This window comes from Pagrus pagrus (genome assembly GCF_965226575.1).
Source record: "Pagrus pagrus genome assembly, chromosome: 7".
NCBI classification, from domain to species: Eukaryota; Metazoa; Chordata; class Actinopteri; order Spariformes; family Sparidae; genus Pagrus; species Pagrus pagrus.
In genome coordinates this window covers 2,923,632-3,037,750 of record NC_140191.1, presented here as the reverse complement: position 1 = coordinate 3,037,750, position 114,119 = coordinate 2,923,632, and the positions used below count along the sequence as shown (strand labels likewise).

General features: G+C 41.5%; 2 protein-coding genes across 2 annotated transcripts; both read left to right on the top strand.

Annotated features, from left to right (window-relative positions):
• Positions 1–21,574: 21,574 nt before the first annotated feature.
• lingo4b (leucine rich repeat and Ig domain containing 4b) lies at positions 21,575–44,003 on the top strand. Its single transcript, XM_084356804.1, has 3 exons — positions 21,575–21,962; positions 40,262–40,378; positions 40,827–44,003. Exon 3 carries the CDS (start codon positions 40,839–40,841, stop codon positions 42,651–42,653), a length of 1,815 nt encoding a protein of 604 aa, XP_084212930.1. The 5' UTR covers positions 21,575–21,962; positions 40,262–40,378; positions 40,827–40,838; the 3' UTR covers positions 42,654–44,003.
• A 6,903-nt stretch (positions 44,004–50,906) lies between these two features.
• On the top strand, positions 50,907–100,820 carry LOC311260558 (semaphorin-7A). Its single transcript, XM_084358548.1, has 14 exons — positions 50,907–51,287; positions 62,024–62,163; positions 64,635–64,697; positions 70,245–70,340; positions 70,599–70,704; positions 74,070–74,177; positions 74,515–74,654; positions 75,924–76,102; positions 79,572–79,680; positions 79,883–80,090; positions 90,402–90,517; positions 91,478–91,650; positions 92,183–92,238; positions 95,230–100,820. The coding sequence occupies exons 1-14, from the start codon at positions 51,209–51,211 to the stop codon at positions 95,577–95,579; spliced, it is 1,923 nt and encodes a 640-aa protein (XP_084214674.1). The 5' UTR covers positions 50,907–51,208; the 3' UTR covers positions 95,580–100,820.
• The last annotated feature ends 13,299 nt before the right edge of the window (positions 100,821–114,119 follow it).

The window sequence follows — 114,119 nt, the reverse complement described above, 5'->3', positions numbered from 1 at the left end:
CGCTTTTATCTGAAGTGCTGATTAACAATAAGATGAGAGCGACTGAGCTCAGCGCTTCGGTTCTGATGCAAAATTTAAAACCACTGTTAGCGTTAAATCAGGTTTAACCACATTCAAACAGTTATTCCACTTTATTATTGTGAAAAACTTCTGAAGTTCAGCCAAAATGAATGAGCCCATCATTAGCTTCAGCTGGATGTAACAATGCAGTTTGTTCCCCCATCATTCACACTGAAAAATACATTAGGCCTGGATTTCTTCAGCCAAGGCCGGTATGGACAGGAAGAATGATTACAGCGGCCAGCAACTCTTTTTACATATTTACTCATGGGCATGTGGGTTTTGACTTGAAAAATGTGCTAAAATCCTTTAATCCATAAGAAAAAAGTATCTCGACAACTGTTCCCTACATCTACATGAAAACTGAAGTGGATATTTGTACATATTGTACCTTTCCTGCAACAACAACAACAACAACATTAGGTTAAAATTCCCACTTCTACACAAGATATACCAAAATCTATGAAGACGGGTGAACGTCTCATTTTAGAAATGTCATGAGCTTCATGGGCTTTCCTCTGGTCTGAAACGTGTGCGGATGTGCTGTATGTAACAGATATGAAATGGCCCAAGTTGAACAGGCGTAGAGGTCGTCTGTTGTCTACGATGGGAGCAAAGGAAGAAGTCAGGTGATGTGTAAAGAGCGACAAAGTCTGAGGTCTGAGGAGGATCGATGGGTTAAACAAACACTGGTGAAAGCTGGGGCGACTGTAGCTCAGGAGGTAGAGCAGGTCGTCTAGTAATGGGAAGGTCGCTGGTTTGATTCCCCGGTGCCCCCAGCTGCATGTCGAAGTGTCCTTCAGCAAGATACTGAACCCCAAATGTCCATATAGTCCATACATACTGAGCACACTGAAGAGAAACTATCATTTTGCTGAACAAGTGACAATCGCTGGGTTTTATGGTTTTTAAGACTAACATTGACAAAACAATCAGCATACTGTTTATTCCAACACTCATAATGTTGGAGTACGGGTGTAATAATCCACTATATGGTTGAAATGAGCATTGTTGCCTCTTGGGGTTATTGTTTTAACCCTTAAGTCTGCGTCTTCCCTCAAATGTGTAGTACTTGTTGTTTGGATGATGCAGCTACTCAACTTTACAGACATTAAAATGCAGTCGGGGCTCCTATGGACGTGAATTGATGAGGATTTCACATTAATGCGACTATTTATCTCTGACGTTAGCAGCTTCAGCACACCTCAAGGTCAAGAGCAATCTCTGGTGCTGTGCCGTGATCTCCGCCATGTTACAATCTCTGGTGTGTTAAGTGCAGCACAGGCGAGCACAGGGCTGCAGGCCCGGGCCTCTCATCACCTGACAGCTCACTATCTGTCTGATCGATGGACGTTTTTTTTTCCTGGAGAGTCTCCTCGCTGGTTTTCAGCAGCAGGCGGAGTGCATTTTAAGCTCCTTTAAGACTCTTCCTCCAGGTTTCCTCTATGGCCACTTTAGATAATGAGACTCACGGACGATAGCGTCTCGATTGATCTGCCATCCAGCGCCCAACCCCCCTCTCAGCACCGAGGTCATGACCTGTGTGTAAATGCATGTGTGTGTGGGCTTGATGAAAAGGGGAATGGCTACAGGCGGTGATAGATTTATAATCCAATACTCCTTACTAAGGTGGTTACCAAGCGGTCGATTGCACTATTTTTATCCGCCGTGTTAGAAAATCTATTAATATCTCGATATAAGCTGACGTCGAGAATGTATTTCTATAATCCAAAAGCTCTGATGTGAGCAGCGACAGCCATTATCTTAATGTTGTGATTGATTTTCTCTTCTGCGCCGACTCTTCATTGTGTACGCTGGAGAGTAATCGGAGGTGGAGGAGGAGTCTGATGTTGAATTCCTGTTTTTTCTTCCCTCCATGAGGCCACATCTGTTTCCATTTTTGGTGAAAAACCAAAAAACTGGAAGCTGCCAAGCTCCCAGGATCCTCTGCTCCTGTCATATGATCATCCTGCTGACTCAGACCAGCACAGGATGTTCGCTTCTTGCCATTACAGAACCGAGTTGGGCACTGTAATGGCAACAAGTAATCTTACATCACAGCGGCGACATCCCATTTTCTATATGCGTCCTGGATCCATATGACTCCGTCGATTACGTAAGCCCTAATGCTGTTCCTGGTAGAAGTGAATTGTGTTTAAGCACCAGAAAAAACATCGGACAGACTCTTCCTCCCCGCCAATCTACTGAGAGAGCCAGAGAGAGGCTTTAAATCCTGATGTGAACTGTGTGCACTTTTCCCACTGACCAGTTCAGAGATTAGTGCAGCAGACACCAAAGAGGTTTTAAAGGCTTGTTTTGATTCCAACAGATTAGACTGTGTTGTCTTTTTTTCCCCCACTTCAAGCTCAGATTGTTTTTTCGCGGGGAAAATCAGGGAACTGTGATGGAAAAAGTTGTTGGTGTTTGAGGCGCACGTTTCCCCTCTTTTTCTGAATGTTTAGCGTACTTTATTTCTAAAATATCTGACAAAGATATAATTCAAAGCACCACGCAGGCTTCTTCTGTTCTCCATAAAGCATCTGCACTTGTATTTATAAAAAAAACAAGATTTAAGTTTAATTATTGTCTTAATTTAATGAATCAATACTGCCCACCCCTGGAGGAACGAAAACCTAAAAATGCTGCTTTAAATGTATTGATTAGTCATTAAGGTAATCGATGATACCGCCATAAAGTCCTAAATAAACACAGGCCAATTTGTATGTGTGACTGAAATGTAAAGTCAGTTTTTAAAGGACTAGTTCAACATTTTGGGAAGAATGCTTCTTTGCTCATATCCGTCTGTTATGGACCTCAGCATAGACATCACATGTTCAGTAAGAGCGAGTGAACTTTAGAGGTGCAGGTAGGCAGAAATGTACCTGCAGGTTCATATTTGTCAGACAGATGTGAGAGCAATAGTAATTTCCTCATCCAACTCTTGGCAAGGCAACGAGAAACCCTTTCCTCACACAGCCTTTGCTTCAGAAATTCAGGTTAACTAAAACTATTTTAGGCTTCAGCAATTACATGTCAGCGATGGAACAAATGGGCCCGTTGTCACTTTGAAAAATGTTTGACTATTGGGCCTCATTAGTGCTTTGGGATTTGTCAAAATACATCATTATTATTATTTTGTTATTGTAGTTGTGCCTTTATTTGACAGTGCAGAGAGAGTCGGGGGTACGACATGCAACAGAGGTCTCCTTCCTGGGACTGAAACATGGATGTTGCAGTTATCAGCCTGAGCATCTATACTAAGTAAGTGCCTCACTAATTTTTAATGGAAATTAGGCCATTATTGTTATCAAGAGCAGGGATGAGTCAGGGCTCTTCTGATGAGCGTGATGGTGATGAGTGGACAGGCTTGAAATCTGGGCTTTTGAGTGAAGCATCCAGAGTCTCTTCTGATGCTTTTTTTTTGTCCTTTATTAAATCCAAAATGTATAATAATGAATTACTATTTTTTATAGCTTTTTCAACTTTAGACTTTCTTCTATATTCTTTACTGTTGTTCCTTTGGTCAGTTCTGAGGGGCTTACATGGGCCAGCGCCAGAACAAATGTTGGCAGTGTACGTTTCTGCCAACCATGGATTTGCTGAAACTTTACATTTCTTTAGTTTTCAAGTGTATGTTGTGACAATTTGTGCTTATTGTCTGGTTAGGTTTAGGCACAGTTGAAAGTTGAAATAGGATCATGTTTTGGCTGAAAATACCTGGTTTTGTTGCCACAAACATGGATTTTTTTTGGCAAGGCATGAGGACATTTTCCAGTGGTTTCACTCACTATCACCCCCTTTCACTCCTGACATCAAAGTCAGCTCAAAACCATTAAATATGGATGTGATATGACACACATCATAGAAGTGTTTTGCAGAAACGTACAACATTTTATTCTGAGTATCTGATACTGGCGACATTTAAGAACATAATGAACATCCAGACAAAATCATCTCCGAACAATCAATACTAAATAATCCTTGTGAACATGCTGCATTCACTTCTGCCAGAAGAGCTGGACCTCAGCTTTGAAAAACAGCACCAGCCCATCGCCTATCACCAAGAAGCAGCAGATGGAGTTTGGAGACAGCTTGGAAGAGTTGTGTCGCTCCGTCAGGAGACTCTGCCGCTCCAGCGGAGGTGGAGGAGCTCGGATTGAAGTGGCTTGGATTAACAGTGAACAAAAAAAACCTTTGCCCCTCAGCAGCAGCAGCATCCAACCACTTTATGTCTTCAATACACAAATCTGATTATTTCTGAACAGAGCAGTTTGTTCTGCCCTGTGAGCAGTTCATACGAGAGCAGCAGACATCAGAAAGCCTTTTAAATTATTTTATTCATCCAAACAGATTAGATCAAAATTAAAGCCTTTGATTCCGAGTGGAGACTGTGTACCCGAAAGATCATCTCATATCTGTTCTGCTGGAAAACAAGTTACTTTTTAATGCCGCAGTACTTTGTTCCTATTAGAGACTACACTGCGTAAGGAGACTCCAGGATGCTATATTCGGAAAAATGTGACCTGAATGTTGCGGCTCTGTAAGAACATTCAGACAGACTGAGGTCAGCGCTGCCGCCAGGTGAATCGAGGTACGACCGAGAGAGAGTTGAAAATGAACAGACGTCAGTGTTTCTCATAGTAAGAGTGTGTATTCATAAACATCTGGGTTAAGAGGAACTTCCCCTGAATCTAAAATGAGTTTGACCCAACCAGACTGCGTTCAGTCGGTTCATTATACGTAGGTGAGCTCGCCCAGAGGAGATCCGAGTCCTCCTGGTCAAAAAGTCACTGTGGAACGAAAAAAAGAGAACAAAACAAAACAGACAGGAACAAGAAAAGTACATACAACAGACAATATACTAAAACACACACACACACACACACACACACACTTGAACATACACACACTGAATCACAGGTACCTCCATGGGGGTTTGGTTTCAGACACTGATTTGAATTAAGGTTAGGAGGTCAGGGGAAATTATTCAATGTTACGTCCAGTGTTGCAGGGCTTCTGGCCCAATTTCAATGAAATTAGGCTTACTTGTGTAAACGTACTACTTAAACCTACTTTACTTAACTATAAACTATTCAGTTTGCTTTGTTTGCCCTGCCCCCTCGTGGCCAAAAATGTCTTTATGAAGCTTTAAGGTAAAGTAAGTGTTTCAGCCTGGTTTCCTTCCAAGGGCGTCAAATATAGACATTTTATTAAACTCCATGCAAGGAGGTACACAGAAGTCTGAAGAGGTTGGTGTGGCGTGGACTCACCTGCAGGGGTTCATGTCCTGTGTGGAACCCAACATCGAGGTTTTTTCCTAAACCAAAGCAGTTTTTGTGTCCAAACCTAACCAAAGTGCCGTTTCATTAACATGTTTGAACGGCTTTAAGGCAGGCAGGGTTTGAGGGTCGCACAAAGACGCTAAAGGCATCTGTATGCGATGCCAAGTGGCGTTGAGAACATGTTGAAAGTTCAGATACAACACTGCTGCAGCAATACCTGCAGCATTTTTCACTTGGCGGTGCGGCTCTGCAACACGTGTTAAAAAAATCTGAATCAGCTAATACAGACGGGGGTGGGGGGGGTGGGGGGGGGGTGGAGGAAGTAAGCTCAGTCTTCAAAATACTGTAAGAAATAGGTCTTGGACTTTGGATTGAAACAATCACGAGGATCCATTTTGTATGATTTATTAGGCCTATTGTTTTTTGGACAATTCAACAATAGACCGGACATATTGGCATCAAATTTGAATTCCCATCAGATACTCCATTAGCTTTCCTCTAGCACTGCAAGTCAACCCATTCAGCGTGATGCTTGTTCCAGGGTGTACCCTGCTAGGACCGACTTTTCCTACAGGATAAGCAACTTCAAATCACTGAATTTATTGATATCTGTTCCAATTCAGGGGTTGAGATATATTTTGCTCTTGACAGTAGGACCATCGTGTGTGTAACTACAAAAAGAAAAACAGGAAACTAAGCAAAACACAAGCAAAATAAAGGAAACAGGGATATGATGAACAGCGTGTGAGTTGTGTTTTACGGTGTGCACATTGATTACAATCCTGTCGTCCTCTTTAGCATTCATGCTTCAGGGGGTCAATGTATCTACGCTGTACATCCAATATGTTTCCCCTCGATCTACACCATTAATCAGTGTCTTGTTCCTTTCTGTTGTTGCCTCGTGCCAAAATGAAAAAGTGATTTATCTTCTTAAAAAAAAAAAAAAAAAAGGATGGTGGCGACTAACAAGTCTGCTGGTTCGTGGCGTTATTATTTACGGCTTTCACACACGTAAAATAAACTGCACACAAGCACCTGATCACTTTAAAAGACGGAGTTGTGATTTATAGTCTTCGAGTCGATAACCCCGAGAGTCGGCGTGAAGAAGTGTTTCATGCGTATAGAATATTGACATTTAGTTTATAGTTTCCAGATAAATGGGTAAAACCATTTTTTTTACTCCCATCAGAATATTTTAACAAGACTGACTTTAATGTTTTTCTTTTCCCCCCCGATTCTGTCAGTGTGGGCGTTTGTTTTAATTTAGAGCGAGCTGGTGGATCTGTGCCTGAAAGGTGCCAGTTCTTTTTCTCGTCATGCCTCTGGAGTTTGGCAAGCAGAAGTGTTTTCAAGTTGAAGTGAGGGTCCTGTTTTTTTTGGTCCATTTTAATTCAATGACACATTTGTGATTGCACCAATATTCTTCAATCTTCATTTGTATCTTGTTGGAGTTTATTTAAAAAAAGGTAAAGCTTTATTAACTCCTGACTATATGGACATCGGACCTTTCTTTTAAGGAGGGTCAGTGAAATGCATCGGAAAGTCAGTTTGTATCTGACGTCTGGATCTCTTTCATCGTATAATAAAATCCACAGATAACGTTTACTTTCAAGATGGTAAACATCTTCTCAGGGTTGGCGTCAGATTTGTTTGAATGCAGAATGTTTCATATCCATGTTTTGGATATGCTGCATTTTTTTAATGTAGTTGGCTCTTAATAAGCAGAGTCCATCTGTGTTTAAGTGGGTATGTGTATAAATACGTTAAATAAATAATTTACTAAATACCGTTTTAAATGTATTTCCACAGGAGGATTTTCTCCCCTATTTGGATATGCCCAATGCCCTGTAGGCACTAAAGCAGTTCTTGCCACTAATGCAGCATAAATGGCTTTACCACACACACACACACACACACACACACACACACACACACACACACACACACACACACACACACACACACACACACACACACACACACACACACACACACACACACACACACACACACACACAGTGGGTACTTTATAGATATGATGACCGTCCTCTCCAGGAAAACAGCCCCATAACTTAAATGTGTGATTCGAGTCAATCACCTATTTTTAGCAGGTTTATCTACATTTAAAAAATTATACGTGCAAATTTTAGTGCAAAATTGATATTACAATTATTATATTATTACAACCCAGAAACCTGAAGACATTGATGATGTGATGTAGGCAACCAATCACAGCAGAGGTTTTATCAAACAATAGTAAACGATAGTAAACAAACAAAATCATCATGTGCGCCTGGATAGGAAGCGTGACCATGAGGATTGGATCCAACTCTGACATCTGTACAGTGTGTGTGTGTGTGTGTGTGTGTGTGTGTGTGTGTGTGTGTGTGTGTGTGTGCGCGTCTTCCCCTTGTTGGTATCTCCATCACGTGCCGACGAGAAAATTATCAACGAATCTGGTCAGAAGCTGGCAGCATAAACAAAGTCATTCATGGTTCCTGGCATCTAATCTCTTTATACGACGGCCGCTGTGCATCTGTGCCTTCGGTCGATGCACACATGTGCTGCGACGTTTCAGGGATTAGTATTTATTCTAAGCAGAGAGAGAGAAAACCCCCCATATCACGCACACTGGAATTGAAAGCCTTGATTCACAAACACAAGCTGGCGGCACACATTCATAATTTTCCCCCGATTGGTTGATCTGTCACGTGTTGATCCGTCTCCAAGTTCGCTCTTGAGGGATTAGCCGACGTGAGATTTGTGCTGCGGTGTACGCTCCTGTCCCTTTTAATTTCATATTTTTAGATGAAGGGGGTTACGCTGAAATTGCTGACACTTGAAAATTAAACGAGCGCGAGCCGTGTAGCTTAAGCGACACTCTTTATAGCGGTGCCAATACTTTAACCCTACAGAATACTTGAGCGCCTCAGCATTAACTGGACTCTCATTACAGGACACAACAGCTGAAACCTCAACACGGATTTAAAAATCTAAAAAAGGTTTATTTGTTCTTGTACGCCTTGGTCTGTGGAAAAGCATTAGCGCGACCTTTTAAAACCAGTCGATAGTCCATCACAGCTCCCATTCATAAAGACCGGAGATTTACATCTGTGGGCTTACGGAGGTTTAATTGTCAGAAGCTTTGAGGCATGTCGGAAAATGTTTAATAGAAAAACAATTAAAGGGGGGATTTAAAAATAAACACTGCCGACCTTTAAGATGCAAGAGCAACGTGTTCTGGCTCACAGTTCATTAGTTGCTGTATTTGAAGAGGTTGTGTTAAAGGGAAAATCCAATATTTTCCTCAGTTTAACAGCCCAGGTTGTAACAAAGACGTCCACATTATGCAATCACTGCGGCTTACATTTCTTCCTTATGTCATATTGGTTTGAGGAAAAAGGGCTGACTGTTTGTTTTCTCTCTCTCATCACAAAAGAACATGACAGGATTGACCAGATCTGCTGAAGAAAAATAATCCCTGCATAACATTCACGGTTCATAAAGAACAGGCCCGGCCCGCGGACGGCAGCAGGATGACCAGATGTCATTGGCAGCCAGTACAAAAGGAGGATGAGCACTTGAGAAGCCCCCTTATTCCCTCCACCTCCCACTCGAAGCACTTCCTGTTGGCTCACGCTGCTGAGGTGCATGCTGGGCAGAAGCCAAGGGTGCTTTGCTGATTCAGACATTAAATTAAAGTATCATATCAGCCAGTCAGCACTGTGGCAGTTTTCCCTACACTTTAAAAGGCACAGTGGGTCGAGCTGCTTCCAAGATGTGTGATGCTGGTTTCAGTGAAGAGTTTTAGTGTCTTATGATGCAAATTTCAAGCCACAATCCTAAATTCAAATGCAGATAAGAGACTTCAGCCTCTAAAATGAACTGCATTAACTAATTAATGTGAATATGTCTGTGATTCACACATTCAACAACTGATAAAACATTTTTAAGTAGACGAATCAGTTAAATTTTAAAACTACATCCACAGAGCTTGTAGAAAGATGCGGAATAAAACATGATTGTGAATTAATAATAATAAAAAAAAGGTCCAAAATGATTGTTTTGTTTATCTCTGTTGATTCAAGCTTCTTACAAGATTTGTCAGCCAATAGTATAACACTGCTGGTTTCACGTGGTATCTGTTTCGTCAGCATCATCAGTCTTGGTAGTTGCCAGTTTGTCAAAAAAAAATGTAAATATTTCTACAGTAAGCACCCAGCAAACTGCACTGCCCTAATGTCAGATCGGGGCTAGCTTTTTTGCGGCATTAATGTTAAACGTTAGCTAGTGCAACAAACTGGCAACCACCTGTGTAGGCAGACGAGCGGTCACAACAGCAGCGTTGTGATGTGAATGCAACAGAAGGGGGGGAGATGGAAGTCCTCAATAACACATTTAAAGTTGTATTAAAAGAAAAAAAGACATCCAAAAATGAAAATTCAGTCGTAATATTTGACGTTACTTACACCCTTGACATGCCATCAATGGGGTGCATGAGCTATGAGCTAAGCAGCTTTTAATTTTACCAATTACAGTGAAGACTGTTCACATCAGTTTGGGATCTCTAGAGACTTGTATTTCACCTGACGAGCCACATGGAGCCATTTTGTGTCTATTTTTGTTTTGAAGCAAGTCCCCCGGCTACTAGTAGAGAATGTTTCGCTGTGAAGCTCCAGAAATGTTTTGCGGACTTTGAAACTTCACATGACTTCCATCCATCAATTTACGATCTCCTGCCAACATCAGAGTCTTTTCCACCAAATAACTGAATTACTATTAGCCATGGACACTGAATATACGTAAAGCTGCAAAAGAATTAGCTAAGAGGCTTAAAACCCTTCTGAAAATATTGAATGCAGCTCTTTTACAACATAAAAAAATCTGCAGGCTAAAAATCCTTTTCCCCTTCAAAACTTTCTTCCAAATATACGCAGAAGTTTGTGAAATGATATTGAGAGTCCTTTGTTTTCCACACACAAACCCACAAAACAGAAATGAAAACAGAGGAGGGCACTCAGAGGTAACCAGCCCGCAAATTATTCTCCTCACACGCATATGGACACGATGGATGTCAGCTGTTTATGTTTTTGTCGAGCAAAGCGAGCCACATGCTGTTGAGAATCTGGTCACGTTCCTGCCTAATCATGCAGCAACTGCTCCCGACAAATTACACAAATTTATAAAGATCGAGCACGGAAGCAAATAAGGCTCATACGTACATTTTAATGCCACAGAACTCGTATACAATTTTATGAACTCATATGTTTAATAATTTTTCCTAAAATCATACAACTGTGGGTTGAATATGTATAAACAGTTTTTCTATTGACGAGTCACTTGTCTTCGTCCGTCAGTGCTGCAGTTTGTTTTAGGATTTCGTCGGCAGCTCCTCCTCGGGGCCAAAGGTCAGGCTTCATGATTCCTCCGTCCTAATTGGGGCTGTTTTCCGATTGTACATGTCAGGCGGTGCTGACCTCCCCTGAGGGACCAAATCTAATTAACCCCCTCAGGAATTTGTTGGGATTCTCCCCCCCCCCCTAAAAAAAAGGGATACAGCTTCATATGTAGATTGTCAGTTTACCTTCAGGCTACAAGTTCCTGTCCACGTTCAGTTATTGACGAGCTGTCTGCACTCTGTTTTTACTACATATGAAAACAACATTTAAAATGCAGGGTCCACATATAGAATACATCAGATCTTTACTTCTTTATTTTTTTTTCCGTTTTCTACAAAGTTGCGTGTGGAGGCTGCCTCAAATATATTCCAGCAAGACCTGATTAACTTTGCACTGTGCTGACTCATGCAGAGCTTTAACAACCTTTTGCACCTTCCTGTGCATCAACTGTGGCCTCTGTCCTCTCGGCCGACACGAGCCGCTTCCTTCCCTGACAGATGCTCCCCCGTTCTGCTTCGGGGAAAACAGGAAGCGCAAGGCTGCCCCGCTCTAATCAGGGAGGACCACGGGCGAATGGAGGAGGATTAATTAAAATTGAACGTGAGGTTGAGCCCCGATCCGGCGTCGCCTACTGGGAGCCAAAATGCAGAACTCACAGCATCCTGAAAATCTGCTTACGGTGTGAGAAGACAATCTCAGTGTTGCGAGGAAAATCCCTAATTGCATATACTTTTTCCAACAGCTACTGAGTGGATACTTTATCTAAATCTTTGCTGCAGTTGTTATTAAAGGTAAGACTCTATTGTGGAAGTGAAATATACACCACAGTTTTTATTCTCGCAGGTGTTTCCATTAAATCCCCAAAACGTTTAACACTTGCACAATGAATCAAAATGAATAAATGGACCAAAGAGACTGCTTATCAAATTGTTTATTACACTCTGTAATATGAAAGTGTTGAATGGGACCCTTTAACATGTGAACTCTGGACAATATCCAGAGAATCAGATCAGGATATTGCATTTGCAGCACACAAGAGCAGATTGTCTATGTCAGACCTGGGGTCCGTTTCACAAAGCAGGTTTAGTGAAAACTCTGAGTCTGTTAACCCTGAAATGAGGGAAACTCTGAGTTTTCCGTTTCACAAAGGGAGGTAACTCAAACCAGAGAAAGAGGGGTAACTCTAGCCTGTTTCACAGAGAGGTAACTTAAGCTCTCGGTCAGTTACCATGGTAACATACTCTATGACTCTAACCTGGTCGGGACCAGGTTTTTCTCAACAAACCTCGAGTTTCTCTCTGTCTCCGCCCTCTTTCAGCCACACACGGTATTTGATTTCCTCATTCATTCATTCATTCAGTCAGCAGGCGAGTTTTGGCGTAGTATAGTTCTGCCGTCTGTTTTTTGAGAAAATCATTGCAAAAATCAGTCAGTAGGCGACATTAGGAGTTATATTAGGTGGCGACTATTTTCACTACCATGGCATGTCCTTTTGATAATGATCCCGTGGATGAAGGTGCAGCATTACTGCGCAGAGAATTAAATATTCGTCGGGAGATGATTATCAGACCGCGCATAGATGTTCTTGCATTTCCAGACAATTATCTTTTTGAGCGGTACCGTTTCACGTCACAGTCCATCATTTACATACACAACCTAATCCGTCCTTATATGTCCAACATTACCAACCGAAGTCATGCTCTCACATCCCAGCAGATAGTGTGTGTTGTGCTGCGGTTTTTTGCAAATGGGAGTTTTTTATACAACGTCGGAGATGCAGAGCACTTTACAAAAGTAAAAAAAGTCATGAAAGGGAAATACATATTTTTATGAATAGGCTTAAAATACATATATAGGTCTAGGCATATTATATTTTATAAAGCACTTGTGTCTTGGGGGGTGAGCTCAGAGGATGAGCTCAGCCACTGGCCTTCCTAAACTCTGGCTCAGGCCCAGCTCCTCTGCCTCTGTTAGAGGTGCGGTGCTGGGCCACCACCCGTTTTACGGGCATCTGCTTTCTTTCTGTTGGCTGAGTAAGTCTGTGTTAGTTTAAACAGGCTTGATTATTTAACAGAACATGATATAGATGAGAAGACATTTATGTGTGTGAAAACAGCATTATGTTGGAGATAAAACAACTGTACAGTCAAACAGCCACTTAATATTTACTTTACAATGTAAAACATGATCAAAATGAGGTACCCCGTGAGATTATGCCGAGGTCTTACCTGTTTGAACAATGTTTTTATGTTTCATCTTAAGCTGTTTACACTTCCTTCTAAAAACGTGCTCAAACTCACCGTATGGGCGCATTAATTAAAAAAACCGTAGCCCTCCTCTTCTCCGTTGCCATGGTGACTCGTCGAATCGGGGCTCCATTGATGCTGTCTTTTTAGACTTGTGGCGCACGCGCTTAACTCCAGGTGAAACTACTCCGAGTTGATCAAACTAACTCAAATCAGCTGTTCTGGAACCGAAAACTCAGAGTTTCCTATCTCAGAGTAGATCAACTCAGAGTTCAAGGTTAGACTCAGAGTTTGTTGAACCTGCTTTGTGAAACGGACCCCTGTTCACACACGTTTGAAATTCTCAGTATGTTTTGGACGAGGGGCAGCGCCTCTGTATTGGCGACAGACCGCTCTGTAATGACAGTTTTTGTGTTGATATCAATACTTCATGTATTTGGACGTATCTGCAGTATCAACGAAAGAGTGGAAAGTAATATACAGGCAAGCGGAGAAGAGTACGAAGCAGCTACACACCGTGCACAAAGATCCCACCGTAGAAAGAAGCTGCAGCATTTCCGATCTGTGTCCAGCAGCAGTGTGAACGGGCCACATTTGCAGAACTTCCAGCCGTACATTGTATGAATTACAGCTGATTAAACCAGCACTGACACTATCACACGTTGTCAACGCATCCACTCTGGACAGTTGTCTGTTCTATTCACATGTAGCTCACTTGGATCTAGAGCTATGGAGTTGGCAGGGTAAAGTCACAGCTCCTCCAGCTAAACTAGATAAATCAGTGTGATGTGAAAGGGGCTATTGTTTGGTTTGGCCTTTCTGGGCAACTGTAGAAACATGGCAGACTCCGTGGAAGAGGGGCTGGAATTTTGGGCTGATTTTATCCCGGTCTGCTCCTCCCGACAGTCGGGGAAGAAATCTGTTTTTTAGTTCGGTCAGTACTGACAATTTGCCCATATGACCTGGTGATGTGTACAGACCCAGTGTTGAACCTGTCGGAGCTGCCGAGCGATGGTAAACATTTTAGCACTTGAGGCTAACGTTAGCTAGCAAGTTAGCTGACAGTAAAAATCTTACCTAGCCGTTTTCTCATCCAGACTACTTTACCTTCCTGCTTATGTTTGTTCTCACTGCAGAGTATTAACATTACTTCAGCAAGGTGTTGCTCCATGATGTCCATTTGTTTACATCTGCTTCCCCTGCGAGATGGTGCATCACTCCCTCTGGCACGATAATCTTAATATCCATTGTTAAGTATTTCAAGCGTGTTTTTCGCCATCTAGTTCCATTATATTGAAGAAAATACAGACATCTCTGCAACTCACACTAACAACCTAGATGGATAAACAACACTACAGGTACGAGGAAAACATATATTTTTGATTTTCGGGTGAACTGTCCCTTGTCTGAGACCTCATTGTCACTCTCAAAGTATAAAACTGATGATGGTCCTCACAAGAACAGAAGCATGCGCAAACACGATGTGAAATCCTCTCTGCAGACTTATCTTGCCCTTTATAAAGTCTGAGTTGCACTGATTGTAAGAAGGTCAGGATTTCCAACCAGGTAAAATGTTTTTGAACATAAACTGGTGGATTGATCTCGCTGTTGCAAAGCATCGGTGCTGGTCTGCACTACACAACTGAATGGACTCACTGATGTGTGTGTGCACTCTCCGAATAAATCTCAGGGCACATAATAAGTTGTTTTCTCTGAAAAACATTTCAAATGCTCCATGTGCATTAAGAGGCCTTCAGGTACACCGTGGTGGTTTTAAACATCAATGCTCCGTTGGGTTTTTGTCACAGCTACATTGTTTTTTTTCTTTTAGCCCCAGCACACCCACCAAATGGGAGCAAACATACCTCCAAGGCCGCTGCAGAAGTATGCCGAGCTATTCAAGCATTCATCTGTTGCAAACGGGTGCAGAAACATTTTCACAGTGAATGCATCCCAGCCTTAAATGCAAAAGTCACCCATCCAAAGAGACCTTTCCCTCTGGATTTAAGCATGTGTGCCTGTCAGAGCTCTCTCTTCATGAGCGGCAGGAACAGACGAGTACACCTTAAAAAAAAGAAAAAGGCAAACAGACTGGAGGTGAGAGCAGACATCCAAAAACCAAGGCCGTCTGTGGAGTTGGAAGGATTTAAATTCACTCCCCTAAAAGTTGTTTTGGCAGGACAGGTTATGTTTCAAAATCCGGAGGGATTTGCGGAGACTGTCCTCAGCAGGAAAATGTCAGCATCTGTCAGTTCAAACAATTAAAAATGACCCAGTATGTGACGATTCGACCTCCTGTGGACACCTGCAAGAAGTGAAACAACTTGTCCACACAATGAAAGATGTAAACTACGACTTAGACAAAAAGTCAGCTTTCTCCTTTGCATTTGCACGTTTATCACTCTACGATACTACGAATTTAGCCCCTGAGCCCATTTAATACTGGGTTTTGGTCCCCATCCCTTGCTAAGGCTCAGCCGATGACGTAATGTTTCCTCCCATGCTACCATGAGCCTCTCGTCCATTTATAGACGCACGTTTCCTTCTGCACTGTGATAAATGTAGTGGGTGTAGTTCGGCACAAAGTGTGTAGTTCCAACATGAAACGGCTCACAACAGGGTCTGTGGATTATTCTGGTTACGCTGTTTGATTTCTTCAAATGCATTTTGGTGCTTTGCACACCGCAAGCTGAGTGCCATCTGGTTCTTATTATATATTGTATTGAGGAAAAGGCAGACATCTTTATTGATCTCTTCAAAACTCTGCAACTCAGATCAAAACAGTTTAGATGGATAAATGGCCCTGTGTGTAAGGCTGGAATTAGATTTAGGATTTAAGTAGAGTCTCATAACCAGACCCATCTCCACAGTGCTTTGTCAGCGCTGGAGAAAGGTCTGGCTGCACCGATTCTCATATCGGGAAAAAATAGGTGCCCCTGTGAAATAGTATCAGGGTAAACTTTCCCGAAAAAGTAAAAGGCAACAGCCGCTACCTTTATGATGCGCTGTTAGCTACCAGGTTGGTGTGAGAGTAACTTCTAACAGTTTCAGAGTGTAGGTCGCTAGCTTAAAGGTTGTTGTTTCATGTAGCAATGGGGATTTTGAAAATAGGACATGCAGATGGCGAAAGGAAGGGGAGATACAGGTGCTTAATGACCGGCTTTTTACCAACATTCGGTAAATCAGACTAGGATTAAGGGTCCCTTGAAGAGTTTGCATCAATGCTGATGGGGGGGCTGCTTCTGACGTCCTGAAAGAGACTTTGACAACCATGCCAACTTCAGTCAAGTCAGTCATTCACCAGGTGTGTGAAGGTAAGAAAAGTATGCAAGATTTGAACTTCTTTGTTCGTTTCTTCACACGAGGACTGTCCCTGAATTCAGAGTTGGCACTTCAAGCATGGCTGCCTTTGTTCATCTGTGATACGAAGGCTTTTATCATCTCTACACATTCAAAGTGTTTCAGTTTTGAAGGGGGAAGAAGCCTCAGAACAAGTTTGAATTTTTACCTCCCTCTAAAACTTTCCAAATTAAATTAAATGGAAAAAGCATAAAAAGGGGCTTGTGAATGAAGGGGTTCAGTGGAGATATACAACAAAAGACTCCTGCAGGCATCAGGCTGTTGGAAGGCAGGCAAACTGTTGCACAAATAACATGACCCTCATTTGCAGGTGACCTTGTTGAACAGTCACCTTTTAATCATCACTCAACTGAGCTGCATAATGCTCAAAATATATCTCGATCAGAAAAAAGATGGCAACAAAATCTCAACAGGGCCTGAACAGAGCAGAGTCGCTCTCTAAGGTCTGCAGTGTGTCAGGGAAGGAACCAGAATGACCCAGCTGTGACGTCTCTTAAGCCTTCACAAAAGTGCGTTGTCACACCCCGATTGGCCGTGAGGGGAATGCCTCAAGCTGCTCTCAATCGTTAATTAGGAGCCAGTCTCCACATCCTGCACAACAGGTTATCTGAATCGACTCCAAACAATCCAGAGGGATTTTACAATGCAGCTAAAGTGAAAAAATATAGCAAGTGATTGCAACAAAAGCAATAAAAAAAGTGTGTCCTCATCAAAGTTCAGTTAAAAGAAATCCTTGTGCACCGCTGGGTGTCTCCTGCTTGGCTGCCGACAGCCTGTCAGCTGACGAGTTAAACGCTCTGAACAGAAGAAGAGGAGGTTGTAAAAGTGTCTCATTCGAAAAGTAGTTTAGTTGACTTTGCCAACATTCAGCACCAGAGCCGAGAGCATCGGAGCAGCAAACTGATTCGAGCCGTGCTGCTCTCCGCCGAGCTGCCCTCTGTTTCAATCAGCCCTCTCTGTTTCCATCGCTGTTGGGTCATTCTGAGTTTGTAAAAGTGTCTACCCTACTCTGTATACAATGAGGCGGCTAGAAGAGACTCAAGGCTCCACACACATTTTGTCCCCCCACTTCTCCTGTGCACAATAAAAAACAATAAATACCTTCTAAAGGAAAAATCCTCACCCCTGTGCCGATGGAAAGACATGTGAAGTTGCGCAGTCTGCAAAATATCTCTGCCGCTTCACAAAAAAACACTCGAACACACGAACTTGACCACAGGTCGAGGGTGTCAGTAACAGCTTTTCAAATCAATCTGGGAACTCAGGGCTGCTGGAGAACGTGATGAGGCTGGATGAACTGTTTGCTTCCCTTTGTTTTAAAGGGGTTCTGTGCTGGAAGCCAGTCGCAGACTCCATTTCTACAACGGATACAACAATCAAAATCTGCTTTCATTCCTGAAATGACGGACTGCTACACAGTGGTGCATGAAGCCAAAAAAAGCTTGACTTCCTGGGTGTAAAAATAGCCGAGATCTTCCACATTGTGGAGCCTGTTGAGAGGCTTTCGCCGACTGAGCCGGCTAACTTCCAGTTTAGCGCCCGGCTAACTTGAATGTGAATAAAAGGATTTAATCATGCAGCTCTACTAGACTTTCCAAATGTTAACAGACCGAGTGGCTCAAACTATGACAGCAAAACGAGTCATTTCATGGTGGTTGTGATGCTCAAAACCAAACGTATCCACCGTTTTACAGCCGCTTCTTTCACAAAGTAAGCTCTTGAGAAAAGTTGTCTCCAGAGCCTGGCGCTTTCTCCTGGGGGATTGATTTCAACACTAACGTTAGCTACTGTTGCTCTCCACTGTCCACTGTCCAGCAGCATTAAAAGGGAAGGTCTCTTTTTCATATCACGTGACAATCCACTCACATATGGCTGATATAAAAAATGATTAATACATCTAAATTGTTACATAGAGCCCCTTTAAAACAGCTGCTTTAGGAGAATGCCGCAATGCTGTTTCGCTGTGAAGCTCCAGAAATATTTAGTGGACTACGAAACTTTCCATCAGAGCAGATAATGACTGGATTTTCTCTTTTGAGTGAACTTTTTCTTTACGGAGAGACTGAAAGTGTGCCCGATTTTTGTGCGATTTACGGCGTCCAACCCGTCTCTATGATGGCAGGCTTGCCATTAGACTTGGCTGGAGGTCACTGTGTACCAAGCAGTCCTCACAAGTACAGTAAGAACTAAACATGTGTGTGTGTGTGTGTAACGTGAGGTCCATGTTAAGCAGGTGAGTCTTCAGCCTGCAGCGCCGAGCGTCTCTGTTGTTCTGACAAGACAGAAAAGGTCAGTCCACCGGGGAGAAAGCTCAACTCGACGGCGATGAGAGCGAGTCACTTTGTTCTGAACCGAAGTCAGAAGTGCACCGATAAAACAAACAGCAGCTGTACACTGTCGACCCGTTTCACTGTCGAGTCTGAGCATGAGATATCTGCCTGTTTGACCACGATGATCCTGGTTTAAAAGGATAATTCCCTCACAAGACGGCTGACCTGAACTGGGATGAACTGAAGTGAGATGAATGAGGGATTGTCACCAGGGCCATTAAGGTTTTAAACCAGGAACTTTAGTTGTTTTTTTTCTCTCAGATTGCTTTTGAAAGCCTCATTAATAAACACAGACATGATGCGTATGAGTGTTTTTGCGCCTCAGTGTTATCTGTATGCATGTGTGAGGGGGAGGAGGGAGGTGGAGAGGGGGGGTATTCCTCGCCGAGTAGGGAGGCCGCTCGTCTTTATCGTATCCAGCTGTTGTTCAATCCGGAGATTTGGCTGACCCGTGCATATCTGCCCATCTCTCCCTCCAAGCTGTGATAGTAATGTACTGTCCTGGAAGCGTGCCAGCACTCACTCACTCACTCACTCACTCACTCAGTGTGGCGGATAAAAAAAATGAAAAGCAAAAAAAAAAAAAATCACAAATCCCCTCAGAGCTGACAGCTTGGGGATTTTGCCACCCATATTATTATTATTATTATTATTTGCTTGTCTCCAGGTAGTTTTGTTGAAAAAAAGCTGTTTTTATGTGCATCAGCTTGTTTGGATCACAGCTGAGTACATAAAAAAGCACCACTCCGTTATTTTTCTGTATTAACTTGGTCATTGGTCTTATTTTCATAGCTTTGTTCATGTACTTCCTGAGATCTGGTCACATGGAAACACGAGCTGTTGCCAGATTAAACAGGAAACTTTCATAGACTTTAGCAACAAAGTTGGTGAGTAGACGCCATCAGGGATGGTGGAAAAAACAAAAAACAAAAATCAGACCGAAGTGGCACAAATGAAAACATAATTTTGTATTAATGGAAAGCCCAGCTTTCAAATTCTGCTTCATGAAAAGTATCAAAGTATTTGCTATGAAAGGCAGTTTAAGAAAACATTTGCGAGAGTGCCAGATACTGCACCGAAATCATAACATTACTTCCCAGCTCACAGACATTTGGTGATTTGCTGTTAGAATGTAAAATAAGAGATATGTCCAACGTTCATGCAGTCATTTTAAATTTGTGTTGTTTAGTCGTCTCTAAAGTGTACTTTAAACACTAATAGTTTAAATGAACCTACAAAGGGTTTCAGAGTGCTTTCCATGATATTTCACTTTACAGCTGTCGCCATCATACAAGCAAACTTAAAATAGTTAGCTAATGGACAGATGGAAATTTTAAACTGTTGATGGTGCCATATGAAGAGTCATTGGTTCACGAAAACTCATACAGTAAGGGCCATGAAATACATCACCTAAATGCAAAATAAGACGACCAACAGTTGTGGAGATATTTCTGATGGTAGCACAAGATGAAAACTCATAATCGTCCTCTGGGATCATGATTGTCTGCATAAAATGTTATGGCAACCCTTCCGGTAACAGTGAGACTGGACCACGGTGGTAGAAAGACTGAGAGACAGAATAATATGTTGGCATTGTATTATTTCTGGAAACCACGGATACGCCGAATTTCTGTCACTCTGAGCGGAGAAGGTGAAGGTTTTATTCAGGATCACAACAGGGTCAGGACAACACAACAGATGACTCAACAAAGACTGAACTAAAGACGGGACGAACTAAACTAACAAGGGGATGAGGTGCAAAACACGAGGAACAGGGCGGGGCAAACGAAGGAGATCCATGACATGACAATGACAATTTGTGCGTTTTATGTATTTGCAATATCACAATACAGGCCAGATTTCATTTTTATGCTTGCTTTCTGACTAGAGGAGCAAGATGGCTGCGAAGACAGTGACCACTGTTCAAGACAGTGTTTCAACATGTGTAAGCATTAAGACTGGACAATTTCCAGATGTGTTGGTGGCATCAAAACTGGATATTTTTGAGATGTCGGGACTTTTTCAGGCAGTGTTTGTGGCAACTAAAACAGGGATTTTAAACCAAAATAGAATCTTTATCTCCAACCAAGTGGCTTTCGTGCCTCATCCTAACCAGAGCATCAGCACAGCGCAGTCGATTTGCAGAAACGTACTTTGCCAAAATTTATTTTGGTCATTGGTGTAATTTCTGTCCTGATTGCATGTCGCCAGAAATAAGAAAAAAAAAAAGGCAGATTACAAGAACATCACATTGTTTTTGTTGTGTCTTCATTAACGTGCAAATGTTACATAAAAACTATCAAGTTGACAAGTTTCTGGCCCAAATGCTGCAGCTCTGTCAGCTGGGTGACTTTGATTATACAATACATTGTATGCACCAGTCCTGCAGACATGTTTTATATGCACACCCTTATATTTTGCAAAGTGTGAACTGATGCAGACTGCAAATGCACAGAATTTCTTACATGTATCCTTCTTATACAGCTCATAACTGTCAAGATATCAGTCATTATCAGTGGAAGTCATATACCATTATCTCTTTTACTTTCAAAACCAGCCCCCTATTAGCAAAAGCAAATATTTCTCTTATCTATTTGACACACGAAGTAGTGGGAATGTGTGCCCACATGGTAAAATGGGATTAATCTATTTTTTAATCGCGAAAGGGGAGATGTGGTGACAAAAGTAACGAGAAATACGCGCGACACTCCTCGTTACATGGGGACTTAACGCATCACGGTGCGGATCCATCCAGCCTGTAACCTGTGTGACTTTAGCTGGTGCTGCTGAGCGGAGGGAGGGATGGAGATGCGCAGGGCGCAGCATCAGCACATCCACGGTCGGTCAGAGCGCAGCAGCTTCTCCTCCACACCATCATCATCCTCATCATCATCACCAGCAGCAGCAGCAGCAGCAGCAGCGGCAGCGCACACAACAAGACCGACACACACAGACTGAGTCGACCTGAATTTATTTTAGTAGCGCAATTATCCTAAAACTCCCCCGAGGGGTGTTCGGCTGTCGGAAAGGGAAATTAATGAAGAAGGAGGGCGAGGCAAACTGCGCGACTCTGGTGTGACAGATGTTGGAAAAGTCTGGTTGGATGTAGAGAAGAAGAGGAAGAAGAAGAGGAGGAGGAGGAAGAAGAAGAGACAGAGAAGAGGAGGAGGAGGAGGGAGAAGGGAAAGTGTCCTGAACAGAGATGAACACGTTTTGCTGTTGGAGACGGACGTTAAAGAGGTGGAAGCTTTGCTGCGATGTTTCCTTCACTGAAAGCTTCAGCTGGTGAGTTGTTCCTCTTTAATTCATCTTTTCTGGGACTTTTTACAGAACAAAAAATACAAAAAAAAAAAGAATAAAAAAAACAAAACTCGAACTCCTTTTCAGGTTTGATCACTTACTACTTGTTGGATCAGAAAAACAGCATGAACTGAGTCTGAATTCAACATTTAAACCCCCTTATCTTTATCATTTTCATAATGAGGTAGTCGTGTTTCTATAACGATGCATTCCTGACTTTATGTTATTCAATAGACCTCATCTATCATTACGGAGACTCTGTAATAATCCCCAGATGTCCCTGTTGATGCTGGGAGTGTGCCAGTGTCGTATTTGTGCAGTTATTTTCAATTTCAGATGATTTTTTTGATCATAAGCGAACAAAAAACTTGATTATTGTTCTTAAAGTTCACTGAAATCAGACTGAAGTTGGCAGTTAATTGTGATTTATCTGGTGTTTCGACCTATTTTGTCGTTAATGTGCTTGTTTGGGTGTTTTTGTGCAAACCAATGAGGAATATCATTATAAAAAAAAAAATCCCATCATGCTTCTATTATATCAGCAACTTGTATCTTGTCACAATGGTGAGGTTGGATGCTGACCTATATTAATATTTAATATTTTATAAATCTGTTTTCTAGAAACCCAGGAAAAAATGTGCCATTAATACTTTACTATTCGGCCTAGTTGTTCTGCTGTCTGAGTAAATCTGTCTGTCCCTTTTGTTGTTGTTGTTGTTTTTTGGGGAGCTACACTCGGCCCATGTGCACAGTAATCCTCGGAAGAGTTTGTTCCATAAACCTAAAAAAAAAAAGGGCCACAGCAGACTGTGTTTTAACTGCGTTTCAGCAGGATTACAGCCATCAGTAGCTGCAGCCTCATTTCCCCTCAGCGTGCGACAGTGTGAGGGCTCTGTGGTTTTTTTTAAATCAAGATGCTTCTCCTGATCAAACCTCCATGTTTCGATTTCGTAATCGTCTCACCTGCGGTCTGATATAAGCCAGGATCAGCGTTTTCCGGAGGACGCAGAGGTGAACTCAGACTCGGCAGCGAGCTCTCTGTCCCCTCTCCTCCTCCTGTCATAATGGGGACACACATCATCACATCGGTTGCACTGTGGCTCAGGAGGAGCAGATCAACATCAAGGGAGAAACCAAGGATTTGACGCTTGGGATTCTGCCAAATGGGCAATTTAATCAGAGGGCATTTTATGCAAAGGAAGTATGTCAGTCTCCTTGTTAGGGAGTGATTTATCTGGACTGTTATATTGGGCAGCTGCTCAAGACCTCAATTGATTGCCTCAGGCAGAGAAGAATATGACAAGTCTTTAACTAGCTTTTCCTTCACGGCCTCGCTGGTGGAAACGTGCAGCCAGGCTATGCAGTGCTCTCCGTCTTCAGATGGTGTAGCAGTGTGTTGGTGCAATGATCTTCATTGTCCTGGTCGTGTGACATGTATGATATCTTACAAAAAAACAAGGAACTTCTTCAAATTTTGACACAAATGTCCACTTGGACTCAAAGATGAACTGATTATAATCTGCTGGTTAAAGGTCAAGATCACTGTGACCTCACAAAACACACAATTTTATACAAATGTCTTCTAGGATGATGACATTTATATCCAAAAGGTCAACGTCGCTCTGACATCATAATATCCTGCAAAAACACCTGTTTTTTTTTAGAAGAGTTTGTATCTCAAATCTCAAAATATCCTCCCATCTCTGTAAGTTACTCAACATCACAGTGAGCTAGGAAGACATCTGAAAGAGGCTTAAGGCAGTGAAGCAAACTCATAATGAATACCTTAAGTTAGATCAAATGATTTGGGCTATAATGGGGAAAAAAGATTTGGCCAAGGACATCAAATACCGACGATCTGTCACACCCTTCTGCATCTGATACAGCAAACAAGGCACCGGGCTTTCAAATAACGTAAAAAACCCATCCGCAGCAATACGAGGCGTTCAGAGCGAGTCAGGTGATGTTGTGAGAGGGATAAAGTGTGCGTAGGGAGGAGGTCGGGCTGTATTGAAGGGTAAAACACAGGACTTTCACCAAAGAAGCCACTGTTCACATCCTGTCGACTTTTATTATTTAACTTATGGGTAAATACCCTGTGTTTTCCAACATAACCAAGTCATTTTGGTGCCTAAACATAACAAAACTGTGATCATATAATGTCAGTATAACAAAATGCTGCTGAGAATGATTACAAGTTGGTTTCATTTAGTTTGATTCATTGAAAAGCTTTCTTGGTTGAGTCCAGAAGATCCAAAAGGTTTTGTAAATGTCCAACTGCTGAAGATCAGTATTTCAGTTTATAGTATGTGAGTTTATTCATTTATTTTTGTTTGATACCTAGTGTTTTTATGAAGCTTGCACATCACGTAGCCTTCCTCAGTGGGTGGTTTGGTTGTGATTAATTGTCAGGAATCCTCAGTTCCTGAAGAAGGTCACAGTATTTGGATGAGAGTATTTTTATTTAAGTTTCTTTTTCTAAAACAATGACTTTTGTGGGGACTCAGATATTGTAAACTGAACCGAACCCCTTAAAAAATAAGAAAGAAAGTAAGATATTGAAAAACAAACGGCCTCAGCAATAAGCAACATACTTATTGTATCATACTTTTTGAATAATTCTTCATATTTAAATGTTTTCCAGATGAGCTAAATTATTGGCCACAGATGACTGTAGCTTTAAAAATCACATTTTAAATATATCAGTCTTCAAAAAAAGCCATATGCTGCTAACACACTGTCACTGCAGCTTTGATTTCTTTCCAACTGCAGCACCTTAATACCAGGCTTAGCCAGAGATGTTGGCGAGCTGTCTCAGAAAAGATGCATCAGAGCCTGGAACAATGCATCTACCCACCATGTTTCTCAGTCTTAACGGGCCATGGGATTACAGTTATGTTCAGTGCTTCTCTTGTTTTTTTTTTTTTTTGCAAAGGATAAACGTCTTCACATCAAGTCTTTTTTTTGAGTTGTGTTGGTTGTCCTTTTTATCTGAGTCTCAACCAGACCTGCTTTTGGAGGGTTTTCACATGAAAACATCAATCGAGGGCAGAATCCGCAGTGCACAGCAGCACTTTTGAACACAGTGTGCGCAAAGCCCTATCCAGGCCACACAGTCATTTGGAGTCTTTTTTGTAGATGAATAGAAAGATCAGATGTTCACTGAGAGTGGACAAATGTAGTCAGGGCATGAATTGAGAGTTGAATGCCCACTGGCCTGGGGGTTTGTGTCAGCAGCAGCCTTGTGTTGTTTGGCCTTGAAAAAAGCAACTTAATTTTCTTTTATGCTTATTTTTTTCTTTCATGCTGCATTTCCTCTTCCAAGATTGCGTGTCCTTTTCCAGTTTGATTGTAGTCGTCTGTTCGTGGGCTTCCTGTCTCACAGGCATTTTACAAAACTACCTACACGATCAGTTGTAAAAGACTTGTTTCTTTTCATAATCATCAAAGGTATTTTTTATCTGCTGAACTCTCCGCCTGAGGTGCTACATCTATAATAACTATATCAAAGAATAATATGAGTCTGCTTGAAGGCTTCCATTACCACAAACAAAACAAAAACATCAAATCTGATCGTCGGCTCAAAGGAACGGTTCAAAGGAATTCAGTCATTAACTACACAACCCCATGCTGATGGAAAGTTGGGTGAAGTTTTGTAGTCCACAATACATGTCTGGAGCTTCACAGCAAAACAGCGTAAAGTGGCTGGGGACTTGTTTTAAAATGTAGAATAACAACCGAAAAAATAAACATAAAACGGTTTCATACAGCTCATCAGGCGTAATCCAAGTCTCATGCTGCATTGACGCGCTACTCGGATGGTCCCAATTTCCTGAGTTGGGAAGTTGTTCTTCCCACTTTGATGTGATCGTGCGTGTCATGTCGGCCAAAAATAATTTATTTCGCATTTTATCTCGTCAGTGTTTAAACTGCATGGTGACAGCTGTGTCCAGTATCTGAGTGACAAGGAAGCAGTAAAGAAAACAAAGCAATGACTATACATTACATTACATCATTTTTAAAAAAGTTTCTTACCATCAACCTCATTTTTTACTTAGCCATGTTGTTGTTGCCATGATGTCAACTTGCAAAGTTAGGAGCCCTGAGATGACAGATGTATTTGAAAAGATGTCATTTACATCCTCGATGCCTTGTTGAGCGTGTACACCCACTGCAGACAAGGTGCGAGCTAATGCAATGCTTAGCGGATGAGGTGAAGATTTTGGTTGACAAAAGGGTGTAAATAACGTCTGAATTTTGGATCTCAGGGCTTTCAGAGACTTGGATTACACCGGAAAAGCTTTATGTCAGAAACAAAGAGCAAGCAACCAGCAAGTTTGCAGAACAGGGACACAATACTGAAAGGCAGTAAACAACACAAAAGAACTGCAAAATAAGACGTAGGAGAGCAGCTGGTTTGCACACTGATGCTAAATGAGTAGAGAAGGAGTTGTTGTCCTGGATAGAAACTAGGGAGGGTCATTGGCAAAGAGCTGGAGACTCTTGGACCATCTAGTGGACAGGTTGGGACTAACAAGGTCTGGGATGATGCAGGGGGCTGAAAAACAGTAGCCCTGTTTGGAGCAGTCCTGTATGCTCCCGATAGAAAAGCTTAGTACAGCTTAGGGATGTTTTTGCCTGCTTTTCCCAAAGATCACCTGTCTGTCTTTGAGCATGTGATGTTGTTTTCCTTTATCCTTGGCTTTAAAGCTGATGAGGATTGATTTTCTTTAGGTGGCGCTCGATTTAGCGCCCATCTGTCAAGGGGTGCAAAGCCAGACCGGGCCAGGCAAGGTTATGTATACCTTTTGAAACACAGAGGTAATTACTTCACAAAGCGCTTCACATAAGCTGAAGAAATGCATTTAAAAATACGATAAAAAGGGGTCAGTGTATACTTCAGAGTGCTTGTCGAATCATCGAACAGCATCTGAACGCCCGCCATCCAACGATACTTAACTGTGAAACCATCGGAGTGATCGGTCAGGTATGTGGAGGTCTGAGAGCGAGACAACTTCCCTGTGTGTGAACAACTGAATGGAACCGTTGTTTGCCTGTACTGAACACCATGATTGCCTCCAAGGACAGACTGCAGAAGTGCACACGTATTGTCATTCGTACAATTTCCTTGGGACTACAAAGCCATGGAAATAAGTGGAGAGAGTAGTGCAATGCATCCAGAAGAAGCTTTGACAGCAGGCTTTCTGCCCCAACAAGTGAAGGTAGCAAGAAAAAAAACCCTGGAGCCTTTAGATCTGGTCAGATGACACAAAAAATGAACTCTCTTCTCAAGCGCACTGAATCCCATACACAACCCGCCCATTCCTTCCTCTATTCATTCCAGACAAACTGCTCCGGCTGCTATAGAAACTTCACTTCATGTCCTGCAGGGACATCAAATGTAAAAAGCCGCCATTAAGTGGCTGAATGTTCAATGATAATTCCATTTCCACATGTCCATTTTCTATACCCATTAGCCAAGGTCGTGGGGGCTGGAGCCTATTTCATATGCAATGGGAAAAGAGGCAGGGTCCCTGGAGAGATGGATAGTCCTTCACAGGGCTCCGATGATAAATTATCCAAAGAATAACTGGAAGTAATTGATGTGATGTCACAGTTATGCAATCAGGTGGCCCAGAGAGGATAAGGAGGAGCAGCCAACTGATCGGGTCAAAGAATCCTCCTTGCTGCGCCAACAGCACCTGCTGGCTGTTCGAAGCGCTTGTACAGTAACATTTCTCTCGACATGCATGACAGGAAAGGACAAAACTCCAAGAGTATTATCATCAGAAACAATGAGATCATTGGTAACTTTCTCCAAATCCTTGAACGGGTGTTAAAGTGTTCTTGACAAGTGACCTCTTGCAGTCATGAGATTGTCCTTCGTGAGAAGAAGGCAGAAGTGGTGTGACGTTGTTATACTAGCACAAAACCTCTTAAAGGCTTGTTTTTCTTCATCAAAATCAAAAATCTGTTATCTTTTCAGATCTTTTGAAAGGAGTATTGTACTGTACAGTGCATATCATAGTTACCACAAACCTGAAGATAAACATAGGACAACTTTGTCGCCTGTTTTTGGAGGTGAAAACTATTTTTTTTCCCTCTGTACTAGGTGAATACATAAGCAGACCTCCCTGGAGTCTGAAGCAAATTCTGCTAAGGCCCCATCCTACCTGACCCGTGAGCCATGCAAACCATTTACCACTGCTACAGTCACAGCTGACACCTCAGTGCTCCCACCACAATCCTCCCTCCGTTCGAACAGTTCGCTCCATCTGTCAGTCTCAAAAGAAGCAGAGCAGAATAGAATATAAATAAACGATATTTGTTGAATACAATGTTTTCTATAGAATCTTAAGTGTTATGTTTACATTATGTTGTCTTGTGTTAACATTTACATACATAACATGTAGAAAATAATGAAATAAAACACTGAACTCTGGCTCTTCTGCCTGGCAATTAGTCCAGCCCAAACAATATCATGCAGTGTTGGCTATGTAAACATGAGTCTATTGGTCATGGTTGTAGTTTTATGTCTCAAAATAGTTAAGGGAAATATTGAATACTCGAAGGTTATTGTTTACTGACAGATGTGAATCCATATTGCCCAGTATGCAACTATTGCTTTCCATTTTGACTGAGAGAGTGAATAATGTCTGTGTATATAAACCCAAAGGACTCCCACCATCAGATGGATATTTGTTAATCTACTTTGATGTCGCATAAAAAATTACCAGCCTCTACATAAAAATTTTACTGTCGCAAGATGAGTGTGCGGAATGCGAGGGACGCAAGAGCAGGATTAAAAACTAAAAGAAATACATCTTTGTTTTTGTTGGCTACACAGTCTTCTGTGTTTTCTCTGGGAACTGACGGCGGTGTGTACTGTGTTCAGCCTACGCAGTGACAGAAAAGTAACTCTGCTCAGAGACTTTTGACGTCAGTGGTTGTGGGGAATCGAGCCTGTGACCTGCCAGTTACAGGAAGCCTCCGATCCCCCTCCCACACACGTAACAGTACTGGCGCCGGCTCAGGCTCCAGGTGGGATTGTGGATCTGCTCCGTCAGATTAGCACGCAGACCGGTAAGTGTGCCAAAGAGGGAAAAAAGCTCCACCTGCACAGTAGTGAGGGGAGATTATGGAGTTGATCGCTTTTCTGTGAAACAATACAATAGTGATTTTTTTTTTCCCTCTTTTGTTCTCGAGCTTACCTCATTTCCTCAACACACATTTTTGTGACGGAGGTACTTGCACAAAGGTGCAAAGGGCAGTAACGGGACATTTACTCAAGTATTTTACTTGAGTACAATTTCCACTTGAGCTAGTTTTTTGTACTTTCTCCCATTTCTTTTTTTTTTTTGGTTTTATGATTTCCTACATTTCACTTTTACCTCCATATTGCTTTCTTTCCCTCCCTTTTTTCTACGTGTCCCCCTCCATTTTCCCATTTTTTTGCTTCCCTTCTTTCATTTTCTCCCCTTTTGCTTTCTTTCTCTCCTTTCCCCACCTTCTTGCCTTTGCTCTGACTTCATCCTCCTTATTTCCCCTCCTTGCTTTCCCTCCTTTTTGTCCTGATTGCCCCCACCGTTTCTCATCATTATTTTCCCTTTTTCCTCATTTTTCACCTCATTTCTTTCTTTTTTTTCTCTTTCAATTATCTAAAAAATGATACCTACCCTTCTGCTTCATGTGTCATAACTGACTTACTTACTTTTATTCTCGCCACTATTACTTGTAGTGACATTTATTCAGTACATTTAGTGCTGTACTTAAGTATATATTTTAGGTACTTGTACTTCACTTGTCCTTACTTTTTGTGCCTTTTCTACCTCTACAACACTACCTTTTATGGGTAAATATTGTACTTTTTACTCCACTACAGTTATCTGACAGTTTTAGTTACTAGCTAACAAAACATTTAATAACAACATTTCTCACTACTTCCATAATTTTTGCAAACCAATCAATCGATTAATGGAGAAAATGATGACATGAGTCCAGAATGAAAATAATCGTTAGTTGCAGTTCTGTACAAAATAGTTCAAAATGAGCTCCACCGAAACCAACCACAACAGAAAAATCCTGCTTTTACATTAAGGCACAGTAATACCAATCTATAGTATATCAGTCACAGGCGACTTTCATTTTTTATGCATTGAGTACCTTTACTTTGAATACTACATTTTCCAGATTATACTTAAGTAAGACTATGAATGCAGAACTTTTACTTGTAAGTATTCGTGCAGTATGGTATTAATACTTTTACTTAAGTACAGGATCTGATATGTTTACTTCAGTACAGGATCTGATATGTTTACTTCAGTTTCTTCTGGGGTATGTATTACTTTCCTACTCAGCTCTCGGTGCTTCTTCCTCCACTGCACTGAGGGACTTGTGTCCTTCCATAACAGAAACACGTGTTTGATATCTCTGCACAGCCACAGAGACATCAACAGGCTCGTGTCCCACATTTGAAGAGGAGCTGATTGCAGTTGAAGTCCACAGTCGGCATGTTTGTTGCCCTGATGTAGTTTGATCGGTGTGTGACCTGCTCCAGGTTCAGCACCCTCCGTCTCCCGTCAGTCAGCTCCTCTTGTAATGCGTGACCTCCCCTCATCCCTCTGATGTGCGTCGATGGATCCGATGCATCATTGCTGTTAGCTGAGACGACCTAATTTGTCACATCACATAGGCGCTGCACTGAGACTAATTCCCTTCCCTCATTTATTTGTGCTATTATTAATATTGCAGACGCCGCACTTTGCGTGACGTCGCACAGAGTCTTAACTCTCTCCTCGTCAGAATGAGGAATTACAGCAGAGTGCTTTACCGACACGCAGGCTGGAACGAAAACCGATGCGAGTGAGTCTGTCACTGTGACCCACTTCTCCGACTCATTACATGTGTGTAAAACTCAAACAAACCCGCTCTTAATGCGTCTGTCGCTCTGTCTCTTACGGACATGTTTGTTTGTCACATGCTTGCAATCGCTTCTGGCCTTTTTTTGGTGATATCAACAAAAGAAATGGGAAAACAACACCCACACTCGACAAACCTCGCATCTAAATTCAACACACAAAACATGAACACAGATACACACAAACACACACTCACGTATCTCAAAATGTAGATGTGTTTGGACTCTGTTGTTGACGGACCTCCCGTCGTCACACAGTTTATACTTGAATAAGAACTTCTCCATTTCAAACCCAGGCTACACACAGAACCCGTCCATAACATCCAGATGAAATAAATGTGTTTTCATGTGTAGGCACAGAGGAAAAACAATTAATATAATCCCGTTCGTCACAGACACAAGCTCGCAGCCACACTCACACACACTTTTCTTTATCTCTCCCCCCCACATGCCAATTTCTGCAATGCAACCAGGCAAACACACCCTTTTCCTTGGCGGTATTAGTATTCATGGGTCTGTATTTTTCCTCACGGCAGTTTGAAAAATAAAATAAGCAAATAAAAACATGCCTGCCTGACCTCTACACAGTCTGTAAAATGTTCTACAATGAGCAGAAATATTATGTAATGTGGACGAGAATGACGTAAACATTACATTCCTCCACTACAAACTGGATTACGTGATGTGATGAACAACAGATGCCCAATTTTCACCTGTCCACTATCGTGTCATTCACCAGGTTTAGCTAATAATCAACCTGATGGTAAGCATGTGGAGCTCACACGCGTCCTTAACGACTCTGTGAGGACACTCCCACGCAGAGTTTAAAAGCCTGCAACTCCCCTCCAGTTAGTAAGAACTGAAGAAGCCTCTTGGATGAGAGGTGAAACGTCTTCAACAAACTGAAACAAGTCCAGTTGCCTACGATACAGCACCTAGATTTACCATGACTGAGAATCTTCATCAACATCTCATTAATATTGCTCCTTCTACTCGAGAATGTGTCTGATAAAACGTTGCAAGTCAGCCCTCGGTCCTTTGATTCTGGAAGAAGAAAGGAAGAGGCAGAGGCGAAAGATAAAACTGAAAGGGTTAAAAGTATGGATTGAACAGCGACAGGAAAAAGGGACTTTCCATTTTTCTTCTCATGCACTGATTTGCTTAGCTGAACTTCCAATTAGAGTGATTTTTCTCACCAGCAGACTCTGGCACCAGTGCAACACGCTCTGTCGGCCAAAAAGGAGCCGACAGGGGCCGACTTGTGCCAGCGGTACGAGAGACACCACAGATGCTCACTGACGGTCCAACCTGGTGTGTTTGGGTCTCGAGTCCAATTGATTCTACAGCTATTGTTCATGTTTTTAAAAGAGCATAAAACCTCAAGACTGAGCGTTTCTACTGGCAATGGTTGATTGACGACTAAGAGCTGGCATTTTGTGGTTGACACGCTGTCGTACTCCGCAGTGCGCAGCTAACTGAAGAATAAGACACACATCGAGCGCTGAAATGAGGCATTTATTTCCCTTTTCAAACAAGTCAGCGTCAGTTATCAACCAGCAGCGAAGCCATCTGTCCCCTTTGCAGCACTCAACATTTCACAGGGACTCACCGCGCTGTTCAGCTTGTATTTCACTTAGAGAGTGAAACCTGGTGAGACAAGCTCAATAACATTAGCACTGACAGCCACTAGATTTTACTTTACATTCATATTTTAACACCTGCTGACTCATTGGCTGCACACTTATCTCTGTGTTTGTCGTGCATTGTCTCTTCTGTCTCTCTGGCATGGCTATAGATGCGGTGATGTCGTGATATTTGAGCCCGGGCTGTCACTGTTCAGCGTTGCAGTGTTAAACTTCTGTTTCTACTTTTGTATCTGTGACAGACTCGTCTCGTGGTGGGAAAAGTTCTCCCTGTCCTCTCTCTTGAATTTTAAACATTTTGTTGGACATAGATGCCGTTCCTGACACGATTTTGTTTACAGGGCCTTTCCCCAACAAAACCCAAAGGGGAAAGACCAGGGGACTTTTGTTTTCCAGCTATGCACCCGACAGCTGTTCTGCCAGCAAACCTTTTAATATTTGCTGCTCGCATGCAGGAGGTCTCAGGGGCCGTCACACTGCGGCAGGTGCCAGAAGCTCATAAAAAAAGAAACACACACACCAACTCCACCACCACCCAGTCAAACACTCTTTTAACAATTTGAGCACACACACACTGACACAGAAAACACAAGTGCAAAGACACAACCTCACGGTCTGTGATCCCCTGCGCTGTTGTTCTGTTCCAGCCGCTTTAATTGGGGATTTGAGCCAGGCTCTTGTCTTTCTCACTGTGACAAGCTAAAAATAGCTCTTTGACAAGTGTCAGAAAAGCCAGCCGGGATCAGACTGTGCATTCTCGGTCAGATGGGTTGGTTGGCACGAGGGATTCGCGCTCGAGGCCTCCAAACAGGGAAGGAAACAAAGACTGTCACCCTGCCGTCCATGTTAGGTCTTGTTCCAGTTTCCGCGCACCTGTTGCAAAAAGAAGTTTTCACGCTCAAATATTCATAACTGCACGCTGTCTGTCAGAGTGATTCACATTTTGCTGCAGGTCCTCAAGTAACAGGAAGAGATTGAGCGTTGAGAAATGGGAAGATAAGGTAATACTTAAAAGAGCCGAGCTCAGAGAGAGAGTTTCTTTTCAAAGCTAATGAAGCCGTAATGCAGGAAAAGAAAAAGAGCTGAAGTCTATTGAGAATCATCGCCTCTTCTTTGCTTCTGGCCCTGTTGCACCAAGATAATGATATGAGTCGCTGCTCACTGTAGCACTTTGTTGAATGTGATCCTGAGCAGAAATGCTCATGTTAGCAGTTTGGTGAATGAGATGAACATTTCAGAGCTGAAGTGCCGAGTGAAGCATTTCTGGTGAGCTTCATAAAAATCCTTCAGTGACCCTCCTCCACATCAGAAAACATTAGCTGTGTTTACCTGGACCCGAATAATGCATGAATAATCAGAGTAATAGCCCAATCAGAATGAGTTGTTCAAATAAGCAGGAATCTGTGCAACACAACACAACACAACACAACTATTGTTCCCAAGACATGACAAGGGTCCACCTTGAAAATTGTGATTGCAATAAATAAAACAATAATATACGTTTTATATATTTGTTTTTACAGGTGGAGTGAATGGATAAATTAATTTGATCTTCTTGATAAAGTTGGAAAAAACGTCCTCTTCTGTTTCATGTCTGGCAGATTAGACGCTTCACAGCGGGCAAAACCACTTTGCGCATGTTATTGAACGTCCACATAAACAGTTCAGCTGAATTCTCTAATCAAAATAGCCTAAATGTTAACTAAGTGAACAAGATATTTCACATAAAACAGTAAAACCCAACTAATAACATGACTCATCCGCAATTTTAAGCCCGATTATTTGTTTTGCAACAGTGTTCAACCAAATCTGTGACCTAAATTTTTAATTATCCTTAATTAATTTACGTGAGATCTTATTTACCTTTTTTAAACGTTTAAAGCTAAAAACTGTATTTCAACGATGGGATTTTGACAGTGCATGTAACCACAAGCTATTGATGATGTGCTTTTCAATAAAATCATTTGTCTGATTGTTTTTTTTAATTTGTCTAGTAGTCTAACATAATCCTTCTCCTAATCGTAACCATCAGGGAAACATAAAGCAAATGTGGGCGACTAAGTAATGACTAAATCTGCAGCTGTGAGCAGTCGATGAAGAAAGTCCTAATTTTAACACGGGGTGACGACTGGCCACAGATTGATGTAAGGCGATAAGGGCCTGAGCTGAGAGACTTGACGAGTTTTGTCTGATGACAGAGGAGAGAGGTCGAGGGGCAGTCAAGGAAGCTGAGAATTAAGCGATAGTGGGAGTTCACCCAAAAGACGGCCGGACGCTGCCAAAGAGACTGTCTGAGGAGAGGTCACATCCGATTGGCTCTGATATTGTTTTTGCATTTTGGCATCGTGGTTGCTTTATTAGGTAAGAGTTGGCTCCAGGTTGGCTTTTTTGAGAGTGGATGTTTTTCGGAGTTATGTAAAAAAAAAAAAACAGGTTTTTTTTCAGGAATGTCAAATGTCAGCTTCATGTTGGTCAATCAGGATTTTATCCGGCCAGACTATGTAAGCAAATCCAAGAAACAGCCAGATGGACTGTCTGTCGGTATCCAGAAGTCATTTTTAAGCAGAACTACCAAACAAAGGTATTATTAAACTGAATCAAACAGGAAACGATCAATGGACTCGGGTTAGGGTTAAGTTGTTTTTAATCTTATTCTGTTACATAAATTCAATGTAAATGGTCAAATGTAATGAAAAGATTGTAAAGGTTTATCAGTTTCGACTGTATAATGGCGACCAAACAGTATTTATCAACTTTTACAAAGTATTACGACTCAATTGCAACTTTACAATAAATAATTGCTTTGTAAATGGTTCATAAAGCATTTTATTATCTGTTTGACTAACTATATATTTAGCATTTATTTATAATGGTTATTATAAAGTGTTAACAAACACCTAGATATGTGATTTATTACAGGAGCCAGAGCAACCAACTTAATGACTAAAACACTATTCAAAAACTTCAAAACTCATCAAACTAATAAATAATTAGATGGACATTTTACGTGTGATTAAAATACTTGATGTCAGCGTTCACCTTGCTGAAATTTAGCAAAAAACATCATGGAAATTCAGTGTCTTTCCTCAGAAATGCTAATATCTAAGCCTCCAGTTTGAGCAAATAATTGTACAATTATCCACCGGGCTTTATAAAATTATCTGTAAATCACCAATTAGAGCTAATTAAAGGCCTGTTCGCTAATTCTCGACCATCCCTTGTGTTATGAAGTACAAGCTTAAAACAAAACTAGAGTTCACTGGTAAAACAACCAGAATAGATCTCCAGCACAGGCTAAGTTTTTTAAAGAGAGGCAGAACATTACTCAGAAATGCACCTAGTTTACATTCTGTGGTTCATCAGGCTGTCATAACAATGGAAGAGTCAACAAAGACGGATGATTTAGTAAGTGTTTTGGCAGGCACTTCTGTCTGTTATCAACAACTCTTGTGTTTTTAGACTCAAATGAAACATGATATTCATCCCCCCCGAGCAGTTTTCACTACATAAATTACAAAATCTTTACAGAGCAAAGACTCGGAGTAGAGATTTTCCAGGCTTAAGAGATATACTGTCTTATTATTGAAGACATTAAGGTGATAAAAACAGAATCATCTGACATGATGCAGTTCTGTATTATCACAGGTTTGAGTTTGTTAATGCTGTCTGCTCCGATATTTAAAAAAACACATCATTAATAGAAACAACCAGTGGCTGTGCGTAATAGAAAATAGTTAGCGTAATTAACACCGTAACACGACACTCATGTGACTTTGCGCCACGCAGGGTGACGAATACACGTGGAAATTACAAATGCATGTATTCCCTCACTTTCTAATTTTGACGGACGGGGTCAGTCCTGGTCGTGACTCCGGGGTCGAGGCCTCTGGCTCGACTGTAGCTTTTATAATGTGTGCAGGGAAGCAGAGGAGGAGTCATCCTGATTCCTGATTGGCCAGAAGAGCTCGGCAACTGACAGCCCACCCACCCGGGATATGGCACACCTGTCAGTCCATGTCTCTCACAAGGTGGCTCAGGGGGGATCAAGACTTTTTAAATTGTGAGCCCCTCCCATGTATTACTCACTGAGAGGGGACTGAGAAGACTGATACTGGCAATAAATATGGGCTTTTATCCATCATGAACCCAAAAGCACTTTGTTTACATTTGAATGTTTGCTTCCAAAGAATGGGGGGTTGGAAAAACAGCCCAGGATAAAATGTTGGCATTTCATGTTTCTGCAAACCACATACATGTTCTCATATGTATGTGTTAAAGGCTTCACACCGTATTGACATCTCAAACAAAAATCTCAACTTTAATGTCTTGAGGTGAAGGGGATGTTGCCACTGGATATTACCAGGTGTTTTTAACGAGACCTCAGAACATGTCCAGCTGTATTTGTGGTGGACAAAAAGTGGATATATTTGACAGGAAGTCTGGAAATCTCATGTCTCAAGGCATGTCTGTGATGACAGGTATTTGTAACTAGACTTTTGGACGTTTCAAGCCGTGTTCTTGTGGACCAAAACTGAGTTTTAAGCCCAAAAAAGGTCTTTTCCTAACCCTAACCAAGTGGGTGTTGTGCCTAAACCTAACCAGAGCATAAGTACGAAACTGAAATTGTATTATTTCCATAAGTGCATAAACAAGCTGTTCTCCCAGGAAAATAAGGTCCCCAGAAGCTAGCTGAAGCTGAAGCTACAAAAGTGGCAGGGTCTGCCACATATAAACAAAGTAAAACAGTATGAAAATGTGTTTATTCAGTCATGAAAACAAAGCGCGTTTGTGTATTTCAGTATAATCTCTCTCTTCTGGTTTAAACTTCTCCCCAAACTACAGAGTGCACCTTTAATGTATGACATAGTTCTTTAAGGCACTACCACCTTATCATGTAAGACAAACTTAAAAGACCAAATGCACTACACCAGGCATTTAGATTAAGAATTACTCTCTAAAAATGAATAAATAGAAGTAAGAATTTAATTATTACTGTGGCTGTAATAAAGAAAAGCTTCCAGCGATCGATGGTAACTTGGCTCTAGCGCAGATTTTAATAAAGTGCCGGTATCTGTGTCTGGTCTTGTCTGATATATCGGTCTGAGAGGAGTCCTGGGAGTCTAAGAGCACAAGTGCTGTGTTGGGACTCGGCGCTCGCAGCCAGCCAGTATAAGAGCTGTTTGCATGAGGAGCAGGGGATGAGACAGAGACTGTGCAGCTCTGGGACTGTCCACAACTCTGTCGCTCGGCAGAGAGGCTGCAGCGAGGGCGAGTCCACACTGACGCTGGAGAGGGAGAAGCTGCAGGTTAGACTCAGTCTGGTTCTTGATTGTCTGAGCTGTGTTTTTGAGACATTACTTTGTCCTGTTTGTTGAGTGTAGTTTTTGTTTCTTAGGCTGTTTTGTGCAGTGGGGAACATTATAGGAGCTGTGTTATGTTTTGTGCTTTTAGTTTTGAGGGAGGTTTTGGAGACTTTATAGGTGCTGTGTTAAGAATGAGAATTGATTTTGATGGTTAGTCACTGTTGTTGCACGTACTGTAGCTGGTCTCAGCGGTGGCTCTTGGAGAGGGAAATACATAATTTACACATATTTCCCAGCACTGGTTTATTCAACTGGCAAAGGCAGGACAGGAATAATGTAATTATGTAATATTTCACCACGCAGCATTTCACATCAGTAAGTCGCTTTTTTTGGACTCCTTTTCTACAAAAGTGTGCAAGTTGTGTTCACTCTTTACTCAGTACAGCATTATTGTTTAATGCAATCCATTTCTTGACAGTTGGGATATTGGATCAACTTGGTTTAAAGCCTATTTTTCTATGTTTTATGGTCATTTTTCTAAACCTGAATTGTGATTTTTTTTTTTCTTTTAAATCTCTCCAATCGAGATCTATTTTTTTATTAAAGTATTTCACCCTAAACAAAATATGTCTTAAAAACAGCTTCTGTAGAATAATTCATTTATTTTTTAAGCGCTAGTTCCGTGATTTTAAATTTAAAATGTAATTCAAAGTATTCTTTACTTAGACCAGTTTAGCCATCGCTTCGTCAACATTTATGTCAATGTTTGACGTTATTAATTTCTCATTTTGAAACAAAGTTCTGAAGTAAAACAATCATATTAAATAAAATGTGCTGGTTTTAAGGTCTAACATGACCATGCTGTGACAATAAAGGCATTTTAATTGTTTAAGCGTTCGTCCAAAGAGCACCTCTAACAAACTCAGTTTGAGTCCAGGAAGAGCTTCTGTCCTTACATTTTTTGGGGAAAATGTAAGTAATCTTGCAAATTCTTGGCAACGGAAACTTTCCAGTGAAAATTCAATTTTAGTTTTGGTTTCACTTCAGGAGTTTTACTTTAATCTCTATTTAATCTCATTCTGATTAAGATCTCTTTTATAGATTAACATTAGAACAAGAATCATTCACAAGCACGAGTCAGCAACAGAAACAATTACAAGAATCATGAAAAACATCAAATAGCAGAGCTTTAAAATCTCAAAGTAAAGACTCTGGTTTAAGTTTGCAGCTCATTCCATTTTAAAAAAGCATCATACCTGAACCCAGTTTGCCAACACTTAATACATAAGAGATATCAAAGGTTAAGTCATTACTTTATTGTGAACTGTAGTTACCAATTCAAAATGAAGGATGAGATATGAGGTAGTTTGGCAACTTCAACAGTCGAGCCAACACTGTTTCTGATCTATTATTCTTTCTAAGAATAATGAAGTTACAAGTGAAGTCATGTAATCAGCCCCCAAATCTCAAGTTTCTGTGAAAAGGCTTTACAATATTTACAGCACATTCTACCTAGAGACTTATGATTCAGATAGGAAAAAAAACTTCACAAAAATGTTCTGCAACAGCACAAAGTCGGGATAAACATATATGCAGTAGATCCTGTATACAAAAGGATAAACCGATTTATCTCCCATCTTCAATTTGTGATCATTTCTATTCTTTTAAAAAAGTTGTAGATAATCATTTGGTATATAAACTCTTTTTATTCAGAAAAATCCCTCACCCTGTTGCTGGCTCTGGCTACAGTTGGCATGCCTTAACCCAGATGCCTGGCCCAGGGGGCAAAGCTTTCATCCCACTGAGGCCTCATCTGCTCTGTGAGAGACGTCACGCGCGAGGCTTGGCGCACTGATACTTAAAAAAAAATATTTAGGGCAGATCATATGTGACACTTCATGGGGTGTTATGCACTGTTAATGGTACTTCCCCAGTCTTTGGTAGGATAAAATGTCCTGCGTTTAAAAGTGCGACGTATTCTTCGATAAGCAGTTAAGTAGGGATTTTGTTGTCTGTGGTACAGAGATGTAGGCCGGTCTTATCAGCTGCGACATCTGCTTCATATTGGGTTCACTCTGCTGCTCCAAATGTGTGCTTTTTGTTGTGCTCGCCAGCATATCAAATGACAAGTGTAAAAAAAATATGTTACGGGACTTTGTCAACAGTAGGAAATGGTGTCACCTTGTTCTTGTCCTGGTCCTGGGGTGTCTGAAATGGCATTCACTGTTATATGGCAAGCTCAAAATGAAAGAGGCTATTTTTCTCCATGACATTCTCAATGAGACCAGCTGTTCCAAAATGAATCATCAGGAAATGATACTCTAGCACCAGGCTGTTGAGGTGAACATTGATTTTGGATGCTGTTTTGTGTTTAGACACATTTCGTTAAGTCTTGTTTTTCTGTCTCTCTGTTCTGTCCAGGCTACTCTAAAAGGGCATGTTATTGACGGGACCGCATTTCTACAGAGGACTTAACTCAAGTCTGATTCCAACTTGACTGCCACTGGTTATGAAAATCTGCACTCGGAGACTGAAACGGTATGTGTTTACTCGAGTTTAAACTAAGCCATGCAATCATATCATGCTTGGGATTTAAAGATGTAATATGTACAATTTCTGCATCAAAATGTCTGAAAAAATAATAGTCCTTTGATATATATTTTGATGAGTTATGTACATAATGTTCTCAATATAATGGTGTGTTTAATGTCCTGGGAAACATCAGATGATATGTCAGAGAGTTAGGCAGGAAGCTGGTTGTTTAACAATGAAGATAACAACTTGTAGATCCCAACCTACTTCATAATGTCATAAAACTACCTCTTTTGTTTCCATTGTTTTGATGGAGAGACTCACACTGTGTGCTTAACACTGTATTTCTAACTCAAAAATAACATGAATTTAAAATATTGTACAGACATGAACATTTCTGCATTAATTGTCAAAACATCAGAGCTAATGTGTTTATGTCTGCATCTCTTCTCAGGCTGGGGGTAAGATGTTTGTGGAGTCAGTCGTCCGATGGGGGGCTTGGAGCATCCTGCTCCAGTTTGGACTGTGTGTATCTGCAGCAAGCTGTCCTCCCCGCTGTGTGTGTCGACCTGAGGGTAGAGAAGTGATCTGCTCTGGCAAACATTTGAACTCAGTCCCGGAGGGCTTTTCCAGTGATGCCAGGCGTTTGGATTTATCCCACAATAAGATTAAGACCGTGGGGCGCCGCCAGTTCTCCAGCCTCCCACAACTTCAAGACTTGGATCTCAGTGATAATATGATCTCCATGATTGAGGTGGAGGCTTTCCAGGGCCTACAAAATCTCAGGACGCTTCGGATTAAGAATAACCGACTCAAGATCATCCCGGTTGGGGTGTTTTCTGGCTTGTCCAGCCTGCGCTTTCTGGATTTGAGCCAGAATGAGATTCTGGTCTTCCTGGACTATACCTTCAAAGAAATGACGAACCTGCAAACGCTGGACGCAGAGGAGAACGACTTGGTCTTCATCTCCCAGCGGGCTTTCTTTGGTCTGCAGAACTTGCAGGAGCTCAACATAGACCGCAGCAACCTGACCTCTGTTCCCACTGAGGCATTTTCTCAGCTCCAGAGCCTAACACGTCTTCGCATGCTACGTCTTACCATTACGACCCTGCCCAACAATGCTTTCCGACGACTCCACCGTATGCGTAGCCTCCTGATTGCAAACTGGCCAGCACTGGATACGATGGCTAGCAACAGCCTGATCGGTCTTAATTTGACCACGCTTGTCATCAGCAGCTGCAACCTAAGTGCTATTCCTTACTCAGCACTTCGTCACCTGGTGTATTTGCGCTTTCTGGACTTATCCTACAACCCCATCACTGTTATTCAAGGTAATATGTTAGGAGACCTCTTGAGACTCCAGGAGCTTCACCTAGCAGGGGCAAGCCTGCTAAGAATAGAGCCAGGAGCCTTTCGGGGATTGGCCTACTTTCGCATGCTTAATGTGACATCCAATCAGCTCACTACTTTGGAGGAGAGCGTCTTCCACTCTGTGGGGAACCTTCAGGTGTTGCGGTTGGATGGGAATCCCCTAGCATGTGACTGCAGGCTCATTTGGGTGGTCCGCCGCCGATTGCGCTTGAACTTTGATGGACATCAGCCCACTTGTTCATCTCCTGATGCGGTGAGACAGCGCGAATTCAGAGACTTCTCAGAGAAGGAGCTCCCGAGGCTGTTTACCTGCCGCCCAGCCCGTATCATGGACCGGAGGCCGCAGGAGGCGAGAGTAGAGGAGGGCACTACAGTTCTCTTCTCCTGTAAGGCTGATGGGGATCCATCCCCATATATCACCTGGATCTCATCCCACAAGAATGTGGTTTCTCCCACAGGACGAATCAGAGTTTTGCCCAATGGTACTCTAGAAGTGCGTTTTGCCCAAGTTCAGGACAGCGGCACATATCAGTGCCTGGCGGGAAACGCAGCCGGCAATGACAGCCTGACTGTTGGTCTGTATGTGAAGGGGCTCCCCCGTAACCGAACCATCCCTTACCTCGCGGAGGAGGGCTGGGTAGAGCCTTCAAATCCCCAAGCTGCCAACTCCTCAGCTCAAATGGCCAAGCCATACCCATTTGATGCAAAAACTCTGATCATCGCCACCACCATGGGCTTCCTGTCTTTCCTCAGCTCGGTGGCCATCTGTTTTGTCTTCATGTTCTTCTGGAGCCAGAGCAAAGGTCAGATCAAGCACACGGCAACTATTGACTTTGTTCCCCGGTCTTCCATGGGCGGTGGAGGAGGGGACGGAGGTGATGGTGGCAGGTTCACCATGAAACTCATTTAAAGCCAAGGAGAAGGTGAAATGGGTCTTCATAATGACTGTGGACTCTCCCCATTGGGACACTCAAGGACAGACGGGACCTCTTTTCAAAGGCCCCTTTGAAGGCAAATCAGAGCCAGTTTGTTGGGCTTATGCTGGCCCTCTTCTAATTTTAGAGAGGAAAGTTACATCTTAACAGCCACTTTGCTGTGTTATCTAACTAATGAATATATCATGACACTGGGGCAGAAAGATGTTAACAGATTTTTTGGCGGAGTTGTCTCATGGTTGCTGTTCGTTCTTTTACAAACCTTTACTTTGGATAAGCAAATGACCACTTACCTAACACAGATCTAATGTTTTTTTTATGTAGCATGTAATTGTAAAATAGTTCTTTTCACAGATATTATGAATAACACATGAATACAGCTCAGTTTGACACATTTGTCAAAGTTTGTCACTTTCAGGTGCTTGTTTAAACATTCACATCGTACATGTGTGCTCAGTTTTTACGTCTTCACTTGCCAATACAAGCCAAGTAAACATTTGCCCCTGTTGACCCTCACGTTGCTATTTCTGCTTACCCTCAGAGGATCATGTCAAAGACTGCCACTTCAGCACTGGCTGTAAGACTTCAACACATCAATATGTGACTACAAAGCTTTTGATACTGGCAATAATTATATGGAATACACTAGCCAAATAATTCTCAACTTAATGGTTACACCTCGGACATTTTGGAGCTTTGTTACATGCTGTATTGAAGATGTGCATCATGTTATGGGCACTGCTTACTTTAAATGATCATGTAGACTGATAGCAAACTTTATTGTACATAGGAATGTATCCTTTCCCCATTTCATACTTAAAACAAGTTTTTTCAGGTCCAAATTGGATCAACGTCTTTCTTTTTGTATCATTTTATCTCGTAACGACATTAGATGACCCTTTGTTCCATCAGAAGATGATCAGCTATGATTTCTCCTTTTTTTATATTCTAGAAACCAACTTTTTTTTATTCTTTACCCACACAAACACTGAAACTATGTGCCTCAGCAACATTCTCACCATCGACAGAGAGAATGCTCACCTGATCGTTGTCATCTTGTAAATATTTAGGTCAAGGGCGTTTGTGTGCGCTCGGTTTATTCTATCATTTTATCTAGTTCTGGGGATTAGTGTCTCTCAAATATGCCACTCTTGTAGTGTATAAACGTTACTGTGTAGATGCACTACGCACAAAGCAATGCTTTATTATGCCATGAAAAGAGGATGTAAATGATCCACACAAACAGCACTGACATGTTTGTTTGCTATCTTGTTCATAAATGATTTTTTTTTTTCCATTTCACTTCAATAAATGCCTGTATTGAAGCCCGCCTTGTCTGTGTATCTGTGGATGTGTGTGTGTGTGTGTGTGTGGATTGCCTTGCATTGTTTTATGTAAAATATTTTGGAACGGTATCAAAATGAGGGGAAAAATGAATCCAATCATCTTAAAACCAATCTCTCAGCAGATCTTCATCTGAATTCAGTCCATTGTTGGGGAAATTGGCAGGAGAGGGACATATTTTCTTGCATAACCAAAGCACTTAATCTCTGTGCTGCGAGTCCATTGTGAGGACTGTGTGTTCAGTTTAAGACAAAAAAAGTGGCCGTGTTGCCCTTTTGGTAAGACAACAAAGCTACAGCTGGCACTGAGCCACACAGACGTACATTTGTTTTCTTTTTCCCAGAGTGAAGACGGAGGATTATGTGTGCAGAGGAATACCGTCGTGTTTTCTCTCAGAGCCACGTGTCCCCCTGATGAAATACGAATGAATCTCCTTAGACATTTATAGGCATTTCCTGTCTCTCCTGCTGCATTCCCTTCACTGCTGACTCCCCAATAAAAAAACTGAATATTGCACTTGAGGGTGATAAGCCAAACATTAACCAATTAATTACTTCGCCTTAGTACAGTTTTGAGACATTCGGAGCTCAGAGTGGATTCACCGAACAAAAACTCATTCTGCCTGTCTAATGCAATCGCCCAGTATAACCCAAAAAGAGAAGGAAAAAAAAAAACTGATAATCACGTGTATGAGCAGAGATTTAAACCCTTTTGGATTACCTCTGCATGTCTCAATCTGTTATATAGGTCTGTCTGGCGGGTGCTATCCTCCGGCCCAGCTTGGCCTGTCATATTATCTATTTTAATACAACTATTTGCTCCCATTGGACAGAAAGCCAAAGGGGCAGATTAAAGTGGTGTTTATAAGCCACTCCCCCCGCCATGACTGACATGCACACACCATGAGAACATCACGGCCCCTTGGCATCTGCTGTTTTGGTAGTTTCAGGCTCCTCCTCCTCCTGGTTTGAAGGCAAAGATAGGGGGCCTTTCTTGACAACAGGAGGCACATTTTACATTTTATTGTAGGAATTTGGCTGACACTGTTCCACAGAGCGAGAGGGGGAGTAGGCTTAAATGATTAGATCACTTAAATTGCAAGCAGCAAAGCTGAATATTCATGCGGCTGCAGTTTATGAGAGCTGCTTGCTGGAAGTGGAGTAACAAGAAGCAGGACACTTGTGTTCATTATTGAGTTATTTTCCTGATGAATACAGAACAGGGAGGTTAAACATATATATATATATATAGAAAAAACAAATGTTATTCAAGAGTCATGTTTTCTAACTAAATTGTACATTTTTCTGTACTCATTGGTTTTAAAAGGAGAAAAAATCAGCACAAAACCTCCACTGGGTCTCTAATCATTTTTTGCTATTTTGGTCTTGAAAATGTCTCTATTAACTCCGCCAGCAGCTCTCACCGTCTCAAACACCACTTTGCCTGTTTCTGACTCAGCTGGAAATGACCTGTACTGCAAGAACGTGGTGTCTGTGCAGCCCTTCAGTGAACAGATGAGTGGTGACGAGAGGTCCTTGAAAAGATGAGAGAAAAAAAAAGGCTTTCTAGACAAATTACTGCATGACTCTACATATGAACTCATATAAGTAATAATAATCTCTGTAGGGGCCTCTAGGGCGGCTTTAGACACACAGACATTCATTTCTCTGCGATGTTAAGATAAAACCAGGTTGGTTGGTTTAAATCATAAACTTTTTATTTTTCTGAGATTCCTGCAGTGACTCAGATCTACACTGTCAGGCCTGGTTTCCTTTTCAGTCTAATGTAATGGCTGCCTTTAAAAGAACAGTTCATCCCAAAAATTAAAAATACATACATGTATGTGTTCTCTTATTGCTGTTTATCCATCTAGATTGTTTTGGCAGGATTGACTGAGTTTTGGAGATGTTGGCTGTGGATGGCTGCCGTCTCTCGAGTATTATATAAATAGATGGCACTCAGCTTGTGGTCCTCAAAGCGCCAAAAACAAACAAACAAACAAACAAACAAACACAAACAAAAAATTCAAGTTACTCAAGACAGACCTTATTGTGCACAGTTACATGTATTTACGTAAACGTTAATGGCGTCTTCCTTGACTGGGCTTTAACATTAACTCTCTCAGTTAGCCAGGTTAGCTAACCTCTCGTCCATGAGTAGATGCTTGCTTCCTTCTGGGCAGTGATACGGAAAGAAAGTAGTTCCTCACAGTTGTTCTCTGTGGCCAATATCTCCAAAAACTCAGCAACTCATCCCGAAAACAATCTGGATGGATAAATGGCACCACAGGAAAGAGGAAACATGGCCTCGGTTATGTGTTCAGGTAGATTTTGTGAACTGGGTGCTACTTTTGTAGGTAAATTGTTGTTTTTTTGAGGAGATTTAGATTATTTACGGTTACTTAATGGCTGCATTTATATTGTATAGTGCTCCACAATTTCTATTCATTTAAACCAGACCCTTACAAGTTTTTTTGGTTGAATGTATTACTATGGAGTAAATGGTATTGCACAATCTAATGGCTATAGAATAATGACACCATCAGCTTTCAGATTGGTTCCTTATAAAACCTTAGCTTTCACAATGCAATTTTGTCTGCCAAGGGGCATGAAATCTCCCAGGAAATGAACCGGTGATTCAGTCCGGCTGGCGCCCTGGCACCATTTCTATCTGCTTTCATGTCTCCATTTAAGACTATTCACAATTTGCGACTCTAAGGAAAAATGAAACAACCTGCTTGTCTTTTCAACAGCTGCGGTAACAATAGCACTACTTGGAAATGCTCGGGAGGCGGACGTTGTCTGTTTCCAGTTAAACTATTCACAAACTTACAGCTCATACACCAATTACAGTGAGCTGCCATGCAAGACACTGCATGACCATCAGGAGCAATTCAAGGTTCAGCATTGCAGAGTGACACGTCAACATGTGGACAGGCGGAGCTGGGGATCGTGCCGCCAATCCTGTGATCAGAAGACAACCCTGTCCACCACTCTTTGTTTGTGTTTCCACTTTCCCCGTTTTATTTCTTCATATCTGTCGAGGAAAATGAAACTATTGTTTGTTGAAACACTTTTCCTGCCTCGACTTGTCACTGATCCTTCTGGGTTTGGTAAATATAATTGTTTTTTGTGCCATGCCCTGGTTTTTCCTGGGTTGGGATTAATGTAATTGGAATTTCGATCCCACCAGAGAAAACAGACAGGGAATCACCCAAAAAACAATTTGGTTTAATCCTCTTTGGAGTGTCACGTACCAAATTTCACGACAATCCATCCGATGGCTTTCAGGATGTTTCACTTTGGACCAAAGTGTAGGATCGACTGACACCGCTGTCCATCGAACCACACGGCTACTGCATCTGCAATTCTGCTTATTTACATGTCACCTTTCTTTGTGACAGGTAAAAGCTTTTTAAAAAGCTGTTAATGAAGTAATCAGTGACTTGAGTCTGTGTTTGTATTATTAAAATGTGTATCACATGACTTTATCCCTGAAAAACTGAGACGACTAAAAAACAATCACGCAAATAATTGAATTCACAATCTTGTGTACTGTATGTGTTGAAAATCATTGCACACGTCCAGTGTTATCCTGCAATCGACTGAGTTCATATTGATTTCTACCAGCAAGTGGTGCTACAACCACAAATTTAAAGGGATCCTTTACATTTAACAAACATTTGCCAATTTGTTTCAATTAAGCTTTAAGTGATTTCTTCGAGGAAAGTCAAGTTAATTATTAAGAAGAGGCCAGTGTCAGTCATTAGCTGTCTGCACACACACACACAAACGTGCACACACACACCCAAAACTCAATCAAATACTCTTTTATTTCCAGTTTAATCGTTTGAACGTCCTTTTTCAATCACATTGTGTTGTGTTTTGTTTGAACTGAAGGTTTCAGGTTGACATCCAATTAGACTGTATTTCTAAATGCCTTTGTGTTTTTTTTCTCCCTTTGTTTCTGTAATTAACTTATTTTGTTCTTGTTGAGATGTGAGGTGTTATGGGCTGCAGCTTTTTTAAAATTTAGGCTGCACAAACCATGTTAATGAACGATTTATTACCACTGTATCACTGCACCTGATTATTTTCTCACATTGCCGACATAAACAAGCCTTTAACACCACTGGAAAACAATGTTAGTTGATGCGAGTGTTACTCCCTGTGTTTAAAAGAAAACTTGTTTTCGATTTTGGTGGTGGGGCGACTGTTTAAATAAGAATCACAGGCTTCTGCCATCAGCCATTATAGACAAATAAAAAATAAATAAGTCGACCCACCTCCAAATCCATGCGATCCAATTTTCAGACTTGTTTTTATTTCAGCTTTTAGAAAAAGGAACAAACAGACAAAAAACAAGTTTGAATGGAGGTGATTCAGCGCCGAATGAACGACAAAAGCACAGCAGGTGATTTCACCAAAACACCCTCTACAAGAGACAGCTGATCGGTGCAGTCAGCTGCTGAAGGAGGCAGAATCACCAGCTCACAGCGATGACACAATGATTTGAAAATCCTACTTTTGCTTCCATCTAGTGGTTGAAATCTTCCCACCCCAGCATTGCCCTCACTGCATAATAGAAAATGACATCACTGCTGAGTGAGGTCATACAGTACTTGCAACAGACATGAACGTTTAAACATAAAGACCAAGATGTTTCATCGCCTCTCTGTATAACTGATGTTAAACCCAAGCCAGGAAGCCAGGAAGAAGATCACTTACTGATAAATACGATCAATACTGTGACTCAAAACATCCACTGAAGGCTTTTTTAACTGTATTGTTACTGACGTGACGGATTCAAACTGGCCATGTACATCAGATGATGACATCTTTTATACTTTTCATGATTCAGGTTAAATGTGTGTGACGCAATGAGTAAACCAACTCTGTTTGAATCCTAAGACTTACATCCTTGACTGACATTAAAGTTTTTGATTTAAGGGGCGACATGGAGCGACGATTAAGGATTTCTAAAGATGATTCAAAAAGGGGGAAATTGCTCCCCTCCTGTGTGGGTTTTCACAGGTTTGTTTCTACCGAGGAACCACCTGCGTGTGCTATACAGAGCTGTATGAAGTGAGGAAATACAGGAACGTCTCTCCTCATTTCTTCAGAGCAGCCTCATGCTGTTTTTCCCCTGTAAGAAGCTCACTGCTCCCAGATTTCTCACAGAAACCCAAAATGACGTTTGAACACAGGGAGCAATGTAGCAGGCTGCCCCTATCATCATTGTATCATCATATAATACATACACATCATGTGTAATCAAGAATATAACAAAATAAGGACATATCAGTGTTATCATATAGTGTTGATGTAGCTGTATTATAAACAAAGATGAGTGTTCATAGCTGGAGTCATGCAGAGTGGTGCCAGAGAAAAATCTACTGTTCAACATCAGCAAAACCAACAAGCTGCAAGGAGGCAAAGACACAAACCCCTGTCTGCATCAGTGGATCTCAGGTGGAGCAGGTGAAAAGTTAAAGGTAGGAAGATCGTCCTCTGGCATGGTTCGTGCACGGCCCTGGACAGAAAGGGCGCCACTGGTACCATCTACAGAGCATCCGTGACATCAGTGAAGTGAGATGTCTGCACAGAGCCCAAAGGACACTAAAAGACAACACCCACCCAGCCACAGTCTGTTCACCTCTGACAACAGATACAGAAGTATCCCCTGCCGTACCACTTGACTACAGAGCAGCTTCTTTCCTCAGGCTGAGAGGCTCCTGAACTCGTCCTCAACAACACTCAACGCTCCATAAAATAGATGTAGCAGGACTCAAGGACTCCAACATTGTTAAATCTACCTTGTACCTTGTTATAATATATCTCAAGGCCATTTGAATAACAAGGACACGTTGCATCTTGCTGTTGTTGAAGCCAGTCTGAACTCAGAGTCATCAGAATAATGAAACATTAAAATCCAGCTGAACAACAGCTCCTTGTGTGGAATAAAGGATGAGGAAAACATTGATACTGCGCCACAATTATGTCGCAGCTGAGGGGTCCCGCCTGGGCCGTGACGAGGCAGTTCTGTAACTTGATCAGTTTGAATAGATATTTGTAATCGAAGCCAAAGAGGTAATGCCAAATAAAGGACTGGTAGCATTTTAAAACCACGTACGTTCCTAATGGTGCTCGGTTTGCTCGGACCTTTTCTGCCCGCAGACGTTTCCGTCACTTTCTGGAGAATCTTTCTACAACATTCGGCAATTTCCTGAAAAATGGAAGCATCTGTTTGGTTGCTTCCCACTCAGAGGCATTCACCATTTAGAGTGGTTCAATTTTTTCAAATTTGACTTAATTAACTTCACAAATGCAAGCGCAGCACAGCCAAACTGCTGATTCATTCCCATTCAGGCACTCAGGCACTATTGACACATATTGATTAGACATTACAGTAGCAGCAGCTGCTGAGGCAATATCATTATTGGCAGCTGGTGTGAGGGCTTGTGTGCAAACATTTAATGGCCCCTGGCCTCTAGGCTCATATCACACCTCTGAAACACATGTGGAATTATGAAATGTAGTTATTCCACATATACATTTGGATGTGCTAATTGTTGACCCTTTACTATTTTTAGCGTTAACAGCAATTTCTCTTCTCCGATGCTCTCTAAATATCATTAGAGGTTGAAATATGTCAAATATTTTCAAAAAGCTGAAACCTGGACGAGAACACTGAATTATCTTTAGCTTATTAAGCGATGAAAAATGGAAACCAGATGAAGAACAACGAGTAACATCGTTTCTTTTTTAAAGGTGTAGCCGGATGTAAAAACATATCTGTGAAAATCATCTTTCACTGTCAGCAACAGGTATGACGCGTAATCCTCCACGCCTGCGACCAAAAGTGATGCGTTTGTGGGCATTTTTTTTTGCAAATCCCACTTCTCACTCCTGCGTCCCCTGCTGAACGTCTACACTCCCCCCCTCTCTCTTGTGCCTTTTGTTTCCGAGGTGGAGCCTGATACCCCGACTTCTCCAAACTGAACCGCCGGCGGAGCAGACGGACAAGATAGGACCGGGACCAGCAGTCGGTGGCACAGATCTGGCACGCAGCAGATCGGGGAGGGACCGTTTTGTGTAGAGGCGGCTTGCTAGGAAGAAGAAGAGGGATTTTGTGGACGGGTTGATAATTTTGTTTTTTTTTACACACGGCAGAGCTCCAAGGAAAGATGAATTCTTTCATCCTGCTGTCGCTCCTCGCCACGGTTATCGCCGGAAAGTCACCTCGGCTGAAATTTGTCGTGCACGGTAGGAAGCGCTCTGCTTTTTCCTGGATGTTTGTGCCAATTATTTGTTTTTCTCATCTGTGTTATGTGTTAATGAATAGATGAAGTGGTGAGGTGAATGAGTGGATGGAGTGGAGAGTTAAGTCGCGGAGGTGATGGAGCCAGTTATTTTCCAGCGCTTCTCATCAGTCACCAGTGTTCTTGTCCTTTTTTTGCGTGAGCTGCACAAATATAAACCAATAAAAGCCACACCGAGGCTTCTACCTCTGGATTAATCTCTTAAAACACCGCCCCCCCAACCCCCACACCCCCCTCACCGACAGAGTAGTAAATTACGCGCTCCGCCGTTCAGGCCCCGCACACATGTCCCCTCAGACTACAACAAGATGAGCATCTGGAGGAATTATATCGTGTTATCTCAATGTTAACAAGAGATCATGTGCAGAATATCAGATGAGTGTTTTCTTGCTCATTTTCTGTCCGTTAAATTCCCAGGTTGGGTCGTTTTGGCACAAAAAAAGGCACATTTGAATAATTTGGATCAGATTTGTGCAACTTGTGGCTTTTTCTTTTTTCTTTTTTTTTCTCCTGCACAACTCGTGTGTCTGATTTATCTCCTCTTTTTAAAAAAAAAAAAATGCACCACCGCTGGCTGTTTGTCAGTTTGGGGGCTCTAACTGACGACCGTCCGTCACCTCTAGGCGCACGGAGCGGAATTAAACCATCCCAGAAGCGCTCCACAAACAACCTCTGCTCTGCTCTTGTGGTGTGGGAGGGGAACATGGCGCCAAATCGCCCCTAAACGCACCGCGAGGCTGTAGCCTTTAAACACCCAGCCTGCCACCGCCGTGAAGCATCACTGTGAAATATGACTCTTGTGGAGGTTTGTCACTGTAGCCTCCCCGCGTCCTTGCGGAGCTGCAATGCGGGACACGGCTGCTGCTCCACACTGCAGCAGAGGAGTCCGGCTCCTGGGCTGCTGTTGGAGCAGCAGCCGCCATAAAATACAGAGGTTACATGTCCAAATGCACAGACATGAGAGGGGAGGAAGGGAGGAAGGGAGGGGGACGGCGATGAATGGAAAATTCCAAGCCGGCTCCCTAGTTATCTATTCCACTCACGCGTTTTTACACCTCACACAGTCCTCTAATGTATTCAGCAATCAGTGGAGATGGGGGCTGTGTGTCAAGTTATCTGTATCTATATCCCTCCCCCTCCTCTCCTCCCCCCCCCTCTCCTCTACCCTCCCCTACCCTCGCGCGGATGAGCACAGTACAAAACGCACAAGATGACGGCCCGGACGTGCATGTCATATCAATCAAATCCGTTGTTATGCAATTGTAGGGTGAGCTTTAAATGCCTGTCGTGTTAGGGACACACACACACACACACACACACACACACACACACACACACAGGCACAGGCACAAGCACAAGCACAGACAGAGTGTACAGGTAACAAACTGTCAGATGAAATCCATCAGAGGCTCAGTTGGAGCCTGAAGGAGCGGGCTCTGTTCCAGCACCACGGACAGCGCCGAAGGTCCTCAGACGGTAAAATGTCCTCGCTTAAAGGGCTGTTGCCAAATGAGGCGGGTTCAGGCGGTACCTTCAAAGAACCGTTTGATGGTCGACGGCCACAGCTTGTTTTTAGGATCCAGGTGAAAATGTGTTTTATTTCAAGGGGGTTAAGAGAGGACACGCTGCCAGAGACACTGTAGGGATTAGGGAGTGCGTTACACTGCATTGCACTGCACTGCACAGAGGGAACAAGACATGAAAGGTTGTAAGTGCACAAAGACATAATAAATTCTGCCTTCATGAAGGTTACACTTTTTGTTGAAGCTGTTTCAGAGAGTTTAGGAAAGACGTGTTGTTACACCTTCTCCAAATCACATCTGCAGTGTTATTTATCAGATTGTTCTGGTCTGAGTTGCAGAGTTTTGGAGATATCAGCTGTAGAGACGTTGGATGCCTTCCCTCTAACTCCAAACCTCATTGAGCCCAGTTTCATGTCGGAACTATTTTCTTTCTACCGAACTACACCCACAAACCGTGCAGATCCATTTTTTTGAGCCGAAATGACTTGTTTCACTGTCATAATTTGATCCACTCCATCCAGTAAAATGTTGAAAAAAGAGCTGCGAGATTATATCATTTTACCCCCATCCAAGTTAGCTAAACCAGATGTTAGCTGACTCGGTCAATGGAACGCTCTATGAGCCACGCAACACATAAGATCCAGGTATTTTCATACCCGGAAGTCCAGTTTTTTTGGCTTCAAGTGCCACTGAGCAGCTTTCATAGGAATGAATGGGGCTCTTAGCTTAGCTTGCCTTCATGTCCATGAGCAGATGCACGGCTCGTTCTGGACTAACTGCTCAACAAGGTCTGCGGATTATCTTGAGCAACCCGGTCTTGATTTCTGGAAACAGAAATGAATGTTGAGTTTTTCAAATTCAACTGTTTTTGGCGCTTTGAGCACCAGAAGCCGAGTGTCATCAAGTTCCAGTTTATTGGAGAGAAGGCTCGACGGCTGATATCTCCCAAACTCTGCAACTCACACTGATCTAGATGGATACATGGAGCCACTAGTCAGAAGAAAAGATGTGTGAATTTGGAGTGAAATATGCCTCAGGATTTATTGCAGTAGTTTTAGCCAGGCGTGCTTCGACTGGAAGCTGAGTACAGGCCGACATTAGGTTGTTTTGATACTGATACATAGTAATGGCTCCAATACAGCTTTAAATACTGGTTCGGGTAAGTCTCTGTAACGATCTGATTCCAAGTAATTTGCCCCAAAACCGTAAGATGTGAGCTAGTGCAGCATGGTGTGTTTAGATTATCCTGGAGTCTGAACCGAGGCAAAAGTACTTCAACCTGCTGCCTGATTCTGAAACAAAGTGACGGTGAGACTGAACCCAAACTGAAAGCTGCAGGCCAGTTAAAAAAAAATGAGGCTGAGCTGAAAGACGCTTAAAAACTGAGTAGCACTATGGGGAAGTGCAGATAATTCTGTGAGAGATCAGAATCAACCTCTTTCACACAACACAGATATTTGAGGCAATTACAACACGAACAATATCGCTAGTAACACAAACAATAGTCATTTATAATTCATTTATACATCAGTGTGTGCAAGATTGTGTATAAACGTTGGTCAAAGTGGGTATTTCTTGTGCTTCTCCTCACTTGTAAAGGACTGCATTGGGATTAGGATTTGGCTTGGGTAGCAGAGTGAGAGAAAAATGAAAGTCCGCCCTACTTCACTGTACGTTATGTGTACACACATCCTTTTCACACCTCCCTTTGAATATGCCTGCTTGAGAGTGACGAGCATATCAAAACGCAGAGTGAAAGGCAAAGCAGGACGAACACAAAAAGACAGAAAATATATATCAGACGTTAAGGGGGAGAAAGAGGAGGGACATCAAGACAGAGGGTGAGTGAAGGACTGTAAGAGAGACAACAGCACATCTCAAGGCTAATTTGACGTCTGCAGCAGCATCCAGAACATCATAACATTTTGCCAAAGTTCAACCATCGTTTGCGTCGACCTTTTCTCTGAGCTGAAGGCCCGAACACTTCAATACAAAGACCCTATTGAACCATGCGCCCCATAGATTTTCTTGTCGAGTTGATAATGGAAGACCTTGAGGTCCGCATCCACAAAACGACTGTGCATTGAAAGATTCTATGTAAATGAAATAGCAGCAGTTACAGGATCTGCTGGTGCTCAACAGAAAAGCCTCGAAAGCGTCTCGACTTTAAAAACATGTTTGACTTTGCCTTCGCTGTTTTCATTTTCAATATCCGGAATGCTTTATTCATGTACAAATGTGAAAATATCTGATTTGTGCTTTTGCTCTTATTGCAATTTGGAATTTGTTTCTTTAAAACTCACTAATTCAAGGATTAGCTGCTCCTCAGGGGGGTGAGGGGAACGCTACAGCCCTCCAGTTTAATGAGGCCTTTTTTGGAAAACAAGCCAAAAACAACAACAAAACAAGGCTGTTTTTCTTGGTTTCTGAAAAGCTGACCTTTTTGGAAATTCAAGGATTTCATTCGACAGCAACGATTGAAGGTCTGAGGAAAAGGGAAAAAAAAGAAACACATGCTCACACATAGAGAGCGCAGAGCAAGAGAGAAGTTAGGAACTCGAATTACGATTTCAGAAGGTGACATTTCAGTTGTATGTGTGTGAACCTTTAGAAATAGTGCAGATATGGAGACATGTTAAAATGAGAGTACACTCTCTGCCTCCTGCCTGCTTTTGGTTGTTGAAAGGGGTGGGAAGTTATCTAGCTTGTGGTACTTTAAAGGAGGTTGTAAAATGTGTTATATTAGGCTGCTGACTAGGTTTACATTAGGTTCATCTGATATCGCTGTGTTGGTGTTGTTTCTGGACCATCATTTGAATTTACAAGGACTCCAACAATACGTAGCATGCAATCTGGTTAGACTTTTGAATAAAGCTTGATGAGAAATAGTTAGCATATTATGACTTTTGGACTTTAAATGTGTAACATGTGAGAATTAACCACCTGTCAAATTCAGACAAATAGGGGGCAGCGTAGTTCTGTTAGCTGGTGAACCCAATTAATGGTGTAGCGGTTGTATTAGCTAACCGGACTGGGAGCTTGGTGTCGTTTGTTCTGGAGGCACAATGTCACTAGGGGCTAGCTGGTTAACATGCTAACGTCAATAGATGTCCCTGCAACACAACACATAGATGTCTTTGAGATGACACCAAAACGGTTATTTCTTCCAATTCTGTTGATTTTGTAATGTTTTAGACTAAAATACCTACAGATTGACAATTGACAATAATAATTAAAGGTGCAAACAGGCATGGTTTGGTTAGGTTGCGACACCAAATGTACTTTTTTAGAAAAAGATCATACTTTTTGTTGAAATAACTACGTTCAGTCACACAACTTACATAAAGTTGCGTAAGCACATCACTTATGCAAGTTATGTCATATATGTAAACTTATTTACATATTTACATGAACATGCTTATGTAGCAAATCACTCTTGAGTCTTGTGGACGCTCAGGACTTTTCTCACTCCTTGTACCACTAGAGGGTTAACTACAGTGTCAAACTTTGAAGTGTAGGGTCACTGACCAGGCTGTAATTGATGCCTTGGGAGTGTGAACGGGCTGGAAAAGCAGCAAAATCCACATTTGGTACAGGCCATGGAAGACTCTCACCCAGGAGACGGGGGCTCATATCTCAAGTGGAGCATATTGTTACACTGTTCACTTTTTACCGTTACACTAGTTCACTTATTATTTCCCCTTTTTCAGTTATCTGTAGCAGTTTGGTAACTTTTAGGCAATGAAAGTAGATGGTCAGGTTTAGAAAAAGATGCTCTGGATTTAAATCGACCCTTTCACAATGTTAGAAAGGATAACTTCTCCCGTTTGCATATTTGTACAGTCTTTTTCCTGAGTCTCAAAGCTGCTACAATACAAAAATGTGAATGCTCAGTTGCAGTGATGGTCCTGGAGTACGGTGCGGTCTGGGATGCACTCTCTGTCCAAACGTACAAGTGTTCGCACTGTGTTGACGCCGTCACATCCAGGCAGTAAAATACTACTTATGTGACCAAACCAACCCCGACATCATCCAGCCCAGCTCGAGTTTGGGTCGGGTATCCATTAACATTAATTATGATGTTCCAGGAACAACACCAGCACAGCGATAACAGCTTGTGTGTTACATTCACAACAAACAGTGTTCGCATTTATTGTGTTTGTGCTTTGAGGCCTGACAAACTGCCTGAATGCATTTTCTTCCTCATATAACATTTGCAAAGATGATTAAAAAAAATAATTAAACCTGCGTTGTTTCCATCCATGTTTACTTCCAACAACAGCAATTTTCTCCTCACCTTCCTGTAAATCAGTGGAACAGAGTGTGTTTGTTTGGGGGCATGTGTGTCATCATGAGCGTGCACACAGGAACAAATTAAATGGCGACTCATCCATGAAAACATTGCTCGCTCAAGTACTAAAAATCCTTTAACATGAACTGACCTCTGTCACGCTGTATGATACCGTCAACAGAAATAGCATAATGGTTTAAAACTCGAAATGTAATTAGGATGTAAACCGGAAAGTCGAGGAGAAATTAAATTATTGCAGCTCCACGGTAACTTTTGTGTCACGAGGCAACCGGCTCGGCTGTCTGTCAAACATGTGAAATCACATTAAAAAGGGATAAAAGATATTATGACATTCTTAGCAAACCATTTGATTGGCTGCCATTTCAGGGTGATTAGTGTCAGTCAAAACATCATAAAAAAAGAAATTAGAATTAGACTTGTTTTACTCAGTTTGAGTCCATGAAGTCTTTACAGCTTTGTCAACTCTTGATGGGTTTTTTTTACCATAGTGAAGTTACTTTTATATAAGATCTTGACATAAGTAGCTGCTGGTAGGGTGGAAAATGAATGAATACACTATTTTCTATTCAGCAACTGATTTTGACCTTCTTTGAGCTTGCTGTAGGTCTGTCTAACGGAAGATTAACCTTTTCTCTGTTGTTGCAGCCAGCCAGAATTAAAAGAGGCACACTTTGAAGCTCTGCTTGTTAACTTCTGAAGGAAATATTTATGCCGATCTGTCGGTTTGCTTTCTCAGCTAAAAGGGTGTTCCTCTCGAGATCGTCAGACAGGGAAATTAACATACATTTTCCTACCTAAGCCATCACCCACATTGGCCTTTCTTGTGCCTTCCTCCCTTTCTTGTGAAGTACTAGCTTCATCAATTAGACTCCCGCCAATCAGAGAGGCCACAGTTTCCATAGAAACTTAGTTGGTTGGCTAGCAACCTGTAACAGTGATCACCAGCACTTCATCCTGGCTTTGCTGTCAGACTGGATGTCTTTTTTATTTCAGGGATGAGAAGAAAATCATTACAAATGCCATGAAACCATGACCGTGTAATCGCCTTTTGTCATTATTAATATATCCCTTTTTATATTGAAACATCAAAAGCAAAATGCATCATCAGTCTGGAATTAAATTCGGAAATGAAAGAGAAAATATGACAAGCAGTTTTTTTCTTCTTTTATTCCTCTTTTTAAATGTCCAGGCCTTATTTATGATATTTTCTGCTCCTCAGATTTCATGCAGTATTTCTTTTTTTTTTTTCATCTTTTGTCAAAGGCCTTAAAACACGTAGTTGGTTGGTTTGATACAAAGCTTTTAAGCTCTTCAGAGTGTAATTCTCTGAAATATCTGTTGACCAAATGAATGGACAAATGTACTTCTGGTGCAGAAGAGCTGGCATACAGAACTCAGAGAACATCTTCCACATGCCATATTCGGTCACGTCTGTAACGGTTGTAGTGAGGAACAGGTGCACCCAAAAGTGACGTCAAAAAGGTAGTGACTTGAAATGTTGAATTTATTGATCACAAGAATTATATCGCTGGTAGGATGAGACGTGAGATCGATCGCAGGCCGAGGGCTCCCTGGGTGGTGCAGGTGGAGACTCACGGTTTACACGGGAGGCTGGCTCAGGCAGTTGAGGTTTGTGAGGGGTGGCGAGTGGTTGAGGAGCTGGTACTCAGGTATCTCACACCCAGCCTCACCAAGCACCTCTGAAACAAAAAGCACCACAAAGTCCAAACCATAACAACGTCACATTTTATATAAATAACTCAAAATCAGAAATGACAGTTTGCTTCAGGGTATTATACAAACATTGCATATGACATCCTCTGTCCTTGGACCCTCGATTTGGGTAATCAAGAGCTCCCAGAAAAAAGCCTATTATAAGGAAAAATAATGGAAAAAAACCTCAGGAGGAGCCATCAAACAGAGGATACAAATCTCAGTGATGTGGATCCAGGAGGCCACTGAGCAGCCTCAGGTGTCACCATATGGGACCTGAGCCACACAACATCTCCACCAAGGAGACCTGGAGGAGAAGAGGCCACACAAAGAAAGATAGATGGAAAGAAAAGAAGATGAGAGAGGAAGAGAAACTCACACAGCTTGGATGACAAAAACAGGGTTAGAGGAATGCAGCCGTTATTAGAATGTTAAAGTTGAATCCTTTTGGCAGGCCAAAGGACTATGTTTAGAAATTCATTAAGACTGGGACCGATCCATTCAAAGGATATTGGAAACAGAAATGAGGGCTGAGCTGATCACATGAAAAGCACTAACTGAAAGTTAAAGCAAAGAAATTTCTTCTAAGTTTGGATTCAAAGGCCTTGACAGAGTCAGATAGTCTGATCTCAGCAGGGAGATTATTCCAGAAAGAGGCTCAATAGGAGAAAAGCTCCAGCCTGCTGACTTTCTTTGTAACTCCGGGGACAGCAGGAACTCTGTATTCTGAGAGCGTAATGCACAAAATGGGATGAAGGTTTAATTAGGCCAGCCAGCACCTCAAAGTCTGACCTGACATTAATAGAGCCAATGAGGTGCAGCTAAGATTAGTGTAATATGTTCAAATTGTCTGGTTTTTAGGTTTGATTCTGGCTGCAGCTTTCTGAACAGTTTCAAGACTTCTCACACCAGCATGAGGCTGACTGGACAACAAAGCATGACAGAACAAAAGTCTGGAGGCGTGAATTGAGATCTGTGCATTGCATTTTAACCATGTTATATAAGCAAAAAAAGGCAATATTAGTGATTTTGGGAACACTTCATTTGAAGTGTACATGAAGTAGTCTCTATGAATGTTTATGACTGTTTCAGATGTCTTTGTTATGACAACTTCATATTTGTCATGATCAATGAGTAGGCCTGATGATAAAACTTAACATTACATTAAAATGTAATGTTTCAACATGTTCTCACTCCCAAATTCGTCAAATACGGCAGCTCTGTCAGTGGTCTTAAGCTTCAAACTGTGACGCTTTACCTCTTTGGCGTCAGTTTTGAATATGAAGGGCTTTGCAGTCCAGTAAGCAATAATATGTATATATGCTATCCTTTCAGAATAACGCAAACTGTTCACATTTGACATATCCTGACATTTGGACCATTAACAACGTTGTCAAACGGTAGTTTGGTTAGGTTTAGGCACAAAAACTGTTTGGTTAGGTTTAACAAAAGATCGGATTTGGGGTTAAAATAACTACGTCTAGTCTTGTAACTTACATTCCCTAAATTACGTGATGTGAGTGACTTCACTTATACACATCTGTTATGTAAGTGCGTCACTCATGTAACATAAACTTCGCTGTTTACTTTGCTTAACTTAGGTAACATAACTTAAAAACAAATCACTCTTGGTTCTTGGTCATTGAACGATAGTCCTTTGTGTGATCCATCCAACTACCCCAACCGACCCCGACTTGGATTATCCTTGCTCTTTATACTACTGCACCATAGGGGCGCTTCAAGAAGTGACAGTTCGCAAACAGTTCACATATTGTGGCATATGATCTTTTGACAGTTACTAACGTTATCACAGAGTCAACGGTCCAACTTGGTAAGGTTTAGGAAAAAAATCATAATTTTGGTTAAAATATCTGCATTCAAAGTTACGTTACTCACGTTACATAACATAAATTCTGTCATTTACATACATTAACATACGTAACATTAAATAAAACAAATAACTCTTGGTCACAAACGGATCGCAAACCCTGGTCCCAAGGGGGAAAAGTCCAGTGTATGGCCCATCCAACCACCCCTCGACTCAGACTAAAGTGTTCCTGTGATTTCTTCAGTGTGCTGATTAAAGAATAGGGTCAACGATTCTTGGAAGTTAAACTCTGGTAAAGTAACAGTCACTCTTGATAATTGTGTGATTTCTCACACTGGTGTCAATCAACATCTCAGTTTTTATCAGATTTCAGGAGATGGAAATAATGTGACATCTAGTTTTTTTACAGCAGTCTTAAATAGCAGCAGTGATCTTAATCTATTTTTAAACACAGCCACAGTTGCAGTGTAGTTAAGTGTGAGCATCACTGGATGGGTGAATCACAAATGCCAAAATGACGTTTGAGCCTTCTGGAGGTGTCCAGAGTGTAATTCAACCAAGCATCTGTGATGGTATTTGCCCACATGATTATTTCAGTGATATTTATGCTTCCACCAGTGCCCTTTATCTCCAACACCCACCCTGCACAGGCTCCCTGTTTTAATCTAAAACCACAAAGGCCAGAGACGTCAGATCAAATGTTTTGGTAAATCAAACCAGCTCGTTGCAAGGAGTCCTCGAGCTGGCTCCTATATTGACAGCAGATTAAAGGTGGATTAAAATCCAGAGGTTTGGCTCTTTGCCATCACGGCTCCTGGACTCTAAATTGACCTGCCTGAGGAGCTTAGGGCGGCTAAATCTGGATCATCTTTTTAAATAACTTCCTGAAACTCAATTTTGCTTCCATGCATCGACCTTTTGTTATTTCTTTCGACCTCTAACGTATGGATTTTTATTACAGTACCTTGTAGCTTTGATTGCTTTTGAACTGTGATTGTATAAATACTGTATATATTCTTCCTTCTTCTCCTACTTCTCACTGTCAGGTACTTACTTAGTAGTCAAGCTAATTAGTCAGAGTACTGTTTAGCTAGTTAAATGTGAAATGGTTTCTGTCTTGTTTCCTGAACAAATTTAATTGAGTTCAGTTCATTTACATTAATTAAAATTTTATTACCTAGGGGCACGTTTTTCATTGCACCAACAAAAACATACATTTTAACAATTAAATCAACAACAATGCATTCTAACAAGGCTCTCGACTGCCAGCTCGTCTCACTAATATATTGTGTTATGATCCACAGAGCCCTCCAGGTTCCACTTCAACAAACCTGAGAACTACATCAGTATGTACCACCAGGAGGGGAGCGACACGCTGTACGTGGGCGGCCAGGCGATGGTCTACGTGCTGATGTTCACTAACAGAGGGGTCCGCGAGTGGCAGGTACACTTTACCATTAGCTGATTTTGCTGATGTGCCCACAGATACTCTAAAGGGATGTTTTGGGGGTTTTAATCTCTCAGCGCCAGGCTTTTGTTACGGGGAGCTGCTCTGCTGACGTGTACAGAGGAGTTATGAAAGACCGCCAAGCTTTTAAGTCAGTCCACTTCAAAAGCCACTTTGGCAACCGACCACTGCTCGGATATCCTGTTCGCACATCAGACATGAACATGAAAGCAGGGACCTAAAGGTTGAAGAGACACACTTGTTACTGGAGTCTGAGAGGAACATGCACACCCGAGGGACACCTACAAATGTTTGTTGTTAATTAGTGAGGTGTTGGCTGTATTTTTGAACTTTGGAGAGAGCTCCTCGAGCTATTTCCCTCTGCTTCCAGTCTTTATGATAAGCTAAAGTAGACATGACATCATTTAATTTTCAACAATAAAGTCAAGAAGCAAATTTTCCAAATTTTGAAGTATTCCTTTAAATAAATGTTGTTAAAGTGGCTGTTGAACTGTTAAAGTCTCTTTTTTTGCAGTAAATAGCAACTCACCCCTTTTCCCCCTGACATCCTGTGATTAGCAAGAGCACAGGAAGCAGATTGAGTTTGCCTGTTTCAAATAAGTCTAGTTTTTAATTTTTAAAGTTACCATGACACAAAACTAAACATATTACTTTGAAAATATACAGTTTATTCCACCCCGACACTGTCTGCCAGACTCTGCCGGACAACAACAAACACGGCTGCCCTCTTCCTGTGAGGGCAGCGCTGCGAGCCAGAGGAGGCAGCGAGAGAGATGAGACGGCTGGCCTGCCGCTGACCCAGTTCAGCAGCTGAGGGTCGAGGAAGTCAGGTCGTGCATACATTAATGAAGCTACACCTATCTCTCCCTGTGAGGAAAGGAAACATAATTGACTCAGTTAATAATGTCAACATAGGCTCCAGATTACACAGTGTGTGGGCTGCAGTGTCAGCACCGACTCGCCTGACAAATTGAAGAGACTGTAAGCTCGATGTTTCATCCAAATATGACTATGCCCTATTTTTCACAATGATTGCAGGCTGAGTGTTGGGTTTCCCCTCCGTGGAGACAAAAAGACAGGTGGAAAAAAACGAGGAATAGTGATGTGTTTGGCAGTGAGGGACTATTTTGATGTTTGATGGCGTGTTTTTCTTACTCACACAGTTAAGTGGCATCTTGTCAGGTTGAGTCATTTCCAGTGCAGGCGCAGGAGCACAAGGCCTCATTCAGACCAAATCAGGCGTTGCAGGGATTAGCCGCAGTGTTGTGTAGCTGTGTGGGAGGGTCACTTAATGGCCCGTTTGTGTGATGTAATGTTGCGAACTTTAACCCCCTCGCCAATGAAGAAGGTGGTGGTAATGCACCTCAAATCAGTGTTGCCAACCACAACTGAACAACCAAGGAGAAGCTGCTCTGTGGCTCTGCTTCTAGCATGCTGGTTGTTTGTCCATTTCAACAGATGAATACTAAAACAACCAGGATGCAAGGCATATCATTGCAGTGGGTTTGAAGCTGGTGCACAAGACCAAGTTGTGAGTTATTACAAGCAAAACATAATGTTGAATGCAAAGAAATGTCTACTGTCGACACCCTGTACCATTTAGCAACACCACTATCACACCCACGACTGACCCGTCCAACTGATGGGGTCTCTGATGCGGGCCATGCCTTTGCCAAAGGATGATTTGTAATTTAGCATGCTGGTAAAGTGATTGTCCACCTCAACAGATGAAAAAGAGTTTCAAACTGGTGCACAAGGCCAAATTGAGATTGAATTCAGGGAGATTTCCACCACAACCCACTTGTACCTCTGTTCTGAGGTGCATGTGGCACTTGAAAACAAGAGGTACGGGTAAAAATTGGAAATGGGATTGAGCCAAAAAAAGCTACCATAAGCATCATCAACCACACACAAGGAAATATTAGAGGCATCTTTTCTGAGGTTTAACATTGCAGAGGGAGACATTTATTAATAAAGGGTCAGTACACTCAGTTATCTACGTTGAAAAGGAGAAACAATGCTTGTTTGACTGAAGGACACAACACTCAGCAGCATCCTCATGAGGATACATTCACTCTGCCTGTCTTTATACCGCTCTTTATATTGCTCTCTCCACCTACGTGTACTCGGTGCAACAAGTTCATGGCCATACTTGGTTGATGAAAGGAATTCTGGGAAATGTATTGCATAGGAGGCAGGCTGAGATAGCGAAGGCATAGAAGAGGGTATATGGCCCATTTAATGACTAAATGAGTCCTTGGGTGCAGTGAACATCTCAGAATGGTTTCAGCTAACAAAGCGGATGTTTGCTGTGTGGATTGTGTTTTAGCCGCAGCAGCAGCAGCAGCAGCAGCAGCAGCAGCAGCAGCAGCAGGGTCACTATTTTCATGCTCAAACAGGGGAGAGTGAAAGAAATTGGCACAAACTAACAGTTCTTCCTCCCACAGATCCCAGCGGCATCCGATCAGACTGCAATTGACACCTGCAAGGCCAAGGATGCACCACTGGAGGTAGAGGTTCATCCTCACTGACTACTACATCTTCATCAGGGTGTAATCATGGACATCATCCTGCTTCTCATCACTATCATCAACTTTATCATCATCATCTTCACTTGCACTGCAGTAGGGGTACTTTTGATTCTGTTATTTGAATTAGGTTAACACGAACGATTTGGGAAGGAAGACGGAGGGCAAAATTACACAGTCAAATTTGCATAAAGGCACATAAATGCTAATTTATACAGATGAGTTAAAATTACACAGGAGACAGCTTCACCTCAAAACAAATAAACCGAACAGTGCACAGATGAGTGAGCTGTTGACAAGTGCAGCGACTAATTCCACAAGATCCCATCGAGAGACTGAGGGAATACTGCAAGTTGAATATGAAATTTCAAACTGAAACGAGTCTAAGAACGTGGAAAAGCTTCAACTTTTCATTACGAACGCTCCGAGGCAAATGAATAATCTTAAGAAGCACAGGATACAGTGCTGCCTAATGTGCTGCGTGTCACAGAAAATAAAGAAGTCCTAATGACAAAGAAGGGCAAGAAAGGATGTTCTTTAAATACCAAAACCATTTTTATCGTTTTTTTAACATGAATGAATAATTCCCACGTCCATTTTGACACAGTTTTATAATTACAGGAAATTACCAAGATCGTTGAGGCTAATTTTCCATTTTTACTGAGGGTCAAATTCTGCATTTACTCGATAGCAATAATTACCTCTCTGCTTAGCCTATAGCCACAAGATTTTGTCGGCTCATGTCTACAAGAGATCGTTTTCTGGATAATATGTACAGAATATCAGCAGTGGGTTGTAGCTGGGGGGTGATTTCGCCATAGCTGACTGGCCAGAGTAGATATAATGGGACGCCCACTGGCCCAGAAAGACTTTCTTCTGAAAATATATATATCTATTTCTCTGAACATCACAGCCCAGCCGAGATGACTGTTACGGTTATCAGAACTTGAGCAATTTGGTAAAATGCCATGTTGAAAATCTTGGAGGTTCATATCACTTTATCATTTTTATGTCACTGATGTTTGAGAAGCTAGAAGTCAGCCACATCATCAGCTGGAGGTCCGTTATGCTGATGTTCTGCAGGCCACTATTCTCAAACTGTGGACAAGCTCCTTCTCATGGCACGCAGAGGAATCCCACAAAATAATTTCTGAAAATGAAATTAAGTTAATAATATCAAAATACTGCAGAATACAAAAATACAAGGAAGTTTTGCAGTAAAGTATTTTATTTTTAGCCTGCTACGTAGTAAAGTTCATGCACGTCACAAGTAAACACGTCATCCATGATTACTGGAGTTACAAAACTAATGGCAAATTTTTATGGCAAGTTAGAAAGTGGACGTAAAATGAAAGGTTGAAAAATAATACAAACATGGCTCCAAACGGTAAACTAGGGGAAGGCTTATTTTTTTTTAAGAGGTACATGGTGTAAAAAGTTTGCGAAACACTGATCTACAGGCTCAGAAGCTGCAAGTTTGAGGAAGCCCCCAAGATTTCAGCATCATGTGCTTGGTGAGCAACTTTTATTGGCATGAATGGCGCATCATCTTCGTACAGTCACCAGTTCGCTTTAAAATAAATTATAGGGTGTTGGGGATAGCATTAATACCTCATGATGACTTGCTTTAAAACAATTCAGTTGAAGATCCAGTCGATCATGGCCTGAGCCCGAGTGCTGACAGCAGAAAAGATACAAACAGCTGCTCAAAGCTCTCCTGTCTCCAGTCCAGCAGCGTCTGCCAGGCCAATAAAATGCAGTCGGGTTTAACAAAGGAGTGTTCTTCCTGTTTTAGCACATGTATTGTGTAATAGGCTTGCCGCAGGAGTCGGTGTTACACGGTGTTCGAGCATACACTGATTACATTACTTGCCCATCACCTCCGTTTTTTTGCTTTTTTTAATATCAATACTTATTCGGATGATGATGCACGCTGCAATTAGACTATGAAAGTGTCTGCTCTGTACGGCAGCAGAGTACCAGCAGTCAGATTTCTCTAGTGACGTGAGGAGAGTAAGGAGAGCTGACAACAAGATGATGGCAGAGGATTTGTCGTCAGAAGGAAAAGGAAAAAGTGCTGAATTTATTCCTATTATATCTCAGATTTAAACCCAATGCTGACAGGTAACCTGATGAGGGGAAATGAGTTGGTGCGCAGTCTGTCGCCTGCAGCTCTTCATCAAACTGCTCACTGTGGCTTCTCCTTGATCCATATTTCACACTAATCTCCTGTCAGCAAACTCCAAAAAAATGACCATTTTCTTTTGTTTTGTAGATCAATGTTTGACGAATTATAGCCGTAAGTGCTACACTAAATGATGGACACATTGATTACCCTTACAATGGCTATACTTCATAATAAAAATTAAAGTTTAATGTGATGCTGCAGCAGGACGAAATGATTGGTTTGCATTAGCAGTAACTTGAGCTGTATAGATAGTGAGTGCTTTTTCTTGTAAATCGTATGGTGTAATAGGTTACGCTAGTGTTGTGACAGGTTTACTTACCGGCAGATAAAATTTCCTCATCACGTCACCCCTGCTCTGTCACAGCAGCGTGTCAGTTTGGGTCTATTATGGCAACCATTAGCGTGTTGTCATCAGGAAAAGGCCACTTTTGCAATTCAGCTGGCTTAGATTTTTTCTATTTCAGTATTGCCCATATCTCCAGCGTTAACAGAGTCACGACACAAAACATAGAGGGCACCGTTTTCCTTGCACAAACCGGAGGAAAAGCCTCCAGAGAGTCAGGAAGTAGAAGATGGTGGAAAATGAGAACATCCTGATCTTTCCCAATGAAGCTAATGATGCCGGGAAGTGGCCCAGGAGGCAACAAATCTTTCGGTCCTTCAGCGATAGACAGCCTCGCGGTTTGTAGAAAACTTTACTCCCGGTGTGAGATGGAGGCAGGAGGTTATCAGTAGGCAGCAATTGTAACAGACAGACTTTATTTCCAACTATCTCTAAGTCCACAATGTTTAGCTTCAGTTTGTCCCGAGCACACACAGCCTCCGAAAAGCTGAGCCCAGAGAGCAAATACACCAACATCAAACACGGTCCAGGTTGAGCATAACAAGAACAAACTCAATATTATTTCACGCTAATATTATTTCACAAGATCATCACCCTAAATGTCCAATCATCCACTGTCACAAGGGAAGGCTTGTGACAGTGGATGGAGAAGTTTGCTTAAAAAGGGCACTTAGCTCACTGTTTCCTGAAGAATCACTCAACTTTATGTTGTTAAGCTGTTAAGTGTAGTATAAATATTAAATCGAGCAGCAGGGTGCTTTCAAGTCAACAGCTGTTCACCCTATTCTGAACCCTATCACCAGATAATAACACGCAGAAGATACTGGAGGATTCTCAAAGCCTCTTCAATTATGTAGATGCTGAGGGTTATTTTTGCCCTTGCCAACATTTTGAAAAATCCCGCTTTGTGCAATATTGGTGAGGGTTTTCACAGAATTACTGACCACTTGACTAGTCAGCTATCAAAACCACTTGTCCACACTGTGCATTTTGTGTAGATCAATCATTCATCTGAGATTTTACCACGGCGCTGTAATAATAATGCATCATAGTAGGCTTGGGATTGTGAATGCCTCAATATTGGTGCATGGCGACTGTGGTTGCAGTTATGAAACAAACACTTGGTTTAGGTTAGGGGAAAATATTACGGTTAATGAAAAAGGTGAGGGTTAATTACACTCTGTGGTAAGACGACACATTCTCCCAACTCGTCAAATTCGGCAGCTTGCTCAGTGGCTTCAAACTATGATTTTCCACCTAACCCCATCTGGTGTCAGTTTTGCACATAAATGGCTCTGCGGTCAAGTTAGCAGCAATCTGTAATATGCAACGACCAGTTAGACTTTAAAATGAAGCTTGCTTGGAAACGGTTCACAAATGAAATATCCTGACTTTTGGACTGTCATGATTTGGTTGGGCTTAGGCACAAAGACTACTCAGTTAGGTACAAAATATACTTGGTTAGCTTTAGGAAAAGATCATATTTTGGGTTAAAATAACAACGTTCTGCCACATAACTTACATAACTGAAGCTGCGTAAGTGACTTAACTCATGTCAGGTAATGTGAAGGCCAGAGGTCCAATGTATGACCCGTCCAACCACTAGAGGGGTCCTTCAAGACATGATGCCAGAGGAGCATCTATACTGTCAAAGTTAGAAGCGTAGGGCCGCTGACCAGACTGCTGTTTTTGATGCGCTGGGAGCGAGAACAGGCTGCATCAGAGCATGAGACATGAACTCTGATCGCCTACAAGAAAGTCTGCAGTGCTCCATGCCTGCACACCATCCTCGCCTCCACCCCCGCTACATAAAGGGCACACTCCTGCCTGCTCTTGCACTGAACATTGGCTTTGTACATAAATGATGAGGTGTGGAATCGCTGAATATGGATATAATCCTTCGGGATGCTGGGTTTGTATTGCAAGGAGCATTGTTTCTCAGCAGTGTTGAGCTTTTCCTGCCAGCCAGTAAAATAACTACACAACATGATGCATACAAGTGTTGGAGATCAGCTGTAGTCTGATCAAAACTGAAGCTACCGAAAGAAGACAGTAGTCGTCACTAACCCTACCCCATGTAAACCCAACTCTAAAGTTATAACCCTCCAAGATCTGTTGTGTTAACCACAAAAATCCAAGTTCAACTGTTTCCCTCAATAACAAAAATACAGTAAAGTAAAACACATACAAACTTGCATAGACTTACACACAAATTACCCAGCCCACCCATCTGCCTACCCATCCACCTACACATCCACCTACACACACTTACACAAGCTCTGGCCCTGTTTGTTGGACTTGGCGATGTACTTCCTCCGGCTCCAATTTTTTTTTACTAACCATGTTTCCATCAGAATTTGCGATTTGATTGTTTTGTAAAAAAGCTGTTTAAAAGAAGAAAAAAAAAAAAAAGACAACTCATTCATGACTCAACATGAGCAGAATTTGCTCCTTCAGGGGAGTGTTTGGTATTCAATTTCAGCCTCCATCCAGTAATATCTTGGGGATAGCGGTCCATTTTTCTGTACTTAATAAATAAGTGATGCATATGGAGTATTGCAGTGCTGTACTGCAGGGCTAAGCCTCATGTGTGCTGTCTGCCAAAAATGTTCCGAGCATGGATTGCCTCCAATTTTCCTTAAATTGCTCTCTCTGAGCAATCCGCTCTGTCTCCTCGTAATCTGCTTTGTGTTGTACTCTTGCTTTGATTTTTCATCCCTCGATTCCACCTTCCTCTCTCCTCCTGTCTGTTTCTGTCCGTCCCCTGGTCTCTCTTTGTTGTTGTCTCTATCCTTTTGTGTTGTCTCTCCTCCTTTTGTGTTGTCTCTCCCTCTCTAATCACTTTTTCACACACTCTCCACGGTTTCTCCCCTCTCGCCTCTCTGTCTGTCTGCATCTTTAATCCCTCTCCCGATCGGTGTATTTTTTCTCCCTCTTGCTTCTGCCTCATTTTCTGCCTTTTGTCCCCTCTCTTTTTTACCGTCTCTTTCTCTCACAGCTGGAGTGTGATAATTTCATCACCGTCATTCAGAAAGTAAATGATACAATCATAGTATGCGGGACAAATGCTGGAAGCCCCAGGTGCTGGATGCTGGTAAGAGTTTCTTCAGACATTACTTGAAATGCTTAGAAATCACGATGCAGCTGCTCCTTGAGTCGAAAACAGTCTAAAGATCAATTGTAATTAGCATTTTATTTATTTACGCACTTATTTTTTTTCTCTGCTGGTTAGATTAAGGCCAGAAGTTATTTATCCCTACTGAGGATATCTTCACTCAGTACTGAATACTTGCCCTTAATGGAAACTTTCTGAAATGTGTGTGGGCTCAAACGTCCTCCCTCTCCCCGGCAGGTGAATGACACTGTGCTGACCGACGTCCAGGGCAACGGGCAGATAGCGTCGGCCTCTGACATCTCGCCAGCCTACCCTTCCCAGAGGTCCATCAGCATTCCTGCAGGTAAGAAATGCAGAAGAAGTTATGGGTCTCAAGGTGCATACAGGAGTTCATGATTCACTGGATGGAAAAAGAATAAAACCTGACAAATTATTACTGCCATGAAACGTTTTTCACAAAGGAGAGTTTTGTGGTTGCTAGTGAAGCTGATAAACCTAAATAATCCGCAACTAGATGGAGATAACAGCTGCACTTTGTTAAGATAATTGGGTACTGTGTGGGCTGAAGTGAAGAATTGGTAATTTAAAGCTTGTTTGATTGGATGATTTACCAGATGGGTGTTCCCATTTGGATTTAGACCTGACTTATTATCGAGCCTCAAGGTTCCCTCCGTGTTCTTAAACCTTTTGCATGCTGGACAAACATCTGGTTTTCGTCTTCAGTGGGAAAGGGTGCGATGGGCATTCATTCTCTGGTCAAATGACTCTGCTGCAGTCTAACGTTCCAGACATTTGCACAGAAAAAACTTTTCCATCCGTGTCCGTTTAAGCAGCGCTCAGACATCATTCAGTTGAGTTTGAAAGAGACTGACGTAAAAGATATTAAAAAAATGGACCTTGGCCTCCAGGCTGCCGTCTACCGTTCCCTGTTTTCCAGCTCATTGAAACGTCTAACTCGACACAATAGAAAGAAAGAAAAAACAGAGAGACAAACTTCTGGACTTCTGGTGATGAAAAAGGAGTCGCCTGTTTAAAAAAACCTGCACATTCGAACATATTTTGGTGTAAAAATGGTAATAATAACACAACACACAAGAAAAGACATGAATCATTCTAGTAACAATAATGATTTTTGAAGGCACCAACAAACAATGTCCGACAGACAGGGGCAAAACAGTTAGATGGGTCGTTTTAGAAGGCAGCTAGAAACAACATATTTTATGGTTCAGTCTTTTGAAGTTCCTCAAAGTTGAGCTCTCAAGGAAAAGCCTTGATGGTGATTATCCCAATAATTGAATTTGTGCCTCTTCATGCTAGGATCTCATGATGGCAAAATCTTGCACCAAACAGAAGTTCTCAAAGTAATCAGTACTTCAGGAAGTAATGTTTTTAGGTAATTGAGGTGGAGTTGTTCCATTTCCTGAGAGTGAGTGTCACCATCTCTAAAGTCTCAACCTTATTCTTGCCCAAGGTGTCACTTCTTCATATAACTTGTTTTGGAACAAAGCCATCTACCAACTCTTTAAATTAACTTTACTCATTTGAGTCGGGAGCAACAGAGCAGACACTCGTGAATCCCCGGACTCCCAGGAGCAATCTGTCTCTTATTATCACTCTCTATTCATAACATGCAAATGAACAGGAGATGCTTTTCACGTATAAGTGCCTGACAATATTTCAGAGAGCCTCAACAAGATAGATGTGTTCGTACGTTTTAATAGATCATGTAGTACTTGGCTGAAACATATGTACTCTACCTTAAACGAGACCTAATATGTTTCCTACTTTTAGTGAAATAAAGGCCCTCAATGCTAATTGGATAATATCTGCAATTCGAAACACAGCACAGCTAGGTTTCTTTCTCTTGTGTAATTATTTAATGAGGTAACTTCAGGAAATCATTTCAGAGTTGCAACAAAGGCACTTAAAAAAACAACTTGAGTGGCTTTGAAATCCATTAAACAAAAGAGCTTTATCTAAGTGAAGGTTGTTGAGTGAGCTGATGCAATTCACCAGATAGCTGAATCACACTTCTTCTCCATAAGTGTTAGCGACGTGCTCTACCAACAATATTCAGTTGCATAGGGAACTTATGGAATAACTCCGCCCATCTTGTTACAGTCGACACACATCCACCCCGAAAAAACAAAGGAGAAACCCTAGAAAGAGCGACAGCAGAAACATCATAGCTCAGTGATGGTCATAGAGCTGTAATGAGTTTCTTCCTGTGCCCTAGCAGATCATATACTGTATGTAATTTTATAACATCACCAGGGGATCGCACCACCCTGAGTGCCAAACACACAAGAGCCAGCCATCTGCCATTGCGCATTCATATGGAAAAAAAAAAAAAATCATGATGAAACTGAGCTGTTGTACAAGCGACTGCATCAACAGATTCAGAGAGAAACTCAGGCTGAAGTTTTCACAGACTCTTTGATGCTAAAGAGATATGAAGAGGGCAGCGTAATGGTTACTAACAGGCAACTTGTTCTCGGGATGAAACATAATAAAATCAAAACACTTTTTGGTACCACTCTTCGTCCACAGATAACCAGAAGATCCTTTGAAGTCTCAGTACTTTTGATCATGCAGGCAGATTCTTTAAAACATGGTCTTCAGTATGTATGTATGTGTCCTGCAGGCTTTGTTTACTTCCATTACCTCCCCAGTGTGGAGGTATATATGTGAGGAAACTCAATATCTGGCCACACTTCAGCATCCAGAGACTGCTGACTGTCTGGTGCAGTGTACCAGTCATTCTTGTTGCCAGTGGCAATCTTTTCAAGGGTTTCATTGTTTTCCTCCCAGCATCACAGCTCGCCCGTATTCAAAAGCAGCCACAGTTGGTTCATTTTACCACACAGCGACGGCGGCGAGAAAAGGCGGTCGCACATGAAGAAGTGACAAATATGAGCGCCAGTGTTTTTGTGAAAATACAGGTCTGCTAGTGAAATGTTGCATTTGAAATCCAGCTCTGTCAGACTGAATAAAAGGCAACTGTTTGTGGGTGTAATTGATCAATTTCACGAGGTCACCACATTGGACTTCAGTGTCTGGTGTCTCTCTACAGGGAATGGATGCTCTTAATTGTGTGAATATTGAGGAGTGCAGGGTCAAATTAACTAAACAGAGACGTTTCAAATCCGAGCGACCCTGCAGCAGGCACTCGCAGCGCGTGGCGATTAAGGATGGACAAATTGTGTGTTTGTTAAAACATCTAACGCAGATGGATTGTTTGTAGAGACTCTCAGAAATTAGTGAGAGGTTAGTTAGCACAGCGAGAAGCTCCTCTAGATGGGGGATCGATTGCCGAAGCAACGAGCCGCTCTTCGCTTGAGTTGAGCAGCATTCTAATAACGATCCGTCCTAATTAAGATGTTACTAGCACGATTTCAAACGCTTCCCCTCTGCATCGCTATGGAGACAGAGCTCTACGTGAACACTGTGATTGGTGGCTGCTCATCAGTGCAGACAGCTATCCTCCCTCGATGTCTTCTTTGCTCTTGCTGTGTCTCTCTTTATTCTGTGTCCCTCCTGGGCCTCCTTCTTTTCTGTCTTCGCTCTCCCTCTCTGCGTTTAATGTTCTCTATATCTTCCTCTCCTTCCTCACACCCCGTCTGTGTCGCTCCAATCTCTCTGAACCTTGCACCTCCTCATTTTTTACCCTCTCTTCTCTCTGTCTTTTTTTCTCCCTCGCTGTCTCAGATGGGAGTCTGTATTCTGCTATGTCGTCGGTGACGGGTCACGCCGGCTCGATCCGGCGAACATTCGGCTCCCAGAAACTCCTGAAGACGGAGAACATTTGGCTGCTGAGTGAGTAGGAGGAGGGGAGTCATGCAGAAACCGTAAAGGTTTACTAATGAATATGGAGCTGGTGGGTGGTACTTTCTCTAGATCACCCACCATCATTCCCAAGGGAAAAATAACACGTAGGTGTATTTACTGCCATTATGTTTATGGTTTGGGTCACTTACAGCCTTAAAATGCAAATCGGAAACATTGAGAACAGCCATTTACAAGCGTGTGGAGTCTCATAATGTCCTCTTTTTTACATTCAGTTTAATGTTAGCAGTATGTCCTCGAAAGAGGTGATCTAATCATGAAATGAGAGTGCACTAGAAGACATTTCTTGACCCTAAAATGTCTCTAGATCCGCAGTTTGCTGGTGCAGCCATAATCCCGTCTTCAATAAAGTTCAAGGAGGAGATCTACTTCTTCTTCAGTGAGATCAACAAGACAGCCCGAGTGGATGAGGAGCCTTACAGGGCCCGCATCGGCCGAATCTGCACGGTAAGAATCCTACTTACATGTGAACAAACCCAGGTCATTTCTCTACTCCGACGACAATGACCGTGAGATATGATGTAGTTTGATTAGGTTAGCAATGACAATGAAGCACTGCACTCACAGTCAACAGCCCATAATACTGTTGTTCAGCAGCTAGCACAGTTAGCACAAAGCACACTGCCACAGCAGCAACTTCCTGTCCTGGTTGCCTTTTTTGGACTGAGGTAGATTCATGACGGCCATTGTGCTTGTGTTTATGTGAATGTGGCATTTAACAGAGCTGTTAATTTATGTTTTTATTAGACTAAAAAAGCTAGAGAGAACTTGCTGCTAACACATCTCCCAGCTAGCCAACGAGAACAATGGGGCGACTGTTTTGGAGGAAGGCCTGAAGGGAGCGAGTGGGATTTTTGTTTGGTTCTCTACAATATTACCAACCCCAGGTTTAAAGGAATACATGTTTGAATGCTTTAAAATAAAAATAAATCCTAAATGTGATGAGGGAAGATAATACAGTAGGCCTAGTGTCATTTATGGTTCATTTTCTGTCTACTTTACATGTTTTAAATGTCTCTTGTGCAGTAAATCCACACAGAATACAAGATTGTTGGATATATAAAAGCCAGGCACAAATTTGAACTGCTGCTGCACTGCTCTGTGTAGAAACATGTTTATCTTAACACTTTCTAATCACTGATGTCAAACAGATGTTTCCCAATCAGCTGTCACAGGCAAAACGCCAGCTGCATTAACCCTGACAATGAACCTCAGATCTCATAAAGACAGCCGAATCAAAAGAGAAATGATAAGAGCAGAAAGGCAAGGTTTCATAGTAAGTGTGATGTGGCTAACTAGCTCAGGTATTTGATAATTAAAGGAGCAAGAAAGCAGATCATTATTTCACATAATTCACATTATTCTTTTAGAGAGGTCCAGAGGGCGTTTACCCTCAACTAACTGGCTACAGCGACACACATCGGTTTCTCAGAGGCTAATACATTTATCATTACATCCATAAATCACCTGGATTTTCTTCACAGTTGGGAAAGTGTGCAAAGAACGGACCAATCTCTCTGGACCCAGGTAATGTTGGTCTGTGACTACCTCCAGCTCCAAAAGCTAGTCAGGGAGGGAAAGGGAGCCCTGGTATCCGTGTTAGGGCTCAGTGTCGCAACTCGGCAGGCGACACCAAATAAAATTCAAAGTCAATCACAGCGACCTGGCTGCTCTATCATGACTTTGTTTGTCAAAACCCTTTTATGTTATTTTCAGGTGGATGAAGGGGGCATCAAAGCCCTGCTTGAGAACTCATGGACCACCTTCATGAAGGCCCGGGTGATGTGCGGCGCAGGAAACACTCAGCAGCAGTACAACAACATGAAGCAGGCGGTGGTGCTGACGGCGCAGGACAAGAGGACCGGGGTCATGTATGGCCTCTTCTCCAACGCATGGTGAGCCGGAACACAATGTGTGTCACTACCTTCACGGTTTAATTGGCTGAAGGAAATTACATGTAAAATCTTATCTTTTGAAGCTATTTTAGCCATTTGGGAATATAAAACAAAGAAAGAACAATGAAGCTTTGTTGTGTTGCATGAAGTGGAATCGTGCTTCTCGTGTCTCTGTGAACTTTGGAGTGATTCAACAACAACTTGATAAACATGAATATATTACATACAAGTGGAACAAAGAGAACAGCCATGAGAAGGTATCGGTGTGACACCCGTGCACGGTCGCCCACGTGCAATCCAGAGAAGAATTATTCCGCTTGAGACATGTTAGACTAATTTTAAAGCGCGTTTCCCTGTAGCTTACTACTGGCGCCACTGTTGCAAAGACAGCATTAGCAACATGGCGACTGTCCAAAGCAAAAAACAACCGAAAGAATCCCAGTTTGACCTCAATCCCTGATCTCAGGGCTCTGAAAAAGGCAGGATAAAACACACTTATTTACATATTTACTGGGAAAGAATGCCGTTTTTTAACCCACTCATATCCTGGTGCTAGGCTGAAACACATGTCAGCAGAGGTAACAGACTTTGGCACAACACCGGAGGGCTCTCTATTGAGTGAATGCCTGTCCGTTTTGTTTTACCAGTCTCCCTCTTCACCTTCTTTGCCTCCTCCATCAGCGGGTTTGTACTTTGTTATTCCAGTTGTTCTACATTACCTGGGGATAGTGACAGGGGAAAACAATTTCCTCTTCCTGTTTTGGTTGCACAATGGCAAATGTGCTTCCTTTTGTCCCGTAATTTGACTTTTGTTTTAATGGGAAAAAATCAAGCACCAGGGCAGACTGAATAACAGTGAAAGAACGGCTTATAGGGAACCAGTCTACACGTGGATGGTGTAATTTCCTACAGGTGTCTGTTGCCAGTTTAATATTTTAATATTAAGTTAAATATTAACTTACATGTCAATGTAAAAATGTATTGCTTGTTCAGTTGTCTTCCAACGTCAACGTGGCGTAACAACATCACACACCATCACTCTGAGTAACGTCACCCATACAAACCACACTGTTTTGCCTTTGAACTGTATTCGCTTCAGGAAAATACCTGATCATCTCGCACCTTTTACACAAAAATAAAATCTTCCTGTCTGAACCACAGTCAGACAAAACACTTCTGTCATCATTGTTGAATGATGCAGCTCTTTTATTTATTCATTCATTTTTATGCAGACTTTGTGATGTAATTTTATTTCAAGGACAAGAAAGCATAAAGTAGCGTTGAGCAATTCAAAAGGAGTTTTTTCCAAAACGATTCATGGTTCGATTATGACCGACAGTAACAGACGTAAATGCACAGTAAGACATTTCTGCTACTAGTGGTCTTTCAATCAGAACAATAATCAGACAATCTGGTGTGACTCAGTAAACGTCATCTGAAAAGAGTTTTAAAACATTACCTCGTCTGTGAACATTTCTTCCTGGCTTCCTTCACTCTCTGAATCTCTCCTTTCAGTTGGGATTTCTCAGGATTTGAACATTGTTAAAACATTTGTGACAATTTAAATACACATCTCAACAAAATATACAACATAGGTATATTTAATGTGGAAATGTTGCATTTTATACATTTGATATTGTCTTTTATTCTGAAAATGTCTTTCTGTCTGTCAGGCTGATCATGCAAATGATACAGGGGAACGAACTGATAACACAATAAATAATACAAAACTAAAGAATAACACAGTAACTGACACTCATCCGCCCACACAGCAGTACACACCACATACCAGCAGCACCTCCTGACACACAGACACATAACACACACTCCCACACACAAAAGTTTATCATTATATCAGATTTCTCAGCGTTTTCGTTTCGATTTCATTTAACTGTCACAGCAGTTGCAGCAGTGGGAATGAGAAATCTGACGAATAATTGCTCCCATAATGTAAGTAATGTCCCAGCACTATTAGCTGTGCAAGTACAGAACAGATTGTGCTATCATTTTCTGAAACACATCGCCAAATAATGTCTCTAATTGTTTACAAAAGGAAATGCTGATTACAGTTTGTCTTGTCAGATGTATAAATTGCTATATTTTTCGCACATTTTCAAACTGCAATACACACATGCAATTAGTTTTTATCAGCGAAGGTACACATTTGTTTTGCGCGTTTGCAGATAATGGTACAACCTCACATCTGTCATCGAGTGTAACTAATTTTGGCAGATTTTTATTTCATGTAATTGTGTGGCTCTGAAAACATTGAAAGACAAACATCCAAAAGAAGGACTTCATTAATTCCCCACTGCCCTGACAAAACAGCATTTGTAAAATGTTCACTTGAAAGTGATAAATAAATGTTGCATTTAGCTTCAAGCTGACAATACATCTACGTCCCCGTAAGGAAGTACAACCACAAGAACTATGTAGTAAAATAAATAACAGTTCACCTAACAGCAAAATTAAAGTTACTCAGAATGCACTATTAGCCTCAGAAAGATAGTAAAATGTCTAATTTGGTTCGCAGTGCACTGATCACAGATGAACGAAATTAACAAATAGCTGAAATCAAATGAGTGATCCAAATATCACATCCTCACACCTAAACGACTCAAAAGGTCGACCTCCAAAAAGAACATGCCACTATTCCCAAAAGACGTGATTGTTGCAGCATACCAGCAACAGGCGTACCAGACCTTTGTTGTACACTTGCAGTTTGGTTAGGTTTAGGCGACAAAACAACTTGGTAAGGTTTATTAAAACTTACATAACTTCTTATGCAGCTGAACTTTCGTATATATGTACATTAAGTATGTAACTTAAGTTAGAGTATTTCATGGACATGACATTGGTTAACGACATCACTGACTTGTTTGACCCATCCACCCTAAATGTGGATTGTAACAAGCTGCTTGCACATTCAACCTTTATGGTATTTTTTCTGATGAGGACAGGCTGGATGCCAAAAGGGTATCTGGGGAGAAGCTAGCTGTGTTAGCTTGCTTGTAGTCTTTGTACTAAGCTAGGCTGCACACATCTTGGACCACGCAGCAAAAAGGAAAATCTTATTTTCCAAATATTTGAGAATTTCAAAAAGTGAAGGAAAGGGGTTCCTGGTAACTGGGTTAGAGATCATTGTCTCTTCTTTTCAGGGGACAGAAAATAAAATTCGACATTAGCGGTAAGGGGTTGCTAGGAGCAAAGATAGAGCTAACCAGTATCTACTCATTATCCCTCATTATCAGTTGGATAGGTCTGACATTTGTGACATGTTAATTTAAGAGATTTTCTTTCTAGCTTTCTAACCAGTCTGCTGCCCTAGAACAAGCCAGGAATTATAGATATTTGCTATTTTAGGGCCCTGGGTTGGATGAGCACGCCGAGCTGTGCCCCTGCATCCCTCATAATGACTTGCCCTGCTTTTATTGTCAATGTAATTACTCTTCTCTCTGCCTTTGTTCAGGGGCAGAACAGTGATCTGTGCTTACTCCATCGAAGATATTGACCAGGCTTTCTCCACATCCAAACTGAAGGGCTACAGCAGTTCATTCATCGGCAATCGCCCTGGGATGGTAAGAAAAACCAACAAGCAATCTGGAAAAAACAGCACTGAGATATTAATGTGCGATCGTATGAGTCAGTCTTTGTTCTGGTGCTGTTCTAGAAAGAGAGTTTAATAAAAGAGAAGCAATTTTGAGCTCTTTGTCCAAGGGCATTTTGTTTATTCAAGAGCCCAACCGAGTCTGAATCGATTACATCACTTCTCCTCCTCAGTGTGTCCGCAAGAACTCAACAGCGGGAGGTCACAACGACATCAAGAACCTCGGGGTGATCAGATACCACCCGGAGATTGAGGATGTGATCAGGCCCGTCGGTGTGGCCCCGCTCGACCTGCCCACAGATGACCAGATCACACACACCGTGGCGGACATTGTCCTGGCGGTCAACGATGAGCACTACAGCGTCTTATACCTCGGAACAGGTGTGTGTGTCTATGCATGTACAGTATGCAGTTGGGTCCAAACGAACGGTTCACTCTTTGAAAAATGTCTTCAAAAAAAGTTTCAGAATACCCCTTTTGCTTTAATGACAGTATGAATTCGAGTTGGCATTGTGATCTCGCAGAATACTCGGCTTTCTCAGTCGTCAAGTGCCCCCTTAAAAGTTCAGTGGGGTTGAGGTGACTGTGGAACGAAGGTCGTCTTTGGTCTTCAAGTAGGTCCTCCGAAGCTTTGAGGAGTGTTTGGGCTCATTATCCTGCTGCAGTATGCAGCTTCTCCACAAAGATGCAAACCAGAGTGTGTAGCATGTCACTGAAGAATGGAGTGGTACTTGTCCCTGGTCAGGGTGGAGTCAGTCCAACTCCAGAGGAGGCACAACAGCCCTCAGACTTGAATATTCCCATCACCATGTGTCACTGTGGGTTTGAAACACTGCTGCATCACTCTCTCTTCTTCTTACATGCACCCTCTGTCACTGACATAAATCTCAAACTTGGATTAATCAGTAAATAGAACTTTGTCCAGTCATCCACTGTGACATTGTGGTATCTCTTGGCCAACCCCCAAGCACTTGACAAATGGGCTGAGACCACTACGAGACAGCCTTCTTTTGATGGAGCTGTTGTTAATTGGCGTCCCGCGTTTTGCATCAGTGAAGAAGATGCTTTTCTATTTATGTATCGATCTTCTGATGGTGTGATCCCTTTGGGTCTGTCTGTCTGTCTTTCAAGAGTTCCTTCCACTGCCTAACAATTTGAGTTTCGCTTACTTGCTGAATCCTCAAACTGTCTGAGTATTTCCAGGTTTACATGACAATATAAGAGATTTTCAATGTGGTCTCAGACTTTCGGATCCTACTATATATGTGAGCAGCATTATCATCCGACTGTGTTTAAAGGTCCACTTCCTAGGAAAGGTAATATTTGAGTTTCATTCCAAACTCGTCAAAGACTGAGACTCAAAAATCGACTTTCTGGTTTGGTCTCCACCAAAAAACATGAGGTTACTCAATATCTGGGTAAAAGATCTGGGCTAATTTTCTAGCCAGGAAGTCGCTTACCTTGCCAGTTTGCAATTTGGTGCTGGGCAGGCAGTGTTCAGTTGATGTGTCAGAGCTTTTTTGCATAAAACTGCTGGCTTCTGCTCTATATGGGGTTGATAAGAGAGGTGAGACTGGAGAAAAATCAAATCTGAGCTCAAGAAGGACACAAAAACTCCGAAGAGCTGCAGAAATCATGATGATTGTAAACATATTTATATTTATCAGGGCAACTGATCCATCCATCTCAAGGTTCTACCCGTTCAGCAGCACATCACCATGAAAGAGCAGGATGAAATGGAATAAATGAATGAATTAATTTAATTAATGCTCATAGACAGTTAAGAAAATAAGCCTCGAGCTGAAGGATATGATTGAATTGCTAATACGTGCACCAAATAGTGCAAAGTGTGGAAAATTGACACAAGGTCAAAAATCTATTCAGTTAAAAAATCTATTCAAATGGTGCCTGGCTTCCACACGACTGTTTCTATTTGATCAAAGCAGCGATGCTGAGACGCTTCTGTTGCCCGTAGCTGTTACTCCAAAAATTGCCTTGTGCCTCGGGGAGATTACTATGGCAACCGTCACAAGTCATATGCTCATGTGTGTGTGAGCCTCTCGACACGCTGAAGTTCACCGAAAAGATGAGAGAGTGTCATCATATCCACCGCAGCGCAATCTCTCTCGCTCTGGCAGCTGATAAGTCCCTGTCATTTACAGTATCAGGCATTTCTGGGTTGACTCTAATAATAGCGCGCAGGAAAACAATAAAGTGTTAAAAAAGACAGGAGGATGGCCGCTCGCTGTGGGCTTTACTAACTGTGTCATTAAAAGGAGGGAACGGATGGAGAGCTATGAACAGCCACGGGTCTCTGCGGTGGCCTAAAAAGAAACTGGAGCAGTTTGAGTCGCGCTGGTATCTGAGGCCAGGGGAACAGGTTGCACTGGAGATCTGTCGCTCTTTTTTTTTTGTTTTTTGTTTTTTTAATTTTCAAGAACAGACAATGACATGTGAAGGAACGCGGCTGTTACTCCTGAATAATTATGCTCTTGTGCTTTGTGAAAAGAAAGCTCGGACACCTCTGATCTTTTCTTAATCCCGGTCTGATTGCCTTCCTTTTTTTTTTCTCCTCTTCAATATTGCATCTTCTCTTTCACTTGAGGACACGAGCCATACATATTCACAGGCTCGATCCAAGTGGAGCTCATCAGGCTGCATAGTTAATTTCAAGCGTGCTCACGTATCTCTACAAATGATTGAAAGAGGTTCTCTGCTTGAAATAATCCAATCTTTAGTGATTAAGGCAGACAGACAGACAGACAGACAGCTCCGTCTGATGGATAGTTGCATTATAGCAGTTTAAACCAATCAGAGGAGTAGAAGTGGCGGTCCAGGGTCCACCTCCGGACCAGCGACGGTGAAAATCGAAGCAGATGCATTTCGGCTAGCCCTGGGACATTAGTCATCCCTGGTGATGGAAATTCTAATAAATATCCTGCACAAAGACGAGCTCAGAGCCCAAAACCACACCGTTAATCTTTGTGTAAGAAAAGGCAGTGTCTGATATTAGTGCGGTAGCCTGGAGAGCAAATAACACTGAGCATTCGGATAATAAATATCTTTCAACCGGATGAGATCAACCTCAGTGTAGGTCCCTCCGCTGAGGACCGGTTTCATCTAAATTCACACATAATCTATTTAGTGCACCCCGGTGCATTTTCCCATTTGTTCTGGTTCATTTAAGTCTGGTTGGAACTACATCCACTAAATTTAAAAGGCGGACTCGATGGAGTTATTTGGTCTGCATTAAACAATCTCTGCTTTGTTTGTAGTTAAAACGCAAAGATTTATGCGATGGTCGGTGTTTGACACATGCGTAAACCCACGAGCTATACCAAATATATTGACTTGATTTATGGCAGCCACTTCCTCATCGTGTCTCCTCCCTTTTGACTCTGTTTGCCAGAGCTCCTGTTGCTGCTCTGCTTGGATCTAATTTGATTTTTTCGGTGACTTGTATGTCCTTAATTTAAAAAGTGATCAAACTGGAGACTTAATCTTAAAAGCAAGAAACAAATGAATTGTGCAACAAAATACTTAGCTGAATAAGTACACTGGAAAGACAATCTGATTATAAAACTACGCTCTGCAATATAACAAGGTGAAAATATCTTTGACATTAGCGCTACGTGACCAGAGAAAATAAAGAAAAGGGCTGTGGCACTGGATCGATAACAATCCCACTGGTGGGTGACCTACATACTACTGACGTACATTTTGAAACAGGAAGCAATATGGTGGACAGCAGGTATCAAACATTCTTGTCTAACTGCTGAACAGTACAGTGAAATAGGTTTCTAAAAAAAAACATAAAGCAATAAAGATGCAATGCAGTAAGATAATCTTGATCCATACTTGATCAGCACGCCTCGTTTTACAGTTTAAGTTTGGTGAGCTGCAACTCGATCCGCGGCTCACTCTCTCAAATCCGCTTCTGTGGTCTCTGTGTTCTTTGGGGCTTATAAAAATGCGGAAGTTCAATATGTAGTTCAACATGTGGGTCTTTTCCATTTGCTTTCCATTATCGGTGACATTTCACAGCTGCAGCCAACCCATGACAACCCTCCCTCCTTCCTCTCAAACAAGCCTGTGCTGTTAAATTCAACTCATGTCTTTGCAGAAGACTGATGAGAAAGACATTTCCTTGTGTTCAGCTCTCAGTAGTTATGTAGCATCAACCAGATGTCTTTAGTTTCTCTCCTGAGTCCTGTACTTTCAGTTATTGGCTGCATTTCACTTTTTCATCATGCTTCTTTCAGCTGTTTCAGGAGTCGTGACGCTGAAACATTTCATTCACTAGCCTAATAATGCGGTAGTCTACAAACACTTCCCATGGTTGTTACCATTGTTGTGTGATGTCAGACAACTGCTCCCTTGTGAAGTCGGGATAGATGGATGTGACCCAAGTTTACAAGTAATTTGATTGGTTCCATTGTATTTTTTAAAGGTCGGACATTTTCATGCAGCGTGTTGTCTGGAGCTCAGCTTTATGGTTGCTGTTTCAAGCTGGTATTCCTGTTGTGAAGGAGATGCAATTTACTGCTTCGCAGGCTGGTACATTTCTATGGAGAAAGGCCCGATGGAGGGAAGTTCACCATCGTTCATTTGCATACACCGCCCACATTGTAATGATTCAGATCTGGTAGAAAATTGGCCGTTACTCCTTTATTTACACAGTCTTGTGAAGATCGATATCAATTTTCCAAGAGAGACCTTTGCACAGGAGTAAACATGCACAGTCTACACACAGACAAACATCCCTGATGACACGCAATGGCAGTTTGTTGACATTAATTTCATATTCAAGAAGACAATTTAATGTGGCATTCAGAGACATGCGACAAGAAAATGAGATTTCTTACTTATTCCATTTGTAAATTAATAAATTTTACTCCCAAAAAGTCAAACTTAAAAGCCCCCTCATATCTGATTTGATTCAAATTTGAAGATCATCAGGGAATCTGGAGTTTTTGACCTTTTTAAAGGGCTATGGAACGGAGTGGATCCAAGTTTTGTTTGCCTCGGCTGATCAAAGCAAACACTCATTGGCTGCTCGGCACTTAAGCTCGAGTAGAGCGACTAGACTGCGCAATGCACAAGGGCACCTTGATGGTGGCTGTTATAAAAGTAGAGAACATTACTCATCTAATTTCCTCTCATCCAAGGCCCTCCACACGCAGAGGCACCTATCTTGTTTATTCCAGTCGCAGTCGTCTGGTACTGTGATGTATTCGGAGGCTAAAGGAATTCACTTTATAGTGTTGACCTAGACGAAACTGACAGGGCGGTGCCATTTAGTTTACCAAGTCCTAATTAGATAAATAGCTTACCGTATACTCTCAGTTTAAGACCTGTCTCACTAGTCTCAGTGGGACTTCCCTGTGAGATGCGGGCTGACAAAATCAATTTCTCTGTCTTTTGATCATCCGCTAGCAAATAATTCAGGAGAATTTATGAATATAATAACCAGCTTCTTCAATGTCTGTCATCTTGAAAACATGGCAGACAAGGATATTAACTGCAGGCGGCTGCAAAATTACTTCCTCACTCATAATAGACTGGAGTTAATGCCGTGGTTCTGCCAGAGTGCCGTCCAGTGTCTCATGCTTCCTAAAAAAACCCACATTTAGTTAATTTTAAATCAAACTGAAGTAAAGTCTTGGGTTATTTAATTTAATCTGGTTGTGACCTGATTTCTATAGATAACACTTAAGAGTATTTCTCAGAATATCTTCTTTCTCTGATAAATATCGTCCTCCAAACATGCCGGGGTTGAATGTCCCAGTTAATGGTTGGTATTTTAAGTCTTTTCTTGTGGGTCTTCTCAGTGCCAGTTCCACTCTCAGTCCCTTTTGGTCAGAAGTGTCTCTCAGTCCAGCTGTTTACAGCTGGAAGAACAAGTGTAGAGACAGCGCTATATTTAAAGATCAGAGTAGAGTCTGGGGATGCTCAGGGTCTGTTCCAGTGGTGGTTTCTACTTTTCTGAGCTTATGGTCATTAAAAGTGATACTGGATAACAGTCGGCAAACTGAGGAAAAGCAACAAGTACGGGAGATTTACTCCAAAAAAGAAAACAAAGACAACTAACAGAACATTTCACAGAGTTGGAATGAAGTGCTGCAGCGCTGGACTGTATGAGAAACCTCATGTGTTTTTCAGGCATTAAAGAATGTAAACCTGTTCTAGTAGTCATCAAAAAGGAAATTATGAACCTGAAAAATGAGAATAACATGTCTCCTTTAAGCAATTAAAGCACTTATTTAATGTTAGAGAAAGATTGTGGTTACAGTCAAATAGGTTGAGAGGAATGTGATACTCCTCACCTTTACATTGCTCTGTTTACATGAGGTATGGCCACAACTAACAGTTATTTAGACAATTAATCGACTAAAATATAAAATGTCTTGAGCCTCAAAGACAGTTCATTCACCATCATCAATGACAAAGAGAAGCAGCAAATTCTTAAGAAGCTTGAACCAGCTGGAAAAATAGTTGGCGATTTATTTTTCAGTTCGATTGACTAATTGCTTAATGGGCTAATCGATGCAGCTCTGTATTAAGGACACTACTTCATGCTTTGTGAACTGTAACTTTGCCCTACATGACCCTAAATCCCAGGATAGCAGCTGTGCAGAGCAAGGTGGCTGCGTGAGTAAAAGATTCAAACACAAACACCAACTAAACCATCTAAAGCTCAAACCATTTGCAGAAACATCATGAAAAGACAAAGAAAACAAACTCCTGGAGCGATTATAATGCCACTGATCTGATGTTGCAAAATACAATTTGTCCCTAATGTCCGAAAAGAGTCAGAGGTGACAACTCAGGAGAAACATAAATGAAATCACTGATCCGTGAAGCTGAACTGCAGTCAGTTCGCTCTGCAGACACGTGCCAGCTGGAACCAACAGTGCCGGATCCACAATCTGCAGTCGGCTACTTAAGTCCAACAGCCCAAAGCCGCCTGTCTGTGAGCGTGTTGTGTCAGGGCCCTTAAGAGTCTCTTAGATTATAAAAAGCAGCAAAGGAGCTATGAAAGGTTGAAGACCCTTGAGAGCCCCGAGGAGCAGGTTTCTCCTGAGGCTGGCGACAGTTGAAAATGGAACAAAAGGAACAAGCCGGAGTGATAGACTTTCCTTTCCTTTAGTGACTTACTGACGGATTGACCACCAGAAGAAGTAAAGCTGCTTGGTCCGTTTCAGTCATGGAGGGCGACACGTCAGCGAGCTCCCCTCGAGGATGGAAGAAATGTCAGAGCCTCACACTTGTTTCAAGATGACTTTATGTCTCAGATCAAAAGCTATTTTATTTTCTCACAGTGTGACATTAGAGTAGGCAGTAGCTTAAAGGTGAGAGAGACAGACCAAGGTGGGGGAGGTAAGTGACTATAACTCAGTGTTAATGTGCAGAGCTTGTACCTCAGAGAGAAGAGAAACAGATCCCGTTAGCAAAAGAGGGCGAGTGTGAATCTTTAGCCCAGCAAGGAAAAATGAGTAAATCAGCCATCTGTGCAGGAGTCAAAGCTTTTAGATAATACAGGTAAAAAGGTGGTGTGGAAAATGTTGTCTGTAAAATAATGAGCTCAGCAGACCCCACCTGGATAAATAAAACTAAAAAACAGATTCTCTCAGCAGATGCTGCAGGAGTTCAGCACCGTCACCCTTCCCCCCTTCACAATGACTCCCTGCTATTTTTGTGCTGAAACACTGTTTTGATAAAAGAGCTGAAAATAGCCATAGACGGGCCTGAAGAAACATATGAGAATAAACTGGATGAAATGGGGAGTGTTATCTTTGACTACAGAGGGGAAAGAAAAAAAGATTTTGAAGTTTATGAAAAGGAGATGAGACAGTTTGAGGACGAAAGAAGCGACAGCAAGAACCTGCCTGCCTAATTACAAATGAGAAAAGCGCCTCTTGGAGGGTGCATTCAGGAAATGAAGATGTTAGATAAGAAAGGTATCACTCCAATCACATTTTCACAGTGGGGGAAGGTAAAATAATCTTAGATGTGACAAAAGACGAGAAAAGTTTGAACGTCTTTCTGCAGGGAGCCTTTAAGTCTGTTAAGTCATTATTTGTGAGAGAAGGAGCAGTTGTCTGGAGGCGGGGAGTTTTGGAAAGTTAAGATTTCATGAATATCTCCACACTCAGAACCAAAAAAGGCTGAAGGTAATAATATTGAAAGAGCATGAGACTGTACACAGTCTGGGAGAGTGATGCTGCACTTAGCAGAGTTGTGTGAGTGATAGCTCACAGCTGGAGTCGTGCCTCCTCCTTTTTCATGCAGCATCCAAGAAAGCACTTCTGACCAACAGGGCAAATCTGAAACAAAGGTGTACAGCCTCCATCAGGCCTGTGAGTCTGCTGGAGCGCTTTGTTTGGAAAACAACAGGGAAATCAATTTAATTAGGCAGACTTCATTTGGACCAAATTAAAGTTGGAGTTGTGACCGAGCCTGGGAAACCAGTCGAATCTGCAAGCTCATGTTTCATTTACTCTGGCAGATACTTCTGGCCAACCTCCCGTTCAGACATATTTCCCTGCGACTCGGTTCATCACAAATTTATCTAATAAGAGGTGGGTTTGATCAGTGACCGACGAGGAAGCCTCGCTGGTCCAGATTTGTAAAAAATCAGACACGTTTTGACTAAATGTTGGACTATGCACATGTGTCCAGGCTCACCAGTCTCAGATTAAACTGCCAAATTTTCCAGCATGAAATGTTTTCAGAAACACATTTTACTGTAGTGTTGGGGTATAAAACAAGATAATTTCTGAGCAGGCCGCTATTTCTTCCTTCCTGAAAACAAAGTGAGCAACGCTCTAACATGCTACATGTCACATTTGGTTGATCTGATTGGTTGTAGGTCTGTCCAACTGCATCCAAAGACATTTCAGTCTGCACCCCTTTGAAATCGAAACCTAACTGAAAACTTCCAGGACTAATGCACATTTGCGAAACAGTCGCGCTGGGTGAGCCTAGGCTAGCTGTGACTATAGCTCATGAACATTTGTGCAGCTAGCTAACAGAAGCTATGCTATTGTTCCAGCTTGTGGCGAGGATAGACGTTTATATGTTAGAAATGGTACAAATGACCAGATTCATCTGAAATGGAGCCAATGGACCTATTGATCCACTGTAATTTGAGCCTATGTGCGTCTCTGCCCTGGTCAGAGCGCTTGACTTTACCGTCTGTCAATATTATGTGGAACAAGATCCATCTGGACATAAACAGGCCCAAGGGATGGTTTCACCCTGCACTGTTTTGTGTGCCTATTATTATTATTATTTCTTACTGAGTATCCACCCTCTGTCTATCGGCAGTGAGGACCTTACAGCCCTTCCTGATCACACATCTTTGTGAAGATGGTTTCTCCTTCATCCCTTTACAACAAGATCCTGGAATTTAATCGATGTAGAAAACGCTCTCCCACAGCCATTTTCTCCACACAATAACAAATTAGTTGCAGAAACAGGACAACATTTCTCACTGAGCGTCTTTTCCATGCACGCTTTGTGCTTGCACAGTTCTTCAGTGCAGGATAATTACCTGGCCTGAGGTTTGCTGGGTCGTAATTTGATTAAAAAAACACCCACAAAGCACAGTAATGAAGGTCTTGAGACCAGACTTTGACACAGGGCCACAATTAAGTGTGACCTACCTAAAGGGTTTAATCATGTCAGTTGATATTGTGCTCTAGTGGTGCATATTCCCAAATATATTTTATTAAACCAGTTGACATGCAGTCGGCCGGGAACCTTTGAGGCCCCTGATGTTCTGAGGCCAGGGGTTAGTGCCTGCTTTACTCAACTTCTAATCCAGAGGGATAGCGTAATGGCCAGCGGTTACAAATGATTCAACGTAATGAGTTGAGAATTAATGAGAAATCCGATTTCCCATCCTTTTGTAACGTCAAATGGTGCTCATCTGATGCCGTCATTGAAAAGATGCCAGCTGGAGGCAAGAATAAAAGCTTGAGGAAATTGAAAACTCAGAGTCGAAGTTCTATAATTGAACCAAGTAATCAAAAAGTTAGGCTACTTGATTTCCATTGCTTACTGTGTTCAAGGCAAACCACTCGGTAATAAATGTTAGCCAACTACGATTCTGCAAAACCACAGATAGGTTCAAGCTGTACGTTTCTGTAAGTTGCAACTTTACTTTTTTGGTCACAACAAACATGCTTGGAAATGTGCCGAGATGTCCATCAAAACACCTGGTCCTCGTCCCCTCCACCTCCCACTGTGAAAGTCACCCCGCTATCAGCAGCAAGAGTAAAACACATTTCCTCGTCCGTATTATTTTAGCCAGTACTGTGATTTTGGATCCATCCATTGAGGTTAAACAAGGACACTAAGACTGTTTCTCTATCCAGAGGAGCTCTGCCTCCACAAATGCCTGTTCAAAAAAAAATCTGAAACTCAAGCGTGCCATTTTGCTGTCAGCCCTCCAGCCTCCTTTTAAGAGTGGAAGCTGTCCAAGTCAAATCCGTGTATTTATAAAAAGCACTTTGGACGGCAGAACAAGGGCCGCATATCAGGAAAAGGAGAGAAACGCCAGAATGCACAAATTTTAACATATGACACCGAGGATGTTTCATGTCTTTTTCTGCATGTGTGCACTTGCAGAAGTGTTCTAGAGGACGCTCCGCTCCATTTACACTGTCTTCTCCTTTATTTCCACAGAACAAGGCAAAGTTCTCAAGGTTCTTCACACCAGGGAGGGGGTCTTCATCATATCTCAGTACTCCATGTTTCACAACGAGGGCCCCGTTCTAAACATGGCCATCGACTCCCAAAAGGTATGAGCAACAGAACGTAGTGTGGTGGAGGGGTGATATAAGCTGCATGCTTTCAACATTAATAATGTATCAGGGCTGGTTAGGGTTGCAGGCCCCCCTTTAGACATATAGGGTACATAAATCACACCTTCGCTGTACAGTATATTGTAGCTATGATGTAACCAAGGTCTCAGTCAGAGGCAAAAAAGGGAAAGGAGGGAGTAGGACTCTGGAATTTTAAGCCAGAATTCATTGGTAGAGAGTTAAATCTGAAACAATTACTGGAGTTTCACAGCAAAACAGTGATGCAAAAAAAGAAAGAAAAGGAAGAAAGCCCTATAAAATGGCTCCCTACAGCTCGTAACAAGTCCTCAGCTTCTTCAGTTGTTTAGGAGAAAGCTGCAGCGCTGTTTTGTTGTGAAGCTCCAGAAATATTTTGTGGACTTACGAAACTTCACGCAACTTCCCATCAGCCTGGGGGCGAGTAGATCACGACTGAATTCTCAGTCTTTGGGTGGACTGGTTCAGTGAAACTACATTTGGTGGATTTTCATTCTAGGCAATTTTTTTATCAAAAGAAATACAACTAAATAAAACCAAACAGAACAGCTCATTAAAGATTCTGAAAAATATCTAAGTTGACAGAGTAAAAAGTTTCTTGTGATTGTTTGTGAAATTTCTACTTAATTCAAAATGTGCATCTATCTCTGAAAACAAATATACTTACATGGATGGACAAGGCTGTTTAATGTTTTATTTAGGACTAGACTAGCTTTTTATGAATCATTAAATATCTTCCAGTCATGTCATCTGTAAAGAAGTCCTTATTTGGGGGTTTTAGTTGAGGCTTTTATTCTCCATGTAGGTTTGAAAGCTGTTTAAGAGGCATAACAGAACACAATAATAGAACAACACTGGCTGATTTATTCCTGTAATACTGGCGCTGTTCTTATATACGCTATTGCATCTCCTCTTCCTTAGGGACATCTGTATGTCGGTACGGCGATGGAGGTCCAGAGGCTGCCGCTGGCTGACTGCAGTCGCTATGGCGACACTTGCAGGGAGTGCATCCTTTCCAGGGATCCATACTGCGGCTGGGACAGGGCCAGGAGGAAGTGCATCGCCATCCCGCCTGGATACAACGTCACCACTGGGTATGATTGGATATGAGCTCACTGCTGCAGAGCGACATGCATCGACTGTTTGGTTTTTTTTTAAAATTGCGTCGATAGTGGCTTGTGTAAAAAAAACAGTGTGTCCGTGATCTGAAGCATAATTATAGAATTAAAGAAAGATATTCTGTTCTGGGACGTTGTGGATGACAATCATTGTCTCCGAGGTGATGAAACTTGCTCTAACTGGGAGGAAACTGCAGTTCAAAGAGAAACATGACATCACCAAAAAGAAATTCTCGCTGAACTAATAATGTGTTTCACTCAGCCTTTAAATTGCTTTGGCTTGAATGGATTTTGTGCATTTCCAATTTTAAGAGAGAATATAAAAATCAATCATGTGCTGTAATAAGCCCCTGACTCTTCTCTCCTTCCCCCCTCCCCGACATTGTTGAATGATTTGTCTCTGCATGTTTTAATTTGTGAGTTAACAGTAGCTTGATGTGGAGCCATTTGTGAAACTATTTAACGCCGCTAATTTTTTTTTTTCTTCATCTCTATTATTTTCCAACAGGACACTCGTTCAGAATCTGGACCATTCGAACTCCTCGGTTTGTGGGGAAGCTGCTGGTGAGCCCTTATCTGCTCTCTCCCACTCACAGCTGCATCTTAATTAAACCAAAATAGGAACCTTTTCTGAGCAGCTACAGTAAAAAGATGATTATCATATAATTGAATGGAGTCCAAAACCCGCAGGGAGAGATTTTTTTTCTTGCATCATGGTTTGCCCTGTTTAAAAGCTCAAAACCCAGTTATAACCCTGAATGATCAGGACAATTACTCCTCTCTAAAGCGAAGGATATCTCCTCAAGGGATCGGATTTAAACGTTGTATTTATTTCCAGTCTTGTCAGTGTTCCTGCCCGTGGATACAAGAGCAAGCTTCCATCTGTTTCCAATGAAAATAATACTAAAGATGATCTTTAACTGATTACTCAAAGCAAAAGAACTGCACAATGCAAAGTTTCATAAAATCAAAATAATTCCACTGAAGAATTATTGGTTCTTAAAGGGGCAGTACACCCCAAAATAAAAAAAATCCACATTTCATCTCTTGCCTGTTGTGGTATTTATCCATCAAGATTGTTTTGGTGTGATTTTTAGAGGTTTGGACGTATCGGCCATAGAAATGTTACCTTCTCTCCAACATAATGGAGTTAGAAGGCACTCGGCTTGTGGTGCACCCTCGAAAAACTCAACAGCAATGTCTCTCGCAAGAACTCATGACCCAGTTACAGTACTACAGGATAATGCACAAACCTCGCTGTGAGCTGTTTCATGGAGGAACTATTGTCTTTCCGCATTACCATGCAAGAAGAAAACATGCAATTGCTCACTTACTAATTTGATTTACTAAGCTAACTGAGCTTACTAAATAAAATCAGTTTTATTCACATAGCCGAAGATAACAATCACATTGCCTCAATGGACTTTACAGTCTGTACAGTGAACCACATCCTCTGTCCTTAGACCCTCGAAAACCCCTGTAACAGGGTGGAAAAATTGGAAGAAATGTGTGGAGGAGCAACCATCCCTCGCCCAGGACAGACAGACATGCAGTAGATGTTGCATGTACAAAGCTAGCTACTGTTGCAGCTCAACCAAGGAGCATACTGTTTGCATCCCTTGGTTGGAGGATGTAGTTCGGTAGAAAGAAAATACACAATTCACAACAGGGTCTGTGGATTATCTTGAGTAACCTGGTCGTGATTTCTTCAAAGAGACATTTGAAATGTACATTTTTTGCACTTAGAGAGCTACAAGCCCATTATATTTAACTCATCAAGTCACACCAAAACAATCTAGAAAATATGTTTTTTGATTTGGAGGTGAACTGTCCCTGTAAGAAACACAAATAATGATGCTGTGCTAAGCCTTCCTTAGTTACTGTTGCTACGTACATTTGTGCAGTTTACAATGACGGCATTCAAAATCATTCCCTGAGTCAAGAAAATGTTTTCAGCTGAAATAATAACCTCCACTGATTTTTATTAGCTGTTGCACACTATCTCGCTAAATAACTTCATTACTTGGTTAAAAACTCTGACACCTCTGACTTTTTAATGTTTGCAGCTGACTCCTGATAATTAGAACCCTACAAAAAATATATACATACATTTGTTGGCTACATTGTACAGAAATCAATAGGTCCCAGCATCCTCATCTGTTCACCATCAATGTAGATGGTAAAACGAAGCAGCACTGTTCTTGTATTCAATTCAAACCTTTATTTAAGCCTCGAGAATCAAAGAGGTTTCCCTCATTTGATGTCGATGACAGATCCACAGAAAATATGCAGAGTTGAAACATTTCAAACATATTCAACACTCTGTGAAAACATTGCACACCGAGGTGAAGTGTTTTTAGATCAACACCTTGAATTGTCCAGGGGGGATGAGAGTGCAGCGTTTCATCAAAAAATGTAAGATTAGACTAACAAGTCAAACTGCAAAGACTGCTTTTTCTAATATAACACAATTACATAATAAATTGGTTAGACTCCATCTGCGGCCCGTTTTACACCAGCTGCCACACAGTTGGGTTCAGCAGAAAATCATTTTGAGATAGTCCTTGCAATGACCTCTCTGGCAGCAGTGTCAGAGCTCCATCCTGATGTTTATTCGTCAGTCACAGCGAGGTCGACACTTTGGTGTCTTCTTCAGAAATGAAGCTTGCAATTTCCAACGTAGGGGTCTCGATTTCTGTTCATCCACAGTGGACCAACTAACGAGTTGTTATTCTGTTATTCCAACTGTGCAAGAAACTTAGAAAGTATTGCTTCAGTGTGACTTTTATTTCTCCTGCAATCATCATGGTTGGATTAAGCTGCTAGGGGGCCCTAAGCCAAAATTAAGCTGCGGGCCCCTCCTGACAACTTGGCACAGGGCCCCCGCCCCGACAAGGCAGGAGATACTGGAGAACACACCTTAGGGCCGACATCATTTCTGTGGTAATGTGCTTTTGTGGTGCATATTATCAAATTAAATTGCAGCTAATCAAATAGCAGCAAACCAAATGAAAACAAAATATAATAAAAATTGGGCCCTAAGGGTCTGGGGCACTGAGGCAGGCGCCTGCTCTGCCAGGTTGGTAGTCTAGTCTTGGCAAATATCTACAAAATGACTGGTGTTTAGAGCAGCAGAGATATACAGATGGGCTGGATGACTGTTGAGTTATCAGGCTTCACAAAGAGAAGTACAGTCGGTATCTGCAACAATTAGATTAGTTGTCAACGTAATTAATGCCAATTATTTTGATAATCGTCTAATTGGTTTGAGTCCTTTTTTTAAAAACAAAAAGTCAAAATTCTTAAATGTGAATATTTTCTGGTTTCTTTGCTCCTTTATGACATTTAACAAACGTGAGGACATCATCTTGGGCTTGATGGATATTTCACCATTTTCTGACATTTTATAGACCAAGTAACTAATGGATTGATCAAAAAATTAGTCGATTAGTCAACAATGAAAATAATAGTTAGTTGCTAGCTCAGTACAATCAACATTTACAATTTGAAAGGTCTACTGTTGGTATGACACTCATCATTACTTTGTCCCGACAGCTCTGAAGCAGCGCCGAACTTCCCCCAGAGAAGTATTTGTGCAGTCCAACACCACCGTCTTTCTCCCTTGCCCTGTTCGCTCCTTCCACGCCACTTACCGCTGGGAGAAAGATAACTGCGTCAAGAACTATCCCTGCCTCTTCTCTGGGGACTTCTGCGTCCTGGGGCCGGTCGTCGACACGCCCCTGAGGGAAGGCGTCTTCCGCTGCATGGCCACCGAGGACGGATTCAAGGTGGAGGTTATCTCCTTCAGGCTGAAGAACAACGGCAGGCTGCTGGCCGCAGCCTCCCTGGCCTCCACCTTGGGGCCGTCGCTCCTGCTCGCCGTGGCTACCCTGTGGCTCCATTAACTGCAGCTAATACTAATGCTAACCCCTCATCCTTACTGGCTCCCAATGACAGGAAAGACATGGAGCCGCTGTTAGGAGGTTAGGTTCGCAGAGCATTGAAGTACATGGTTGGGTTAAACGGTGACAACTCACCTTTTTCTATATCGATTTTTAGAGAGTCACGAATACGTCGTTATATGTTGATTGAAGGATTTAAATTCTGTAGTTTTTGGATAAAGCACCACATCTGCAGCTTTCATAATAAGACCAGAAGTGGAGAGGACATTCATTAACAGACTAAAGCGACTAGGCATTACAGTTCATAAATTGGCGGGTTTTGCAAGTTCGATCTATTCAGCCATAATGAGGTGCTCTACGAACCTTTCCTCACTGACACATAAAGATAAACATATCTAATGAGTGGGGCAAAAAACACCAATACCAGGCCAATTCTTTTTACCATTTCTCTACTTATTTTGAAATTGACTTGATTGTGCTTATTTGTGAATATATAAACCTTTAATACCGCTCATACATCTAAACATTCATCTCGTTGACCTCCATCGGTATAGCTCATTAGTACTTAGAAAAATGTCTGGTATTGAGATTTAAAAAGCCTTAACACTTCTGGGACATAAACTCCTAAGCACAATTTTGCAGTCGAGGGCAGAATACTGCAGACTCGGTTGGACTCGGCGCCGTAATTAGTGCAGCTGAGTCTAACAACATCGCTGGGAGGAAGTGTCAGCTTTTTGACAGGAAGTAGGCGAATGGGCAAGAGCTCCTTCTCGAACATCACTGTGTCTCAGCACCTCCTCCTCAGACGAGGCAGATTCTTGCATCTTTTTATCAGATGGTATCAGACATCGTTATTACGCCTTGTTCACAGCTTTGTCCGTTGCTTTTTCCTTTTGTACACGCCATCTTCTTTCCTCCTCCCCGGAGCATCAGAAACAAAACAGACGCCTTTACAGGATGTGGTAAACACAACATCGCCTAAAGCTCCTGTGGAAAAAATTTCAGAATCTTTCAACAGGAAAGTATTGATCAGAAAACCCTTCGGCAAAATTCATCTCTATCAATCAGTGTGAACGTTTGAATTCTGGGGTAACACTTTACAGGTCTGCAAACTTCATGGAAAGTAGGTGGTAATTATCTTGCATCATATTTGAAATTACATACCTATTGCTGAAATAATTACCGCCAAATTTTGTGAAAATTGGCCCAATATTATTTAATAATATTCTGCTTTGAACAGAAACTAGTTGGAAATTAAGCTGCAACACCTCCCTTCAATTAGCGGCCTGCTGAGGGGAAGTTGGACAGAAACTAGTTGGAAGTTGAAATGACATGATAAGCAGAAATGAATGCATTGACAAAATTCTCAGCTATTAATGAAGTGCTTATTGGAAATAGCAGAATAGTATCAATAAATTGGTCGTTTTCAATAACTTTGGAGGAAATTACTATTGCGGTCAAAATCAAATATGCTACTTGGAAATTACTACCTACTAACTGAAATATACAGATCTGTAAAATGAAGTGTTACCAACTCTGGATATTTTCCATTAGGTGTGGGGGGGGACGAGGCTTGCAAGCTATGTGAAGCAGCAGTGACCTTTTTTGATAATGGTGCAAATCCCCAGGTGTCCATCGGTTTTTAGGAAACAGGACCGACAGTGAAACGCGGGGCTACTCTGCTGCAAATGACATCAAATTTTATGTCAACCCGACAATGCGTAAAAGATGTGAACAAGGTGTTACGCTATAGCAATTTCAATAAACACATAATTACATCATCATAAAGGGCAGATGAAGCTAAATGGAACTGCATATTGGGCTTGTGTTTTATAGTTTGCTAGGAGGAAAAAAAAAGGCTTGTACTTAGATCCGTGAAGTTTGTTCAGTATTTTTATTGCTCTGCAGATGCTGATTTCTACCATTGCTGCCTACGTATGTGAATCTTTGTCTCAATTGTTTGGGTTTTTATGCCATAGTTATAACATGATATGTAAACATTGACTGCTTTGCCTCTTTCCCCAGGAACAGTGCAAATAGACAAGAAAATAGTCGTTTATTTTACTTGTATCTTAATGCTGTGAAACAAAAGGCTTGACAGGTTCCAACCAAGACGCTTCACTGACGTACAGCAGCAACCACAACCAGCGGCGGCTATAGGATTTCAACATCACCATTCTTTAACATCTCTTCTAATAACACAAGATTTATCAAGAGTAAGATTAAGGCTGAATGTTAAAGAACTACAAGGTGGGAATGTAGCTGAAGTTCAACAGCACTGAAGTGCCAAAAACTAAGATCAAACCTTATGAATACTGATCAGCTGACTGAAGAAGTAGTGGGCTTGTGCGCCGATGAATTATGCAGCGGATTAGCATGTTCTCCAGAGCTTTGCGAATTACCATTCAGTAATGTTACATAAATCTGGCCGTGCCGAGCCTTCCACTGTGGCAGAAATGTCATTAATAGCCAATTAGACAATAGAGCCGGCTCGTCACGCGGCATATTAAAGAATTTATTTTACACCATCAGGGATACGAGCGGCATGTCCTCGGCTGTGAAGTAATGTCGTGTTTCTCACTCAGCTCGGTTGTGGGTTGCTGCTCGGGGATCTTCTTGCTCTCTGCATTGCACTGACGCGGGCTACTGACTGTGCCGAAAAACAAAGCTGCGTTGAGCCACTTCATCCGCCTGCTGCTTCTTCTTATGGTCATCTGCTAAATCCCTCGCTCCTTACCTCGCAACATAATACCTCCCTGACAAATTCTGAGGACGTGTAAACTCAAACACAAAAACCTGACGTGCATATTAATCATCTTTGTGTCTCTGTGTCGCCACCAGGGTGGGAATTAACACCAGCCACCAGCAAAGTGTTGGTAAACACTTAGTAACGGCCATTAACAAAGTCCACGCTGCCAGAGACTTTTGGCAGGACACTAACTCAACATGCTCAGATGTACTCTAGGCATTTCCTGTGACCTCCTTCATTCTGGACCCATTACTGCTCTGTAACTGTCGTGAATTGACTCATCAACCTGTTATCACGGAGAGGAGAGGCCAATGCTAATTAGACAAACAAAGCTTGTATCATAGGCTTTGTCACTGTGTCCCAAGTCCATACTGTATACTTGCAGAGACTGTCTTCGACAGAAAAAAGGCAGCACTGGTCAAAGTCCTATAAAAAAGTGACCTCTTGCAGTCATGTGTATAATGACTTCTTCTAAGTAGCAAAGACAGAAGTAGCGTGACAATGGTACTGCTGCAAACTCCATTAAGTAACAGGTCGTGGACGCCATTAAAAGCATGTTACTTTGAAAGCTGAGACCATGGGTCACATGCCATCTCTGATCTTACTGTTAAATGGCTAAACTTAACCAGACTTTAGGGATAGATGTGACAGACTCTCTTGTCCAATCCACTGGACACTTTTGGAAGGTACTGACGACCATTGCTCCATTGAAGTATGCTGACTTGTGCTAATATCTCAAAGTATAGCTCTTGTAGTGGAAGAATTACTGAAACCATCAGCTTAGTAGAAGTAATACGAAAATCAAGTAATTCAAATCTTTATTCAAACATACGACAAGGAACTTTCAACTGGTTATGAAAGAGTTTCAGTCTCATAGATGCCTCTTTATGAGCTACATAAGCAAATAAGACCATCAGCAAGAAGAGTGGCTATTTCTGTTAAGTTATTATAGTTATGAAATAAGTTGAAGATCTATTTGATGAGGATGAATTAAGGAAACAAGTTGCTCTGTTGTCTGATGGCACTAAAACAAAGTTTACTTTGTTCCACTTTTGTCCACAGGGGCCGCCAGAATCAACTTTTAATGGAAGCTCCTTGTAGCAGCTTTAATTATGCAATCATAATCAGTATATCAAGACATTTTGAATATACATATAATTATTTAATTCAAAAAGTGGTAAATATGCTGCAGCAAGCAGTATTTTTTAATTGCTGTTCCAAGTGGAGCTGAGTGTAAAAGGTTTGTAGATTAGGATTTGGATAAAAACTGTTTAATTCCAAAGTTAGTAGTAAATACAGCCATCAGAAATACGCAGTGAAAGGAATTTTTTAGATTTATTATGCCCTAAACTGACAGTACTTCTGACAGTCTAACATCAACACGAACTGTCCTTGACCATTTGTACAATGTGCCGTAGCATCTTTTGCCTAATGTGACACAGATCAAGAATGTGCCAAAACTACCAAGGAGAAACATTTCTCTCAACAACAGCCACAATCGTTACTCTGTTTTATCTTTAAATGCTTTATTAAGTCTGTTATCGAGTCAATTTTGTGAAATGTTTTCAGCTGTTAATAGCTCCCAGATATCTTTTGTTGGACAGAAGTGTCCGTCAACTCTACACTCCAGCCTGTATGCTGGAGTGCAGAGCTATTGTATTGCTGTCATTGCACACAGAGCAGATCTGTGTTATAGTGTGGATTTGGGACACAGCGTTTGTTTTGTCACCAGGAGAGCTGACCTCAAATAACAGCTCGGTAAAGGTCAGATGGTTGACGCTGTGCAGAGGTGATTGTATTCCCCCTCTTCACAAAGAGCAGTGGTCCTCAGGCAGCTTGAATCAGACCTTCATCATTCAGCACTACCCTATCATCCTCTTCAACTCAACAAGGCTCAGCTTCAATATCCACACTTTTTCCGGGCTAATTCGTGGAATTTAGATTTATAGCATTTACCAACACTTGCCGTCTTCAAACATCGTCTCCTCTGTGTTCAAGTCCTTGCTTTGATATGGATATTCACGCGGCCGCTTTATCGAAATTCCAGTTATCGCTCACTCAACATCCGTCAATGTCAGCCAGTCCAGGCCAGATAGAGGCTAATCTCCATCAAAGCAAGCTCTTGATTTGCCTTCAGGAAACCATTTTAGTGGATCACGCTTATCTGCTGTAAACGAAATCGATGTCGAGCGAAGCGGGTCGCCGTTGTGTTTGCTCTGGGGTTTTGAGTGTTCAAGTTCTGTACATGATGTGTGCCCACGATTATGTGTCTTGATATATCTAATTTTAAAAAGTAACATGCCAAACTCTACTATTAGAAAAAAAAAGAGATTTATATTGGTGCCATGCCAGTCTAATGCCATCTCATAACATGTATTTTTAAAAGAACAGATATCTATAGTGCAATAGATATTCATGTAACAAATCCATATTGACATGTGTTTTCCCTGAACATGTGCGGTGAAAATTAATAAAATATAAGTATAAAGAAAGGATTTGTTGTGTTTATTTGACATGATGATGATTAATTTACCCATCAGTAATAATGAAACTAAGATTTTAATGGGATTTTAAGGGGATAATTGGATTATAGTATTTGAAAAGAGGTATTTCTTACACAAGTAAAGGCTTTTTTTTAAGGGTATAACCAATTAAATGTACAAATGAAGGTGTACCTGTAATGGTATTTTGTCAATTTTGAGTTTTCCCCCCTTTAAAAAAAAAAAATCAAAAATTAATTCATGCAGAAAACCATTTAAAAATGGTATTCATTACCCAATTCATTACCCAACTCATTACATAATTGAATTCTGAGCTCAAGTAGTTGTGTATTATGACCAAAATCCCAACCTGAATAACACCTCTTATTGGTGATTAATTAGTTTGTCAAATATTTGAAATCTATGTGAAAATTAAAGGAACAGTGATGAAAATTCACAATTCACATTCACCTCCATGCTGATGGAAAGTCAGGCGGACTCTTGTAGTCCACAAAACATTCCTGGAGCCTCACAGCAAAACAGAGTTGCAGCGTTCTCCTAACTTGACCTGTTTTAAAAGATAAACAAATAAAATAACATAAAATGGCTCCAGTCATCTTCTTGAGTTCCCAAATTGATTTGAAAACATGTTATTTACATCTTTGACTCACGGTCGAGCTCCTGCACCCACTTCAGACGTCATGCATGCTAACGCTTTGAGCTTAGCATCTACATTGAAGATTATTGGCTCACAAATTGGGTGTAACGTCTTTTCAAATCGATTCAGAAACTCAGGCTTGTTTTAGTCCCCAGCTGCTTCAGTTGTTTAGGAAAATGCAGCGACGCTGTTTTGCTGCGAAACTCCAGAAATGCTTTGTGAAGTATGAAACATCACCTGACTTTCCATCATCATGGGGGTGAGATATTGACTGAATATTCATTTTTGTGTGAACTGTTCCTCTAAAATCCATTTAATTTAAGGGCATTTGACAGTTTGAAATGTTGCAATGGGTGTAGTTATCTTCTTTTCAAATTAATGGATACATCAAGGGGTTTTTCTTGTACCATAAACATGATTTAAATAAATGTGTTAATCATTTTTTAAGGAGTAAATGAAGGAATGATTAAGGGCGTATTAAAGGTTTGATGTTTCACAGTGTGGCATCAATAAAAGAGATCTTTTTCATCTTATGTTTACTGAGCTGGTTTTAATTAGTCTCGTCCTTCCTCTTCCTTTTATAAGAGATCTGAGAGAAAGATCTGTCGTGCACATTCAAAGTTGTTTGAATGACAAGAAGGTGCATGCAGGAAATCTGCACACAGCACAAAATGGCTGACACTCAGGGGTTCCTGTCAAGATGAGCATGTTTCATCACCATCTGCTGGCCAATGACTGGTGTATTGACCAGAATATTTAAAAAGGATACACAGACTATTCAGTATTTAAAATCCACCAACATTATCCGAGTTATAAATCCAGCCTCTGCTGGTTATTCCTGCATGCACCATGATTCCTGTATATTTGGCTGCTGCCATGCTGTTGCAGCCTCCTCTTTCACGATCAAGGGCATTTCACAAATCTGGAGCCAGCAAGATCATCTCATCTCCACCAATCAGCACTGAGATAACGCAGTTGTAAAACTTGTCTGCTCCAAAAATTAGAGATGATGTAGAAGTAGCCAGTAGACTGATCGGACTTGAAAAGGAAAACCAGCATGTTTGGATTGATGAATGTTTCAGAGCTGAAATATCTATTTATTTCCAACTGAGGAGTATTTAGTGAGGCTGCTGCCATCCCTCCTCATTTTCTGATGAACTGAACTGGCACCAAATTAAGTACTGAGGTCTATTTAGTGAGCTGATCACATACATAATCAAGGAGGTTGAATTTTCACACCAGTGTAATCTCTCTTAAGACACTTCAGTACCACATTTCAATGTCTTTACTAATAACTACAACTAACAAATTCTACTTTATGCTTAATGTAAAAAAAACTAGATCCACAGAAGAGTATAAATATCGTGCATGTTCACACTGTGGCTGAACCACATGGTGATAATTACACCTGTGTGGCTTGTGGCCCTTAATTCAGACAGGAGCCACCGTGGATACATGAGTGTTAAAAGAAATTAGGACAGACGACATTCATTTTAATGTGTTTTTATTTCAAATAACATCTTGAAAACAGTCAGATTAAAAAAAAAAAAAATAAACGCAATACAGATATTTGGTAAAAACATTTCAAATTCATTTTCTGTTGTCCGACGTAGAGGAAAACATGTTAGCATAGTCACACAGAAAAGACGTCCAGAACAAGGTACATAAACAAGAAGCAAGCAAACATTTACAAACACCACAGTGTGCTCAGGCTTTTCAAAGCCCTTATAGCTGAGAACATGAAATTCCTCTCAAGGCCTCTTTTTTAAAAAGATTTGTTGTCTGCATCTTCTGCCTGAGGGGAGGAGGGTGAAGGCTGAAAGAGCCTTAAGTTTGTGGATGGCAGAGTCTTTGTCGGCCGTGCTTATAGAAGTCTGTGGTGCGGTAGCCGAGGTAGTTAATGCTCTTCGCCATCTCCACTGGCTGTCTGTGTCAAAGATGAGCTCCTTCATCTCCGAGACACTGAGGAGGAGGTGAGGACAATGAGGAGGAGGTGAAACCAACAGAACACTCAGGTTTAACCATTTGTTGGACCTTGTTATTGTCCTCTTGCAGCAGGAGAAACTTGTGGATATGAGGTGACGTAGAATCAGAGTAAAGCTCACTCAATTAACCTCTCACAGCATTTTGATTTCCGAGCACAAAAGATCAGATAATGCAGAGATTTGAAATGGGATAATTCATTCATTAATATCAAATGATCAGGAATTATGAGTTGGCATCGCATGATCTTTAGTTAAAAGATTATAGATAACTATCCTCAGCCGATGGTGAGAGATGACTGTGAATGACTGACGGATTTCAACCTTTCTGGCAGTAACAGAATGGTGATTTAACAACCAAAAAAACGGTATTCTCACCAGCTGCTCTAAAGCTCACCATGTTTTATCACGTGTGTGACAAACAACAGATTGTGGTTTTAGTTGTTTGTTATATAGGCTACATGCCTTATGCTTTAACAAGATGAGCTAAACTACTTCCACAACTCATCACATGATTGGTATTGGTAAATTTTTACTCTCAGAAAGTAAATAAAAATGTTGTACTGTTCCTTTAAAAAGGAAGCTTTTTTCAAACCTCACTAAATATTAACCGGGGTGGTGGACGACTCATCTCATTGACAAACCTAACTTACTTGGCCCAAGACAACTGCATGGCAGACTTCCAGACAGTCATGACTCATGAAAAGCTGAAGAAAACCTGTGACTAAGCACGGACTCATTGAGCACAGTCATAACTGAAGGCATGACAATGAAAAAAAGATGACTCAGCCATGACCAACCAAAATGAAATGAATTTTAACCGGTGCATGTGTTAAGATATGAGACACAACAACGTCAAACCATTGACGCCATTGTCAATCTACCACTTGTGTCCAGAGAAAGATGAATCCTACTGACGCTGATGATCCCCCTCTCTTCTGTTGTAGCACCCCCAGCAGGTCAAAGTGCTACTTATCCCGGACTATTGGACGGACTCATGGCACAACATATTATCCAGACATTATTGGTTCTCTGATGATGAAATCTAATGACTTTGATGATCTGAATTGTTCCATTAGCACCACCATGACATTCACATTTGGGGGTTTTAAGAGAAATGTTCTCCGCCACCATCAGGTCTAATTTTTTGTTAACCAATACTGGTCTATAATTAAATATCTGCAGAGCTAATGAGATTCCAATCAGACCCAACTCTACTTTGTAATTAGCAGATGGTAATTAGCAAATGTTAGCATGCTGATATACTTAAAGAAAGCCATGTATGTGGTAAACCTTCCTCAGGCCAATCGACATACAGCAAAATCATCAGAAGCCTTCTTTAAAAACCGTTATCTTATTCGGTAAGATTCTTGAGATCTGATAGAGTTAAAAGCGACCTGTTGCACAACAAGTCAATCAATTCCTGAAGTTTCTACTCAAGAACAGAGAGGTGCTGTTGTTGAGGACCCTGAGTAGGAGTCTATCTTACTCTGCAAGCTCTCTGTTTAACTCTAAATCCCCTATTCATATATTCCAGCTGGAAATGGGCATGCATTAGCACAAGGAGCCACTATAAATATAAATCCTCTTTCCTTTTCAATTGGTTTGGCACATCCATTCTTCTGCAGTTATCGGGAACATACACACAAGCAAACAAGGGAAAGTGTCTTTTATATGCACACAAACACACATCCAACAGAGTCGTGTCACATGTCAATCTTCTCACTGTTCGCAGCGGCAGGAACGCGGCCAGAAACTAAATTTTAAACCCGTGCCAGGAAAATAAATCAAACCGTATTCCATTCTAATTGTTTCCAGATGTCATGTCTCTCAACACAATGAGGAGTAAAGACAGTTAAATGGTAATCTGAGCATGACAAATACAACTATTTATATTGTGTTTTCAGCCAATATACAATATTTTCTCAATTATCTTTTTCTAGCAGTATCTACCAGTGGAGACCATTTGGGTTTTAATTGCCTGGGTTTTGAGATATTCGTCTCCTGGACAATTTTTGGCTTGGAATTATTCATCTTAGTGTCACACCACAGAGTGTAACAGACGATATGTGTCAGTGTCAATGTTTTGCATCGTCTGTTGCCTAGTACCTGCTTATAAAAAGAAAAGCAGTATTCAGTGGTGGACTCTTTATTGAATTTGATCTATCATAGGGGAATCCAAGAGGGAACTGCATTTCTTCAAACCCCCTGAGTTCACCGGTGTAAACAGACATAGATACATTTAGCCCGTGCAAGTACAATGAAATTGGTATATTATCAAATATGCACTCACAGTTCTGAGTTTCAGAGTCGTTAGAGCCACCTGTGGGTCATTGACCCAAATGGCCTTCATGTGGGTTCTGCCCTAGCAGCCCACATGAAGGCCAGATGATTGAGAACCTTCATCAACACGTAATCAGTGTTGATAAATCACATTATGTTCTAAATCACCAGTCGTACACATTTGGGGTCGTTTGCATACAGAAACATCCCCAATTAACCATAAACGGTAACAAAACACCCCTTTCTCTATCTAGCTCCAACCTCATGCTGGAACATGGTGGTGGCCAAAAGCCCTAGGGTGGATAGGACATGGATGTGCATGGTTTTCATGCATTACATGTCTTGCTCCAACATATATCCCAAATCAATGCCTACATGTAAATCTGGCAATATCTATTTTAGGAAGTGGAACCTACACTCAACAGATCAGCGCACTCTCTGGAGAAACACACATCCTGTGGAGGAACTTGCGTACCAGGCTAAATCGTCCAGGTCATACAATATGGGCCATGTTAGATTTTCAAATACCCGTCATACATATGCTTACTTGACCGCTAAACAGGTCACTGACCAGCAGGTCAATTCGAATCTTCGGTGTGATACCGGGTTAAAATATTCTCCACCAAAAAAATGGAAACTGCTGACATAATTTCCTTGGATAACTCAAAGCAGTCCTTAAATTGGGCTGGTATTTACACCTGCATCGGCTGAATTCAGCCATGATGGGATGGTTCTGGAGCTTTGATCACACCGACCTCACACTGCGCACCATCACCTCCTGCTGACACTGGTATACACATGTCTTTGAGTGAAAACTAATAATGGCCAGAAACGTCCTTGTTGAAATGGATTCAGCGTATCAAAAGAAAAAAAAAAGTGAAGTGTCTGACTCTCCATCACTTGATGGATGTCCTTTTGGTAACTGAAGTGAAAATGAGGATACATAGGCCCAGTTTGCAAACTGCCACCAACCTGCAGTTATTTTGCCTCCCCCTCAGATAATATAACACTACCTTTCAAATACAAATTGGGGTTAGGGTGAGGTTGACTTGAGGTTGAGCATTAAAATGACAGTAAGGTTTAGAGATAAATCTGGGCTCAGGTTAAGGTAAGGGGAAACAAATTGATGGGGGTAGCTAACTTGGACACAGCCCTGGACAGATTAATGTAAGACCAGTGGCCAGGCTCTGAGCTGGCTACTGTGAAAGTAAAAGCTCAGTTCACCAGAGTCCTATAGTGGTGTAAATCAGTGTGGAAACGGGATAAAGACAAACAGAAAACAACACTGAAGATATGTGCAGAGACAAAAGCAACCTCCACATTCTCAGCAGATTATGCTCACTCTGCCAGCACAGACGAACTCGTTGGCAGCTGTGCACACTCAGATCTCTGCAAAATCCTATCTTTCTTATGCGCACCTGGCACCGCATGGATATCTTCATTCATATTTTAGGGCTTGCGACACAGGAGTTATACAGTACCTGACTCTGCGTACTGGCGAGCTGTTCCATAAGATAATACCATCTGGAGAATAGCCATCAAGTTTTCTACGTTCAGCAAATCTTCAAATCTCTTTTTAAAAAGGAGGCTAGGTGGACAGTTAGTTGTGCTACAGAGTGTTAATAATGATGTAAAAATCAACATAAAAAGGCAGCGACTCTTTTTGCAGTTATTTTCCTTTCTCCTGTCTTTCCACCCACAGATATTTCCCATCATCTTTAATTACTTTTAACAGAACCTGTCAGACCATGTTGCTGTTGATTTTGTAAACATCTAAAGGTTAATTTATTGGGTACAAGGAAGAAATGGATCTCAAATCTTGCCCAATAAAACGAAATCTGTCTGCAAGGCTAGAACGATGGCCCCAGTGAACAAAAATAAAAGGCTTCTGGAGGCAGAAATAAATAGTTTCCCTGACGCTTTCCACATACCTGAGCATTGCATCACACACACACACACACACACACACAGTTGCCACAGGCTTACTCTGCCAGTGTTGAGTCACTTCTCGTTCTCCTCTTACACGCAGCCCGGGTTAAAGCAGTTGTGAAAAGGTAAACTGACAGACGAGTTGAATCTGATTCTGTCTTCAGGTGAGTCGAAATACCTTTTTTCTCTCATGTATGTTTCAAACTTGTTTTGCCTCTTTATATAGAAAATTATCTGGTTTGAGTTTGTTGCAGTTGGAATTTGTTGTATTCAAAACTTTTAGGAGCATCTTTGATTGATTATGAAACAAACATAACGACATTAGGAAGGTTTTTAGATACGGTGAAGCACTGATACTGAAAACAGAGATATCAGACTCTGAATAAAGGCCAATTCATCAGTGGCCCATAAATCTGTCACAAAGACTCTGATAGTAAGAACTGTTCATCAGTCTTCCAGACATCTGGCTAAGACACAATAACAGTGATAAGTAATCAAACAGAGTTCAAATGTTTTCTTTGTCATTTTAAAGCATCATGTCAAAATGTTTTGGGAGCAACAACAGACTCTGAATTAAGTGTTTATTTTGAAAGATGATTCTCAAAGACAGAGTGTGTGAAAGCCTCAGATCAGATTCACTGGTTGATTTAATGGGTGGAGACAAAAAAAAAACAAAGAAAACACTCAGGTGCAAGTGAGTGATAATGTTTTTGCAAGTTAAGATGTACGGAGCCGGGGACGTGACATGGATGGTAATTCTAGGTCATAAAACTAAAACATTGTGATTAATATCAGATGGGCTGCTGGCGGGTGAAATAACACAGAGCTGAATCTCTCGACAAGTTTTAGTTGCGTTATAATTTTTTTTAAATATAGATAACGGCATTTTTGGCATAAATTCATCTGATGTCTCTACAGCTGATAAAGCCGACTGGCAGCTGGTCCAACTGATCAGCTGCAGCCATCATCAGAACTGAATGTGATACTTCTCATTTAACTAACTCCTGCACGCATTGAAAAAACAAAAAACAAAACACATCACGTCACCTCCCGCGCTCTGTTAAGATGAGTATTTATTACACAGTTATCTTACCTGTTGGCTGACAGCCCAGCAGATTTGGTTTAAGTGTCACCTTTACAGTTTTGCCTGATTGCTGATGAGGGTTTTGATATTCAAGCCAAAATAACCCAAGGACAATTGTTATCTTCCCAGCAACAAGTGCAGAGAGAGTTGCAAACAATGATTTCAACCATTTATTGATGCATGATTCCAAGTGTCTTCAGGCTTGGCTTGCACACCGAGCACAGATTAGTTATTAATCTCCTGTCCACACAAGATACACCTGGAGGCTGTCACGGTTCGGTATGCACCTTGGTTTTGGGGTCACAGTTCAGGATAAGTTTGGTACAACAGGAAAAAAAAATTCCGATGCATAAGGCTGGGTTTACTGTCATTTATTTATTATTACAGTAGTGAAAGTTCTGTTGTTCAGTGTCCCAAGAGAGTTGGTACAGTCTCTGGTGCATCGGGCAGTAAACAAAGAACAGATACTTTACCAGAAGTCATTATTATGCATGTTTGATAAAAAATAAACCAGAAGTAAATGTGTTTTACTGTAAATGCCAACTGTCTGAGCCAAATGTTTAAAAACAGCAGGGAGAGCTTGTCCGAGTCCTTGTGTTTTTTGTTGTGACCATGCACACAGTAGTTGTCCCTGTGCAGACTCTTGATTTTATCAACTAATTCCCTGAAAAGGCCAAAGCCAACAATGAACTTCCACTATCAAGTGTTTCCTGTGCAGCCAAAGCCAGTTATAGCTCATGTCTCTGTGTCCTGAAACTCCACTGTTGTGCAACAGACTTCTGAAATCCGCAAAGACAACTTTGGCTGGCCGATTACAATAAGTGTGACCCATAGTTTTGGAATGACAATGGAGCTCTTACATGGAGGTATAAGCTTTTTGAAGCTTTTGCTACACAGGTTATACTTGTTGGTAGGATCAATGTTGGTTTTGTTGATAATGATTATAACATAAGATAGTCAGTGGCACCTGTGAAGCTCCAACAGTGAATGAGCCAATTTCAGGATTGCAGCTGTTAGTCAGTACTGATAATGTCTGTGCAGCTCCACTGTGAGGTGCAGATACTGAACTTGTTCTCGGTAAACTAAAGTCATTTTGAGATGCAGGTTTTAATGAAAGCAATCAGAATCTAAGCCCGAGGCTCCTGTGGGTTCTTGGGGATCTGTTTGTGTTTAATTGACATATTTGGCCCAGGTGGTGGTGACGGTTAGGGAACCCAGCCCCCAAACACCTTCAGCTATTGACTCTTCACATTAACTTGACTTCTGTTACAAATGGCATGATGTCTTGAAATTGTGTTTAAACGCTTATATTTAGATTTTGGGTGAAATAGAGACTGAACACCTACAACCTTTTTCTTTTGAAGCTTTGAAAATACTGTTATTGGCTGGATACAAGACTCTCACTTTACTTCATTTTTGTTTTTCCATTTTTATTCGTGGAACTGCTTCCGTAAGTAGATTTTTACAAATTAAAAAAAGAACAAACATTTAAGTTGAAAACAAAATATGGGGTTCCCCATGAGTCCCATGTAATAGAGCTTTCTCTCGGTGGATATGTTGTCTTGTCATGGCAGGACACGCTCAGGTACAACAAATAACACCAACAATGGCTCTGTTCCAATCACGTGAAGCAATGAGGCCTAATCATGAGCCAGCATGTGTAACAATAGAACCGTGGCTCTGAAACACCAAACTAGAAATTCAAATGGGTAGTAATCGTTACACCTGTTTCCCATGTCAAATGCCAGGAAGTGGAACTATCAATTTCCTCATGCCAAGGATATGACAAAAGGCTCCTGACATTTTGAGAAACATCATGACTTATGACAATGATGCACCTATTAGATATACCTGCTCTTTTCTTGAGGTGATAAATGAAAATAACTGCTGTGACAAAGGTCTGTAACAATTATAAGACTGCTGCTCCGACTGAAATTGGTTGAAAATGGAAAATTGGCTTTCGGTGGCAGGGTGGATGATTGCTCCGTGTCTGAGTTTTTCAATTAAATCTTGAATGAAAAACAGGATCAGAAGTTAACTTTTACATCTTTTGTTGGCATCAGAATAAGAAGGAAGTGTTTTCTAGTTGTTGTCGTCTTCAAATGGGCAATCAGAGTCTTAATTATGCTTTTCTGTTGTTTTTCTCTGTTTGTTTTGTACCGTTTCTTCGCTGTCAAATGGTCAGCATCACTGTCATACCAGAATTAATTAAGGTAAATTTTAAGGGAATAAGTACATAACTACAAAACTAAATGTCACTACTTTTTAAACATCACCTCCTCCTGTATCATGTGATGTGTCACTTTGAACATAAAAGCTGAGGTTAACTCATTGTCATTACTATGCTTGGCTTATGTCGGGATATTTCTGGTCTAATAAAATGATTTAACGGTGCGATGAGGAAGTTACATGTTTTATTTCACCACTGGACTTTGACTTCTTTTTTGATTTCTACTGCCTCTAAAGTAAACACAGCAGCTTATTTTCTTAAAAGTGAGGAAACATGAGTGCTTTGAGCAGCAGAAATTAAATTAAGTTGATTGTGTAGTGTTGGCGTCAGATTTTCTCAGAGACAGCCACATCCAAAACTGTATGTTTTAATACTGCCAGAGGTTAATGGGAAAATTGTTACCCAGCACTAAAACACGTAGAGTGTCTGCCGGTGAGGAGGATGTTGTATATTTGACAATGATGTTTTATACGTAACATGTAAACATTGAGCATCATTAAACCAGATGAAAGGACTCTCATCAGTGAAACAAGTCTGCTGCCAGATTAATATGTCGTACAGAGGCAGTCGGCACAATGCTGCCATCAGATATCAATGAAAGGGCTTATTTCTAACAATTATTGACTGCTCTGTAAATACCAGACACAGTAATGACATCATTCATGGCATATGATAGAGATATCTTAATCATTGATGGAGCCATTTATTGTTTCTGTGATAGCCTGGTTGGTATTTTACTGCAGGACGACCACGTCACACTATGGATCCAGCGAGTTGCTATGGACCACACAACACCAGGTTCAGAGTACAGTCTAACGTACAGAAGTTAAGTTAGACTTGGTATATTGCTTTTTATTTTATCCCTACATCTTAAGTTCTGGGTAGACTTGGCTAAAATGATATGCACTGATCCTAAATCCTAAACCAGTCAACAGTTTAGGCTCATGTGTTGCTTCCTAAATCCAACACTTGAAAATCAATGTGAAATATTTGCAAGTGGGACCCAATTTGTACACATATAAATCTGTTTACAGGTCTTGAGGAGTGCTCCTGCAAATGTGAAATAAGTCGTAGGCCTACAGTATAAATCCTTTTGTGGTTTCAGAGGATGATGTAAAATCTGATAAGTTGCTTCTTGAGTCAGTGTCTGTTGTGGCTGAAGACTACGAGTCAGAAAATGAAAATAAAATCTGTCGGTGTGGAGCTTGAAAGAAATGACCTGACCAGGCTTCTGTAGCCCACTTCTCATCTGCGCTCAAGGCTGTATTAGCTGCTATTGTCATAACACAGCCAAACTTCTGACCCAACTCCAGGCAGTCATATTGCATTATGGGTAATGAATTCATCACAATGTCTCTGGTTCGATTGTGATGCAGATTTTGATCCATGGTTTTTCAAACCTTTGTGAGTTTGACAGTGTTACAGCAGAAGTACTATCATGACAGTTAACTCAACATCCATCAGCTTCAACTGTCGTTTGTCGTTTTAATGCACATTGAAGGATTATGATGCACATTTTCTCATTAACTCCACCACACAGAAGGTGCACTAACTCAGGCTGAAGCTGGCAACAGCTTAACAGCTTAACATCTATAGCCAAAGCTGATGGATGTCCTGCCAAGCATCATACAGCCTACAGTGAGGAAAACTGAGTGAGGTCTGACAGTATAGAGCTGAGCCCGACTAGCTCAGTCTGTGATGTCTTTAAATGGCCACCGTCTGGCCGGATGTCTGTGGATGCTGTAGCCTGGAAAGTCAGAGTAACTCCTAACATTCATGGAAGTTTATTTTTGGATAATAGCCTATGTCATTGCTAAAAGTGATACAAAAGTCCTACTTCTGACAACATTTTGTTTCTGAGCTACCATATGCTCCATCCTCAACCAACACAATCGCAAGAATAAATGTCTGGCAAGTACGTTTCTGCAAAACCACAGATAAGTTAAAACTCTTTTACACTGCAGCTACACACTTCTTTAGGTTTTGCTGGGTTAGATTTAGGCACAAAAACCACTTTGTTGGGCTGAAGAAGACCTCATCAACTGGCTTAAAATACCTGTTCTGGTTGTCACAAAAGCGGCTGGAAATGTGTCACGGTCTTGCTCAAAAACACATTTGGAGATCAAAAATGGCTGGTGCATGCCAACTTTTGGTTGGATAATGTCCCAAAAATCTCCTTGTTTTCACCCTTACAAATGTTGAAATGCAGATTTAAACTGCATCTATGTACAAATATGGCACGTAGCCCACGAAACGTACTGGGTGACTGGGCTACCTCAATGTTAAGGTCTCACAAAGACCATAATACTCTATTCTGTTCGCTCGAGTGGCAGGCTTGCTGATGATGATGCTGGTCAAAAGATTTAAGATTGTTTTTTCACAATGTCAAAAAATATATATATTATAAGCTCACACAGTTTGCATATTACTGATTTCATCATAGAGGACAGGGAGTGTACCTTTAAACAATAAGAGGCGCTGTCACACTGAAACTTTTACTACATGAATCAACTTTCATCCTTCGGCTGCCACACCTGTTCAACTGGATCTTTGTCAGGTAGTGTCAGCCTATAGATAATATCTATTTTCCATTTTCACATGCTCTGGGGGGATTTCCAGCTCATTCTATATGAACCTGGTAGTGGGTCAACTCTGCACGTGAAAAATATTGACCAGGAAAGGGGCCATATGTGTTGTATACACAATGAGTCACACGTGTAGACTGTGTGACCTACAAATTGTATAACCTGTGTGGTGACACTGAAGTGTTTGCAACACATCTCTGAAGCTGCAGAGAATAACGCTCAAGGATTAAGTGAGAGTGCCTGAAACTTGCCAGCATTTTCTTGCACATTCCTTTCACAGATAAAAGGCCGATTACACCACAGAACAGGGAGGTTTGACATTAACTTGCACAGAGTCAACCAATAAATTCTCTCCATCAGATTGTGATGGCGAAACTCCTGCAGGGCAGGTTAATGTCAAACCAGCTGGAGGTCAGGAGCCAAAATACACATAAAGAAGTATGTGGGTTAGGAAATCATTGAGTGACGGGAAGAATTCCTCTGACGTGGCTTTAATAATTTTTTCAACTTTGTTTTGGATCAGATGGTTTGTAGACAGACTAACTACTGCAAATAATCTTATC

Excerpts from the sequence above, each read along its gene's own strand:
- lingo4b (XM_084356804.1), top strand. The coding sequence starts at position 40,839 with ATGTTTGTGGAGTCAGTCGTCCGATGGGGGGCTTGGAGCATCCTGCTC.
- LOC311260558 (XM_084358548.1), top strand. The coding sequence starts at position 51,209 with ATGAATTCTTTCATCCTGCTGTCGCTCCTCGCCACGGTTATCGCCGGA. Across the intron at positions 76,103-79,571 it reads GGCCTCTTCTCCAACGCATG|GGGCAGAACAGTGATCTGTG; the intron begins GTGAGCCGGAAC and ends GCCTTTGTTCAG. Across the intron at positions 80,091-90,401 it reads CGTCTTATACCTCGGAACAG|AACAAGGCAAAGTTCTCAAG; the intron begins GTGTGTGTGTCT and ends TTATTTCCACAG.